This window comes from Nymphalis io, chromosome 10 (genome assembly GCF_905147045.1).
Source record: "Nymphalis io chromosome 10, ilAglIoxx1.1, whole genome shotgun sequence".
NCBI classification, from domain to species: Eukaryota; Metazoa; Arthropoda; class Insecta; order Lepidoptera; family Nymphalidae; genus Nymphalis; species Nymphalis io.
In genome coordinates this window covers 7,390,758-7,514,732 of record NC_065897.1, presented here as the reverse complement: position 1 = coordinate 7,514,732, position 123,975 = coordinate 7,390,758, and the positions used below count along the sequence as shown (strand labels likewise).

General features: G+C 32.8%; 6 protein-coding genes across 9 annotated transcripts; 4 read left to right on the top strand and 2 right to left on the bottom strand.

Annotated features, from left to right (window-relative positions):
* The first annotated feature begins 17,572 nt into the window (after window positions 1–17,572).
* On the top strand, window positions 17,573–20,052 carry LOC126771027 (lysozyme-like). The gene is made up of 3 exons (XM_050490675.1): window positions 17,573–17,778; window positions 18,510–18,668; window positions 19,783–20,052. Exons 1-3 carry the CDS (start codon window positions 17,649–17,651, stop codon window positions 19,911–19,913), a joined length of 420 nt encoding a protein of 139 aa, XP_050346632.1. The 5' UTR covers window positions 17,573–17,648; the 3' UTR covers window positions 19,914–20,052.
* A 2,186-nt stretch (window positions 20,053–22,238) lies between these two features.
* Window positions 22,239–49,544, top strand: LOC126771021 (START domain-containing protein 10-like). Of its 2 annotated transcripts, XM_050490668.1 has the most exons (7): window positions 22,239–22,325; window positions 22,691–23,238; window positions 32,561–32,708; window positions 41,810–41,942; window positions 46,480–46,596; window positions 46,990–47,140; window positions 48,897–49,544. In XM_050490668.1, exons 2-7 carry the CDS (start codon window positions 23,071–23,073, stop codon window positions 49,254–49,256), a joined length of 1,077 nt encoding a protein of 358 aa, XP_050346625.1. In that variant the 5' UTR covers window positions 22,239–22,325; window positions 22,691–23,070; the 3' UTR covers window positions 49,257–49,544. The 2 variants fall into 2 exon arrangements, with proteins under 2 accessions (XP_050346625.1, XP_050346624.1); XM_050490667.1 differs by having other exon boundaries at window positions 22,254–23,238.
* Window positions 49,545–54,692: 5,148 nt separating this feature from the next.
* On the top strand, window positions 54,693–90,958 carry LOC126771016 (uncharacterized). 3 transcript variants are annotated; one of them, XM_050490652.1, is made up of 8 exons: window positions 54,693–54,829; window positions 61,204–61,330; window positions 65,589–65,742; window positions 65,998–66,189; window positions 66,509–66,656; window positions 84,252–84,404; window positions 89,323–89,506; window positions 89,915–90,958. In XM_050490652.1, exons 1-8 carry the CDS (start codon window positions 54,821–54,823, stop codon window positions 90,193–90,195), a joined length of 1,248 nt encoding a protein of 415 aa, XP_050346609.1. In that variant the 5' UTR covers window positions 54,693–54,820; the 3' UTR covers window positions 90,196–90,958. The 3 variants fall into 3 exon arrangements, with proteins under 3 accessions (XP_050346609.1, XP_050346610.1, XP_050346611.1); XM_050490653.1 differs by lacking the exon at window positions 54,693–54,829 and adding an exon at window positions 55,219–55,240; XM_050490654.1 differs by lacking the exons at window positions 54,693–54,829; window positions 61,204–61,330; window positions 65,589–65,742; window positions 65,998–66,189; window positions 66,509–66,656 and adding an exon at window positions 68,554–69,134 and having other exon boundaries at window positions 89,915–90,953.
* A 4,660-nt stretch (window positions 90,959–95,618) lies between these two features.
* LOC126771031 (acylphosphatase-2-like) lies at window positions 95,619–106,767 on the bottom strand. The gene is made up of 3 exons (XM_050490679.1): window positions 106,568–106,767; window positions 100,461–100,587; window positions 95,619–95,936 (listed from the first exon to the last, which is right to left on the bottom strand). The coding sequence occupies exons 1-3, from the start codon at window positions 106,632–106,634 to the stop codon at window positions 95,822–95,824; spliced, it is 309 nt and encodes a 102-aa protein (XP_050346636.1). The 5' UTR covers window positions 106,635–106,767; the 3' UTR covers window positions 95,619–95,821.
* Window positions 106,768–110,241: 3,474 nt separating this feature from the next.
* On the bottom strand, window positions 110,242–114,819 carry LOC126771396 (uncharacterized). The gene is made up of 8 exons (XM_050491261.1): window positions 114,640–114,819; window positions 114,293–114,450; window positions 113,891–114,154; window positions 113,508–113,600; window positions 112,336–112,718; window positions 111,612–111,791; window positions 110,970–111,132; window positions 110,242–110,433 (listed from the first exon to the last, which is right to left on the bottom strand). Exons 1-8 carry the CDS (start codon window positions 114,653–114,655, stop codon window positions 110,347–110,349), a joined length of 1,344 nt encoding a protein of 447 aa, XP_050347218.1. The 5' UTR covers window positions 114,656–114,819; the 3' UTR covers window positions 110,242–110,346.
* A 423-nt stretch (window positions 114,820–115,242) lies between these two features.
* On the top strand, window positions 115,243–121,867 carry LOC126771516 (N-acetylgalactosaminyltransferase 7). The gene is made up of 6 exons (XM_050491420.1): window positions 115,243–115,541; window positions 116,745–116,904; window positions 117,306–117,477; window positions 117,689–118,625; window positions 118,911–119,061; window positions 120,572–121,867. The coding sequence occupies exons 1-6, from the start codon at window positions 115,346–115,348 to the stop codon at window positions 120,720–120,722; spliced, it is 1,767 nt and encodes a 588-aa protein (XP_050347377.1). The 5' UTR covers window positions 115,243–115,345; the 3' UTR covers window positions 120,723–121,867.
* The last annotated feature ends 2,108 nt before the right edge of the window (window positions 121,868–123,975 follow it).

The window sequence follows — 123,975 nt, the reverse complement described above, 5'->3', positions numbered from 1 at the left end:
CATGTTATTATATTATTATATATTTATTAGCATGAAATAATACACAATGCACCTATATAATCCACCAGATATAATCTTCGATATGATATGAGAATTGTTTCTGGGTCTTTTCCCTGCATTAGAATCGTTTTCTAACTTAAAAATAAGTAAAAATTAAGCAATAAACACAATGAACGCACCAACTGTTAAGTTTGTTTCGCTACTTGCGTAGCCAACATAGACAGAGAAACTAATAGATGCAATGACGATTTCCTTCTCACTTATACAAGAAAAAGAAAGAAAATTACGTTACAAATGGCTTAGACAGAGATACAATTATCAAATATTTTGTCCCTTATCGCGTAACCAGTTATATCGAGGTCGGCTTAATAAAACTGTAACAAACATTGTTTATTAATAATTTAATTGAGTGTTTTAGATTTCAACATCTGAGAAGAATGCTAATGCAGTACCAAAGAAAGAAGCTGAAGTACTATTGATAACGGAAACAAAAACAAACAATGCAACGGTTTTTGGATGTAGTTGAAAAACAAAAAAATATTTTAATTAGGAAGATGAGCTTTTTTTTATGATCTCAAAAAATTATATTTAAAATATAAAAAATACTGGCGAAAGAATTTTTACGAATTTTTAAAGTTACGAGTTCTTAAATTCTTTTTTGGAGCGACTGATTGACGCATGACGTCACATCGCCTAACGCGCGCGCTCGCCCATACAATTTTGCCTAAATTTTCGCGTTGTTCTTGATTTTGTTTATATTTCACTCACTGAAAGCAAACTACAATAAAAATTCCAAGTCCTGTAGAAAGGCATACACGAGAGCGGATGCACAGCGCATTGTACAGATTGGTCATGACATTGTTTCGCATCCTAGGGGCTCCCGTAGCTTCTGGCGTCTGACCAAGTCTGTGCAAAATAATTTCTGCTAACCTTCGCTGCCACCGCTCAGAAATCCGGACGGATCGCTAGCTCACAGTCCGCAAGAGCAAGCTTATCTCCTGGCTAAACTCTTTGCCGATAATTCCGTCATCGATGATTGTAGTGCGCTGCCACCTACAATACCTTCATGTGGCCATACGATGTCTGACATCAAAATCAGGCAACGTGATGTGCATGCGGAGCTGCAATCACTTGATGTACGGAAAGCTAGCGGTCCCGATGGAATACCAGCCATAGTGCTGAAGAAGTGCACAGCAGAGCTGTCTCCTGTGTTAACGCGCCTGTTCCAACTTTCTCTCTCTTCGGGATGTGTGCCGGAGGCTTGGAGAAGAGCTAATGTGCAAGCGGTTCCCAAAAAAGGGGATCGGTCTGACCCGGCAAATTATCGGCCAATAGCTATCACCTCAGTACTTTGTAAGGTGATGGAACGGATTTTAAACAACCAACTGATCCATTACCTAGAAGATCACTGTTTAATTAATGATCGTCAGTACGGGTTTCGACCAAAACGGTCCACAGGTGATCTTCTAGCGTACGTAACACACCTCTGGGGTGAAGCTATCGACAAGCATGGAGAATCGTTGGCTGTCAGCCTCGATATCTCCAAGGCTTTCGACAGGGTCTGGCACAGAAGTCTTCTCTTCAAGCTGCCGGCATATGGTCTGCCTGCTCAGCTATGCACCTGGATTGCCAGCTTCCTACACAAGCGTAGCCTTCGTGTTTTAGTTGATGATTGCGCTTCACAATTCTATGTAGTGAATGCTGGGGTCCCCCAGGGATCTGTGCTATCTCCCACACTCTTTCTTTTGCATATCAATGATATGCTCTCTCGTGGGAACATACATTGCTATGTAGACGATAGTACAGTGCATGGTGGATACCACGGACGCGCAGTGGCTGGGCGAGCGGAAATTGAGGAGAGGCGGAAGGATCTTGTCATTGAACTCGATAGGACGTTAGAGCTCATCGCCAAATGGGGCTCTGATAATCTTGTTGAGTTTAATGCCAAGAAAACACAGGTATGCGCTCTCACAGCGAAAAAGTCAGCATTTTCCCCTCTTCCCTCCCTCTGTGGTACTCCGCTGGTGATACAAAGCAAAATAGCCATGCTGGCGATTGACGTTCGCTGCGACCTTGGTCCCAGGGATTACATCGAGGCTGTTATAAAAACAGCTTCACGGAAACTTGGAGTTCTGAACAAGGTGCGGCGTTTTTTCACGCCACAACAACTGTGCCTGCTGTACAAAACACAGGTACGGTCTTGTGTGGAATATTGCTCGCACCTTTAGGATGGCTCCGCTAAGTACCTATTGGAGGCCTTGGACCGGTTGCAGCGACGTGCAGTGCGCATTATTGGCGACGTAAAGGTCACAAACACCCTTGAACCTTTACAATTGCGTCGTAAGATAGCAGCATTGAGCGCTTTCTATCGACTGTATCACGGCGAGTGCTCTGAGGAATTATTCTCTCTAATTCCTGCTTCCCCCTTCCTACTTAAGTCCACGCGAGCTGGTTCTCGATGTCACCGCCTAACTGTGACATCAATTCCATCGCGAACAAAGAAATTTGGCAACTCCTTTCTTTGTCGCACTTCCAGAAAATGGAATTCCTTACCAGCTCACGTGTTTCCCTCTTCTTACAACCCGGGTTCCTTCAAACGAGGCGTGAGGCGTGAGGCATCTTGCGGGCCGGCAAGGCGAAGGCGGCTAGTGCAGAACGTTTTTCCCGACAGTACTGGCCGTCGTCGCGTTTGGACTCTACTACCACTTACCATCAGGTGGAGTAGAGGCAATTCCCTCCCGGCGAATATAAAAAAAAAAAAAAAAGTTCGGTTAGAAAAAAAAAACCTTTCATATATTTATTATACAGTACCATAGCATACTAATTTAACAAATAGAACTCAGGAAAAATGCTATTTCTATATATATTATCAACAAAAACAAGTTGATATTTTCATGATGAGCATTTTAATATGAGTACCTTAGTAGTGAAATTTGTCGTATTTATAAGTTTTTAGTCTGAGGATCAAATATTTTATTTTTATAGGCTAGTTATAGGTATTCGTTTAATATAAACATAATTTAGAAAGTTCGTAATACGGCCTTGATACGTTGAATACCGATAGTATTGTCATAAGAGTTTGTATCGATGAGAAATGCATTTCAATGTTAATCTTAGGTTTATTGTTAATCTTGGAGATGATTTGTGGACAACGCGTGTGTTGTGGACTGTGACCCATTGAAATTGATTTTTACCATAACGTAGTCTATATATAATTTAGTAGTCTACATATATTTATATAATTTAGTAGGCTTATAAGGGGGACTTTTGAATCGCCATGTTACGGTATATAATTAAACGTAAAGCTACCACCTACTAGCTTCTTCCTTCTCTTAATTCTTCTTTTAATGACATATGCAAATTAGCATCATTCAATGTTGGCACACACAACACTGTAGACGCCTTATATACAGGCCGCGCTAATATTTGTCGGAAACACGTCGATGAGTATAAGCTTGTGTCTGAAATAACAAGTTTTTATTAATCAAAGCCTGAGACTAAGCCAACCAAACTTGGTACAACTCAAATACGACACAAGTAAGCGCGATGACTTCTAAAATGACACCTTTTGACTGCGATGACTTTTAAAATGACCATCCCCTCATTTTGAGAATACTGCCTCGCTACCAAATCCAGTATCTGGACGTTAGGTTCCGTGGTCTATTGGAAGGTAATGCCAAATTAGGCTCTAAAAGCTTTGTGTGCTCAACAAGGTAAGTCAGTACTTCACGTCAGCTCCTCGCCTAAAATTCTAAAAGGCGAAAACTCAGCCCCACATGGAGTACTGCTCTCATCTCTGGGCGGGAGAGATGTCAAGTCATTATCACTCTGCATCTTCTATCGCATCTTTTACGGATAATGCTCTGATGAACTGTTTAGATTAATCCTATGCGCTGAATTTCACCACAGGACATCGCGTCTATGTTCTAAATTCCATCCATATCATCTCGATGTCTGGAAATCCACTACTACAGCGCCATTTTTAAAGCATTTCCTGTCATTTCTGCGGAACCATATTACCCGGCGACTTTTCCGAACCGTTATGACACAGAAACCTTCAAGAAAAGCTTAAGCCTACTCATTCTTTTAAGGCCAACAACGCACCTGCAAGCACTGTGGTGTTGCTGTCCTTGGACAGTGGTAATCACATCCCATCAGGATAGCCTCCTGCTTGTTTGCCCCCATTTTACATAAAAAAGGTTTCTTCCAGTAACAGATTATTTCATTAAAAGTAAGCTCCTCACATCGCTATGAGCGCTACCAATGACATAGTATGTTTGCATCCTTCACATTCGAGATTGTTAATTTTTTTTTCACTTTCATTAGAGGAAAATTTACAATAATATGCCGTGGCTCTATATCGTAACTATCGCACCCCGAAATGTGTACGTAAAATTAAAATGTTAGAAATGTATATTGTATTCTATATCGATATTATCTTCTATCGGAAGCGGAAAGCACTAGTACCTAAATGAAGAATACGGACTTATTTCCGATTACAGTTATGATCAACTGCATTAACAAAATATTAAAATTAACAATAATAATAAGCTCACTAACATATTTCGAGTGATTTGTGAAAGAATCCGCAATCATAAGATCGACTTTCGATAGATTATTTGTAAGTCTACGTGAAAATACTGCTCTTATTTTAGCATAAAATATCATATTAATAATCGTTCTAATATTATTAAAAGTAAAAGAATGTAGTGTAATAAGTAGTATGTAAGTCAGATGGCGTATAAATATTAAGATCGTTGCACTAATTAGTCATTAATAAATCATCTTCTACCAAATACACTCGTTTCAATAACATAAGTCCCCTCATGGCGACCCTGCCATATTTGGGGCGCGCGACGCGAATTTGATCGCAGTATAGTGTTGCAGCTCCAAAATCGGACGATGAGTTGAAGAATTGGATATAAGTTTAAATTAAAGCAATATGTAGAAATTTAAGTTTATTCTTCGTTACTGTTTTACTAAAAAAAAAAATCTAACTATGTGCCGATCCAGTGTTGAGAAAGAAACAGTATTTCTAAATCAAAACGCCGCAGGCTCGAACCAGGCACAAGTTGAAGAAATACGAATGCATCTGTCTACAATCAGCATAGTTTTATTGGTTATTTGTGTGCTACTGGGCATTGCAGCACTGTACTTTATTTATAAAAAGTACAAAAAATGCCATAAAAATTGGATATCGGATGAGATCACGCAAAACAACTTAAGACGGTCATTCACCCGCGCAAGAGACATACCCAACCAGTAGAGAAGTGACGGCATTAGAATTACGAAGAAAGTGCGTGAAAACCAGGTGTTTATATTTAATATTAATAAAAAGTGCGTGAGTGTTTTGTAAAGTGATCCAATAACATTTCAGAAATAAACTTTCAACTGTTAAAATGACTATTTATAAACTTTAAGGTGTTTTTTTTACGAATTAGTGTAGAATCTAGTAAAATAAATGTATCCTATTAATATTATTTAATCGATTAAGTATGTATAATGTAAACAAAGCGTTTCATATTGCAATGTATCAGGTCGTAGCCCCTATCATGGTAACTACTCGTGAGTTAATATGCTTGGTATGTATTTCTTTTATAAATATGTTGTTATAAGGGAATGGAAGATGATTTAGTTAAATGTTTAGATGAACTTAAATTGATAAGAAAATATTTAATTAAGAAGGGAAAGTTAAGATATCAAGGTAATGTTACAAAAAATAAGTTAGCGGAAACTGAGAAAATATTTGAGAAAAGTTCGAATATAATCCAATGTATTACTTCTAAAGAAATAAAGCCTAAGTCTCTTACATTCATTGCTTCAATAAGCGATGAAATAAAGTTATACTACTCACAAATTATCAATTTATGTTCTAAGCCTGCATGTCATATGAGTAGTAGTGACAGTGACAGCGAAACGTGTTCGAATCCTAAACTAAAAATGGAGTTCGATTTGAAAACAGCATGTAGTTTAATTCCTGTTATGAATAATAACGAAAACAGCATTAAAGGTATCATTGACTCTATAGAAATGTATTCGGATATGTTGTCATCATCGGGTCAAAAATTACTAATTACATTTGTTTTAAAAAGTAGGCTGTTACAGAATGCTAAATTACGAATGTTACCTGAATACAGTTCTACAAAAGACTTAATTAAGGATTTAAAAAACAAATTATTGGTAAAGAAAAGTCCTACCGCAATACAATCACGGCTACAACGGCTGTATCTCAAGGATATCGCACTATAGAACAGTTTGGAACCGAGATAGAGAACTTATTTGCAGATTTAACGATAGCTCAGGCAGACGGCGATGCTGAAAAATACGAAATTTTAAAACCTATTAATGAGTGATTCGCAATACAACGTTTTTCTGACGGTCTAAGAAATTCAAAACTAAGTACGATTATTGCAGCACGCAACTACAAACACCTAAACGAGGCGATTCAAGCTGCGAAAGATGAAGAGCTGTCAGCTGCATCTTCGTCGCGAGGTGAAGATGTCATGCATTTCTCCACTCGTGGAAGAGGTAAGTCACATTCTCATTTTAATTCCCATACTAGACCACAGATTCGCGGCCAACGATCATATTTCCCACAAAATAATGCAGGTAAGCCAAATAATTCCAGTTATTTTAATAATCGAAGAAATTTTAATAATTATCCACGCGGCCAAACATATTATCATGGTAGACCTAAATTTCATAAATTGAATCGCGCACGAGATTCGAACGAGAATCCATCGAGTTCGATATCTCGTGGTAGTGGCAATAGAAACAGTATTTTATTCAGAAAAACTTGAACAAAATCAATCCGAAAACGCAAATAATAATAGTGAAATGCAGTTTTTTCGTGTTGAAACATAACATTTTGGCATTAAATGGCAAAGCCAAATATTTATCATTTTTTATTAACAATAGGAAATATTTTTGGTTAGTAGATACAGGAGCATCATTATCTGTAATAAAGAAACAGGCATTACCCAGTAACAGTAAAGTAATTAGAGACGAAACTATCATAAATGGTATTGGAGGTAAAATTCAGTCCATAGGTTACACTGATGTCATCTTATTTCATCGTGATCAACAGTTTCATGTTGACTTTAATATAAGGCTACATGTTTTCAATAACTTACCTTTAAAGGCTGACGGTATTTTAGGTTTAGATTTTCTGTGTCGCTACGTATCAAGTATCAACTTTGATAACAATTCCATTACCTTAAACAAATATGGAATGGAATGTTCCTTACCACTTTATGATTCGTTGAATTATTCTAATGAAAGTTTACTTATACCTGCGCGTTGTGAATCATTTCATTACTTACTTTTGGATAATGATTCGGAAAATGACTTTGTTTTCCACAGTCAGCAATTAGCTGATAACGTTTTCCTTGCAGGTTGTATCAGTAGGATACGAAATAACTGATTACTTGTTAAAATTTTAAATACCAATGAACATGATGTTACTTTGCCAATGTTTCAACCGGAAATATATTCGATTCAAGATTATGAGTTATGCGACTTTAGGTCAACTGCTAATGACTTAAATAGGGCTAAAGCTTTATTAAACATTTTAAATTTAAATCACCTCAATACAGAGGAGCGGAAATCCATTCAGGATATATGTGCAAAGTATTCAGATGTTTTCTTTTTGCCAGGCGATAAATTAAATACTACCAATATTTATCAACAATCAATAGCTTTGAAACCAAATACGATTCCGGTATATGTTAAGCAGTATAGATTACCCCATTCTTTAAAAAATGAAATTAATAATCAAATTACAGAAATGCTTAAGAATGACATTATAGAAGAAGCTAAGAGCGAGTGGTCAAGTCCAATTTTGTTAGTACCGAAAAAAAGTGATAGTGATAAAAAGTGGAGACTTGTTATCGACTATCGGAAACTTAATGACTGCATTGTGGACGAAAAGTTCCCTTTGCCAAATTTAAATGAAATTTTAGACTCTCTCTGTGGTTCTATCTATTTCTCACACTTAGATCTTAATCAAAGTTACTATCAGGTAGAGTAAGATAAACGAAGTAGGGGGGAATACACGACTTTTACGACAAACACTGGTCAATACCAAATGAAAAGATTACCAATGTTTCTTAAGACTAGTCCTAGCGCTTTTAGCAGAGCCATGTCAGTTGCAATGTCAGGGTTAACATTTGATAAGTGTTTTGTTTATTTAGATGATTTAGTTGTATTTGGAAGAAATTTTAGCGTACATAATAAAAATTTGATTGACGTTATGGAAAGGCTAAGAAAAGTTAATTTAAAATTAAATCCCAAGAAATGTAATTTTTTGAAGAAAGAAATTCTTTATTTAGGACATTTTGTTTCAAAAGATGGAGTTTTACCTGACCCTGCAAAAATCGAAATCCTACAAAAATATCCCATACCTACTAATACTGACGAAGTTAAAAGGTTCGTAGCGTTTTGTAATTATTATCGAAAATTTATCAAAAATTTTGCCGAAATAACATATCCCTTAAATAAATTAACGAGAAAATATGAACGATTCGTTTGGACTGAAGAGTGTCAAAAAAGTTTCGAAAAATTAAAACAGTCTTTGACAAGTCCCCCAGTATTAGAATTTCCCGATTTTTCAGAAAATAATGAATTCGTCATTCAAACTGACGCTTCAGGTACAGCAATTGGCGCTGTTTTGTGTAATCAAAATATGAAACCGGTAGCTTTTACAAGCAGACCTCTTAATAAAGCCTAAACAAACTACCCCACTATTCAAAAAGAGTTACTTGCTATAGTGTGGGCAGTAAAATACTTTAGACCATATGTATACGGTAGATCTTTTACGATTATGACAGACCATAGACCTTTATTATATCTATTCTCAATGAAAGATCCCTCAAGTAGACTTCTTAAGTTTAGGTTAGCACTAGAAGAAAACGACTTTAAAATTATATATGTAAAAGGTAAGGATAATAGCGTAGCGGACGCTTTGTCTAGAATTAGCATAACATCGGACACTTTAAAACAAATGAACGAAGAAATATTGTTAGTTATGACTAGAGGCCAAAAGAGGCGTTTAGAAAATAAAGTAGAGCAGGATAATACAATTAAAATTAGTAAACCTAACGAATCGTGGCCTGATCAACCACGAGAAGTTGAGGTACTAAAGATACCAAATGATTCAGTGGAAATGACTTTTATAAATAATGAGGAGTTAAATAAATTGAAAAATAATGATAATTTATACGAAGAGAAAGAATGTTTTATTTATAGTCTACGTAGAAAAATATTATATATTAATCTTAACTTTAGGGCACAATTTACGCGAGCCGAATTTGTGACTAAGTTAGGAGAATTTTGTAAAACTAGAAAAATAAATGAACTATGCATAATAAAGAATAATGAAATTGAAAATATCATAAAAGAATTGTTAAAAGAAATAAAAGAACGTAAGGACTGGAGTGGTCCACGTATCTATGTTCTAAGAGGAGTTAAAAGAATATATGATGGGGAAGAAAGAAAATACATATTACATGACTTTCATTTACTACCCACCGCAGGTCATGCAGGTGTGCGTAGAATGACAAATAATATTAAAAGAAAATTTTACTGGCCAGGCTTGGATAAAGATGTTAAAACATTTGTTAGCAAGTGCGTTCAGTGTCAAAAAATGAAACATAGTAGGTATGTCAAGGCGCCCATGGACATAACTACAACGGCTTTACATGCTTTTGAAAAGATCTATCTTGACGTCATAGGACCTTTGCAAAAGGACATTGAAGACAATTGCTACATTTTAACACTTCAATGTGAATTGACTAAGTTCGTAGAGGCCTATCCTCTAAAAAATAAGGACACGGTAAGTTTTTTTTTTTTTTTATAGAATAGGAAGGCGGACGAGCATATGGGCCACCTGATGGTAAGTGATCACCAACGCTCTTAGACATTGGCATTGTAAGAAATGTCAACCATCGCTTACATATCCAATGCGCCACCAACCTTGGGAACTAAGATTTTATGTCCCTTGTGCCTGTAATTACACTGGCTCACTCACCCTTCAAACCGGAACACAACAATATCAAGTATTGCTGTTTTGCGGTAGAATATCTGATGAGTGGGTGGTACCTACCCAGACGAGCTTGCACAAAGCTCTACCACCAGATATAGCATATAGCATATAGATATAGTATAGCAAAAGCATTAGTTAATAATTTTATATTAAGGTTCGGGATACCAAACACCATAGCTACAGATCGTGGGACAGAGTTTGTATCTACTGTAATGGAACAGGTAGGTAAAATTTTAAATATACAAAAATTGACTTCTACAGCTTATCACCACCAATCTATCGGTGCACTTGAAAATTCGCATAAAAATTTAGGTGCTTTCTTACGCATTCAGTGTGATGGTCAGAAAGACACCTGGAGCCAATGGTTATCTTTTTGGTGTTTTAGTTTTAATAATACTGTTCACACAGAAACGAAATACACACAATTCGAGCTAGTTTTTGGTAGACCTAGTGTAATACCTTGTAGAGTAAGTCAATATATTGAACCATTATATAACCCAGATAATTATGCTTTAGATCTTAAGTAAGTTACAAGTAGCGCAGCAAGATGCTCGTGAAAATTTAATTTTAAGCAAACAAAATCGTAAATGTAATTACGATAAATATACAAATAATGTAACTTATACAAATGGACAACTAATTTTAATTAAAAATGAAACGGCAAATAAACTGGACACACAGTGGATTGGACCATTTGTAATTTAGAAGATTTAGGACTAAATGTAAAAATTTTAAAATGTAATAAGCCTTATATTGTCCATAAAAATAGAACTAAACCATTTAAAACCTAAATTCAATTATTATGTACCTATTCCTAAAAAAAAAAATTGTATCAAAACATTTTTTTTTTTCAATTCAACCCCTGAGGTGTAGTGTAATAAGTAGTATGTAAGTCAGATGGCGTATAAATATTAAGATCGTTGCACTAATTAGTCATTAATAAATCATCTTCTACCAAATACACTCGTTTCAATAACATAAGTCCCCTCAAGAACATATGTGGGGCGTCAAATCACAAAGAAGGATAAAATAAATACAAAAATATCAACGAGCGTATCACAAACCGGCGATGTGACGTCACAGTCAAAACTCGGACGGAGCAAGAATTATATAAGAGTGCCAAAATTGATTTGTTTATAAAAAAAGTTTACATGATATAATCATAATTTTTAACACATAATATTATAATAGTGTAAAGATTATTTTAGTACAAAAAAAAAATTACATCTTCCTAATTAAAAAAATGAATAATAATTATTAAAAAGTAAAATTTAAAAACCTTATTTTGTTTTAATTAAATCCTGAAAATTATTTATCTTCCAAAACAGGGAACGCAGTTACTATAGCAACATCGTATGCACACATTGACAAACTATCTCTGTCTCAATCGCAGTTTCACGGCCCCTTGGCCAATTGTTTCTCTGTCTACGGTACGGTAACTTTGTTATAACTGGTTACGCGTAAGGGACAAAAGATTTGATAATTCTATCTCTGTCTAAAACATTTGTAACGTAATTTCCATTCTCTTTCGTATGTAAATGAGAAGAAAATCGTTACTGCGTTCTATTAGTTTCTCTGTCTACGAAAAATTATTATTTAAAAAAATACATCTCAATTTATAACGGCGTATTAATGTTCAGATACTCTTAACTACCTTCGACACTGACGTTATAAAATAAAACAATCAACCTTACGGCATAGTTTTAATATATTAACTTATGTTTTATACAAAATATGTCTTACTTGCATTGACAAAATAAAAACTTGAGGGTTTTGACACACTTTGAGGTAAGCTTATGGACAAAGGCTGACTGCGAGTGACTGATGATGAATGACGTATGTTCTCGTAAGTTGTTGCACATGATTGCAGCTACAATTGCAAGAAACATACAAATCGAAACTGCACAAATGTCATCATGTTACTGTGGTATTTTGAACGGGCTCAGCCTGAAGACAACATTTCCGGGTGGAATTTTAATAAGTGTAATAAAAACTATTTGAACTTATTAACTTTTTTATTAAATTATTTACCTTTCTTTTATCTATAAAGTAAATGGATGAGACAGAAACCATGAACAGTATCTGTCATTGTTCTTGTTGCCTATTATATTACATTTAATCGAGTCTTACAGCTCGACCATAATTGAGTTTTACTCGTAGTCAGAGAAACAAATAGACCAAGGGGCCGTGAAACCGCGATTGAGACAGAGATAGTTTGTCAATTTGTGCGTATAATGTTGCCATAGTAACTGCATTCCCTGTTTTGGGAGATAAATAATTTTCAGGATTTAATTAAAACAAAATGAGGTTATTACATTTTACTTTTCAATATTTATTATACATTTTTTTAATAAAAGTATTTTTTTTTGTTTTCCAACTACACCCAAAAACCGTTGCATTGTTTGTTTTTTAGTAAAAAACAGTATAGAACTTCAGCATCTTTGTATGGTACTGGATTAACATTCTCCTCAGATGTTGTAATCTAAAACATTCAATTAAATTATTAATAAAGAATGGTTGCCACATATATTTCTATATTAACCTCTTGACTCGGAATCTAATAATATTTATTAAAAGTCATGAAGAATGTTAAATAATGTTATCGTTAGGAAATAATAAATAGGAGAATGATTAAATTAAAATAACATATTTACATATAACGAATCACTTTAGGTTGTTATTGGACTCCGTATTTATTTGTTTACATTGGCGACGAGTCGATATTTTTTATCGAAAATCGGGACATTTTTTTAGCTGACGCTGACAGCACTTACATGATAAATATTAGGTACTTCATATGAAATTGGCGTTTTGTACGGGAGGAATATAAAGTCAATTTTTTTTTTGTAAAATATATTTAATTAATTAAAGTATGCACCGTTGTTATCTATGCACTTTTGCCATCTTATAAGTAGTTCATTAATCCCTTTACGAAAAAAAAACCATGGGGGCGAGCATTAATAAACTCTTTGAAGGCGGTTTGGACTGCCGCATCGAAGTTGAATTTTTTCCTGGTTACTGGTTGTTTGTTGTGCAGTGGTCTTGCGTTGTCGTGAAGCAGCAGTGGCCTAGAGCGATTGACCAATCTCGGTTGCTTAGCAGCTAGTTCTTCCTTCATGGTTTGCAGTTGCTGACACTAGATATCCGCCGTAATCGTTTGGCCAGATTTTAGAAAGCTGTACTGAACGACACCGGCGCTAGTCCACCAAACACTCACAAGTATCTTCTTCTGAGTCAATTTTCGTTTAAAGCAGGATTTGGCTGGGTCTCCAGGGTTCAGCCATTGCGACGAGCGCTTTCGATTATCGTATAGTATCCACTTTTTATCACAAGTAATGATTCGATTTAAAATCCCTTCATTATTGTGTCGGTTGAGCAAAGTAACACAGCAGTCGACGCGTGTTTGCAAGTTCGATTCACCTAATTCATGAATGGCTGTTTTCAAAACTCAAATGTACCAGCTAAATGAATTTATAAATTTGAATATGGAATTCTTAACCAAAGTGGAGTTTTCAGAGGATATTTCAGATCAAAGTGGTCAGTACGACAAAACGCTAACTTCATATGTAAGGACCTAATATTATATTATTGATATGACATGATTTTATTATAGGTTATGAAGGATAAAAACTGTAAATTCATATTATCTTCAGGATTTTAATGCATAAATAATCATCACTGAGGAACTATATTTAGGGACAAAACCGTCGTACTCACGCGTGAAAACACACGCCGATAATTTTCTTTTTCATATCGCTTTAACATGAAATAATACCACAACGCACCATTGTATAACCTTCGATATGATATAAGGATTGTTTCTCGGTCTTTTCACTGGATTAGTATCGTTTTCTAACATAGAAATATGCAAAAATTTTACAATAAACACAATGAACGCACCAACTGTCAAGTTTGTTTCACTAGTCAAGTAGCAAACTTTTCGTTCTCTTTCTTGTGTAAGTGAGAAGGAAATCGTCATTGCGTCTATTAGTTTCTCTGTCTACGGTTTTATTATACTCTCAGATTACCATAAAAAGAAAACAATATTATTTGTATTACGTAAAAATTATATAAAGATATTCAATTAAACTATGTATAATATGCTTAGTGATAGTTGTTATTATAATTATTACATCTAGACAGTCTGCTACGATCTACAATGTTCAATCATCTGTGCCATACCAACTACATTATGATGTTTTAATTCTGCACTGATTGTCTTTTACAGTATTTTAGGATCTGCAGTCATCTGGTGCTTAATTTAGAGATACGGACTAAAAATATTTTTGAACCGATCGAAGTGTCAGCCAAATCTCTAGTATGTACGTAGGTTCTCAAAGATTCTAAATTGGACTAAATTTAATATCACGCTAAGGCCCACGGGTGCCGGAACATTAAACGAGGGATGGACCGCGCGGAGCCAATGCTTAATTTTCTGGAATAAGATAAGAATCGTTTCACATTTCGCGCCCAGGAACAAACAGCAGCGAAGCAGTTGCGAACTATATTAAATTATTAACTAACTTTTCGCGGACACTTTGTTTGTTCTTTATAGGCTTGAAATGCTTTAAAATAACTAAATAGATAGTATTTTATCTTTAATGCGTTTATATGTTATTTAAATTAATTAGGTAAAAGTAGGCATACATTTAGGAACAATATTAGGTAATTAATTTTATAATTACCTATGTGACACGTCAACCGCAATGACCTTGCAATTCTAAAAAGGAAGAATAAACGTTTAATTTAATATTATCAATTCAATGCCCCTTGTGTGTTATTAACTGGTGAGCACCACTTTAACAGTGAAGTCCCGGCTCCGAGAATCTGTTACAAAAACAACATGACTCATACATCACACACTAATAAAACTAAGAATAGTTATAAATATTTTTAACATAATAAATTCTTGATTATAATTTAATATAATCGGCTATGTTTTTATGTGAATTCTAATAAACAGAATTGGACCATCACCAAAATGTAATAATATTGAATAATTATGTTATTCTGTTAGCAAATCGTCATATCGGTATTGTTTAGTTAAAACAATACCATTCTGTCATGTCGATAGAATGGTATTGTTTCTGATAACATATTTATTTCAAAGAAAATACTTAACGATCTATGTCAGCGCTTTTGTTTACACTTAACGTGGATGTCCATGAAGATACAATTATGTCCTTAGAAGAACTAAGGCATTCTTTTTATAAAATTACTCCCCAGAAGTACTCATTTTAATTACGAGTATTATAAAGTTTAAAAAGCAGTAAGCGTGTTTGATTACTATTTCATTGAATTACTTATTAGTTACAGTAGACATTTTAAAGAGAACATACACACGTAAGATAATAACATAAGATGCTTTGCTATGCTTAGAGATTTTCTAGAATCCTCAGTCTCAATAACCCTAAGTTAGAGATAGTGTTCACATGGTTAACAAATAAAAGGTACTTGCAGTGCTATTCACAGAGGGTCACGTCTGACCCTGGTCTTGCAGGCTAGAAGGAATGACGTAACAACTTAATTTGCCGTTGAGGTTAAGACCGGGTAGGATGGACACACTCGATGCCCGGTACACACAGTGATATTCTATAACAATTTTATATGAAAATATACATTACAAATGTATTAATTATTTTACTTAGCCATATCTCATAATATCGTGTTCTGCGGTGAGTTACGAGTTGGTCCCTAATATGTTAACTATGAGTACATATTAGTAAGTATATATACAAAGAAATATTATACAGACACAATACAAAGAAATATATTTTTAAAAAATCTGGAAAGGAAATCATCAATATTGTAAAGAATATAATTTGCACATCAACTTATAGTTCCGAAATATTTTTTTTCTAATAATAATTTTATTAAATTTTTCAACTAGTTTATGAATCGGTATTTTTAGGATTCTGTATTACATTAAAAATATAAAAACGTTATTAAAATAATTAAAAATATTTTATAACAACCATCAACGAGAATGTATTTTTAAACTAATGTGATAGTTAATTATACACGACCAATACTAGTAATATAAATAGTGTAAGACACGTTTCCGATACGACTTCGAAGGAACCTCATTTGGATCGTTTTTTTAGTTATTCTACTAACATGGAAAATGCTTGAACGGCAACGGTTATGTTTCGATTCGATTACGATAAAGTAATAATCTTAGACGTATGAATCAGTTTATTTAGTGTATTATAAATAATCACAATCGATATTGATTTCAAATTACCACAACGGGTGAAGCAAATAGGCGTACAACAGAAATCCATAATTATTCATATCAGGTTACAGACATGTTTTTCTGTTTTCAATGTTTATTATTTCCTACTTTCATATAAATACATTATGATATGCATATGTAAATTTACAATTTGTACGGAACGCTCAATGTATGAGTTTCAAAACAGGAGATTCTTGAATCTTTATTTTTACCTTTTGCGATTGAATCTATAATAAGCGATTATTGACTGCGATTGCGTTGTATATTTAATTAAAATACCAGATGGTATCTCGTTCTGTAATTATAAAGTTTTTATAATATCTACATTCGAGCAATAAAAACAAAACCATGTTATCTTGTAGGTAATATTATCCGTTGGGCCAATAGCGGACTGTCAAAACATTTCTTATTTGTGGATGTCCTCCTGTTTTCGTCCACGGCCATTACCGATGGATTCTAGCTAACTACCCAGGCTAAAGCAGTGCCGGCCCCGGGGTAGAGCGAAAGCTGCGATTGCTCTAGGCACCACGTAGCAAGAGGCGGGAGATTTCAAAATAAATTTCCAGGGTATACTATAACTTTTGTATTGGGGTTTGAAAGTTTTGTAATTATTATTTATGTAACATTAGTTGAAATGCAATTTATTTGAAGTGAAAGCGTCGACCTAATGACCCTGAAAGACTATCTCGCTCTTTACTGATCAAGGGATATAATACGCCCAAGGAAAGATGAGGCATAGGACTACGAACTTCACGTGCCGAGAACCGGGAGCGGTAATTCTTTTTAGTAGCCCAATTGGAAATCGATTCTAATACCTCGGGATTTGTAACCACACTGGTACTATATAATATCGTCAGTATGTACAAATATAATTAACCTTTATCGAAACTGTATTTGCACATAAAAAATCGACTTATATATAAAATTATCGACAGCTAGTTTAAATGTTTTGATTAATTGATTTTAGTAATAAAACATGTTATTTTAGTAGTTAGCTTCATACTGATAATATGAGAGTAACATCTCATATCATACATCTCGACATCGGTTCATCTTTTCGTCTCACTTTAATAAAGCGTGTTCTTAACACAAATAAAAAAATATGACCATGACTTCTTACAACCTTAAAAGAAAAAAAAAGAAGAGAAAAAAGTCTTATCTTATTAATAAAACTAAAAATAGCAGATACTTCAAAGGAATGTTGAATATAACGGGCGCGTCGATAAGAAGGATTCCCCTAGTACGTGTAGAGAAGCAGCGAGTTGAGTTCATCGTCTATAAAAACGAACTTTTTCCTGTAATCTCACAAACACGACCAGGCATTTGGAGTGAATACTCTTGCTGATACAAATACTGTAGTTTCTATATATAATGAAGTGCTTAGTACTCGTATTCGCTGTAGCGATAGTAGTTTTGCAATGCGAAGGCAAAAGATTTTCGAGATGTGAGCTGGTTCAACAATTAAGAGACCATGGGTTCCCTGAGGCCAAATTACGTGATTGTAAGTTATAAACAAACATGTTAATGTTAAATATATTTATGTATATATTTATGTATAATAATTAGACTAATAAAATTAAAACATTTATTCTGCGATAAATTAGGTTATTTCATAAACAGGTAAAAAATAGGAATTTCCACTTATATTTTTTATAAATTCATTATTACATATATTTTGATATTTCAATAAATTAAAAATGTCCATGTACTTATTACTATAAATACTTATATAGTCTATATTCAGTCAATCGCCTGGGAACACTTATCACTGTTCTGATATCTTAAATGAGGGTCATAGTTATTGCGTTGTTATTGTTTGATTATTATTGTGATTACTTATTTAGTATCTACACAATGTGAAAAAAGCATTACCTTTTTCGCCTGTGTTTGCCAACCGATGTTCTACCTAAGTGCTATAAAAATGTAGGAAATAAAAGATCGAAAAACGCAAATTCATACAATGATTTGTTTTTATTCTATATGTTTTCCCCAAATTATCAATAATGATTATAGTCGAATTTCCAACACTCGGCAAAAAATAGTAGGGCATTAAGCGTTATATATTTTTATTGAATATAAATAAGTCAACTAAGTTTACAAAATTATTTGATTTTATGACAGCATAAATTAAAAAACAAAAGTCTACAGTCCAGTATTTATCAGCGCACATGTCTGTGACAAATAACAGGTTTCACATTAAAATATTATTGTTAAACCATATGTTTGTTTCAGGGGTTTGCCTTGTAGAGAACGAGAGCTCTCGTACAACGAACAAGATTGGTAAAGTGAACAAGAATGGATCAAGGGACTATGGGCTATTCCAGATCAACGACAAATACTGGTGCAGCAACACCAGCAGCCCTGGGAAGGATTGTAACGTTACTTGCTCGGGTAATGCTTTATTATTAAATAATTATTTGTTTTTAAAAATAAAATTATTTTCAATTACACGATAAGTATTAACGTATAAAAAAAAGATAATATATTTTTAATGTTTAATATAGAATTAACAGAGTTTAGTATAAGCGGAATAAATTTTACTAGTAAATTTAAAAACTATTAAACCATTTGTTTTAAGCTATATATAATTTTTCTAAAGTTCAAATAAGGAAATTGATGTGATGGGTATTGAGATTAAATAAAATAATAAAATTAATTCCACTCAATATTTAATCGAAAATATTTTGCTTTTTTAAATGAAATAAATTTTTAACAACTAAATCTATACTAATATTATAAAGAGGTAAAGTTTGTGAGGTTGTAGGGGGTAATCTCTGGATTTTCTAAACCGATTTTGAAAATTCGTTTACCAATAGAAAGTTACACTATTTGTGTGTGTCATAGGCTATATATTAACCCGAAAAATGAAGATTTTTTATGTGGTAGTCAGATTTGCAAAGTAAGTCGGAGAGAAAACGATCGAAATTGCTTTATCACCAAGAATATTTTATTTAGATAAAATTCTGTTTACGCGAGACAATTTTATTAATGTTCGGCCAACGCGACTTTTGGCAGTCAGGAAATAAATCATAGCACTAACCGAACTACAACTATAATTTCATCACAAATAAAAATGTTTACCGCCCAACGAAGTGGGCACGGGTCAGCTAGTTTTACTATTAAAAGTTTTGACTGGACTTACCTCCATTCTTTTACAATTTTTGTGGATGTCTATTGTCTATATCACAGTAACATTTTGTTTTATAATTGTTATTGCCCACACTCTTTTTTAATAAATATTATAGTATGTAAATTATAGTATTTTGTTACAATACCAGAGCCAGGTTATCCAGTGGAATACGTATATCTGAACTAAAGATGATAGTTGAACATTAGGCCTATTATGACTGAGTTACGTGCTTTATTATTTGTATTTTTCATTAAAGTTCCTTTAATCGTTAATTGTATGGCAATAAACAATAAATTACCTAAGAGGCTTTTTAAATTTTATAATATATAAAGCCATTTTGACATAATTATACTCTTATGTATTTTAATATTTCAGATCTTTTGGTAGACGACATAACGAAAGCCGCTACTTGTGCTAAGAAAATTTTCAAACGTCATGGTTTTAACGCTTGGTACGGCTGGAAGAACCACTGCCAAGGCAGTTTGCCTGACATTAGCTCCTGCTAGATGTAATATTTTAAATGATCTGTACGCTAAATTTAAAGCATATGTACCAAATCTTATTATTTGAAAAAAATATTGAAATGTTATTTATTTTATGTCGAATAATATAATGTGGAAAAAATAGAGACTGATAAAAATACAATATTTTATTATTTATCATCTTAATGGCTAACCTTATTTTATTTATGTGTCTGTGATCACACAGATTAAAATGTACACTGATGTGTACCTGTTAAAACTGACTTTCACCCTGCCTGACGTTAACCCTATAGGAATTATTTTGCTGCTAGGCTTTTAACGCATGACCATATGGATAATCTGTCCACCTAAGCAGGTGCGTACGTCATCGCTTACGTGCTATCGTTACGTTATTTGGATGCGCCTAGCGCCTAAAATCCTTAGTTGGCTGTTTCGCTGGATGGATTATATAATTTTAATAAGCTATTTAATGAAAAATAACAACTTAGATTATGTATATCTGAAATTATTTTTTCTAAGCTAAGAAACTACATAACTTATAACATTAAAAGCGGTATTAAAAAATAGTTACATAAGTGTGTAAGATTAAGTCAGATTGTAATATATAATATTAGATGTGATACGAATTATTATTAAATATTACTGGAGAGTATCTGTCATTTTTATATGAATCAATAATAATCTATATTTTACAAGAATCTATATTTAATCAGAACATTGACCGATACTCTTTATGGCGGGAAACTGATAGACTTTAAATTCTCTTTACGAGCGTTGCGGATTCCGTTTTGAGATCTAGTTCTTACAAGTGGAATTTACCATATTAAGGGTTGCTTACATTAAAATGTTACGTTGAGACGCTCCTGCTTGATGAAGATTTAGTACTTACGAAGGAGGTGGTTTGTCTGAAATAAGTTTTTATATTATATTATAATATTACGATTAAAACACATTAAGCTATCGTTGTGTAGTGTCGAGAAAAACTTGTGTACTCAACATCGAAACGCGCTCCTTAATCAGTTTGTGCATGATTTAAACTCGTCGAAGTGTTGAACCGTAGTTAAGTTACGATGTGTAAATGAATTTAAAAAAAATTAAGCTAGCTAGCTAGCTAATTATTTATTTTATTTTTATTGTACATCCCATTAAAATCTGGGTAGGTATCACACACTCATAAGCCGTCGCTTGATAATGTCATAATTGCAACATAGGCATCCTGATAACTCGTAAAAATTGTCCTGAATAGGAGGATTTGGAAGTTCAGAAGCTGAATTTTGTCGATAAAAAGTCAATTTTGGTTCTAATAATGTGTAGAAATACATACTGATACCAAATTTGCATCTAAAAAGCTTAGTGTGCAAGTGTAAGACATTTATTATTTTAGTTATTTCACGCTGGTCAATGCCTATAACTTTACAAGGCGCAAATTCTGCCCTTTGTGGACTATTGCCCATATTTCTAATCGGGAGCTCCCAGCTTCTTCCATTCGAACGCTTACAACGTAGAGTGGGTCGCATAGCATTTAGCTTGATCCTTTGGTTCTACGTAGCAAGGTTGAATTACTCTTCATCTTTACCTTTGCATCTTTCACTGTAAATGATCCGAGGATTTGTCTGGATTAATCTGGGTCTCTGAATTGCACCATCAAGCATCGCGTCAGATTTCAAAATTCCATTCATATCACGTATTCTGACATTTTCTGCCTTGCCCAATAACTCTGTGGCACTAACTGTCGCGGCGGTTTTTCTGAACCAATATGACTTGGGGACATTAGGAAAAGAGCCTATTCTTTCCTGAATAGCAAGTCCTCTGGTGTTGCCAATGGTAATTGGCAGTAGTAGTCACTTTCCATCAGGTGAGTCTTTTATTTATTTGTCTTCCCTTCAATAAAAAAAGTTTATGACAAAGTGCAATGTGGTATATTTTTAAAGTGTTATGATATTGGCTTAATAGATATAACTCCAATAAGATTCGCGTCCTATTTGATCTACCGAGAACAGAACGTTGTAATAGAATAACTACTACAATAGCATCATTTTTAATTTTGAAATTAAATAGTTTCCGAAAATATTAAAATTACTATAAAATACTCTTATGAAGTCACGTCCAGGCAAACGAATGTACAGCTTAAACATTTTGTCACGGATAAACAATTTTAACCATAACTTAATATTATTTCGGTTCTGGAATATGTTTGTTTAGAAGTCATCTTCAATAATTAACTAATATTAACGTGTGCAACAAGGCTGATAATACCTACACTGGTATCGAGAAGAAACGAGTAGTCACCGCTACTCGTTTCTTCTCGATACCCTACCTCTCTCATACTACACTTTGGTTCTAGATTCATATGGTGTCATTTGGTGGCTGCCGCAAGTGACCATGTGAACCATTCAATGTGCTAGTAACGATGGGACAAGATGTTATTTCTTTTGGGTCTGTAATCACATGTGCTTATTACCAACCATTAACAGTCAATATTTATTTAGTTTATATTTAAAAATATTTTATTTTATTTACAACATAAAATCAAGATTAAATCGTTTTAATAATTATGATGACATTTTTAAAGTTTTACTTACTAGTTGTACTAACTAGGACCTTTAAACTGTGCTGGACCTTTAAAAGCTAGTTTAATTCCCTATCTATTGATTAGTATTTCATGTTTATCTCCTGTGTAAGCTGATTGAAAATTCAATCTAAAAAGAATAAAACGAAAACGTTGTAATAAAGTAAGGTATTAATTTTTATATTACATTTAATTTATTATAATATCACTCAAAAAACTTATTCAATTACAGCATTAAGGAGATTGAGATAGAATTATTGATTAATTAAATAAAAAAAGGAATGTAAAAATTTGTTTTTACATGCTTTTGCCCCATTTGCTTAAAGCTGCAGCGTGGTAATTAAAAAAGTGCTTATACGCTTAGAGCCTAAATGCTTCAGACCATTCTCAGTTTGCATTACATAGAACAAACAATCAACCTTTCGAGCGGTCGAAAAAAGCGCCTACCACTGCGCATGTGCGTACAGCAAGATAACACACGAGAGGAAATATGACCTTTATGGGAATGTATATAGGGGTTACTATAAACGTGCTGTTGGTGGGCTGTACGATCGACTATTCAGAGAAATTGGTGGCAGTTTATCCGTTCTGGCGGCAAGTGATGCCGCGCGGATGGGCGGCGCGGGTTGGACGCGTGAGGCTCGCGTAGCTGACGACACAGACTTTGAAACCTTGAAACATCTCCTCGGTTCTGATGATGGATGGAATCTGGAGTACGAGAAGGACGGCGTCAAGGTTTGGGCGGAAGATGCCGCTCACGGAGCCCTCCGTACTGTCAAGGTTTGTTTTGTATACGTAAAAATATAGTAAATTATATAAAAAAAATGACCATCATATAGCTGAGTATCGGTGTGATTCATAACAATAAAAATGGCATGACGCGACTCGACACGTAATATGCAAATTGCAAATGGTTAGTTTCATTATTTCCTTTGTGTTTAAAATGTAAGTTTTTAGCTCATTTCCCGGGAGACAGACAGACTGGGCTAGGCTCATTATTATACCTTTTTCATTTTGTCGACTTGTACAGTGAAATCTCGAGGGTTTACCTTTAAAATGTCACCGTCAACAATTGTAATTTAAAATAAAACCGGTCGATAGACTTAAGATAAGTTATATGTTTATTTATAATATATTTTTTATAGAATAGGTAGGCGAACCAGCGAATGGGCCACCTGATGGTAAGTGGTCACCACCGTCCATATACATAGCCAATGCGCCACCAACCTTGGAAACTTAAGATGTTATTATATTATGTCCCTTGTGCCTGTAACTACACTGGCTCACTCAACCTTCAAACCGAAATACAACAATACCAATTACTGCTGTTTTGCGATAGAATATCTGATGAGTGGATGGTACCTACCCAGATAAGCTTGCACATAGCTTAGCTTCCACCAGTAAAAATAATAAATAAATAACACAATATGATTTGATTGTACATAAGTAACGGGAGGTTAATATGTACGAGTCTTTCCTAGTTAAGGTGTGCTATTTCTTCTCATAGGAGAGGACTTATCCTGGCAAGGAGACATTTACAGGCTGTTGCTTTACTCTACTTTTAATGTAATTATAAAGTTTTGACAAAAGATTCATCATTGATAAGCTGTTTAGTGCGGTATATCACAACATACTCGTGTTGTTATGTTTCGTATACCTTAAATTACAGTAGCTCACTCCTTGGAAGAACCAAGTGGGTATATAGTTTGGATCCCTTTTAGAAAGGCAAAACAAGCATATACTACTACTTTGTAGCAATTGGGTGTGAGACATCATCTATCTTCCTTCAAAGTAAAGACAGAACTAATGACATCAAATTAGAAGGATCTTAACTGACCTAGAATGAAATTTTTGGACAAATTCTCAATAAAACCTAACTTTATAAAAACCTTATATACAGTGTAATGTATTTTAAAATTTATTTGGCGTGTAAGCCAGCACTATTCGGTAAACAAATAATTTTAATTTAAAACTTGAAAGCGACCCTATTGCAAGTATATAAGGTGCCTAAACGTATGAAAATAAACTTTGTCACAAAGTCCGAACGGAATAAAGGATGTGAGTCCAAACCTACATGATTTATGTAGATATTTCGTGTCGAGAGAACGGCGCACGTGATTATTTACGAGCCTATCACGAGCATTTACAATGGAATGTATTGATTTCTAAATTCTACTGAATATATATTCAATACATTTTGGCATTTAGCTCTTTGCATTTTTTAAAACATATTTCAAAAGACTAAATTTTATGTTATATTTTGTTATTTTACATAATATTATATGCTGTTTCATTGCGGCTTCAGAATTATATTAAAGCGTTACGTCTTTATCAGATGAAAATAACAGACAACTAAACTGGCTTCTTGGTGGTAAGAGCTCACGTAGGCTGATGGACTCTGAAAAAAATGGTTTTAGTTTTGACACACTTCTTTAATGCACTGTAGGGACTACAATTTTACCCCACGATCCAGTTATTACTGGCTCACTCCTCTTTTATGTTCAGTCATAAAACCAAATAACCCGTCTATATTTTTTCGCTAATGGCTTATGAACAATGAGCAGTTGAACCTATATATAATGTTTCCATAAAATAATGTTTTCTTAAAAAAAAATCGGCCGAGAAAGAGACGTCCATGAAATAGAAAAGTATATAATGCATTAAAACTTTGAAATAAAAATAAAAACAGAGCTTTCATTATTTGCAACAGAAACAACTCTTTGAATGAACTTAGTTAATATTCTAAGCGAGAAAAAAAGAAAGTTTTCCTCCACTCAGCTGAGACGAAACGCTTCGGATATATTCTTCAAAATAAATTAGAACATTAATTTCATGTAATAACTACGGACATATTTGTAGCTGTGCAAAAAATTTATAAAATATCCTATTAGTATTAGACGAAAAAATAGTTATACTATTATTAATCCACCAATAAATTGGATCAGCCTGTAACACTTATTAGAAAAAATATTCTCAAAATCAAAATAGTTCATATTGAAATAGGCTTTTTCTTATAAGCACTTTTGCATCGTCGTAGTACAGCGTTGATTAAATGTTAGACTATTACCGATTCAAAAAGTAGATTCTATCGAGAATAACCAGCACGAAATACAATACTTACAATTACAACTGGTGGTAGGGCTTTGTGCAAGCTCGTCTGGGTAGGTACCACCAACTCATCAGATATTCTACCGCAAAACAGCAATACTTGATATTGTTGTGTTCCGGTTTGAAGGGTGAGTGAGCCAGTGTAATTACAGGCACAAGGGACATAAAATCTTAGTTCCCAAGGTTGGTGGCGCATTGGATATGTAAGCGATGGTTGACATTTCTTACAATGCCAATGTCTAAGAGCGTTGGTGACCACTTACCATCAGGTGGCCCATATGCTCGTCCGCCTTCCTTTTCTATAAAAAAAAAAAAAAAAAATTATCTTAGATGAAATGCAAAGTCAATTTGATAAATGTACTACGAGTACCTATATGTCCTGTATGGAAATCAACGAATACTTATAATAATATGGTAATGTGTAATAGTCTTATCTGTTATATATAGTTATTAATAGGCAATATCGAATATAATATACAAACTATACAATATAAATTCGAATAAACAATTCATCCCATCCCGATCGACACAATTCTTCTACTGAAACATTCTGAAATATTCGTTAATCTTCCTTTAGGAAAAAATCTGAATATTATTTTATGTATTTGAAAGTCTCGTGGGTAAAAAGTACAAAAAAGGACATAAGGCACCTAACACCTGTAAAGCTTTCCCATTCACACGTGGGCTAAGGCTCTGGCCTTGGCCGGACACTAATTATAATTGTTGTATCATAAATTTAAAACGACTGAAGGAAATAATATGTCGAATTATGTTTTACAACCGTAACAGACTTAGTTAAATTAAATATTAGTAGGTACTCAAGTATCATATTGAACTAATAAGTGATTCTTTTGAAATATTAAAAGTTTTGCACTATCTAAACAGTTTACACAAGTACTCTAAACATAGCATTTCACTTACAAGCGTGTTAGTGCTAAGCCGTGCTTCTTAGCGGATTGGGGTCTTAATTACCAATCTCTATCGTCCCAGGTTAATTAAAGTCGTAATTTTTCCGCCGTGTGCCGTCAACTAAATCGACTTTTACAGCCCTTTAAATTTTTAACAACTTTTGTTAATTTATTTCAAAACCAAGTTGTAGTAATATTTAACAATCCCTTTACTAAATTTAAATATTAATAATTACAAAATATAAATTATTTTCAACCTTATGCCTTAACAGGAACTTAACTTAGAACTTGTTATATGATATCTATCCGCATTGCAGATCCTTATAACATATATATTTTTTTATAGAATAGGAAAGCGGTCGATCATATGGGTCGCTTGATGGTAAGTGGTCACCAACGCCCATAGACATTGACATTGTAAGAAATGTTAACCATCGCTTACATCACCAATGCGCCACCAACATTGGGAACTAAGATGTTATGTCCCTTGCCTGTAATTACACTAGCTCACTCACCCTTCAAACCGGAACACAACAATACCAAGTTCGCGTGATATATCAAGTGATATAAAATATATATTATAGTGTATATTACTTATGTCATTTTTATTCCATCCACTTCTCAAAAGCCAACATAAGTACAGGTTGAATATTTTTTAGTTGTGGGCGTGGATGTTCAAATTTTAAACCACAGTCATAAAAATTTGAAATGGTCAAAGGATTTGGGACCGATTTTAAATACATATAAATTTGTTAAATGGATATAATTATTCCAGCAACCCTCAGTGTGAATATGTTGATTAATACAAGTTAATGATGTAGTTGCACACAGATTAATAAATTACATAATATACTAAACACGGCACTAACTATACAAAAACTCCCATACAATTGTATTTGAATATAATATATGATTATAATTGATTATATATAATATATAGATATCTACACATACATATATATGTTCTTGACATGATAAAGTTGATAGTTCAGTGAATTCGCCTCAACGAGATCTTCAAAAGAATTATTGATGCTGAGAATTAATTATGAAACCTCTCAAATTGAACTAAGCGGATCATTGAAACGGCTTAGTTGAGAGTTATAAAATAGGAATTAATTTAATTCTTTCAAAATATGAATATAAAACTTCACCGGTTCAAATATAATTTCATTTGTGCTTTGTCTCTTTGTCTTTTTCTTGCTAGTCATATTAATTTATTAAATATAACGTTTTATTTGTAAAACGTTTAATTTTCTTATGGTTTAATATTCCTGTATATACCGGAATACTCAGTACAAGATGAAAAAAGGTCCCCTTGTAGGTAGATCTTGAATAATATTCATAGAAAAAACAAAATGCTATCTCTTTTTTTGCAAAGTCTTCGGGATGGGAATCGATGAACTCTTTAAAAGCATTTCTACCGGATCTGTAGGTGGTCGTAATTTTTTTTTAAAGTAGGTAGTAACATTTAAGATTTTACACGGGCAAAATCAGAATGTTATCAAACATATATATTATATTAATTTAAATTTGGCTAAAAAACGATTACAATTTATTTTATTATTTGTATCTATTATTACGTAAATATAAACAAAGATTTACTTCTTTGCATAATTTTATCTTTAATAAGAAGATTAAAAACTGTATGATCCAAATAGAAAAAAAAGTCATTTCATAAAAGAAAACGGTGAAATGAAATTCTTTCAATCATAAGACTGGTCGTCCTAAAAACATTAAGAATCATTTCCACTTTTACATCATTTATCGTTAAGTGTTGAAATGAAAGCAGACACGTTAAAAATTGTCATTTAAAACGTTATTCCGATATAATAAGTTTATTGCGATTATAAAAGAGGGAATAATCAGAAAAACAGCATTATACAATAGAAATGTGTTATATTTAGATATGAATGGCTTATAGAAGTACTATTAAATATAATTGTATTACGGTTCAATTTGAGGAAATGGTGCCGCAATTTTGAACCAAAATGTAGACTTATTTTATTTACAGGCAATATTTAAAAATATAAATGTTCAGCAAAATGATATATATATCGATATGTTAAAAGAGTAAATAAAGAAAATATACTAATAATTCATTTCGTTGACGTAAAAAAAGAGACAAACAATATGAACACCAGCTTCTATTCGGTTAGCCAAGTGGAAAAAGCCCAAATAATTCTCATCGTGAAAATAAACTGTTAAGTAATTCGCAACAATCAAAATAAAATAATATGTTAGCTTTTAATTTTCAACAAACATATTGCTTTGTTTATTTTGCTGTAATACAACACTTGATATTATGAATAAAATAAATTTAATTTCAAATAAATCAATAAAAGTCTTAATTGCCTATGGGAACATCTTACTGTCTTTGATAAGGACTATATAATGTGACAATAGACAATAGAGGTACAAGAGACTAAAGACTGTGTGTGATAAAAATACACAAATTAGGTCAGTATTGTGTGTTAGGTGTTTTACGAGGGCTAAATAAAATCGAATACTTCCACCTTTATCGTTATTACGATGAAAAGGGTTCTATTTATAGCTTTACTGGTAATAACTTGGATCGAAAGCTGCGTATATTCACAGACAGAACGTTAGTAATAACATTATTTACAGTAATAAAAACATGAGTTTTAAATTTTAATTTTGAAATTCGACACATGCAGGTTTCCTTACAATGTTTTCCTTCACCGTCAAGCACGAGATGATTTATAATAACAAATTAAGCACATGAAATTTCAGTAGAGCTTGCCCGGTTTGAGAACCCAAGATCATCGGTTAAGATTCACGCGTTCTTACTATCTCCGTTCTCATCATCATCTCATATGAGCCATCTCGGCTTTTTTATGAGTGTATGTCGTATAAATTATAGTGTAGATAAAATAATATACACATATTATTTTATGGGGTATTTGGAACTTACTTCCTATTAAGACACAAGGTTTTCTGCGTTTAATTTTATTAAAAAGTCGAGTCAAAATGGCACAATGGTAATTTTCAACTTTTTTTATTTCATTTAATTAATCAAAAAAAATGTACTAAAACATTGACATAGTTTTATGGTGTTGCCGCTTAAATTCTATAAATATAGAAACTATCTAGAAATTGAAAATATATTAATTTGTAATGGATGAAAATGAAATGGAATTGAGTTGAATTTCTTACAAACAAAGCTAAGGACAAATTTTCTACTACAAACCCGTTTGCTCATTTATTTTTTATTATTAATTATCTTTTTCTTTAATCTTGAATTTGAATATTTCCACTTAAAAGTGATAATAAAAGTTTAATCATTAATTGTATATAGTACACATCATGTGTTTTGCAGTAAAATACTTGCCCATATGTCAGATAATGGCCCAGTAATCACTCGAGTTTTATTGTTGATTGTAAGCTGTATTTGCGAAGTAAATAGGTAGAGATTGTTACGGGTTATAGGGACTGTATTGGCGCTACTGCCTGTGCAATGCGGTTAATGAAGTGAATTTGCGACCGTTCCTTGGAGAGTCGGCAGATTGCCTTTTAAAAGGTTGAATCAATCTCTGAATCCCAGTCGATTGAACGCTCAAACAAATCGGATTGAAACCTATTAAGTTGACTATATTAGAAAGCTTTCATGTAACTAAATTTGTTAGTGTTTGGGTCAAATCTTACTAATTAATTATTTTAAACTAACTAACGAAATTTTGAGAACACCTGTGATTATTATTAATTTTTTTTAATACCTTTGATAGTGTTTTAATAATGTTTTACATATGGAGACTGTATAAGTTTTATTAATCTTTATTATTTTCATATTATGAACATGCATTTAATGCGTTATTCATTTAACTCATTATCATTGCACTACAAGGTGGAATTATTATAAAAAACTTTATTAAACTCCTGCACTCATGTGGGTTTATTTGAAATATGTTATATTTGAATATGCGGCCAGACTGCTGTGTTTGAATTTTTTAGAAAGTATTAAATTATTATCACTTATCTTAAATCCAGTGCTTGTCAGATCGATTTTTGCCACTTACGACTGAAAGAATGATTAGACTTTAGTTATTTGACTCATTTGACTCTTTATTTAACTCCTACAGTCATTTGGTACAACTTTGCTATTTCTGGCGCTCGTAAAACATAATGTAATTACAACACAATGTAACAAAGGTTCTAATTAGGTAATAAACCAAATCGAAAGGATAAATAATTCAAGTATTATGTAATACTGATACATACACAATCGTTTATATATTATTAATTTATTTTAAGGCTTAACGTTTATTGTATCTTTATGAAAATAGACAGCAATGAATTCATAATGTATAATTTTTAAATTCAGTGTTCTATTTTCGATATTGCTTGGCTCAGTAACGAATAATGAATGCTGATGATATTAATATATTTTGAGAACACCATATGAAACGCTATTATGAAAGAATCTCGGGTATTACCCCAACACTCAATAGTCTAGCCCTCTTGGAACTTTTCCAGACCTCTTTAATATAGGTCATTGAACTTCTTTTGTTTTCCCCTTGCTAGTATTCGAGGGAATGTATTGTTTACGTTTTTTTGTTAAAAATAAAAATTTACATAGCGTGTTACTTTGTAATTTGTCTTTTTAGCGTGTTTAAAAGAAAAGTCGCAGAGGTAGTGGGTACATACCTAAAATTCCAGCCATGAAATCAAAGGAATTAAATTCATATATTATCATAAACTACACCTTTTAATTTGTATGCCCTATTACTGATAAGGAAGAATCTCCTATACATGTACAAAATCTTAAATTTTTCGTAAACTTATTTTTTTTTTATTTGTGGTTTTTTACTTAGGCAATACATATAAATTAGATTCCATAGATTGTTAGAGTGGTATAACTAACTCGAGAACAACTCTGCTTAACAGAAACAGTTTATTTAAATTATGTCTCACTCACCGATTTCAGCCACGGTGGCCTTTCTCATGGAGACTATCCACTGTGCGGAATTTATTATAGTGCTCAAGTGTGTACGCCCACTAATCCGCTTGGACGACAAATCCGACACGTCAGGATATAGAACTGTACTATAAGCTGCTACTGAGTATTTCTCTACAGAAAAATCAAGGATTTCAGGATCTGCAGCATTATACATTATATATTACTGGTGGTAGAGCTTTGTGCAAGCTCGTCTGGGTAGGTACCACCCACTCATCAGATATTCTACCGCAAAACAGCAGTACCTGGTATTGTTGTGTTCCGGTTTGAAGGGTGAATGAGCCAGTGTAATTACAGGCATAAGGGACATAACATCTTAGTTCCCAAGGTTGGTGGCGCATTGGTGATGTAAGCGATGGTTAAAATTTCTTACAATGCCAATGTCTATGGGCGTAGTAGTAGTAGTAGTAGTACGTGGTCAACGTACTATCAAGTGGCCCATATGCTCGTCTGCTATCCTATTCAATAAAAAAACTAGGCATATGACCAACTACGCAGTCAATATACATCAATTGTCTCAGAAATAAAAAACTGAAATATCAATGTAATTACTGATTATTTCTTTTAGTATAATACGAATAAAAAATGTTGAACTTTTCGCTTATAATTATGAGATGTGATCTTCAAAGCTATTCGAATATGATATGGTTCCATGGTACTGATATAAATGTAGAAAATGCGGCAATACCATGTTGAATTTTAGGGATGTCGTAGAAAAAATATATATTTAGTTCAATATTTTTATATTTAAAACTATATATATATATATAAATTTATTTTTGGTAACGTATAATTTGTTTCATTTATAACGAAGTTGTAGACGGGTAAATGGACCACTTGATTGTAGGATGATAGACCATCTCTACCCTAAGATAATGGCACTGTAAAAATATTAAAACATTGTTAGGCCGCTTGAAATACACCGCCAATGTGCTGCCAAATTAACATTCCAAGATATTATCACATCCCATGTATTTGTATTTACAATAGCTCAATCACCTATCAAACGTGTTCCACGTTACACAGTTTGGCGTTAGTTAAGCGTTGAGTGAATGGAACCTACTCAGTCTCGCTTGCAATAATAGATAAAAAAGATAAAGTTAATTTGTTGCAGGTGGTTGCGGAGTTTGAGGATGTGGAACCGGACGCCTTGTACGATGTCCTTCACGACCCTGAATACCGATCTGTTTGGGACACACACATGTTGGCAGCAGAAGACGCGGGCCATATTAATGTCAACAATGATGTTGGTTACTATGCGAGTAAGTTAAAAATGGTTACCTGCAACAAAAAATAATGGTCGACACGGGGGCCCGAGAATCGTTATTGAAATAATTTATAAATAAATATATAAAGAATGAGTAAAATAAATAAATACATAGTTTTGTTACTATGTTTTTTTAAATGATTATAGTAATATATAGCAAAGAAACATGTGCTTAAGCACCACGCACACACGAGGTGGAGAGCGGTGGCATACGAGAGCGTCATGCCGTTAGTCGTCACGGCATACGAGTTACCAAAATTACATAATGTTACCAAAATTTGATCTTTTGACAGAAATCAAAATAAACCAAACGCAATTGTATTAATGGATGAATAAACCATTTGTCGTCAACCAAAGAATCTGTCATTTTTCGTATTTACATGATTAGTCTTTGATTACTATTTCGTAATCAACTTTTATTCAATATTTGCTATATAATACATAGCAAATACTTAATAAAAACTAATATATATATATAATACATATATATATATATGTATATATATATATATATATATATATATATATATATATATATATATATATATATATATATATAATAGCATTTCAAAAAAGACACAGGCTATTGTTTCAATATTACATTTTATTGCAACCTTGAAGTCCTGTAGATCCTAAAATAGGGTTTCTTGGCAAAAAACACATGTTCAATGGGTAAAGCCTTTTTTACCGTCACAAAATTTACGACGTGCGCAGCAAATATTTAATAAAAAAATACCAAGCATAGGTATAGGTGGCTTTAGGGTTGTCATAAAACGGACACATTAGTTAATAAATAGTAAAAAAATATATAACACATAGCTACATCACAATTATATACAAACCTGTTTTAGAATCGGTACATGGCTCTGATACTATTTGACATTTAATTATTGATTTGCATGTATGGTGTTTCAGATAATTATAATAAACAAAAAATATGTTTGAATTCTATTTTCAATAACATGAAATCAACAAACATGTCAGAATTTTTCTGTTACACGCAGAACGCTAATCTAATCTACATGATTGTCTGTTCCTATTTTCTCAGACATAAAGCAATATTATGCTTTATAAATAAACAAATTTCAAGAATGCCAGACGTCTGGGTAGATGATTTTATTCATTTATACAGAATTACTTTAAGCTTCCTCGGCACGCGTTGTTCGTTGCGTCACGTCATGATAATAGTATTATTGCATTTAATATAAACTGAAGTCGCATTTTATCTGTTAAACGTGAACCGAAATCAAATGAAATTAGAAACGTACTTAGATTTATTCGATATATATACGTTTCCAATTTCATTTCGACGTAGGATAAATTTAAGCGTCATAGATTTATATTATCTTGACTCAAGATCTTGTAAGGGAATATTGTAAAATTAAAATATTTTAATATTTTGTGCAAGTTTGCACTGATGACAGTAAATATTTAATAGAATACATACATGATTTTTTGACAAAAAAGTATGGACTTGAGATCATTCTTATGAAATAGTTCGAATTCGTATTTATTGCTACAGTTAAGACCATATACTACCTTACCGTTCTTTTTAAGGTAAATAAATTTATATTTAAAGGGTATTTTTGTTTTTAAAACAATGAATGACGAATGATTAAGTCTAACGAGGCGGATAAAATATCATATTAACGATCTTCGTGCACCTGATATATTAATTATTGTATTCACCGCACGTAAGCGGTTCGTTTATCACCTCAATCAAATTTTATCTTCGATTTTCATTGTGATCGATGATTGATGTCTATGAGATTACGAGGTGTAGTTTTATATAAATAAAAGTACACCAAAATAGCAAAAAAATTGCAATTATTCACTCATCATTCAGTTGTCATTTAAGCATATTTAATTTGTTTATACATCTATTATATATCGATCTCATTATCTCATTATTTTATTGTATTTATATATGTAAGGAATTATATTCTGAGTCTATTACAATTTCCACTATAAATTCATTTATGGGGCAATCTATAATGTTTTCATTATGATAATAATAATAATATTCTGGGACATTTTTCACATACGGCCATTTGATCCCAAATTAAGCTTGTACAGAGCTTGTATTATGGAAACCAGACAACTAATACACTACATAAACTATTTTTCTTTTGTAAATACATACTTATATATAGATAATTACACCCAGACTCAGCACAAGCAGACATGTTCATGCACACAAATATCTGTCCGAGGTGGGAATTGAACCCACAACCTTCGGTGTGAAAGGCAAGCACCACCAACCACGCCAACTGGCTCGTCATTACTTTTATAATTCTAAAAAAAATCATTCCCTTGTTCTTGTCCCATTTATTTGGGCTGTTGCTGTGTTAATTGCAAATAAAATATTTGGAAGTAATCCTGACGCCAACCGTTCTTGGGAAGTTTGCTGGTAGGCTGATTCCACGATACTGAACGAACACGAACACCATATCTGAATCGTTGCGACGATTACGCGATAGATTTGATATCACTTTACAAAAAAAACGACTCTTTAGCCGTCTTAAGGAGAAAGCCTCTTCTCCTTTTGAGAACAAGAATTGCAGCTTATTTCACCAAGCTGCGCTGCTTCAATGCGGATTGATGAATACACATGTGAAAGAACTTCATCCAAAACATGAAAGTTTCCCCACGAAGTTTTCCTTTACCGTCGAGCACGAAATGAACAATAAACACAAATTAAGCACATAACAACTCAGTGGTACTTGTCTGCTAAGATTCACGTGTTCTAGCCACTGGCTGGTCATCTCAGCTCTCTTCAAACTGATTTACATGCCGCATTTAGGCGGACGAGCAAATGGGCCACCTAATGGTAACTGGTCACCACTGCCCATAAAAATTGGTATTGAAAGAAATGATAACCATTGCTTACGTCGCCAATACGCCACCCACCTTGGGAACTAAGATGTTATGTCCCTTGCGCCTGTAATTACACTGGCTCGCCCTTCAAACCGGAACACAACAATACCAAGTACTGCTGTTTTGCGGTATCTGATGAGTGGGTGGTACCTACCCAGACGAGCTTGCACATAGCCCTACCACCAGTAGATCTTTTCTCTATGATAATCTAATCTCTAATTATCTTTCCATAACTTAATCGGGACATTCATTCTTAAAATATATATCCTAAAATAATAACTTAAATCATTGACGCTGCGAGTTGAAGCAGATAAAATGAATGCACATATACTTTAACCAATCGTTGCGCGTACAATTCAGGTCAAGCAGCAATGACAGATTTTACGTAAATTAAATTATTATGATTATAGTTGATCGATTCTTTTATCTTCGTCTGTCTCTTATTCGGAAAAGATAATGCGGGGAAACAAAAAACTATTTAGATTTGTAATTTAATCAAGGAATTGAACGATTGATTTTATATTATTTTATATTGATTGAATTGATTGATTAATTTAACCGACGAAATTTATGATTTATTCCATATAATATTAGACCGTATAAATATAAAATTAAGAAAAAGAAACTTTTTACAGTACACATTACAAAATAAAACAAAAATAGACAATTTAAATTAACAAATAGTTGTGTGGGAAACAAGCAAGTGTGGAGTCAGCTAAATGCTCCTAATCCAAGTCTTGTGATTTTTCCCCTTTAACTAACTCATCTAATATTCACAGTGAATTTTGTTGTAAAAACCATTTCATACTGTGACGAGGTTCTTTAGTCTCTCTTTAATATTTGTATTAAATAACTCTCGTTTCATGTTGTCCTGGCTTTCACACGCTTCATATGCTAGTTATACTGTAACTGTACTGTTTTCAAATTCCAATGTGATAATAATAATGAATAATTTTATTATTACAAAATCTATACAAATATATAAAATTGAAAATTCTGTCTTTTTAAATGAATATGGGTATTTGCGCGTAACCAAAACTAAAACAATAATCTTTTTATTTGTGTCTATCTGTTTGTCCAGGGTAATCTTCAAAACGGCTAAAAATACAAATGCAACTATTTGAATTATTTTATTAAAATCAGTTGTCTACCAAAGTTTATAACATCTTAACTTTAAAGTTCACGTCCACGTACGTATCTTTCCATGTTGTCAAATATATCAGTATAGAAAAAAAATCATCATATTCTGAAACTATTTATTAATATTATATGAAGCGTGAGGTTAAGAAGAATATGTATGATCCTCTCATTGTATTATAAATATGTATGATATTTATAATACAATGAGAGGATTTGGAAAAGCCATTTTGAATGTTTCATCCCATATTTTATTTTATTTGATCTTAATCCTATTCATTGTTTTTAAGCCTTACAATTGCTTACAAGCTCTTAAAGAACATCTTCACAAATTATATATAAAAAATAGTGTATAACTGCAGATAAAATATTGTTTGTACGTTTTTAGCAATATTCTAAAGTTATTTCATTATGATTATTATTGTACGTCATTGACAATATTTGTTCTTTTTAATATAATTAGCGCCTGCCATTCGAGCTATGTCTATTTAGTTAGCTTAGCTTGCTGAAACGTACTGTTGCATTGTACTTTTGTAATTCATTTAGGCTCATTCACACTTTAAAACTGAATTCACAATAGTATTAGTATATTATTGCCGTTTAGTGATTGAATATGTGATAAGTGGGTGGTACCCCTCCAGAGGAGCTAGCACAAATCTCTACCATGAAGTTATATATATGTATATAGCAGTAAAGGTACGGAGTCCGGAACTTGGCTATGCTTACACTCCCGAGAAAAATTAACAACATTCTTTGATATTTATAAATCATACATTAGATTCCAATGATCATAATGCAAGACATAAAAAATATATGGACAAAATAAATACTCTTTAGTATTGTTTGAAATTTTAATCAGGTCAAAAAATCCGCAAGTAAACCTGCAATGCAATTTGTTGAGTATATGGATCGTACAATTTTCATCTCGATTGATTTATTAACCAATAAATTGTTTATTATAATATATCGTATAAAGTAAAGAAGAAAGCATAAAGAATTGTTAATAAATTGTTATTATTTTATGAAATAAATAGTCATTAGAAAATCATGTATTAAAATGAAAATTGATGTTTATCAATTTTTTTTATTAATGAAGACGTGACACATGTGACACAAATTAAATCGCAATTTTGTAATTATGACAAGAACTAGTGGTTACTATTTTCCACTAAAAAAATTAATAAGTATGTAAAATAAAAACAATAAAATTTATATATCCCATGTTGAAATCAATAATTATAATAATATAATATATAACATACTAATTCCACGCTTAAATGCTAATCATCTATATAACCTTGCATTTTAAAGGCAAAGATAAAATCATTATTCAATACTATAACTTATACTTGCTTGTATTGCAATGCTTTTCAAAATTTATGTGTTCGTATTGTATTTGCACATTTGGGTTGGATTGGCTCTGGCATTCTGGCATCTGGCTCTTCTTGGCTTGAATCATTCATGTTCATTGTGTTTGTGTGTGTATGTATGTACGTATGTATGCTATACTTTTAAACGCCCATGCAGATTTTCAAATATTCAGGTCTGTTTTAATTTTTTTTGCAAATATTTTGTAACTTCATATTTTATAACATATTTATCATTACATTTTTTATTAAAGTTTTAATCATATTAACATTAGAATTAAATCAATTTCATACATTATGTTACGGTTAAAGACATTTATTTTCTCAAAAGATTTACATTTAAATCACTTACAGAGAAAATTACAGAACAATTAGAAAAAAAATAATTAAATCGAATAGGTGTACATAGTAAAACAATGAATGTTACAATAACCTGATAATATCAAAATAATATCGGCACATTGCAAGCAAGTACGAGTAGTTTGTGACGTGAAGTAGTGTAGTCCAGTAATAAGAAAATATAAAAAATAAATATAGTGCGTATACAAAGCAATGACAAGGGAGGCGAAACATAGACTCATCTGATGTTTTTAAATTTTACCTTTTTAAATTTTGGTGTGCGATTGTTCATTATATAGACAGGCAATGTACAATATATGTGTGTATTTATTTACGATAATGCTTATAAATATACGTATATATATTAACTAATTTAATATTAAATGATTATTGTCATATGTAAAATGTATAATTGATTATAAATGTACATTAACAGTATTCTCTGGTACATTAATATTATCTTAGTATACATACATAGTTGAGTAGTAGATTTAGTAGTTATTTTACATAAGATATATCCATAAGTAATGTTATTTTAAGTTAGGAGTAGTGTAGTGCTATTAGGTATTATATTATATTAGTTACAATTTTATTTATTTAGATTAATTTTATATAATATTAAATTGAATTTTAAGAAGAATACTTTAAAATGTGGCTTTTAAGACATTTTTTAAAATTATGAAGCCATTTTATATCTTTGATATCCTTCGAGAAATTATTGTAGGTGCGGGCTCCTTCAAACAAAATACTTTTATTGCCGTAGTTTGTCCTTGATGGGCCTAAACATATGTTATTAGCATTTCTAATCATTCGCTTATAGTTTAAAATAATTTGAGAGTGTATATCTTTTGTAAGGATTTTACAAATATGAATGCTATATTTATAGATTTGAGTTAGGTTCATTAGTTTTGTATCCTTATAAATTTTTATAGTAGGTGTTAAGTAGTTGTATTTAAACAGAGTCTTTATGAGTTTATTTTGTGTTGTTTGTAATTTTTGTAGATTGATTTTCGCTGCAGAACCCCAAACTTCAATTAGATAGTCCAAATGTGATTTAGCTAACGAATTATAAATAGTATAACATACACTTTTCGGAAGGCATCGTATTATACCTCGCACAGCACCGATTGTTGAGAGAAATTTTTTACGTGTTTTGTCAATATGATATTTCCACGTAAGCTGATTATCCAGGACTAAGCCGAAATGTTTTTGTGTATTGACCCTTTTTATGAATTTCCCGTTAATTTTCAGGGGTTTGAAGTTTACTATCTTTTTGTTTTTTGCAGCAAAAATTATGTAAGTTGTTTTAGACGCATTGATAGTCAGTAAGTTGGATTGGAGCCAGGCATTCAGAGTATCTAGATCTTGTTGAGCTTGATTAACCACAGCATCTATCGAATTACCATAGTAGAACAGACTAGTATCATCAGCATACAAGGTAAGGTCCCCTTCTTGTCCAATTTCATGTACATTGTTAATATAAATTAGGAACAGAAATGGGCTTAAGATTGAGCCCTAGGGAACGCCGTAATTGATCATTTGAATCCTACTTTGGTGATTACCTAGTTATATTCGAGTTTTAACCACGATCATTTATCTTTGTTTTAATTTATTGTTTTGCCCGATTTTTCCACGTATTTTGTTAAGTTAAGCTAAACAAACAAAAAATAAATTAATCGATGTACACAAAACGTAATATTAAATCAAATCAAATCAGAATACCTTATTTAACATGGATGCTTCTATTTAGATCACAGTTACGTATTGATAGTCAAATTAGAAACTACCACCGGATCAGAAAAAAAAAATACCCAGAGCTGGGAAGAACCGGCAAAGGAAACAGCGGGTTTGTATTTTGTTTTGTTTAAAAAAAATCAGTTTAAAAAAAAATAGCCAGGAGGCGTTCGTTCGTTCGCGATGATCAATTGAATGAAATTCTTAATTTATGATTAAAATGACGGTAACGTTTTAACTTTACGTGGTTGTGCTGTTGGTTCTTGTAGAGATATTTTATTTATGTCAATTTTATTATTATTTAGTTATATATATAATTTTTTATAGCATGTTGAGCCGAGATGGCCCCGTGGTAAGAACGCGTGAATCTTAACCGATGATCGTGGTATAAACCCGGGCAAGCACCACTGAATTTTCATGTGCTTAATTTGTGATTATAATTCATCTCGTGCTTTACGGTGAAGGAAAACATCGTGAGGAAACCTGCATGTGTCTAATTTCACTGAAATTCTGCCACATGCGTATTCCACCAACCCGCATTGGAGCAGCTTGGTGGAATAAGCTCTAAACCTTCTCCACAAAATGCAGAGAGGAGGAATTTAGCCCAGCAGTGGGACATTCACGGGCTGTTACGGTACGGTAGCATGATGTATCAGCCCTATATTATTATATATAAATCTATAATAATCTGCTCTATATAAATACAAGTACATAGACATCGTTGGTTGATAATTTTTCATTAATCCTTAATTTTTTGTATCTGAATAAATGAATTCATCTGTTTATTCCTTTATTAGTTTTGCAATTTTTTGCGAATTTACTTTGCCCTCGAATGATAAAGAGCGTGATTATTTGTAGCATCTTAGGTTTTAATTGATAATTAATTACAATTATCTGCCTTACTAACAACCGTTGTGTGAGTTCGCTCGCTCAATCAATCGCTCGGTTTGCTTTTTTCTGTTAACATATTTTTTACATTTGCAAGAAGAATACAAAGCATTGTATAAGTATTTAACTGCTATACAACGTTCATTAGTAAAAAGGCATAGAAGACATAGTAAAAAGGCATAGTAATAAGACATAATATTCTTAAATATTGTTTATTATTAATTACATTAGTCTCAAATAAATACAAATAAAAATTAAAAATAGTTGTACAAATCGTGACCGCGTCGAATGGTTGTAATAGGCATGATGACTGATTTTGAAATAACCTTCTATAATGAAGGTATACCAACACTATTATCCTTCTAGAACCCTTTTTTTTTTCTCAGAAATCATAATCTTTCTAAAATACACAAGATTATCGAATGACATTCATGGATGAAGGATATTTAATTATATATTTGATAGAAAGCGAAGAATAAGTATTCGTTGATTTTCATTCAGGATTCATTTACTACGCTAATATAATATCACTTCTTCCTAATGTTTTTTTTTACCTTTATTTCTATTGTTGCTTTATTTAAAATAAAATTGTAGATTTTCATATTCACTCGAATAGATAAAATCTTAACCGGATAAGAAAATAGATTCTACGCAAGAATCGCTGAAATTTCAAGATGCGAAAAGAGTTTTGCTCTTCTATGAGCTGTTACTTTTTTGCCATTGTCAAAATATTATATATTTTAATTTGTCCTAGTGTCGTGTCCAGCGCCGCTCAAGAACAGAGACTTCGTGCTGCAACGCTCGTGGCTGGACACAGGCAACGAGAAGATGATCCTTAACCATTCTGTATTTCACAAAGATTACCCGCCCAGGAAAGGTTTTGTCAGGTAAAAAATAATGTATTCCTATATAATATTGATGTTCCTTAGGTTAAAGTAGGCAGGAAGGATGAATAGCTGTGTAAGATCGGACGCGAATCGTCGGCGATGTGCCACCACTGTGGTGCGGACCGGAACACCGCTCAGCATACGCTGGAGGCGTGCCCCGCGTTGAATGCGGAGAGGGAGATCCTGGTCCGCGAAGTCGGACAAGACCCGTCCTTGCGAGCAATCGTGTCGGCGATGCTCCACAGGGAATCGCCGTGGAGGGCCGTAGCCTCCTTCTGTGAGACCGTCATGGTCCAGAAAGAGATGGCGGAGCGGGAACGGGAAAGGGCCGATCCTGCTCGGCGGAGACGACGTCGGCGTCGTCTCGGCTCTCCCACAGCCCCTACGTCCGGGGCTTAAAAGATAGGACGTAACCCTGGGGCCGTGGATACGTGAGGTGGGGGCCTCGCGTGTCTTATTTCAGACGGCCCTGAGGAGGACGGCAGCCGGGATGGCCTCGCGCTGCCGTACGCACTAGCGAGGAGTGCGGGGGAAGAGCGGGATTACCTTTGCCCCCTGAGGAGAACTCTCCGATCCGTGCCGAGGACGGCCATCGCAGTGGTTTTAGTCGGTAAGAATCCCACATAACCCAGTTCCACCCCCATGGGAGCTGGGTACCTTTCTGAAGGTTACCACGTTGCGTGGAAAAAAAAGGCAGGAAGGATAATCACGGTAGCATGCGTAAGGACCCCATGACGCTCCTTGTTAAGACCGAAATCGATACCGCCGGTTTTTTAGTAGGTATTCCGATGTTCGGGGCGCACTCGGCGCCTTGGACACCGGCGAGTTCCACATACCCATCCCCACACTGTTGAGAAAACACCCCGTGGGGAAAACGCTTAACGCATTTTTCGAGTAATTTATATTTGATTTTTATCGTATTTAATTGGTTGTAGGGCTTTGTGCAAGCTCATCTGGGTAAGTACCACCCCCACATTAGATATTCTACCGTAAAACAGCAGTACTTGGTATTGTTGTGTTCCGGTTTGAAGGGTGAGTGAGCCAGTGTAATTACAGGCACAGGGGACATGATATCTTACTTCCAAAGTTTGGTGGCGCATTGGTGATGTAAGCGATAGTTAACATTTCTTACAATGCCAATGCTTATGGGCGTTGGTGACCACTTACCGTCAGGTGGCTCGTCCGCCTACCTATACTATAAAAAATATATATTTATAATAAGATGTATTGAGTACAAGCACATTCTCGTTATATTATACCTGTTCTCTAACGACATACATTATATCTAACTAGTCTTATCAAAGAATATAAATTTCTAATTTCACTAATTATTTTATACTCTTCACTTGAATAAATTTATTAATTCAATAAAAATACCATTTATGTTACAGAATACAAAATAATAATATGCAGCAATAGTAAATACTTAGATACCTTATAAGTACTAAGTTTTATTGTTTACTATTATTAAAAAAATATGATTTTAAATATAAAACAAAAATAATGATAAACGCAGTGCAGTATTTATTTAATACAAGTTGAATATAAAACATCTGGTATCACCGAAAAGGTATATATTTGAAACTTGAATTATTTTTTGCTGTGGGTTAAAATGTTCACTTCTCATTAGCGTATTCGGACTCGCCACTCCACAGATAAGATACGGTATTATGGCGTGCGTCAATCCGTCACGGCCTTGATAATCTGTGCCGGAATATTATGAGCCTAAATGAAAAAAAGTTATTTACTATTTCATTATCCGTGTAATTTGTATATTTTTTTTGTAAATTTTGATTTTTATAGAAACATACTTTTCATATAAAAAAGTAAAAATATAACTGAACTCGGCTCCAAAGACGAGCATTACGGCACCATCTAAGACGAGGGCGAAGTCGCTTAGACACTACTGCGACCAAGAGGTGGTTAGACACAATTTCTTTAGTAGTTCATTTTAGCCCATAGCCTGTACCCAGAGTTACCATGCACTGTAGCCCAGAGTTACAGAAATGGGTATCAAATCATTTTGCACATTTTTTTGTGCTATAGAAGTGAATAAGACTTTAAATCAAGTAAGATTTTGGTACCACTGGCAATTTTTGAGGGTTTGAATTACTCTTCATAAAAAGTTTCCTACCAGAAATACCTATGGAGCATCAAAATAGCTTTACACCAAAAATTCATCAATTGCTGATTTTTAACTTATTTATTTGTAAGCTTAAAAAAGAAACAAATCTATCTAGTTAACGAAAATTTTGATATCTCATCAAGTTTCAGACGTTATTGGAATGATTTTAAATACATAGTATTTAACAAAGTCACGTATGTCATTTTGTGTTTATTTTATACGGTCCAGACAGATATTCATACCTCGACCCTAAGAGCGAGGCCAGATTTTTTTTTGTCTGAAATAGAGACGACCTCCTCCTTCCCTGGAACAGGTTTCCATATGGTAGATTTAAACTGGTCCATTTTTTTTAATAGTAAGACGGATCTTCACACCGGGACATCCTTTTGTTCTACTCTATTATATGTTTCAAGTATCAATGGGCGAAGATGACCACCTACCATGTTCCACCAGGATTGATCTTCTGCTTGTTTACCCCGTTGTAAAAAAAAAACATTCAATTTTTCGTACTTAACAGATCGAATGTCTTGTCGATTTTAGACGACAAATAAATTATTATTATGAAATAAATTATTCTATTTTATTAGGAGCAGACATGAGGAAATGATATAGCACGCTTTTGTTTAACAGATACGAATCGCCGCCGATTGACAACGCGGTGCCACTACAGTATGATATTATATACCTATCAATAAATAGTAGCTGTCGTTCACACTTTTCAATGTAGATAAATAGTTATAGAGATATTATGAGATTTATTAAAAATAAAGCATGACAAAAGAGATGAGCGTGCGGTATGATGAATAAATAATGATGTTTATCTATCTTACCGCACGCTCGTCGTGGTTACACACGATTAAATTGGTAAATCTTGATTGTGCTTACAACACGGGTTATGTTTTCCCACTTTATAGTAGTAGTAGTTTCTTAGGCTCGATGTATTTTAATATATGAGATGTAATTTGTTATGATCGTAATTGTAGGATGGGATATATATATTTTTTTATATTTGCCGGGAGGGCAAATGACTCTACTCCACCTGATGGTAAGTGGTAGTAGAGTCCAAACGCGACGACGGCCAGTGCAGACGGGAAAATCGTTCTGCACTAGCCGCCTTCGCCTTGCCGGCCCGCAAGATGCCTCTTCACGTATCGTGAGCTGGTAAGAAATTCCAATTTTTTGGAAGTGCGACAAAGAAAGGAGTTGCTAAATTTCTTTGTTCGCGATGGAATTGATGCCACAGTTAGACGGTGATATCGAGAACCAGCTCGCGTGGACTTAAGAAGGAAGGGGGAAGCAGGAATTAGAGAGAATAATTCCTCAGACCACTCGCCGTGATACAGTGGATAGAAAGCGCTCAGTGCTGCTATCTCACGACGCAATTGTAAAGGTTCAAGGGTGTTTGTAACCTTTACGTCGCCAGTAATGCGCACTGCACGTCGCTGCGACCGGTCCAAGGCCTCCAGTAGGTACTTAGCGGAGCCATCCCAAAGGTGCGAGCAATATTCCACACAAGACCGTACCTGTGTTTTGTACAGCAGGCACAGTTGTTGTGGCGTGAATAAAAATATAGGGTTATGTATCAAGAATACTAATTATTATTTTATTTAAACCCTTAAATAATTAAATTTAAAAAAAAAAAAACATTTCTAATCACACATTAAATCGATTCACGATCGGCGAATCTTAGAAATACAAATGAGAAACAAATAGTTTTCTATTCATATTCAATAACGGCGGATTTTTTTCAATACTCCACCAGTATTGTGTGTACCTTGATATCTTTGATTCTAACCACTGGGGCATCACCGGCTCAGTATTTACTAGTAGTAATGAAATCAATGATGGTGCATTAAGAAACAGCAAAAATATCAGCATTTTTTTTACTAATTAAAATACATTAATTTCTGACAATAAATACTATTTTTTGGAGAAAAACAACAGAGGATAAGAATTTCGATTCAATGGGAAAATGATTCTAGCATTTTTTTTTATAGAATAGGAAGGTGGACGAGCATATGGGCCTCCTGATGGTAAGTGGTCACCAAACGCCCTTAGACATTGGCATTGTAAGAAATGTCAACCATCGCTTATAGCCAATGCGCCACCAACCTTGGGAACTAAGATTTTATGTCCCTTGTGCCTGTAATTACACTGGCTCACTCACCGTTCAAACCGGAACACAACAATATCAAGTACTGCTGTTTTGCGCTAGAATATCTGATGAGTGGGTGGTACCTACCCAGACGAGCTTGCACAAAGCCCTACCACCAGTAGCATTATTGTCACCGTTCCATGATGTGATGATTTTTAAATTAGCTATGTTTAATATTTGTATATACTTAAGATCTTAATATAAATATTTCTTATATCAATAAAAAAGGAAATGAAAATGGCCATGTTATCTTCCAGAGCCCTTTCCTTGTTGACGGGTTTCGTTGTGAGAAGACGAGAAAGTCCAGGCAGTTGGCTCGGCTATGTGTCGCGGTCCGATCCACGGGGCGCATTACCTGCCTGGTTGGTAAATAGGTAAGCGATTAGTTTTTAGTCTTATATCTTTACAATTAATACATTCACTGTTATTATAATTTATTGATTAGTATTTTAATGCTATAATTTTTGATTTTGTGCACCAAGCGAATATGTATGAAAATAGGTAATACATGTGGGTACGACATTCTATCTAGCCTGGGTATAGTAATTAAAGAGATATTTATACTTAGTACTAAGACATAATTATTTTATCATTTGTATATTGATATATACAATGTTTGAAAATATATCTTAAGGATTTTGTTACCTGCTACGGAGTAGTGTGAATTATAAATACAAATCTTGCTTAACAAAGCTTACGTACGACAAGCTGCTACTTGACACTGGGTCAAAATTCAATTTCATATTTTAACACGATACAAATTACAGAGTAACAGCCCAGCTAGCTCCCCGCTTGGTAAATCAGTTACACGCCGCCGCACGTCGTTATCCTGGGTGGAAGGCACTCACGGACACTCCATATTACAAACCTTGGAGACATCCTGAACAGGTCCCACCATATAGGATTAATTTAGACGATGTAAGTAACATAAGTTTCTATTATATTAGTAACATAGATAAGTAAAAAGGGCAACAGTTGGTAACATTTTTTTTTATAGAATAGGAAGGTTTTATAGAATAGGAAGGACGAGCATATGGGCCACCTGATGGTAAGTGGTCACCAAACGCCCTTAGACATTGGCAACCATCGCTTATAGCCAATGCGCCACCAACCTTGGGAACTAAGATTTTATGTCCCTTGTGCCTGTAATTACACTGGCTCACTCACCCTTTAAACCGGAACACAACAATATCAAGTATTGCTGTTTTGCGGTAGAATATCTGAAGAGTGGCTGGTACCTACCCAGACGAGCTTGCACAAAGCCCTACCACCAGTAACATAACATAACATTGTAGTTATACTGCAAGAAGTAAAAATATTTTCTGTCACCGCCGATATCGTGTCACTCATTTGATTGAAATTTAAATGTCTGTAATTACACTTAGTTTCAATCATCTTTAAATCGCAACAATCTTTGTCCACCCACAAAGATTACACTAACACTTGCACCAGGTAGCATTTTAATTTATAAGCATGTATTTTATTATATATAATAAAATAAGAAATAAATACACGTTCGTAATTCAGCATATACATATAAGCAACCTAAAGGATGATGCCAGGATTAGTATGAACTCTGATCCCTCCAAAAGCGACGTGTCACCTTCCACTATACCGTAGATAGGTATTTTAAATCTGAACAAAAGTTATTATAGCGCCAAGTTCCAAATCTTAGTCCGTTGAGAGTTAGTAATGCATTACTTAAAACTTCAGATTAACTATAGCGAAAAATAATGTTTTAATATGAATAATAAGCTATTTTAGGTTACTTTTATTTGATTAGCACCGTAGTTGTTCATAAAAAAAATCACTCATTTTATTTCTGCTTTTATTATTACCTCATTTAAAAATAAGGCTGATCCAACAAATCCCTCATGCCTGGCAAACTTTCATACAGCGATAGCTTATCTAGGGTAATTGGAGGCTATGAAGATAGATTGAAACAGTACCACATGTTCTCACTTGCTTGTCGTAGAAAGATACATGATCTTGTTTTCCTTCACAAGTTATTTAATGGTAACATTGACTGACATATGATGAAGGATTTAAAACTTGAGAGCCATAGTAAATGTTGTTTAGCTCAAAAATACCTATCCAACGATGTATTACATGTAGTAATTGGAGAATGAAACCAAAATTTGCATCCTCCTTTGTTTAAATCTCTTAAAGTGAACTTTAACTTTATTTTGTTTCATAAACAAAATTCACTGTGCACGTTTCTGTCTGTATACCTTTAAATAGTGTAGTCGATGGAGAGGAAAACATTTTTATATAACTACTTTTACTACTCTTTGAGAACTTCCATTTGCGTCGTTGGATTAGTTAAAACACATCTTTTGCCGTGACTAAATTTGCGGGATTATATTAGTAACAGCTTAAAGAGAAAACTTTTTATGGATTGACGTTCATCAATCGCTCAAGAGAAATATAAATTACTTTTCAAGAAAGTTCAATTAAAGCTTAACATTTGTCAAGCCAAATGAAAAACTCATTTTTCAAAATGTCTCATTTTTGTTAATGTTTTCTCAGTTTGAGAAAGAGAGATTTTTGTTGGATTATTCAAATCACGATTACATAATTATAATATAATTTGCAAGTCCAGTTACAATGTGTTAGTATTTATGCAGCAGCAGCATGAAATAAAAAATATTTTGAAAATATTATTTTCTTTCAGTGCATTGACCCTGATGCTCCGCCACCGCCATCGGAACCTAAGCCAAATACTTCAAAGACTAAATTAGAAGTACCCCAAGTAAAGGAAGCAGAAAGCCACAGCATTGAAGACTTAGGAGACATATCATCAGAGTTCAGTGTAGAAGTAGAAGAATTCTCAGAGCTCTCGGTTGATCCAACAAAGAAAAAAGGCAAATTCTACAAATTGGTCAAATCTATGAAAAATAGAAGAAAAAGTGTCCAAGTTGCCAAAAGTGCTGATAGTCTTGTAGATGCTAAAAGTTCCGAAGAGAAGCATGAAAAGAGAAAATCATTCAAATTTCATCGTCGATTTAGTCTCAGTAGAGGTCGAGAGGATTAGTTTATATTTCCCTAATTAGAGAAATAAATTAAAAATGGTTTATTCAACACTCAGTTTACAAACAAGGTCGACTGAAAGTCGGCCAATTTTACGTCGTAATTCGCTAATTTTAATAATAACCTTAAGAAATTGTTTGGTTATGACACGTAAAAATAAATAAACAAATTTTATTTATTGCCGACCTTGCTAATTATTTCTTTCACAACAACATTAATATACACATGGCATTTGTACCTATGTATCTCATTATGGAACATTCATGCATATCAATAATAATACAATTTCAATCAGCACCTAAATTCGATTAAGTTGGATAAGTCGATTTCAAGTAGTCATTCAAATGAAATAGATAATAATATCAGATTCATGTTTCAGAGTTTACATTTTACGAAATATGTTAAAGTTGATATAATTATTTCTCTAAAAATAAAAAAAGACGCGAAAGAGCTGATTAATGATTACTTAATACTTTGTAGAATTTCAAAAATGTTAGGTTAAGATGTTGAAGTAGCTTGATTAAATAAGTTTTACAAATTGTAATAGTATTATCTGTTTAAAATTATAAAGAATAATATGTATGTATTTATGTTACTTGAGTATTAAGTGGTATAGATAACATGACTTCATTTATTTTATATTTTTACTTATTTCATCAATCTATTAACTATTTACCTATTTGGTTATATTCCTTTAATATTATTATTATTTCTTATTTTATCTGAGATCCAATGTGGTATCATTTTTAAAGAAAATATTGCAAGCTTAACAATACGTATGAGTGAGATTTTATATAGTTCTAACTGTTATCTGTTAATGCTAGTTATATATTCTATGTACTAATAATCTACACATGCTTTTTAAATTCTTTGCTTCTTAAAATACTAAAACCCACTTTTTAACCTTCTAGTTCTATATTAATAGTTAAGTCCGCTAGCGTCTCCTTTAGATATATTGTTGGAAATATATTATTAATATATTGTAATTTATTAAAAATAAATACTTTTAACACTTGCTTTGTACGAGCATGTATGATCATCATGCAGACATAAAATGAAATATGACGTCGTAAATGTCATACGACTTATGAATTTATTAAAAATATAAGTATGTCTCCTTTTATTACACGCACACAAATTTAAGACGCAAATAAAGACGGAATACTGGAATTTGAGTTGGTTTCCACCAACCCGCATTGGAGCAGTGTGGTGGAATAAGCTCCATACTTCTCCTCAAAAAAGGAAAGGAGGCCTTAGCCCAGCAGTGGGACATTCACAGGCTGTTACTGTACTGTACTCTGGAATTTATTGAAATAATATTATATCGAATCTTAAATAGAAGATGGCATTTTAAATATGCCTATGTTACCAATATTTAATATGTCATTATCATTTGAATATTTATAATAAATGATAGTATATTATAAATATTGTGATTTTTGCGATTAAATAAAACGAAATCATATGTATTGCAAAGACGGTGTATATACTCGTGCACTATAGTACAAGATATCATAGTAAATGTATAATTTGGTTTCGTCCTAACATACATACATATTTTAAAGCGAAATTATCAAGCAGAATTACAAATATCCTAATTATAATGATATTTTTTTTCATCAAATTAAGGCTTATTTTTATAAATTTCGTCATAGTTATGAGATACTGACAATAATAAATATATAACAAAAAAGGATAATATTAGTAAAAATACTTTTTCCTACAGACTTAACACAGAAAAAACTCACTAAAAAGTCAATACTTTGTAGTATCCAACAAATGTAAGTTACAATAGAAATAATGTTTTTACAAAGCCTAAATAATTCTATGGTACGTGAAAACTAACAATACATTCTGTCAGTGGATTTTTTGCTCATCTGTTTCCGTAATTTATAGTTCAAGGTGAGCTCTTACTGGATAAGTGATTGGGTATTACAATCGGAGAACTAAAAAGAAAATTAAATACTAATCCTGAAATTTATTTGCTTTAAAGATCGATAGATAATGGCAAATGTTTACCTAAAAATTAGATTTAATTGTTGCCAAGCATTTTTTTATAATCGGTAGTTATTATTAATAATATCTTAAAACGATTATTGCTTTTTTTATATTGCAAGCTTAACCTGGTACGATGTATTTTCAAATACTTTTCGATTGAGTTTATTGCTACGCTGCCTGAATTTTAATCTAAATTTGAATCTTTAAAACATTTATTTCGTAATATAGTCTTATTTCTATTAACTTCCAATAAAGTTTAATAAGATAATTTGCTAATTTAAATATATAAGTCAGATGTATCTTACGTTCTTTAAATTAAAATTAAAAGATGATGACGTATTTATAAGAATTGTATGATAAATGTAATGCTTAGATATTCGATGTACAAGAAGATGTATAAGGATTAGAGTAAGAGTTTAATTGCATGTTATAATATAAACCTCTATTTAATATTTTTCATATAATATGTATTTGCAGACTGGAGACAGTTAATCCTTATATTTATTAACAATTGTAGCAAACTACAATTTAAAATGACACGAGGCTGACTTATGCCGTCATGCCGTCAAAAAATATGTTAATTTTACCAACGAGACTTTTTTTGTGTGTAAACATCTTAAAATTCGGTACACGGTAGGGGTTAACTGAGACTTCGAACGTCAGACGAGTAAGCGTAAGATTTCGAGTGTCAGATGACGTTAACATAAGATTTCGAGCAACAGATGACGTCAGTGTAAGAATTGTTATTATGCGCGTGGGGTGAACTGAGGCTGAGAGCTCACATGCTTTTATTTTACTCCATATTTATTTGTTGTTTTTCTTTAGTTATAAATTATTTCAATGACCATCAATTCCAATGTTTCACATGTGCCACGCGTTTCGTGACGGCCACATTATTTTTAATTAAACACGGATTACCTGTCCCTAGCCGCCTTTAGTATGATATATTATTTCTCTTTAAGCTCGAATAAGTTGACTCTGTGCCTTCGCTCTACTTTACTCGTATCTTAATATATACGTATCAAATAAAATGTTACGTTGGTATTAAATTATATATTCATAATACTTGTATTTAATGTTATAAATATGTATAAATCTTTCAAAGTAAGCTTTTAATATCATGTACCGCCAACGTACCTTCAAAATTAAATTAAATGTATTTAATTAAAAATATATTTTAAATTAATCAATGTATATCGTTAATGAACAACATTTTTCATAACTTACCGTTGAAGATGACCACGATTTAAACATAAAGTGCGATAGCGTTGAATCAATAATAAATACGCTGTTGTGGTTAAATCTTACAACCAGCTTCTAACGTACTAATACAACTATCATTTATGTTGTTTTATGATATGTTTACAAGCTAGAACTAACATAACAGCTAGATTTTGACATATGTGTAATTTTTTTTTTATCTAACTGTTTTTAATTGTAAGCGTTAATAAAATTAGAAATAAAATTGTCATTGTATAAAAATTATAATTAACAGCGCACATTACTTAATTCTAAATCTTCAACTACAGAGGTTTATATGTGTATTCGCATAATTTTTAAGACAGTTCAATATTACGAGGCGTGTGTCTTAGACAAAATGTTTATTGTCATGTTAATAATGTTCCATTTGTTAATGAAGTTAGCAGACAAATATATTAGTACAATTGTATCTATAGTTTTTTATTAACATAAGTATAATGTTAAGGGCACTTCATCACTTTTGGTATTTTCTCTTTGAAAGACAAACAGACAATGATATAAAGTATTAATTCATCATATTCAAGAGATTTCTAAAACGTTATAAATGCTTTACATCATTGTGTACAACAGTATGTTATTTTTAACTGAAATAGTAAAGGAAAATTTAAAACCATAGAAGATACATAAAAATTTCTTAGAAAACTAATTTGGCATCACATTTTTTTATTTGGAGTTGTAGGAAAAAAAATACAAAATCGAATAACCTTTTTAATGCTGATCATCTCAGTTGATGTAGGATTTTAGTATCAATTCTTTGTATCTGAAGAAAAGATCAGGTCAGAATATTAGTTGGCCAATATTTATTAATATTTAAAATTCCGTGGTAAATTTTAATGGCGATAACTTTATTGAATAATATCGCAAATCAACAATTCAAGGAAAAACAGATTTAAATAAGCATTTCTGTAGTTATAAATAGATTTTTTCGTGACTACCTAGTAACGCTTATTTGCTTGTTCTACATACTCGTACTGTGACTGAAGAAGTTGCATTTATCCTTCCAAATAATTTAACTTGGAAATATTAAATTAATAGTAAAAAATATTTTTAAATACCAAGCTTTTATACAGAAAATGTCTTGTCCATGCTGTTGAATCAGGTCATGCTCACCAATAAAATGCATTGTCCAATGACAATGCGTTATAAGTGAAATTTTTCATGTCGGTTCAGTTCATCGGAACTATAAATTTCAACTCCATAAGATGAAAAGGAAGTGATTCTAATTCTTGCAAGATTTGATCGAAACAAACTAACAAAGAAACATAGCAAATGAAATAAAATCAAACAAACGTCGCAATTTAAATTTATAAATATGTTTTACGACGTATAGCTGGTATATACTAGGGCTATTTTTTAATGAAATATAAAATAAAAAATATTATTAATAATGTCCGATTCATAAATATATAATAACTATGACCGATTTGGGCCATAAAAATTCAATAACTTTTTATTGGCCCAACTATCTATCAATTGGGTTTGAACCCAGGACCTCCAGGTCTGCAACCTTACATGCGGTAACTAGACTAACGAGTAGTAATGGCAGTTTACTATATACCACTTATATGCATTGTCTCTGCGAAAATTCTGAAAAAATGCTGCAAATAAATAAACTTTGATTTGCGTATTAGATGGCGCGATGATTAAAAACAGGCATAAGCTGATAAAATTCACAGCTAGAACAATATTAAAAAAATAAAGTTAGTTAAGAGTTTGGAATATCATGGATTCTAAATATCAGAGTATTTAAGTATTCTATATATAAATTTCATGTAGTATATGGTATTCACAAACCAGTTTTAAATAATTTGTGTACGAATCGAATGGTTTTTTTGGATGAAAAAACATTTTAATAAGACACTTTTCTTCTACCAACTCCGTGAAATGTTCCTTACATTTAGTCAATTTTATGTGCACATCACACCGGAAGAAAGAAAGAAAGAAAGATTTCGTTTTGAAATTATTAATTTTTTGTTTGAGTATTTCTTCTTAATATTTCTTAAGACAGACGATCTTCTATTGTTTCGAATTTCCCTACATAAACTTAATTAAAAATACACTGTATATTTAAAAAAAACACATTTAGCTTAGTATGATTGTTTTTTTGTGACTTTGAGAGTACGCTCTGAAGCAGTCGTATTAAGGTAGTTGGTATTCATTTCTAGATTAGTACAATAGTGGCGATAAAACGAAGTGATCTTCCGCTTGCGACAGTTTCTCGAAGCAACCTGTGGCAGTCAGGTATCGCGCCAATGCAAGTTTGAAGTGAAAAAGTATCGATGTTTATTTTTATTGTTTTAATTTTTTTTAATGGCAAAGGTAAGTTGAAATAATAAATGTTTAATAAATACCGGTAAAATAATAAAATAAAATGTCGTAAAAAAATAATCTTTATTACTAGAAATTGAATTTAATTTTAATTTTTAAAGATTTAATTAATTTAATTATATCAGAAGACTAGGAACACTTTTTAGTCCCTTCATACCTTTAAGCAAAATTTAATGAACAGTGCGCCATTTACTTGTGTAACGTTGATATTGTGTACTTTTAAATATTATATTAACTATGTCTGTGAACTACGTATGTTGTTTACTATTGTCATTATAACTTGAGTAATGATACGTGTCTTTTCATTACATACAAGGCCAGTGCTCATTAAAACAACACTGATCGCATAAATTTTCTAAAGGTTGTTATGCCGTGAGCACGCGGAGGTAAAAGCACTGATAGGTCAGTGGAAGACTAAGAGGGCATTTTATTCCAGTTATATTTTATAATAATATTTAAGACTAATAATTTTAAGCCGGGAACATCCCGTCGTCAGGTTAATATAGCAAGATAATTATTTGGATCCGTGCCTCTCCTAATGACATGGTAGGGTTTGTGGAACCCTGGTTTTAGGTAGATATCCGAGCAGTGCAATACCGCATACCTCTTCGCTTAACGTAAATGACTAGAAGCAACTTCCGGCATATAAATAAAGTTTTCTTCTAAGATTTGAACAGCTTAACTCAAAGATTAATTGTTTAAATGACTATAAAATAAAAAAATCACATAAACTTATTTCATTTCATTATAAATATTTAAAATCATTTTAAACTATGCTATAAAGTAAATATTGTTTTAAAGTCTTCGAAGACAATTATAATTCCAAATTAGGCTCTTATTTACGGCCTTTCTTATTAAACTTATATAAAACTGCGATATTGATACCTTACACACAATAAGCAAAAATTTTTTCATATAACTGCACAATTTCGTTATGACGAGATTTTTTCAGATTATTTTTGCAAAATTTTAATATTTATAATCATATTTTGTTATTTTAATTAAATTAATTAAATTAACGATATCTGAGGATTCGTCTTTTGGAGGTCATTGAGTGAGGTTGTAAACTGGTTTTATTGTCTCAATTCAATCTATCTAATCTTCAAAAAGGATTTGCCTAAAATAGTGCCGGACTCCGAAGAATCTACTTCACCAGAGGCTCAAGTAGAGGATCCCACTAAGATGGGTGTGGAAGAGCTGCGTGCGGAGGCTGGCCGCAATGCAGTACTGATTCTGGAGGTTGCCCAGAAGTCCAGCAATTTGAAGGGTGGCTTCATCAAGAAGTTGAAGGAATCGGCAGCTTCTCTCCAGAGCATTGTAGATGCTCTGGCTTCAAGAACCTAGGCAGAGGAAACCCGTCGGCTTCGCGCCGACAATAGCCGTCTCCGTAAGGAAATAGCCTTAGGTCTAAACAGAAGGCCCACCGTCGCGAGTTTAATGAAATGAAGACCGCGGTGGCAGCGGCAATGGGTCTGGGCTAGTAATTTAAGGGACTCGCAAGTTGTGGAGGAGCTCAAAGCCTCGATTATTTCGTCAATCGGGGTTTGCTTAACGCTCGGCTAGCAGGGATTGAGGAGAGATCCCCCCTGCAAAGATTCCTCGTCCACCCCTAGCGGCGGACAAAAGGCCAGCTATGGTTCAGAATACAGCACCAACCTAAGCACAGGCTTTTCACCTGGCCCCGCCGCCGAAACCTACTCCCTCATCTAAGCGGGTGATTCCAGCCGCCACACAGGCCATTGACCATTGACCCATCGAGCGCTACGATTATGCCGGAGATGATTTCACCACAAGTGGTCCAGGAGACGTCCTGGACCAGATTGGTTAAAAAGGGAAAGAAGGAGAAGAAGACTGCCACTCCGGCAGAAGTTACCGCCTCAGCCACACGGACAGTGTCAAAGGTGCCACAGGTGGTCAAACCTACGGTGGCAGCCCCTCGCACGGCTGCAGTAATCGTCACACTGCAGCTGGAGGTGCAGGAAGTCATGACTTGCGCCCACATCCTGGAGTGGGCCGAGCAGGGCGTCAAGCTCCAGGATCTACTCCCGAAGGCACAGACAGCAGGCGGAGAAGCTAGCCGAGAAGCTCCGCATTGTGCTGGATGAAGTCGGAGAGATGGGTGGACCTCAGGGTGACGGGTCTCGATGACTCCGTCACAAAAGAAAAGCTGGTTGTCGCAGTAGCACGCGCAGGGGACTGCTCCCCAGAGGCGGTTAGGTGCGTGGATATGCAGCGGGGTCCCGGTTTTATGGGGATGGTCCGGGTGACATGCCCCATTACAGTGGCGAAAATGCTGTCCAGCCGGTCACCTCCTGGTTGGTTGGAGCTCGGCCAAGGTGTGCGTGCTGGGGCAGCGCCATAGCGCCGAGCCATTGAAAGGGGCTCGGGCAACGTAGTAGCGGGGTGGAGAGAGTACATAGTTGTGGGAACGTACTCCTCCACTAACCGGGGCCTGGCGGAGTTCGAGATCTTTCTTGGCTCTGTTACAGCTGCGGTGTCCAGGCAGTCGCACAGTCGTTTAACGCAAAATCACATGCCTGGGGAAATCCTGCCACGAATCCACGATGGAGGGCCGTCCAGGTGTGGGACTTACTCTCTAGCCTGTTTCTACTTAACAGGGGGCAGGTGCACACCTGCATGCGGCAGCAGGGAGGGTCCGTAGTGGACCTATCGTTCGCCAACCCTGTCGCAGCACGCAGAGTAACGAACTGGAGGGTAGAGGAGGAGGTGGAGACTCTGTTGGACCATAGATACATCCGATTTGAGATCTTCAACTCCTGCAGGCCAGCGGGACCCCTAAGGGTGGTCTTGGCCAGAACCGTCCGGACGGGGTTCCAGGGCATGTTCTGCGGAACGCCCTGGAACAGCTAGAAGGAGAGGGAGGCTTCGGGAACTGTTTGACGAGTATCTTTCCAGTGGGCAGCTCCCGAAGCTGTGGAAGGAAGGAAAGTAGCAAACTCTTCGAGAAGATTGTCGCTGCCCGTCTTGTTCAGCACCTTGAGGAGGTTAGACCGAGTCTCTCGGAGGCTCAATTCGGGTTCAGGGCAGGTCGATCAACCATCGACGCCCTGGAGTCTTTCTTTCGGTACAATAAGGGAGGCGCTTCGATATCACGGGATGCCTTTCTATCTCAGAAGGCACGGACATGGACATACCTCCGGGATCGAGTGATCCCCTGGGAGGGGGGCGATGGGTGATTTGTCCGGCGTCGAGTAGGCTGCGGTGTTCCATAGGGGTCGGTTCTCGGCCCAATCCTGTGGAACGTCGGCTTTGACTGGCTCCTGCGACCCTTCGAATCCTTCCCGGGACGGGGGTGCTGTGCTACGCGGACGACACTCTCAACACGGCGACATGATATACCTTTCATCTGGCTGAGGTCGAAACGTCGCTCACGATGGATCGGATCAGGATGCTGGGCTTGAGAGTCTCTGTAACAAAAACGGAGGCCCTCCTATTCCACGGTCCACGTCGGGGTCCCCCTCGAGGAGCGTCTTTCACCGTCCAGGGGACGGTGATTAAGGTGCAGGCCCTATTGAGGTATCTGGGCCTGATTCTGTATGGAAGATGGAGCTTCGGCCAGCATTTTGTCCAACTCAGCCCGAAGGCTGCCTTCTACCCAACGTAGGAGGGCCGGAGACATCATGTTTATACGCTGGTGTGGTCCGCTCTATGGCGCTGTACAGAGCACCCATCTGGGTGGACGCTCTCACCGCTCGCAACAAGACTCTTCTTCGGAGATCGCAAAGAGTCATAGCGGTGAGAGAGATACGTGGTTACCGTACAGTGTCATGGACGGCAGCGACACTTCTCGCGAGCGATGTTCTCGAGTTCCCAGGGCGGGGAACTCCAGGCAGAGGTGCTTGCGGAAGTGTACTGGTTCCAAAAAAAGTAAGTACTGGTGGTAAAAGCAAGGTCGAGCGGCGACCGTCCAGGATTGGCGGAGGTGGAGCGAGTCAGAGCTCTAGCCCAGCGAGCCTTGATTCGCAGGTGGGAGGAGGACCTGGGGTCCCCCTTGGCAGGCCTGGCGACAGTAGAGGTACGCAGGTACTTACCGGGCACGGTTGCTTCAGTAGCCATGATGAACGAACGAATGAACGCCGTGATCGGTAGCGAGAGGTGCTGGAAGGAGATGGTCTCTTTCTGCGAAAACGTCATGTCGCAGAAGGAGGCCTCGGAGCGGCAGCGTGAGAACAGTGCCTCCGCTGACCCGCTTCGCTGAAGAAGACCGGGGAGAAGACGTCGGCGCTATGCACACCTTCTCCTCCCGCCGTAAGTCTAGGGGCTAGGGGGTCTTTGTAATCCGAGAACCCCTTAGAATTTGAAGGCCTGCAGAGGCGGGCCTACCGTCGGGAGGTCACGATAGTATGCGCAAGTGATCCCGTGGCGTCCTCCGAAAAGACGGTGTACTGCTGGTTTTTTAGTGGGTTTTCCGACGCCTTCAGCGTCGGCAAGCCGCACATAACCCCCAACTTCATTTCACTTATTATTGTTACTATTAATAATTTTATATTGTGTGACAATTATTCCTTAACAATTATTATAAAAAAATGCTGAAAAAAAAATATAATACATCTCCTTAGGTCCGACATATTTCTTAATTCAGCCATACACATTTTTTGTGTGAAGATTACTTATCATACTAATGAACAAAAGTTTTAAAGTTTATAATTCACTAGTTTCGCTTAGATACCCTTTCTGTACCACTGACGTGTATGCATGATGATCGGTTGAGTAATTAAGACTTCTCACTCACTTTAGCATTTATAATATTAGTGAGTGTTTCGTTCTCTGAGGTGGAGAAAAATAACGTCGCGAAAAAAACTCCCTGGTGGGTGCCCGATTCTTTTCCGATCCAACTTCGACCGAATCGCAACAGAATGTTGAATGATCGTTGTGTTTGTAGAATAGTAAAATGGTTAAACGCTAATTATACAGTTTTCATTCGATTGCAATAAAGTGACAATTTGGTAGTAAAATTGGCTCTTGCATGAACCACAAAAAATATAGCACTTGTTAATATATAATAAGAGTCAAGATAATTGAATATTCAATTATCTTGATAACTTCAGCTAAAAAAACCTAAATTAACGTCGATTGTTCCAATGAAAAAAACATACATTTAAATTTTAATTGTTCTATTTCAAAAAATGCATATGATAACTTAAATTAATACGCTTGTTATAGGTGGTAAGATTAATTTAATTCATTTAGTATGTCTGTATAAATTAAATTTTTTTGTTGTGTGAATTTATTATTATATTTATATTCATATCTAGATAGCATTTTTGTATATAATTATAAGTTTAACCAACTTTGGCAGTGTAATTTCAAATGATCTGCATCAAATAATAATTTAAATAGTACATTTGAATATTTCTCAATGATAATCTTGACACTTTCATGTCACCTTTTTACGGTATCTATTATAATATCCTGAACAGATTCGATCACGGCAGCTTATCTCGATGATTAGCCGATTACGGATCGGATATACTATAGCACAGGTGTGCGGGCAAACACAAGTGGTGAATTCTCTATTTCCTTAATAATCTGATAGGATTACAATCGGATACGAAGGGATGGAGATCTGGTGCAGGACCAATTCTGGGGTTTTGGTTAACTTACTTCGCTAATGCGCCACCAGCCATGGGAACTGATGAAGATGTTATGTCTCTTGTGCCTGTAATTACACAATACACTGGCTCACTCACCATTCAAACTGGAATACAACAATACGGCTATTTTACGGTAGAATATATGATGAGTGGGTACCTACCCAGACAAGCTTTCACAAAGCCCTACCACCAGTAAATTCGAGGTGATATAAATATTCTAACGAAAACCTAAATCTAAAATTTATTCGGGTATTTAAAAACTATCGTGTAATAAAAAGCATACATACGAATCCAGGCCGCATGTAATAAATTACTTAAGAATATATATAGTAATACATACTATAATAACAGATAGGTAAAAGTAACAGTACAACATTTGATATTACGTAAATTAGTTATAAAACAAGAGAAGATTCTTGCCGATTCTTCTCGAAGCGGTGGTAGCTTCACATAATATGTAAATCGTGAAAAATGATTACTGTGTTCGTAATTAACGGCCTATTTAAAATTATAATATTTATTACTTTATATAAAAGTATAACATAATAACATTTTTTACTCAAATTTGTTATATAACACGAGTTATGGAACAAATTTGAGTTATGTTTCATTCATTTGAAATTAATAATAAAATGAATTTAATTAAATTAAAAATTATTTAGATAAATATTTAGATTTTAGAAAAGGAGAACCCTTTTGAAAAATTAAATTAAAATGCTAGTACCTAACAAAAAATGGTTATATTTTCAGATGAAGCCGAGCGCTTCAGATGAACTCTTGCCAGAGGTGACGTCGGTAAATATCAATAAGATAGTGAAGGAAGCCCATGATGAAGAAATCATTGAATGCAATCGAAAGGAAATTTGTTATGGAGCAGGTGTGTATTTAAATTTCAAATACCTTCGTCATACACCCGTCACTAGTTTATGTGTGTAGATTTAATTAAACACAACTTATTAAACATGACGTGCATTTAAATTAATTCTTAAATGGTGGTACGTCACGCAAAAATTGCTACATACTTTTATTTTTTAATACTTTTAAAACTTTAAAGACGTTTATTAAACATAAATAACTTGAATAAGTAATTAAGTGATTCTACATGCCGCAAGACAGCTACAATGAACCCCGAACACTGGACAAGTTGCAAAACGTGACATTTTTGCTTTGAATGCTCCAAGTTAAATAATTTTAAAATATTAACTGAAGAAAAGTTAGTCAAGTTAATTTTGTAAATTATAATTTTTTCAATTAAGAATTATTGTAGTTTTCTTTAGTCATAATTTTGCCCAAAAAATGCTACACAAGCCCCTGATAAATACGTGTGGCGAAAATTGGAACTAATCGTTGTCCGCTACTTCTCTACATAAGGCGTAATAATTTAACCTATTTTTCAACTTTTGTTTTTCTGAATGTATGGTTTGCGCAGAAAAGATTGTAATATTTTTTTAATACTAGCGATTAACTCGCAACTTTGGCTGCGTCATAATCAAAAATCTAGTTAAACAGGATAAAAAGGCTAAAATATGTTAATTATGTCATATTTTAACTGTGATAAAGCTTGAAGAAGTAAAAAATTTTCACAACAATCTTTCACATTTATACTCATTACGCGTTTCCCTCACATGAGGTAGAGGGTATGTGGGACTAGCCGACGCTGAAGACACCTGAATACCCACTGAAAAACCAGCGGTACCCTCGTCGTCTCTTTGGGGTGCGTCACGGGATCGCTTGTGCATACTAACGTGACGCCCCGACGGTTGGCCTGCCTACGCGGGCCTCCTATCCTTGTTGGGTTCCCGAGTTACAGAGAACAAAAAGCCCCAGCAGCTCTTACGGCGGGTCGAGAAGGTGCGTATAGCAACGAAGCCTCCTCCCCCGTCTTCTTCTGCGGATCGGATCAGTGGAAGCACTCTTCTCACGCTGTCATCCGCGGCCTCCTTCTGCGACATAACACTCTCGTAGAAGGAGACCATTGCCATCCAACAACTCTCGCTGTCCGGCATGGCATTGATCTGCTGACTGTCGCCGCCAGGGAATGCCTCTGGGGCCCCCATGCAGCACACTCCGCCAGAGTGTGGTGCGCCTCGCTATCCTATGCAGGTACTTACCGAATGTCCAGTAAGCACCTGCGTCAGCCTAAACTCCTCTTTATGTACTATATTAGGTGTAGTATTCCCATTTGCTCATGGGCCTAATTAAATAAATAGTCTAATTTAATAAAACTCCAAACACGCTTAAAATTAAACAATTTAATGCAGGCTTTTAAACTCTACAACTAAGACATAGGTAAACCAAAAGTAAAAAGTAATAATCTATAAAACTGAAATATAAAAATGGAACAATATTACAACCGAGTTAATAACTGCATCCTAAAGCCATAAAGTATTTATTATTACTAATGCAATAACGAAATTAATGAAAAAACTCAAAACAATCATACGAAACGACGACAAAAGAACGACAACGCAGATTTAAACTAAACGATAATCCTAATACTGCAGAAGGTCATTCTACTCCGGAAAGCTGGAAACCGCGGTTCAGAGATTGACGTATTTAGCACACCACAGATTTATGGGCATCGCAACATATATTATTATAACAATAAGAATACGTATGTTCTTATAACTTTTATATTGATATATAAACCGGTTTTGATGAAATAAAAACTAACGGAACCTTGAAATACATCTTATAATACCGTTATATACCGTTTCAAAGATTAGCTCGGAAAAAAGACAAATTAACATTAAACGAGGCAGTTACTTTGAAATCACAAGCTGACGCTTCAATGCTATTTATATTGTTCACAAGTCAAGCTCTGTTAGGGACTTATAACGTATACTGTTGACTTTGCCTTGCATTTAATTTTGATTCAGAATTCAAATAGATTTAGGACTTCAAAAAAGAAATGGAATTTCAAATACTTAAAAAAATATTATTTTTTCACAGGTTTTATATAATATATCCTACATTTAAAAGTACACTGATAGTCTGGTGACAGTGATAATACAAACAATTTTTAAAATAGAAAATAGAAGCAATTTTTATTTTTTCTATACCAAATTGACCATTGTTCACTGATAAACATTTGATACTGTAATTCGGAGATAGAAAACTGTAGTACAAGTATTAGTTTATGTTTCCATTTTTAGATTGAATACTCGTATCTAATCGTCTGGCTTAAATAGTTTTCCTCATTTACATTTTATCGTTATAAATTTATTTGCACTGTACTTAATATTACAAGTAACATGTGGTGTCAATAAAAAGATAAAGATAGGATTGACAAATCAAATAGTCTATACTTACACAATTTTATAACTTTAGATAAAAATATTCATTTAAAAATATTATCGCGGGTTAGTGAGTATGTTGTTTTGTTTTTCAACGTTAATTTCAAAATAAATATAAAAAATACAGAACATTCTCTTTCTCTCTTTATCTTTTTATATATATTTTAAAATATTTATATTGCTTTTTTATATATGCACATGTGCATAATACAAACATGTCCTATGTAAATAACATGTAAGTTCAATGTTTGATTTACATTTAACAACATAATGTAACTAATGTTATAACGGTAAAAACCTATAAATGTCGCACTGGCTCTAGCCCGAGAAAAACTTTCGACCTCCTAACGAAACAGTTTAGAGCTTATTCCACCACGCTTTTCCACTTAAGGTTAGAGGATATACATGTTAAAGAATTAAATCTGATATTTGCAGGTTTCCTAATGATATTTTACTTTTGCGCAATCATGCACGTGTAAACTCACAGGATTTAATCCTGCAATTTTTGTTTACATCCACTTTTGTTATCCCATGTGTCATCTCGACTTAATATACTAGGCATGTTTCGAAATTTCTAGAAATTGAGCTTTGTTTAAATTACACAGAACTTAGAGGTAATTACTTTGGTAATAGAAAAGACAACATATTTCGTAGCACTATTTTCTTTTTGTAAAAAAAGGGTGTGAAAGCCAAAAATATTTAACGTCTCCAAGGAGTGTTTGGTAAGTAAGCAGTATACATATATGTCTGTATTTTGATGGATCTCGTGTTTTAAAAGTGGTAGAACATCATTATAAGACGATCTGAACAGTGGTCGGTAAATGAAATAAAAACTATTGCCACTACAGTATTTACTGAAAGAGGACAGGCCGATTACCAATTGTTAAATTTATGTACATGTAGGAATATGTACTCGACCAGTTCATCATTTTATATATGATTTTTTTGGAGTATGCAACGTCTTAGACAGTCGGGACCGGAACAGTTGAGCATTCCGTATATTAACCCTGAGACCAAAAATCAATCCAAAGATTGTTGTATTTTAATTTTATATCCGGACCACTGAGCCAGAAACTTGTCAGAAAACAGCCCAGAAAGTTGTAAGAAGCTTAATTTAGCTATTTATGTCACCTTTAACTGACGTAAAACCTCACATAAATTGCTGAATTGATGAGATACCGAAAAGTTCTTGGAAGACGGCTTTTAAAAACTATTTCTAATATTAATAGAATTTAAGAAATTGAAATAAATACAAAGTTCATAAAGACAAGGAAGTGGTTTAAATCGTGAACTGCAAAAACGGCCAAAAAACCACCACCACTACCAACATTTTATTTTGTATCATATAATATAATAATAATCAAATTAATGTTTTAACATTTCTTTTTCTTTAAATCTTGTACATCTATACCTCAAATTATATGTTTGTATGCAATAATACAAACATATGATTTGAAATGAGAGCCAAGAATATTTGCGCCATTACTGACGCGTCCGTCCGTCGACGGGGAACCTTGTTAACTTCTAGAGTTAAATACGGAATAATTTTAAGCCTGTTGTAGGGCGGAAAGTACTGTGGCAGAAGAACCGTAGTTTAGCCGTATTTTATTTGACGTTTATTAAGCATGTCGACACTTGTCTCTGTCTGCAAGGTCATATTTCACAACGAAAGAAATTAATACCCAGATTTACGCATTTCCTCCTTTCATTCTGAGTACAATTTGCCTTACATATTTATTTCAAATTTGGATCATTCTTAATACAGACAAACTTTTAAAAAACTGAAATCTGATACACTATTATATGAAACTGAAAATCAAAACCCTTTTTTTATTTCAGGAGACGCAATATTTTCATCATTCATCGTAGCACCGCAGGTAGTTAGTGTATGGCGAGGAACGTGGGGTATAATGGAGTTACACCCCCATTTGTTTCCCCACGCTCAGATATTCATGATGGGAATCATTATACACGTCAGCTTCGCTCTAGTTAGGTATTTTGTTTGAATTCATTAATTTTTAAATTTAACATTATTATTTGTAGAACTTATGTTCTAAGGACATAAAATTAAAAAGATTTATCTCAAAATTGTAACGACAATTTTTCAAAACAATAAAATGTAAAAATCAAGATCATTTATTTTTTTGTAGTTTATTTACATCAAATACACATATAGAGAATATTATTTAAATAAATATTTATATTTACAGATAAACTTTACAATATAGAACTTTATGATTTTTTTTAGATCAGTCTTATTATCACGTTCACAAAACGCATGGGGTGAAGGTAGAGCTGGAAGATGGCTTCGAGAGCGGTTCGTCAGCAAAGTTTACACTTACATTTTCATCCTCTCGAATATAATGCACTGGAGAGGAGGCTGGGGACTTTTAGACATGTTTGTAGCTCATGTTCTCCCTGAAAAAGATAATTGTCATAGGTAAATATTTATCATTATTTGCTAGATGACTTTAGGGAATGACATATATTTGTATGCAATGTACAAATATATTTGCATATATTTGTATGTTCTTAGTGTTATTCCATTACTTTTTCTGCCAAGAAAAATTACAAAAAACTTAATATTGTTAAGTATAACTAAACATAGAAATGTTTCATTCAACTTAATATTCTTTTTATTGAGGTTGTCAGATATTTCTCAGAATTTTCCCAATTGTTTTGTAAAACAATTTGTTTATAATTGATAAAATAAATTTTATTTATATTTAATTATATTTTTATTTATATTTTCTCTACAGACCAGTGTTAATCGGAGCCCTTACTCTACTGTTCTATCTGGCTACCATTTGCATCCGCTCCTCCCGTAACATTTTAGCCTCACCATACTTTCTGGTCACGGATGGGAAAGAGGCCACGTACATCTTTACTACACGATTTCAAAGTAAGGTAAGTTATCTAAATTAATGACCTAAATTGATATCATATTCATTAAATAAAACTTTAAAAACAAAAAGTTCCATATTTATACATTTTAACACAAATATTGTATTTTAAGCAACTTTTTTATAATTACAATTTTTTTTAAATATAAAATACTTATGAATTCTATGTAAAAAAATAATAATAAATTTATAGTACAGCCTTATACAAATGATTCAAAATCTTTTTCTGAAAAACTTGAATGAGGTATAAAATCGAAACATTTTTTGGTAAAAAAATTTGTTTACTATTACTTTGGTAATAAAGAATATATGGCCATGTTTTTATACCCAGAAATCAAATTATCGTAATAGCACTTTGTGACTACCCACTCATGTAAGTGAGCAATTGTAATAAATAAAGGCACAAGTTTTATATACTTTACAGTGCCTGTGTCATATCCACTTGCTCGCCTGCCTTCCAAAAATAATTATAAGTGATTATTGTTTTAAAGCTTGTCTAAATCTATAAAACGAATAACTAAGAAACTAAATAATAAAATCTTCATTCAACTTTATATATTTATTTACTATTCAATGTACAACCGACATAGGCTTGTATAAGCCTTCCTCAAATAGCTGGTTCCTTCATCAAAACTACCGTAACAGCCTGTGAATGTCCCACTGCTGGGCTAAAGGCCTCCTCTCCTCTTTTTGATGAGAAGGTTTGGAGCTTATTCCACCACGCTGCTCCAATGCGGGTTGGTAGAATTCACATGTGGCAGAATTTCAGTGAAATTAGACACATGCAGGTTTCCTCACGATGTTTTCCTTCACCGTAAAGCACGAGATGAATTATAATCACAAATTAAGCACATGAAAATTCAGTGGTGCTTGCCCGGGTTTGAACCCACGATCATCGGTTAAGATTCACGCGTTCTTACCACTGGGCCATCTCGGCTTTTTTAATCTCATCAAAACTAAGTAAAGTTATTTATAGTATCATCATTTAAAATACACAATTTAGTGCCACTGCTTTTGCGTAAAATAAATAAAAAAGAACACGTGATTTTTTGCCGAAAATTGCAGGTTCAAAACCTGAGTTTACATGTGCTTAATTGGTGTGCATAATTCATCTCGTGCTCGGCCTGGAATGGATACATGAAAACTGCGTGTGTCGGATGAAAATCTTCCATCTGTGTAATTATCGCACAGTGTAGTAGCTTAGCGGACTAAGCTCCAAACTCTCTCCTTTGAGGAGAGGTTCAGGACAGGATGCCTTAGAGCAACAGTAAGACATTTAATAGAATCACAACGCTGTCGATGTGCTAAAATAAGGAGATTTTTTTTACTACATTACAATTATTAATTATGTATTACGTCAAAATAAGTTCTAAAAATATGTATGACATAATTATGGTCTATGTGCTACCTATTTAGTTTAGTACATGATATTTGTTAGGGTCAAGGAAAAAGTTCGAACAAATGGCCAGCAAGGAAGCGGATATTTGAGACATGATTTGCCAGAGTATATTACGCACATTAGTGTGAGGGTCAACCGATTTACTACTGTAGTTAAATTAGACCTGAGACATTATTAATTTATGACTACTTTACTACGCCAAAGTTATACGAACCACTTGTAAAAATAAATCAATCGATCAATTTGTCGATTCTTGGCTCATCGTAAGTTTCGTTGTTGAGTACCAGTAACAGGCGCAATTCACTTTAAATATGCGCAGCACTTAGAGCTCTAAATTATTTCCTTTGGGCAAATAGCAACTATACTAACACCACTATCTTGCTATCTCAAGTATAAATACAAACAAACACAAAGAAAGTCGTATGGAATCGACAGGGAGACGTCCCAGCAAACAATACGTCAGAGCGCGGGACGCGATGATAATGCAATTATATACAAGTAATCTGTAGTCGTACTAAACCCGTGGCTGTGCGCACTCGTACCTCAGACATGCGTGGAAGCACTGCCGGGCTCGCCGACACTCTCACGAGTGGTTCGCGTGCGCACACCGCACTCTTAGAGTTCGCAGACATACTCTTCGCCAGTGTAGTCGTAGCACCCGCCGTCGTTACGTACTGGAAGTCAACATGGTCCCTCATGGATTTGTATGTTTTGACAGAGGATCCCGTAAGTAGTGCGGCGTTGTGCGCCGGTTTCGGTCTGGGCTTAGATTTGCTTTTCTGCGTGTTCCAAGCGCAGTTCAGCAAGTACTTACGGCCTGATAGGGGCAGATTGACTTATTATGTCCTATCGCGAATTTACACATGTGTGGCTGCTATCGCGTGTGTTAGTGGTTGGAGGGGGGTTTGGAATCTCCTAAATGAGTGTACCGGGGATAGCGCGAGGACTCTGTTGTCAACGACGGTGGCCGCTACGCTGTCACTTGCGGCGTTAAGAACCTCAAGGAACATATGCGCGGCGCCCTTCGCAGTTGCGGTTGATTCTCCCCAAGATTATTTTGGCATACCGACTATGTTCAGAACGGTTTGTATATTTTACATAATAGACTAGTTTTATTGGTTTATCCTACTCTTCGTTGTCGTATTCATATAATGAGGGAATAGATTTCATTTAACTAAAACATAAACAACATTTTGATATTTTAATCTTTAAAATAAGAACAGATCAAAATCTTCATCATGTCAAATCAAAACACACGACATATTTGCTCATTTCTTACTAAGCATAAGCTCTGATTAGGTATTGATATACCTCACGGACGGTCACACAAACCCTAAATTATTATAAATATTTACGTAAATGTAATTGGTAACAACTGTAATTAGTAACAACAAACAACGTATTCGTCATATTAACCTCGGCATCGAATGTATTAACCAGTATTATTGATTAAAACATTTACTTATTAACTATAAAAATCTTAGAAAAAAGTAATTGTAATGCTGATCCGTTATATATATTTTTACATCCAATTATGAATAAATCTCCACGTTTTTAAACCCCCAGAGTTCGAATCTTTTTTTTTGTTTATTTTGTCTCGCACACAATTTAATATTATGTTACAAGACTTGTTTATTAGTGCGTCAAATGGGTAGTTTAGACAAAGATATTTTCTAAACAATAATTTTATAGTGTCATTTTTATCAAAAATAGTAAAGTTGTAGCGAGACAGTCCATTCGACTGACTCGCTACAACTAGGATGGCTAAAGCTGCAGATTCTTGGCGCAAACTCCTGGTTGGGCTAATAAAACAATTATTGGAATTTCCTGTTAAGAATCAATAAGTAGTTGCCCAGAGTTTGACAACTCATCATAAACAATATTGTTTAACTTCTGTGCCTCGGAAAGCTTGAACTCTGGCCGTGTCAGATCGTCCTCTCATCGGATTATGCTAATCACCGGAGTGCAAGCTCGCCCTTGTGCACTATAATATGATTATCTTGTATGGTAGGAAAGTCTTTCTTGGGAATGGCCACCATGATCAAAATTGGTCAGAAGGACAACATTATTACAAAAAAGCGAATATTTGAATTTCGCTTTTTTCCTCTTAGAGTTTTTCATTGAAATTATCGATGGAATCCAGGCAGATAAACATGAGCAAAGGCGATAGCTGTGTATTTTGAATTCCGGCCTTAAGTCATCCACTCCAGAACACTGCTTAAAACCAATGAAACTGGTGATAGTGCTTTGTGCAGGCTCGTCTGGGTTAGTACAACACATTCATCAGATATTCTATTTCAAAACAGTAGTACTCGGTATTGTTGTGTTCCGGTTTGAAGTGTGAGTGAGCCAGTGTAATTAAAGGCACAAGGGGCATAACATCTTAGTTCCCAAGGTTGGTGGCGCATTGGCGAAGTAAGCGATTGTTAACATTTCTTACAATGCCAATGTCCATGTACGTTGGTGACCACTTACCATCAGGTGGCCCATATGCTCGTCCCCCTACCTATACTATAAAAATAAACCATCACGGCACTAAGTTTCATTTTAAGCCAGCCATTAGTACAGTAATTTTCGCTTTTCAAAGCTCGAACTCGATTTTAAAAGCGAGAGATTGATTAAACTTATTTTTTATTTATATTTCATATACAGACAGAACTATTATAATTCACATCGACGACCAGTAATTTAAGTAAATATACTTTTGGGTTATACTTAGCAATTAACAATGATAATAATTTTTAACGTACTGTTGTGTTTTTAGATAACAATGTCAAATGACAGTTTTTAGAAAGAATTTTTACATTTAATATTTAGCTTACCGCTAATATTACTGTATATACATAAACCACGATCTATTTAATTACAAGTTTCAGAGCATATAAATTCCCCTTTCCAATGCATATAATATTATTTATGATGAATATTCAATTATATTAAGATATCACATGAGAAATATAATGCATTGAATTTAATAATTTTAAATAATTTATACTACCGTAGTATAACACGCCTTGCGTATTTTTCCATGCGTTTATTTAAATATCTCTTAATATTTCTCTTCTGGTTCGAATTGCAAAGTGCTAGTTTTAGCAATATGTATAAATATGAAGCGCTTAAAATTAATATGTTATTTATTTTGATGAAGACTTATACTTTGTGACAATGAAACCAAGCTACACATGTATCATAAAATGTTCCTTTCTTTTAACAATATAAATAATTACAGTGATTACAATAAGTTATCTATAAACGACCTATAGATATATGCTATCATTGATTTTTGAAGACATATTGATAACCTACATCTCTCTAATACAAAGTTTGTTATATTTTTGGCATGTGATAATTTTTACTATATCGAAATATTAAGCTATACCTAAAAAACAACCTACTATACAGCTCATGTTCGTCCTAAAACTATAAATTAAATTAACAAATTGTATATGGAATTTGAAATTTTATGAGTGAAAACAAAATAAACAAAACATATGACAAAAATAATACTTACGACAATAAATATTTAACAATTTCAAATCAGAGTTAATTTCAAATTTTTAATAGCTATTCTAATAAAGCAAAATGATTCGCAGTTAGGTAACAAATATGTAAAACAATTGTTATTTAACAATTTAAGTGATATTCAAATACAGTTTGCCCAAAATAGGAAAGTAGGACTTTTGTATGCCCAGCAAAAAATATTAAATCTACATAGGGCACACTAAAAATTGCGTTGACTTTTTCGCCATCGCACGGCTGACCGCTACAATCAATAACATTTGTTGCGCGAGAGTTTTTATTTTACGATAACTCTTAAGATATTATTTTTGACCAATATTTTTAAAAAAACTGTATCAAAATCTGGTTTAGCGTGGCTTTAAAAATTAGGGGTGATACTGAAAGAAGAATTCAGTGACTTTGTTTCTTCTTCTATTTAGAATAGATATGTACATCTATAATATTAGCACATTTATACTATAATAAATAATAAAAAATACGCCAATGCGTATGGATTTTGAGGAGAATTATTTAGAGCTTATCTACTACGCTCCTCTATATCGGATTGGTTGATATTCATATTAATTTTAATTCTTCTATTTCGGTTCCCGATGTTTTTCTACATCAACAAGTTCCAGATGAATAAAAAATACAAATTTAACACTCCAAAACTTATATAATGTTATTTTATTATTGTTTTTGTTAAAGTAAGTGCAAAAAGTAGGACTTATATTCGATGCAATATGAAAATCGGTAATTCGGTTTTAAACTCCGGAAGCTATCAATAATATTCCTGAGGTAAGGTACTCATTTCTATTATAAAAATCTACATACAAACTCTTTGCCAATTAATCAACATAAATCTTATGTTAAAATAAAAAAGATATATTACTTAATACATGATTATATAAAGGACAAAAATCTAAGCAATAAGTATATAAAACTTAAGGATTGATTTTCAAAATAAATATCTGTGGCACGACTTTTTTTAAGGCAAAGGCCTAAATATAGTTTCTTATTTTAAATATGGCATTGTAAAGTATGCAAGTTGGCTGTGATCGGCTTTAATCTAGATTGGTTAACAATTGCTTATTTATTTTTATTATATGACATATTCATATATTTACAATTACATTATATTGGCCACCTTTGCAGGTCATTTATATTCATCTCAAAGACCTTCATAGTATCTTTTCTCGTGACGAAAATCACGTCACTTTGTCAACATTGTGCATAACCATGGCGACGCCGCAACACCTTTTTAAGCTTTCTTTACGATTAAAAACTCCCCACTTCTTTTAAAAAATCATTCCCAAAAATCAATATAAAGCTCTCTAAGATTTCTATCTTTCTTTGTCAAAGGCTGCTTGAGACTATCGCCATGTTAAGGCAAACTTTTTTATTGCCATGCCAATTAGCCGTAAAGCAAATACTAATAAATTTTAAGCACATATATCAGAAGCTAAGCTATATTTAAAAATTATTTCCATATTCACACTTACTTTACATATATAACATCGCAGATACAAACAACAACACACACAACACTACAACTAAATAACAATACAAGTTACAAGCACAAAGTACAAGCGCCACAAAATTTTCATAAAATATTTTATCTCATTGAAACAAAAAAGGATCAGGGCAGCCTGCATGATTCGGTTGAAGGTTTGTCGCTTGTATTGTATGCAAGTCTTTATTAATAATAAAATAATAATAATATTATCCTCCGGACCGATTTCAGCCACGGCGGCCAATCTCACAAGAGATTACCCAACTGCGTAGGACATATTATAGTACACAAGTGTGTGCGCAAACACAGGTGTGCCCTCACCTAAAAAATAACTTTCATAATCCGATAGGACGGCAATTCAACATGACCGGAAAGAGTTCAGCCGTAGGACCAACGGCTTCTCGGGCTTCCCGAGGCACGGTAGTGTATACATTTCCAACTTCCAGGCTCCGGGTTGTTACTGAGATTTTTCGACAGAAAAACCCAATTAATTTTTATTGGCCCGACCTGGGATTGAACCCAGGATCTTGGGGACCTTCGGCCTTACATCTAGCCACTTGACCAACGAGGCAGTATTAAAAGAGATGATATCTTGGCAGGTCGGACATCTACCGGCTTCTACTTGGTTGCTTCAAGCGGTTAACGGTTGACGGATCTGTGAACTCTTAAGTTACATCGAACTCAAAAACTCAATCACATCTAGATACAGTATTTGCAAGAGAGTGAGAGTTGACTATTTATAGTTTTTACGATATGATAATAATAAATGCAAGGATTCTATAAAATATTATTATGATTATATCACTATGTCAGTTCTCGCTTTAATCGATAGCGCTATGGATGTGTTGTTTTTTAGTAATTTTACTTATTTAGTAAAAATGAGCCGTAATGTTTAAAAAAAAAAGAGTGACAGTGATAACTACAAAATGTTTAATACAAATTCGTAACTGAGCCGTAATCCAAATAAAATGTATTTGCACTTATATAAATACTAATAATAATAAATAATTTCCGACAAGACGGTACCATCGTACTAAGTTAAACGAGGAACTAATTATTCGCTATTCTTAAAACCTAATATCGTATGCTATGTAATATATAATACGACTTCACATAAACGATGGTATTTTTTTTATGTCACGAAACCGACTGATTTCAAATTCATTTGGAACCTTAGGTTAGGGTAGGCGTTCTGTACCTTACGGTAGCATGCGAAAGCGAACCCGTGGCGCTCCTCGTTAAGACGGAAAGGGAACCGCTGGTTTTTGAGTGGGTATTCCGATGTTCGGGGCGCACTCGGCGCCTTGGACTCTGGCGAGCCCCACATACCACTGTTCCCGTGGGGGAAACGCGTAACGCGTTTTTCCAGCGTTAAAAAATGGCGTTCTGTACCTTAGGTCCTTTTCTATAATTATTCCTGAGCGTTCCAATATTGCATACACGTTGTATGCAATATTTTATAATGATTGGTTGAGTAGATAAGACGTGCAAGCAGAACAAACAAATACAATTTCTCATTTATAATTTTAGTTATCATCATCATCATATATGTATTATAATTCTGATAAAAAATATAATATAGAATTGATCACCAATTATCTAAAATTATTACTATGCTTCGATTTACACGTGTTTTATGTCGAAATTAGACTATCATATAAAGTATTGTATGCGCTGTAATCTTGAAATGATATGTGTCATATAAATAAAAAAATAAAAATAAAAAAAAAAACTTCTCAAAAAGAGGTGCGGAGGCCTTTAGCCCAGCAGTGGGACATTCACAGGCTGTTACGGTTACGGTATATAAATAAAATATATCTATTGCTAAAGCGTAATAAACACACATAAATAATTAAATGAAATACGCACGCAAATCCGGTAGCGTTTTGTGATTTTAATATAATCTCGATAACACAATCTAATTATGTTTAAAAACATACTGTTTTTATATTTTAGCTCTTGACAGATCATTAAATAACAAATGATAGAATCCTTGTAGAACTTTGCTCCACTGGATTAATATATATATATAAGTAGATATATATATTTAGATATATTATCGCTTCATGTCCGTGCGCGCATCACGCAAAATTAATTAGATATATGAAGGTAATTTTTATTTTATCTCCTTTAAGTTAAAAATAATGTAATAAATATAATATTTTGTTCCAAAATTATTATTCCATTATAACTTAATAATTATTATTATAATATATATAAAATTGCCTAGGTTAAAATGCATGTTTGGCGTGATAGATCGAATTAAATTTTGCATAGCATTTATAGTAACCTAAAAATAAAACGCTTAGAATAATACTATGTAATATTTTCAATTAATATGTTTTTCAATAGACCAATGATAGCAACGATCGCTTAACGAAGTGAAGGTCACGGTTCGATCTTGACTCTATCCTACACCTAGCACAAGTTTCTCATGTGATGTCGCTAATAGAACATAAGTACACGGGCTTACCTGAGAAAAGATAAGTCAATCTCCTTGATGTCTTTTTATCCTGAGAGCAATTATTATCTTTGCATACTCATGCAACTAAAAATTACTAAGTAAACGTTTACACTAAATATTTCTGAATATAATTTCGTCAAATACGCATAAGAATAAGCATGAATGAGCGAATCGAGATATTATTTAAATATAGTTAACTAAGTCGTTCACTTTCACGTTTCAACTGGTCTTATCTTTTAAATATTACAAAGTCTATTTATTCATAGACAAAAATATTACGTAGTTATGCCAATTGAATAAATGAACTTTGAAATAAAAATAACATTTAAAAATAATATTAATAACAGTTTAACTCATGATTCTCGCGTAGCATTATTTTTATTAATTTAATTTGACAAACGACTTAAGTGAGCACGTAGGAACTGTGTACATTTACCACTCGTAAAACTTTTAAAATAATTATTGTACGCATCAACTCCTACCCTCATCAAGTTATTTTTAATGGATTGCAACTTTGTGAAAGTTGCTTAAAATTAATAATTTCTTACCCACAAATATTATTTACTGTTAATATCTATTGTTGGTCAAAGTCGAATTCACCTCAAAAAACCGTGATAGCCTAGTGGTTAAAACGCTTGAATCTTAACCGATGATCGTGGGTTCAAACCCGGGCAAGCACCACGGAATTTTCATGTGCTTAATTTGTGTTTATAATTCATGTCGTGCTTGACGGTGAAGGAAAACATCGTGAGGAAACCTGCATGTGTCTAATTTAATTGAAATTTTGCCACATGCGTATTCTACCAACCCGTATTGGAGCAGCGTGGTGGAATAAGCTCCAAACCTTCTCCTCAAAAGGGAGAGGAGGCCTAAGCCCAGCAGTGGGACATTTACAGGCTGCTACTTTTACTGTTACTAATACCTATTTGAAAATGTAGTACGATTTTTGAAAACGAGCTGTAATGTATTGTAAATATGAGGTATGCGGCAAATTAAATTTTTGAAAATCATTTTCTGTCAAATAATGTAATAATTATATTATTTTATGATATTAGTTTGTTACAAATAAATTATGTACAGTTATTTTTATTCATATATTATTTATTTATTGATATCAAATATCAAAATACGAGCCGACGCTCTTAGTGATTGAAGATGCACTACATCAAATTAATGCCTTCATAAAATTATTGATTTGATTTTGGTGGGGATCCGATAACAAAATTTCTTTACAATCAGTTTTTCTGCAATTTTTTTCAGTATCGTTTCATATATCGCCAAAAGCAGGCCAGTGGTTAATATCTTACAGTGAAAACTAAATATTATTTTCCGATATCTGCCGATAATCTGCTAAAGAAGAATAAAATCGTTTTTCAAAACGAAAAATAAATGTTATAGGAATATGAGATAACACTTTTCTGCCGTGTATGTTTATGGCGTTCGTTTACCACTTCGTTCGTGAATATAGTAATTCTAAAATGAAATTTGGTTCATGTTTGACTCTCGGGGAATTTGCACTTATTCCCTGACATTGAACTCATCTGGAAGCCACATAATACTTGAAAGCGCGATACTACGAGAAATAATACAATACAGACATTCGTAATTATTGTCTCCGTGCAAAAATGCTTGGAAACAGCATCATTGATATGCATTCGCTCACTGAGCCCAGAGCCGAAGCTGTCTTGGAGATTGTCGATATCCTGTTTACTATACTCGTCGCTGGACCCCTCGTTATAATATATTGGAAGGCGACATGGGTACTGATTGATCTCTATATATACCCCGAAGATTATCTATTGAGTGCTGCGTGCTCTGCTAGTTTCGGAATCTTGTTCGGTCTCACTCTTTGTGCCCTGCAGACACCATTGAACAAAATTTTAACACCTGACCTAGGACGAATTAAATATTTTATCTTTTCAAGACTATATACGATCTTCGCTGGTGTAGTGAATGTAGCCGCTTGCAGGGGAATGTGGAACCTTCATGAATGCTTTATTCAAGACACGACGGGAGTGTTAATATCAACAATAATGGCTACAGTGGCTATCGGGTTATTGCGAGGTCTGAGAAATCTCGAATCTGCGCCTTTGTCTTTGACAGTTGATTCAGACGAAGATTATTTTGAATCTCCAACATTTTATAAAACGGTATGTTTGAAAACTATTTTTTTAGATAGTTTAAATTAATCCTATAATTTATTATTCTTGATATTTAAAATAAATTTATACTAGTTTCTATTTTATTTAGTATTAACTATAAAAATGCAAATAAAAGAAACCGTTTCATAAAACTAAAATAACAAAATTAATGATTATTATTTTATAATAACAAAAACACTATTTTAAAATTAATTACTAATAATATTATCATAATATTAAGATGTACCACATAATATATCTGTGACAGGAGTGTAAGAAATAAAAAAAGTAACTAACTTTGGCAAAATTATTAATTAACTTTACAAACTTTTATTTATTATTAAAGAAATCCCTAACTTGGTATAATTTATTGTTTTTTTTTATTGCTTATTACTTTTTTTAAGCAAAAATAATTATCCGCGCCTAAGGCAGGACGTGATTGCAAAACTATTTTATATTTGTTATTATTATTCAAATACTACCCACACGTAATTTTCATAATAATCTAAGCGAAATTAAATCCTCTACTTATACTATATAAATAAAATTGGTTTGGTTTGTATAAATCATCAAATTATAGCGCGAAGTAGAAAAAGGAAAGAGATGAAATCATTACCTCACAGTCAACAGGTTTAATTACTTATTAATTTGGTCAATTACGTCTGGTTTATTATGATATATTGAAAAAAATCTTTTTTGTCGCCTACACGCTTTTTTTTTAATTCGCTCAATCGACGATCACACGGTTTCAACTGCTTTATTATATGTATAGATACGATAACATTAAGTATTTACTACAAAAATCACGCACTAATACGTTTATATTTATTTATAATACATATATATAAATAGTTTATTTTGTGGGTATTTTTCGGCAGTTGATATTAACAGAAAAGTAAACACTGCATTCGATAATTTTAAAATCCATTTAAGCTTTTGACATAGGTATTTTAATTAATTAATTACATGCGTGTTATATACTACAGACGCTTTTAAAATTTGTATATAAATATATCTTAATTTTCCAACACTACTTTAACAGTCTTAACATCATAGATATAATTAAATATTTTTTAATTCAATAAAAACAAATCACATCAATAATAAACATTATTATCAGCAATAACCCAAAGCACGCATATCTAAAGCCTACCTATATTTAAACCTACGAAATTAAGGAGTTTAAATAAATAACAGAGTGCAAAGAAAAATCAGTAGATCACAAAATATTAGTCTCAAAGTGTTATAATTTATACATAGTGCATTAAATTCAGCAACGTATAATTTAATTATGATAGGTACGGAACGCGTTTTTTATATTTTTTTATTTATTTTTGTCTAAAAAACCATATACATCAGATAATAAAACATACTTATAATTACACCACAAATTATTTATGCTTATAATACTGAATGAAAATTTCAAATTATGAAATATAAGCGTTATTGAATCTGATAATCAAAAATAAATTACCGATTTATTTATTGATATCTGGCACAATTTTTTAAAACATATATAAAGATTGATTATTAGACAACAATAAAATATATTCATCTTTAAAGATCACTTTGTATATTTTTTATGCACATATAATAACTCATCGCATAATATAATATACATAATTACCAATTAATGTATTATATGTGATTATAATTCATCTCGTGCTTTACGGTGAAGGAAAACATCGTGAGGAAACCTGCATGTGTCTAATTTCACTGAAATTCTGCCACATGTGAATTCTACCAACCCGCATTGGAGCAGCGTGGTGGAATAAGCTCCAAACCTTCTCCTCAAAAAGAGGACAGAAGGCCTTTAGCCCAGCAGTGGGACATTCACAGGCTGTTACGGTATTATATTAGATATTTTTTTTTTTTACGCATTGGAGCAGCGTGGTGGAATAAGCTCCAAACCTTCTCCTCAAAAGGGAGAGGAGGCCTTAGCCCAGCAGTGGGACATTAAAAGGCTGTTACTGTACTGTACTGTATTAGATAATATTGTATTTTTTTATAATTAGGTCGATAGTCACCGATCGATTAAGAAACTTTGAAATATTTAAATAAGCTTATAAATTATATTAGATTTAAGCGCTTATTTAAATATTATTAAATTAATAATATTTAAATAAGCGCTTAAATCTAATATCTTACGCATTTTTTGTGGCATTTTAACACTGTACTCGTTTGTGGATTGTGTGTAAGTTACGGGGAAGGGTCATTGAACGATTGGTAACTATAACATGTAACGATGCAAATATCTAATAATCTTTTGTGTAAAAAATGATCGACTTATTTCAAGATTATTCGGGATCTAATCATTAGAAAAACGAAAAGCTTGAATTAAATTTATCTTTATGTAATTTAACTAAATATAAAAAGAATCAGTTTGATAGATTTTTACATATACATGGCTGGTTAATACACGAACATTTTTTAGGCTTACTGGAAATTGACTTAACTTATGGTAAGTGGTCACCACCGCCTATACACATTAGAGCTGTAATAAGGTATTGACAACCTTAAGTAATAAGATATTAGGTCCAGTGGCTCACTCACCCTTCAACCGGAACACAATCGAATTAAATCGTAAACGTATACTTATAATAAATTCCAAGTTTGGCAAATACATATATAAGTGGTCATAACGCCAATACGCCGATCGCGCATACATTAGTACTGTAAAAAATATAAACAAACACAATGACTTTTCATACCCTTAATGCACAGCCAACAATGAAGTCTAAGGTATTGTGCCCTTTGCACCTGGTTCTACACACACACAAATACAAATTACTATTAATGTTTGGCGGTTACTGATAAGTTTCTGTCATACCGGTGAGGCTTTAATCAAGTCTGTTTATAGTAGCTTCGGTCCATTAGGTGTTATTTCCTATTGTATGTGAAGAAACACATGCAACGGGGGATTACCTACGACTATATTAATCGCCGCACAAAAATCGATAACTATCATTAATTATAATTATCCACGAAACATATTTATTTAGACTTAATTAAATTAATAGTAAATAATCTCTTTTAATAAGCAAATCTTCAATATCTAGGTGATATACATGATAGTGCAAATGTTTTTCTTCCTAAGTCTAAATTTATTTAACAGGATTATATTCGTAGTATAGACATGTTATTCATGTAACCCCACGCGTGAGAAAGATATAGAAATACTCGTATTTCAATCGTTTCACGTTACTGAAGGCAAAAAAAAGACGTCATAATATGTAACTGTTTTTATTGTTAATTTGTCATTAAATCTAGTCGTAAATCTGAAGATTCATATCATTGATAAAAATACATTTTTATAGATTTAATATAAGATATAAATCATAGAAGTGATAATAATATTAGGAATAAGAAATGGGACGCATAAGTTTTTTTTTTTTTTTAATATAGAATAGGAAGGCGGACGAGCATATGGGCCACCTGATGGTAAGTGGTCACCAACGCTCTTAGACATTGGCATTGAAAGAAATGTCAACCATCGCTTACATATCCAATGCGCCACCAACCTTGGGAACTAAGATTTTATGTCCCTTGTGCCTGTAATTACACTGGCTCACTCACCCTTCAAACCGGAACACAACAATATCAAGTATTGCTGTTTTGCGGTAGAATATCTGATGAGTGGGTGGTACCTACCCAGACGAGCTTGCACAAAGCCCTACCACCAGTAAAAAATAACAATATCATATATATTCAAAAATAACAATATCATATATATTCTATAAAAAAAATTATATGGAGCTATCAATTTATATAGATAACCCTTTACGTGGTAAATATAATTCTTCTTCTTTCGTTAATTCTGAAGAAAATACATTTATTAACGTAATCACTGCACTGCATTAAAATCCGTCTCGGTCAATTTCAGGCGCGATTAAATATGTCATTACATTTATTTATGTATTCCTGCCGCGTAAATTATACCAACGGTCAGCTTATAATAACGCAGATTGTACTGGGTTCAAACCCTGGATCAGGTCAATAAAAAGTTATAAGAATTGAAAAGCACGTAAACTAACTTAACTCTTTCTAGTCATGTCATATCATATGCCATCTAATCGAATTGTGAAAATGAGGGAATAGGAAGTGCCTTTGCGTTTGCGCGTACACTTACGCACTATAATAATATGTCCTGCTGGCTAGTTTCCCTTAAAAATGACCAATGTCACCGTAATCGGCCAGGATGACATCATTTATCGATATGAGTAATTTTATAAAACTTATTTTTCTGTACAAAACATTAATTATATAATAATGTAATAAACATCAATCACTGTAATATATTGCTTCCGCTTATCAAAACGCCAGATTGTTTAGAAAACGAGACCTCTTCAAATTCGTGTTTTCGCTATCTGTGGTACAGACGAAATCAAAGATATATCTACTATATTATTTGTTATCTGTCCATAATGATAAGCACTTTCAAAGTGATATAATAAAACTCAATAGCTACGGATTAAAATATCCGATTTATGGCTATTACTTATAATGATAATATTTAAGTATTAATTTTTAGTAAGCATTTTAACCGACAAAATAACTGTGAAATAAGTACATAAATATATATAAAAGAGAAATCATGAAGAATAATATTTTTTCAAAATTATATTATTTTAATATCTTTATTGCATCGATTTTTCAATTATGTGTAAATAATGGTAAGATGTACATGCTTAATAAAGAAAACCACTTAACAGCGCTAAGTGAACAATACAAGCTCATCTACACAGGCTTCCGCTTTAGTGAACTATATATTTCATACATAAAAATACACATTACACATTATAATAAGGAACCACGGTATGGAACCATCAAGAATCCGAATGATATTATGACTTAGCTAGCCCAAACTATACTATAAATTTATTGTGTAATGCGCACCAACTTGTCTGCGATTCCACATACGATACTCTTTCCATGGTGCGTCGGTGCAGGCTGGTCGGCGTCTTTCTGTATTATCACGCGCCGTAGGAAAGCTAACTTAAGACTATAGCTGTGTAACATTTGCAAACATATATTACTAGAATTTATTAACAACTATTATAAGAATTATAATGACTTGGTGCTTTTTAATTATAACGAAATAATTAAATTGATATAACAAGATTATTATTTTTAATACAAGTATAAGTTAAATGTCAACGTATAACTTATACTTATTTAAAGAAATTAAAATACGATAATTTCTTCTCAAGAAAAGCAAATCGAAATAAAAAACGTTTTCGAAGTTATATATGTCGAAAAATAAGAAAGCCAAGACGGTATTTCCTTACAATTGTTAATGTCCAAAAATCGTCTTCGTCGCAATATAAATTCTGTTCTTCAACCGCGCCTTTTTTTCAGTTTTTTACAAAATTTTACAAATGAGGTTTTGTAAATAACTTAAAGTAAAACTTCTTTCAATAATTTAAAATTATTAAAATGCAATTTTTCAAAGATTTTGAAGATTAATTTACAGAGTATCAACTGAATAATAATAATTATCCGAATAATGCCCACAGCGACATACACATATATAAAAACATGCATATATATATCTTAAAAAAATTTAAAGCTGACTAACATACACCGCTCTTTCTAAACGGTTGGGTCTACAGTTTAGCAAAGAAATTCCTTCTAAAGCTAAATATGCTCATACTCAATTAAATAGAGGATCAGACATTGTATGGAAGTTCGTAGTTTAGTTACAAACGTGAAATGTGTGTATTTATTAAAGCAGAACTAACTTATTGCTGTTGCTAAAGGTTAAAAAAGGCAATCGGGCACAGGCATCATCATCTTATATTCATATTTAATCAAAGTTCTTATAACGATTTAAAAAAAATGAAATTAGAAACAGAATCCAATGTTTTTTTTTTTAAATCAAGAAAACCATAAACGAAGGTTTTAAAGTAACCTTTGCTAAGTAATAGTTCCCGACGGTAACGATGTTATTTATTGGATTAAGATAATTATTACCAGGTTATAACCATTATAAGTTATCACAATCATGAGTTAAAATAAAAGCCGAGATGGCCCTGTGATAAGAACGCGTGAATCTTAACCGATGATCGTGGGTTCAAACCCGGGCAAGCACCACTGAATTTTCATGTGCTTAATTTGTGATTATAATTCATCTCGTGCTTTACGGTGAAGTAAAACATCGTGAGGAAACCTGCATGTGTCTAATTTCACTGAAATTCTGCCACATGTGAATTCTACCAACCCGCATTGGAGCAGCGTGGTGGAATAAGCTCCAAACCTTCTCCTCAAAAAGAGGAGAGGAGGCCTTTAGCCCAGCAGTGGGACATTCACAGGCTGTTACGGACGAGTTAAAATGCGTTGCATTGTATTTAAGTAATGCTCAATACACACATTTATGCCACACAGTACGAGTGTAACTGCTTTCGAGGGATGGTTAATATTTCTTGCCGTGTCAATGTCTATGGGCGGTGTTGTGAGGTGGTCCACAAAATAAAAATTATATAAAACATTTATAAGAAACCCAAAAAAAATATTATATTTCATGTATTATGTTATAAAATAAGACGAGCCGTCAATAACAAACAATATATCACTTGTTGTTACAGAGTAGCAGAGAAACTGCACTTTACATTCTGGACTGCGTGTTCTCGGTGACGGTGGTGGGCTCACTCGTAGTTTTCGTGTGGCGAGGATCTTGGGCGCTGCTAGATATCTTCCTCTACCCGGACGACCAAATCAAGTCCTTCTGGACATCACTTGTGAGTAACATCTCTCTTTCAGGCTCAGGCTCTTTCATATTTGATTGGTTAGTTTGTAGGTATTTTTATATCAGAATTATATTATAAATTATTAAAATGAAAAACTATATCGGCTTTTTATAATTTGTCTGCCAGTTTGAATGCTTCGTAATACAATTAAACCTACTATGTTAATTAAAAATGATACTTATAAGATAAAAAGAAAAGAAGAAGCTAAGAATATTAGTAGCGGTTAAATTCGTACTCTGGAAAAAACGTTCGTAATTCTATATTCAACTGCTTGATATTCTTGTGTTTAAATAAATAACATGCATTAATTACATAAGGTATACTAAATCTAATGCTAAGATCGTGTTATTTTTCCGCATATAGGTCATACGTCGTCATTGAGTCAGTGACCACTTACGTGCAGCAATTGGTTCTTCCTCCCGACCGTTCCCCGGTGTACTACCGTCGCGATAATAACTTTGTAACTTTGAATATATAAGGTCAATACTGTTTTTCAATTATGAATACTGTTCAGTTTTGTATTCTCTCAACCTTTTTAATTTAGACTTAAAAAAATTGATATTATATATATATCTTGTACGATATATGTGCGTGTCATATTTTGTAAATAACATTTTTATAGAGAGAAAATAGGTTTTATCTAAAAGAGTTATATTGCTTGAGATATTAATTTATACCAAGAAACTTCAAAAAAATTATTAATACCTACATATACTGTACCGTTAAATAAACCACGCTGTAAAATGATGCAAATAACTAGTTTCACGTTCATTACCAAGCTGTGACATTGAAGTTAAGTGGGATGAACGGGTAGGACAGAAATACACCGCCTCATTAATAAGCCTGCGTAATAGGGTAAATACACTAGACCTTATTAGTGTGAATTCTGAACGCTCAACGACATAATGGCACGTTATTTTTAGATTTATGAGCTCACTTTTAGGATTTCTAACCTCTACAAAACAACTCTTAAGAAATGAAAGATAATTTTCCCTAATATATTCCAGGACCCTTTAATACGCGACTCCACTTCAACCTGATTTTTAAATCATTTTTATTTAGTGACATTTTTATTTCTGACTCGTAAAAGGACAAATTTCAAATTAGTGTCACGTTAGAATGCTCCATTATAACCATTATTTAAATAATATAATTTGTTTTCTAAAGATAAAAAATACGAATACGTATTGAACGCTCACTCCTTTATTTGTGATATATTTGAAAAAATTCAATATAATTATTTTTTATCTATGGGCTACCGAACTTGAGAACTAAGATGTTATGACCATTGTCCCTGTAGTTAGTTAAACTCTTATGATATTAAGATATTCTTCATTCCTAGGTGCATTATTGATAATAGGAATATTATCAATAATGCACCTTTTTATCAGAACAAAATCGCATTTTGCAAAATCTTATGTTGTCACTTTGTTTTGTACAACGTAAACGATAAACGTAATCGATACATATACAGAAAATATATCTAGATATTTAAATTATATAATCATGGACTTGAAGTGACTTTATAAGCCGTATGCAAAATTCCACGTACAATATACATAAAAATATGAACGTTTGATTCTATAGAGAAACAAATAGATTAAAATAATAATTGGATCTATATATTTTACCTCTTCTATATAATATTCTTCTCATTCATATGGCTTCTTCTTGTCATAAACAACGTTACTACTTCATTGGCTTTATCATTGAGATAATGAGATCTAATCATAATTTAAGTTTTCCGTTTAAGTTCTCTCCATCTTTAAATTTTTATTCCAAAGCTTTTGTGTATATTTAGTGAGAATTTAGAATTGCTTGAATTTTTCTTAAATCAACCGCTACACGGTATCTAAAATATGATACAACCAGCTAGGATTAAGATCTGAGCTATATGATATGTATTTGATATGAATATACGAGTATGTAATTTATCCCTTTCTCGTCCACTGCTGGACATAGACCTCTCCAATATTACGCCACTCGATCATCGGGATGTGAGAGGTGCTACATCTAAGTGCTCCCAGCCAACCTCACCTGCACGTGTAGCATCCTACAGCTTAAAAAATGAGGCTCTAGCGACCGACCAATATAACCAATGCTATGCCCTGCGATCACCAACACGCTTGCCCAGTGTGGTGATTACGGGCAAAACCTTGATGGCACATACCCATATGTAATTATTTTACAAGTATTTTATTTACTTTTTTAATTATAAAATCTACAGACAACTTATCTGACTGCAATCTCTTTTTTGATAATAAATTTTTCGTTGTTATAAGAGCGCATTTCTAACCGTATAATATAAATTAGCATTAAAAAAATTGCATATGATTATTTTTCATGTTATACCTACAAAATGGCATGACAGTCAAAAGATAGAACGTATTATTTTTTATAAATATCGTCATTACGATTTATATAGCAATTAAATTAAAAAAAAAACAAAATGCGAAGATATTTAGATATTTAATTTTATTTGTTATTTATATAGTTCAACGAACTGTATATTTGTAAATGCATATAATTGATAATATAATTGTGTTTGCCCGTGGAAATTCTTCTGATACAACTAATATTTGTTACACTTTGTAGATCATAAAGTAATGGAAAAATACAATTACAAACAACACTGTACTGTTCAACATGGAATGAAATACTCTGTGGTAGGGCTTTTTGCATGCCCGTCTGGGTAGGTACCTCCATTCATGTTAAATTCTACCGTCAACCAGCAATACTTGTATTCTTGTGTTCTGGTTTAAAGGGTACGTGAGCCAGTGTAACTGCACGCACTAGAGACAACATTTTAGTTCCCAAAGTAGGTGGCGTATTGGCGTGTAAAAGTTAATATTTCTTCCAATGCCAATATCTATAAGCGGTGGTGACCACTTACCATCAGATTGCCAACTTGTTAGTCTGCCTGCCTAATACAATTAAAATATAATATAAAAATTAAACGAAAGTTTAATTAATTGATATACTTTATGCCGAATATATGAATATACTTTATATATATATGAATATACTTTATGCTTTATTTATGCCGAACTGACATTTGACGAAAAATATCTTAAGACTTAAATACTCGCCAAATATAATGAATTAACTGAACAAAGAAATATTACTCTCCTTTTATATATAATCATACTTATACACTCCGGTAATACTAAAATTTACTTTTCATGTTACCCCAAAAAAGGATAGTTTTAATTAATAAAATAAATTCTGTCCGTGTTAAATTTTAATTAAAATCCAGCAGTCAATTCAGTTTTGTATGGGATGGTGTAACAAGATATTTTAATTACACATTTTTCATATTAATAAGATATTGACGGTTGGATATTTTGTTTTTGTTTAAAATTAAATAACTGCTTGATTAAAAAATTTATATTAAATTATAATAATAAAATATTAAATATAATGTTAAAAAACTATTTAAATTAAATTAAATTTTAAAATCGTTATTGATAAATATTATTATCTAAAAAAAATGTAATTATTTTTTATTATTGTATTGTATTTTAAAATTTGTAAAGTTAAAAAATATGTTTTACTAACACTATATGGGCTAGTCCTGAAATAAAAAGTTTTATTATTATTATTATTATTATTAGTATTAGGAAAAGTAGTTTACTCATTGTGTTCTGAAACTGTATGCTATAATCACTGAACAAATAATTCTCGTAGCACCATCTACGTACCGGAATGTTTACAGCACGTATTTCCACCTGATTACAAAGAGTGTATTAACCTAGTTAACCACTATGTATGTTATCGTCTAGAATCTAAATACTTGGTAAAAGTATTCTGAGTGGCTGCTTGAAGTCATCTATAATAAGTTTTTAATTGATATTAATATTATTTTGTTAGTATTTATTCCTGCGAGTTTTTCGTACCAATTATGATTCTTTCTTGCTATGCTATTTTTTAAATAATATGTATAAAATCATTTTGACGATATTTTAATAAGTTTCGATGTTCTAGTTGGAAATCAATTTTCGATTCTATATTTATTTTGTTATATATTCTAAGTGGGAGGGTTGGTATTTGTTAGCGTTTGCGAATTGTCATTTTTATATCCAAACGTTACTCACTTATTACATAAAGTATGTTCTTATTCCTGGCCTTAGTGTTGCCCATTGCCTTCTATTAAATAAAGAAGTTAACGGACAATTAAACACAATTTAATCTTGTCCTTAAGTATCTTGTAATCTATAAATAATATCTGCCCGGTTGTTTCCATTGCTCATCAAATAATATATATTTACAAACAATTGTCTCTAAGCCAACGCTATTAAAGTTTTAAGATATTATTGCTCAGAATTCATCCATATGCCGGATAGTAAATAATGATAAGGATTTAATTAGTTTACCAAAGAATTATTCCAGGCGCCGCTTTATAGTGTCGATGTTGGTGTTTTCTAGATGTTTTATATACGTAATAATGTTATAAAAATCTTGACGACTGCTTGTCGATTGCCTCGTGCCATCTATTTGATTTCAAGATAACACTATTCTACGTACTTTGTTTTATTTTATTTTACTTTCGATAATATTTGGAATGTTAAGTTAACGAATTCTAAAATTTTGTCGCATTTGAATAGTATAACAAGTAACTACTTGGTGATCACCATTACACGCGGTCATTTGTATATACTTATTAAGAACTGCCTAATGGCCGAAATTAATAATTAACCAATGTTACCGAAATTATCTCGATTTAAATACATTACCCACTTTTCATGCTATTTATGATTGATGATGGTATTATCAAACTTTTACAGGCAGCCGTCGTAGTATAAATATCGGTTAATAACTTCAAAAGAATCCACGATTACACTACCTACAGTGCAATTCGTGTATCCTTTAAAAGTTTCTATTCTGTCATGGTATTATTTCTCTTCAACAGGTGGTAGGATACGCGATAGTGGTGCTGACGTTCGCTACTCAAGTGCCCATGCGCTGGGCGGTGGGTAAACTACAAGGAGCTCCTCGATTGCTGGTTGCTGATCTTTATCATCTAGTGTCGTTTTTGGCGACAGTTAACGTGTGGCGAGCTGTTTGGGGCCTGATGGATGTGTATTTTTTCCCAGGTGATTACTTTCATAGTATATATATTTAAAAACAAAAAAAGTATTTTTGATGTATACCAGTGACAATTATATATTAAATCTTGTACTAATATAATTTTTGTTCAAAAAACTAAACTATAATTTTTGTCTTCTCTGTCTGATATATTTAGTCTGTTTATCGTGTTTAAAAATTAAATTGTAATTTCGTTTGTAATATTACATCACCGCTACATTACACATTTATAAATAACGCTCTAAAATTATGAAAAAAGAATGTAATTATATAAGAATAATATTTAAATTAATAATAATTAGAACATTTGATCAAATCATACAAAAATTAAAAACTGTTATGTCTATAGTTAACGACCACATATACTCATAGACTCTATTTTTATTAATATACGCTGCAATTCCGTTTTCCCATAGATACGCCCAAACTAAGCAACTGGTGCTCACACATCATCAGCCTGTCTTTGCTGATTCTTCTCAACTGCTCCAACTCTATCCTAGTGAGAGGAGTCTACATCGACGCTGAGGAGCCCGCAGGTGACTGTGTCGTATTCCCGTGCCACTACCTCAGGTTATTCTTCCACAAAGAGAGAATAAAGAAGAGACAAAAAGGGTCCAATGCAGCAGCTCCTACTTCTGCTACCAAGAAAATAGAAGAAGCCAGCGTACCTTTACAAACGCCAGAGGAGAAGGTGTAATACTTCTCTTATACCAGAAGGATAATCCGAATTGCATTTTTGTCTTCATTGTACATAATATTTTATTTATCGATTAAATATCCTGTACTATAAATAAGAAAGTTACCTGTAAATATATATATACATATATGTATTGACATGAAGTATTAAAAACACTCACTTAATTGACAAGAAATGTATAACTGAGTCTTAACTAAGATGGAAAATGTGTTTAAAGAAAATTTGTAAATCATTATTTTTTATATATTTATAAAAAAGTTTGTTTTGTGAACAAAAAAATCTATGATGTACTTGTAGTTAGCTTTTTCGCCACTGTGTCGTTACGCTTTAATAATACTACGTTTCTCTACCTTACCAATAGCTTTATTAAGAATTTTTACTTTTATTTAGTTTTTTGTGAAATTGTTATTTCTTCATATATTGTGGAATGAAAGTTAGCTGATATAAAATAAATTAAAAGCTATTTTCTTCTCTTGCTGCAATACACATTATATTATTAGAACGAAAAAATAATTATTAGGATTTATACTTAAAATAGGGTAAAGTAAACAAAAACGACAAAATTCATGGACTCATGGAATGTTCATTTTTTGTATAATTTTTTTTTCTGTAAAGATCAATATCTTAATTTAAATAAAAAAAAGTTCTGTTTCTTGAGAATTAAAAGATTTATTAACAGATTCAATGATTTTTCTTTAACGCACATTATTTTTCACACTCATTAATTTTTCTTTTTAAAATAAATTATTAAATATAGTTTAGATATATTGATGCGCAAATGGTGTAAATATTTTTTTAATTTTGAATTAAATATAAGTTTCGTAAATGTAAATTACTTAATTGTAATAAATATATTGTTGCCATTTTTGCATGTCTTCAATATTTTAAAATATAAATTATATAATATCGAGAAACTTTGACAAGATTTAAGTATAAAAGCTTACTAGATTTTGTTGTATGTATATTAATTATAAGGCAAACGATTTTAATAAAACCAATTTTGCTTGTTGTTATTAAATGAGAATTTTATTCGTAGTTTAATACCTTTTCATTGAACCTTCATAGGTTCAATGAAAAGGTATTAAACTACGTATGGTAATAGTTACCTTAAAGTTCACATCTTCATAGATGTGAACTTTAAGGTAACTATTACCAGATAGATAATACCTAAACGTTTTGCGCTTTGCTTGTGCTATTTTAAATTTAATTTAAAAAGAAAAAAAGAGAATCGTTGTATTCAAGACAACTGTTATTCTATAGACCGATGACACAGGAAAAAATAATATATCAGTTGTCTGGTTTCCATACTACAAGCTCTGTACAAGCTTAATTTGGGATCATTGTGAAAAATGTCCCAGGATATTATTATTATAAACAAATATCAGTCATATACTTAAGTAAAAATGTGCTAACCTAGAACATGTAGTAAAATATATTTGCTTGGAGATACCGTAGCCGTTGTTAAAGAAACGTGGTAATGAAGTCTAGATGTAAATTTATTTCTACATGGTACTAGTATTAACCAATCACTCTGATAAAGACATTATATGAGCTAGTGTGGTAATAAATGTTGGAATAATCTCGTTCGAATAGTATTTTTTCGCAATGTCTGTTACGAAGTGGACTTCTATTCGTGGAGCTTAGTTTTATCTTCCTTGTCTCTGCCTTGCCGACCAAAATAAAATAATGCCTTTTAAAAATAATTATCGTCGGACTTAAATGTTTTGAAATACTTTAATTTTAAATGGGAAATATTTCTTAATATTTGTCATTAAAAATATCTCAAAAACGTATTTTTTTTAAAGAAATGTAAAGTTATTTAAAGATGTACTACTACGTACTAAATTACACGTGTAACATTTTTTATAAAGAGACCGAACACTTAATATTGTATAAATTACTGCTAACATTATATATATAAACTAATGATAGAATTCTTTCAAGCCCTATATCTTTTATCCCTAAACCTTTTTTCGTCATTGTCAGTAACACCGCATAACACTAACAACGATGCCCAAGGTACACCGGGTCGTGACTCGTTTCTGGCGTATCCTGCAGTAGGAAATGCAATACTAAGTTTACAAAGAAGTGACCGAAATCCATTCTAACAGAATCCCAGGGTGGTGTGTTTTTATATCTTTAGTTTGAATTAGACTATTTACTTTATAAAAAATACTTTAGTATGCTATTCTGTACCTACTGTTAAATAAGTTATAGTACGTACTATAGAAATTTATTTTATTTATTTAAAAACTTTATTGACCGCCACAATATTCAGTTGGAACAAAAGGCGGAGTTAATGTATTCTCTGCCAGTCAACCTTTAACCAAAATGGAAATCCGTTAAGATGGTAATTAGTAAATTATATTATCAACAATATTTATAAGCATACAAAAATATACATACAATAAAAATATAAAAATTAAAAAATATACATATAATATGCTACAAAATATACAGAGTTATATTATATATAGTGTTATTTTATTATTAATCTTTTATCTAAACTTTTAGCGATATATGAAGTATTAAATATTTACTTTATTGAGACCATAGTTTTCAAATATAAAAAGCAATCATGTGAGCTCTAAAGTAATATTAGTTGGCTTAAGATAATTCAAAAACTACCTAGTAAGTACTCTATATTAAATGCTATAAATAGTTGATACTAATGATCAGCCAGTACACCGGAACAAGCAGGATTTCAACCAATTCAGGATGTGAAGTTTGGTGAGACAACAGAATGTATCACAATATGATTTACTTTATGAAACATTTGACACTATAAATGTTTCTTAATATTTATATAAATTTGAGTATATGAAAATAATTTGAATATCAATTATTAATATTATCAATTATTATTAATATAGATTTGATTACATGATAGCAAAACTTTAAAACGTCACGATCCGATTCAAAATACCAAAAATGTATTTTATCTAATACATTTTTTTTCTCGCAGTGGAAACCTTCAGAAAGGTACCCGGGTCCTATGGGGGTGGAACTGGGTTATGTGGGATTCTTACCCACTAAAACCACTGCGATGGCCGTCCTCAGCACGGATCGGAGAGGCTGCGGTATCGTGTTGATATAACGCATCCGCGGCCTCTTCCGTGCTTTGCCACTCGGCTCGGCGGAGCTCTCATCAGGGGGCGAATCTCGCCCCCCCGCACTCCTCGCTAGTGCGTACGGCAGTTCGAGGCCATCACGGCTGCCGTCCTCCACAGGGCCGTCTGAAATAGGACACGTGAGGCCCCCACCTCACGCATCCACGGCCCCAGGGTTACGCCCTATCTTTTAAGCCCCGTGCGTCTGGGCTATGGGAGGGCTGAGACGACGCCGTCGTCGTCTCCGCCGAGCACGATCAGCCTTTCCCGTTCCCGCTTCGCCGTCTCCTTCTGAACTATGACGGTCTCACAGAAGGAGGCTACGGCTCTCCACGCCGATTCCCTGCGAAGCATCGCCGACACGATTGCTCGCAGGGGCAGGTCTTGTCCGACTTCACGGACCAGGATCTCCCTCTCCGCACTCCACGCGGGGCACACCTTCAACGTGTGCTGAGCGGTGTCTTGGTCCGCGCCACAGTGGTGACACATCGCCGTCGATTCGCGTCCGATCTTACACAGGTATTCTCCAAAACAACCGTGACCGGTCATTACCTACGTAAGTCGGAAGGTGACTCGTCGCTTTCGTCTCATCCAGGCTTCGAAGGCTGGCAGGATCGCTCCAACAACGCGTTTGCGTGCGTACCGTTCTTCACAGAGACGGTCGCGCCACGTCGCGAGAGCCCTCCGGTGTTCCTGCCGCTTCAACGCCTCGAGCGCACTCGAAGTGGGCGCGCATTCACTGTTCTGGCGGAGGATGCGGGTCTGTTGACACACCCTCGCATCCATATCCGCCAGAATATCCAAGGGCAAAGAAAGCGCGCTAGGACGGACTATTGCCATCTTGTAAGATTATTCTATTGGTTTATTGGGCACGAATAATTGGCCTGAGAGTATGAGTTTTGCAACTATTTGGGTTAAATAGTGGCCCACATGCGAAAATTAATACCAATCACAAATACGCATGGTTCACAAATGGTATGACAAATATGGTAGATCATTGGTTAAAAATATAAGGAATAAATTGATTATGCTTAATTATATAATTATATATGTGCTTTTACAATTTTTACTTTTGGTGTGTTAAATTTTAAAACTTTTTTCGAATTGTTAAACAGAAGATTATTCACACTAAATAAATGTACTATGTCACAACTGACATTGTGTAGATCGTTACATTCGTTTAATTTCGTAGGTCTCGTTTCCTACGTAGGTATTTCGTCTACTCTGCTACCTTAAAAAAGCCATCAGAATAAATTAAATGTTGATTCAATTGGACGTCTATTAAATGATTAGTAGTCGGTAAATTGAAAAACAGAACATTGAACTTTCGATTTGCGACTCATAATTTTGTAAAAATACAATTACCGTATAAAATCCCCTGTTATGTAAACCTGTGTATTGCGCGTCTTTTCCCAGAATCTAGATAATATAAATAAATCCTACAAATCTTGTTTTGTTGATAACGGTTCTTCCCTTTAATCTGGGCCAAATAAGCAAAACATTTCCGTGTACATAGGATTAATAATACAATTCATAATCTTGACAGCTAGATAAAAATACATTTTGGTCGAAATTTACAGAAATGTGCAATGATAAATTATATATACGAACATTGAAAGTAATTGAAAGAAAAATCACCGCTAAATAAAAGAATCCTTAAAATAACTTTCTATTTTACTTTGCGTTAATATAATACTTTACACATATTAATTTAACTACTACAACATACCCTAACCATAACAGCCTGTGAATGTCCCACTGCTGGGCTAAAGGCCTCCTCTCCTCTTTTTGAGGAGAAGGTTTGGAGCTTATTTCACCACGCTGCTCCAATGCGGGTTGGTAGAATTCACATGTAACAGAATTTCAGTGAAATTAGACACATGCAGGTTTCCTCACGATGTTTTCCTTCACTACAACATATTAATTTTAAATGTTTTATGTTAAAGATTATTACCTTATACACTTTGGAATTATAACCAGTATAGCTTAACAAGCATTACGAGATATTTATACAAACGCGCAAAATACGCGCGTAATAGGAGCACGTAGCTTCGTAGCACAGTCCGGGCGAAGAGATCGGTGGGTAAATAATTACAAATCCTTGGTTAAAGCATAATGGGATCTCCTGTGAAATTGGGGAATTTAGTTAACCTACAAATATATTATTATAAAATATAGTTACGATTTTCATTTCCAATGAAAATAATATAAAGATAATTTATTTCTACAAATTGTGTATTTTTTTTGTTAAGCAATTTTTGTATTTTATGTTTGTGGTGTACAATAAAGATTATAATAATAATAATAACTTACTTACGGAATACTTTGCGAATACGTAATGTAATTTTAGAAGTATAAATACAGTTAATTGTACATAATTATGTCTTCAAAAGTCGCTTTTAATATATTTGATGAAAATTACATTTTTTTAATTAATTTTATATCTTGAAAAATTCTGACGTAAAAATCAATTTTCTAAATAAACACAATGTATTATTAAAATTTAATAAAAACATTCAAAATCTTATACTGAAATTGTTGTAATCAAGTCGCGATAAGTATTGCCAATTTCTAAGATCACATTTTTCTATTTTGCAGCCAGGAGATCCTTTCGTACTAAGCCAGTCTAACCTGGAACAAATGATTAAATAAAAAGATGACGATAATATTGATTTGAGAAAAAATTGAAAACGTATTCAACACCCCCTGCCTATTCCGACTTCGTACGGGTAAAATGTATACAATGAGCAACATTGTTTTTAGTAATTGATTACATTTTAATTGAAATTAAATATTAATGAATAAGAATACTACCTAATAGGGGAACGACAGTACCTACAGTAATAATAATAATGTCCTCCAGACCGATTTCGGCCACGGCGGCCAATCTCAAGAGAGATTAGCCAACTACGCAGGAGATATTATAGTGCACAAGTGTATGCGCTTTCCACAGGTGCACTCTCTATTCCCTAACTCTCATAATCCGATGGGACGGCAATCGGACACGACCGGAAAGAGTTCAGGCGCAGGACCAACGGCTTTACGTGGTTTCCGAGACACGGGAGTGTACACATTTCCAACTTCCAGACTCCGGGCTGCTACTGAGAATTTTCTGACAGAAAACCCCAATAACTTTTATTGGCCCGAACTGGGAATTGAACCCAGGACCTCCGGGTCAACGGCCTTACATCAAGCCACTAGACCAACTACAGTAATACAATGTTCTACAGTACCTACCTATAACTACGATTTATATATAACATTTAACTTTTCAAATAATAATAGTAATAAATACAAATTTTGAATCGTAAAAAGACCAAATCTTCACCATAAAACATTATCAATTTTCACTTAATACAGACAGTTAATATGCTTATATTTTAAAACCACATGAAGTGACGATTTCACTGAAAGGTCCCGCTGAGACATACGCATGTGAAACATATTATATATATACTTAAAAAATAAAATCTTGATCGTAAAACCTACCGAGTAGACCAGCTTGGCATTACTGAGTATTTCAAGTTATTATATAAGCGTCAACTATTCTTGCCTTACTCAAAGGCGAAGACAGATTATAATATTAAATTATTAAGTAAGAAAGTAAGTATAAAACTTATAGAATATATATATATATATTTTTTATTTTGACCTTAGACAGAATTTAAAAGAAAGAGGTAGTAAGACTAAGACTAAGAATTTCTTTTTCTCAAAAATCAAAAACCGCAGGTTTTTCAGGTACATCGCATACGTCTGCCGCAATATAAAATTAAATTCAAAACTTTTTGTAATTAATATGGAGTTAATTTTAGAAAGTTTTTATTATTCCAAATTCATTTTAAAACCCGAAAATGCATATTATTTTTGAATTCATATGCGATTTTATTGGTATCATAATTACTTTGTCGGACTAAATGATAAGTGCATATTTACTATTTCATAACAAAAAATTTACATATAGTGTGTTTTATGCTTGTAGTTCTAATATGTACTGAAGGGCTTTGTGCATGTGTAAATTTAACAATTGTGGGTTTAGACCATCTATATATATATATATATCTCTTTGGTATGTAAATTACGTCGGTAAACTTGCAATAACATCAACTGCAATAAAAATTTATTCATAAAGTAAACAAAAGTTCTCACCAAAATAATGACTGTCTATATATATATAACTTCTATTATTATTATTTACTTTTTAATAATTTAACGATAATATTTGCTTAATATAACTATCGTATGTATTTATATCGCTAGTAAAAAATCAATTTAAGGTTTAAAGTTATCTTATCTTAGTATCGATTAATATTTTAAGAAATCATTTTTGATTTATATTTTTATCGGATCTGATTGTTTAATTGCAATGTTCTATGGATATTTATTTAGAAAATATATATAGTATAATTTATACATTATCTTAATCAATGGGTTGCATTTTTTATTTAAATACCAAGTAATATATATAGTTCTTTACATTTACGGGCTTAAAGTTGTTAAGCGGTAACAGTAATGTCCCTCTTTCTGTCAGTATTAATGTGTCATTCTAAAGAAACATATAATATTATTTAATTCGACATCCACTAAAAAACATTTATAGGTAAAAATTTGATTTATTTTTCGTAATAAAACTAAACCTGACGATTTAAAATGCAAATTGTTTATTCTCCAATTTTGATTACTTCGAAATACAGTATGATTTAAATTAAATTCATTAAACATTTATGCTATATATGAAAATAAGGAAGTTTTGTTCGGGAATATTGATTAATTAAAATAAAATTAAAATTTCCGTTTTAACTTTAAGTGCAACTAGCTGCAACAGAAATAATTATTGGTGTATTTAAAATAATTATGTCGAAAGTAACGAATAACGACATATAGAGACGACTCCATCATGGATAGGCTGGCTGAACACCAACTAGACCAGCCCAGGGCTCCAAAATACAAAAAATAATAATTAGAAACCTAATTTTTTTTAATGTGATGCTGTGCGAAAATAAAAATATTCAGGCACAATAAACTATAAATCGATAGGGGACACAATAAAGGCTCGGGCAACTCGTCTGTGGAAACTAAAACAAAACTTAAAGTAAAAAAACAACTTTAAAGTATATGTATCTTTACAGTAATATCACGAGAACAAAATTTGGCCTTACTATAACCACTTTTAAATTTTATATTAAAAATAGTTCTCTCGAGTTTTGTTTCTAAAGTTATATTAGATATTAAGGTAGTTGAGATATAAAACGAAATGTGACATTGTAAGCCCATTAATTATAAATGCGAAAACAAACACTGGTCTATAAATACGACTTGAACTAGAGAACGTTGGATTATTTCCAAGTTAATCAGTAACGAGTAACGAGTCGGTACATTCGCGGCGACTACGGTTACATGATCTCATCAACGCAATATAAACAATTTTATAAACAAATAATACAATTTTCTGTAAATATATTTCATACGAGCTCATGTAGTCTAGTTTGTGGAATGTGGATCTACGAAGATAGCGGGTTCAAATCCGAGCAAGCTTCGACTTTCCATCTGCCTTATTTGTGTTTATAAATCATTTCGTGTCATGTTTGTGATGCAAAACGTTTTGAAAAATCTGCATGTATGGAATGAAATCATGTAACTTTAATGAGTTTCTTGTGACATCTATGCTATAAAAACGGTTTGGCTGAAAAAATACCTTACTATAAAATTAGGTAAATACATTTTAAAATGAAATCGCTTGCTGACCGAAGATGCTTGCTGGATAGCTTTTTTATGTATAAACTCATTTATGGCATTTTGGACTGTCCAAGACTGCTGTCACTTATTTGTATTTCCACGCCCACAAAATGCTTACGCTTGAACAGGCATAAAATGCTTAAAACTAAAGTTTCAAAATCGAACCTAGGACATAATTCACCTATAAATAAAATTAGGACCTAAATAAATTGCGTAGATATTGGCATAAAGGACGTCATCTTAACCAACAATATTTATAAATTTAGAAGGTCCGTAATGCCATTGATAAGTAACATTTAATCATCCATATTTAGTTATTATTATTTTTTTCCCTCAATATTATTTTTATTTTACTTTATTAAATTTTTGTTTTTTGTAACTTGAAATTTTGGTGTCTTTCATTTGTTTTTTTTTTTGTACTATAATGTTGCCTTATTGTTCATGTAGTTATCACCGGTAATTGAGGTATCACTTCTTGTTTTATTTTATCAACTGTATGATATCATGTATTTGTGTGTACTTTGTTGGTGATCTAATAAATAAATAAAGCAGTGTAATAGCGAATTAGGTAGGATAAGGTTTGAAACCTTATTTTTGACAATAGAAGATTTATTTGACCGCAGTGGGACATTCAGAATGGTTTTGTTACTACAATATATACAACTTGATTACGCCCGCGATTTTCAGGTGATAGGTACAAAAAGTATCCTATATCCTTCCTTGGGGTTCAAACTTGATTCATGTCGATTTGTCGATTTGTCGATCGTAACAGACAGACACACAGTGTTCGATAATTAGATATATATCAGAAAATGCAAAGATTATAATCGGAGCTAAAGTATAAAGATCAAAGTTTGTTGTTTTTTAGTAGATAACGTAATCGGTTGATTTGATTTCGGACGTTCTCCTCGTGATATCTCAAGTGTTTTAGATTAACGTCTATATATAGCACATAGTAAATACTATAACGGGTTTTTAATGTCACATTTCGTTTTATATCTTAACTACCTTAATATCTAATAAAACTTTAGAAACAAAACTCAAGAGTACGATTTTTGATATAAAATTTAAAAAATGGTTATGGTATGGCGAAATTTTGTTCTCGTAATATCACTGTTATTTATAAGGGAATAGAAGAATGCATTCTCTCAAAATATTGCATTATTCATAACTATTGATACTTTTTTTAACAATTCGCTAACGAACCGATTGGTTAAATCAACAGTGAACTCCTTAAAAGACAATCGTTAATATATCAAGATACACAAAAATAAGCGTTTATGTCAGAACGCTAATTCAACAGATATAACGTATTGCCTTATTGGCAAGTGAAGGACATAGCTGAAAAAATTAGATAAAATTTAAAAATGAATTGTTTATCGTAAGACATAATTGAATATAATATGTAAAAGGGTTACTAACATGTAGTCCAAGTTCGACTTCGTCCCTTGCACCTTGCCAACGATGGTGCCATTTTTAGTGTTCTTCACCCATCCACAAATTCCGAGCTGCTCCGCTAACTCTTTGCAGTATTTTGTAAAAAAACAACCTGTAAAAAATACATTACCTTTTTTAATACACCTCTTTAAAGAAATTGCTAATACCCTGTTCTTCCTCACATATTATAAAACTCCATGTCAATCCGCTCAATTTAAAATACATGTAAGTAATATATTATAGACAGACATGATCATTATTGCTCAATAGGATAATGGAATACTTGCAATGATACTACTTCTTTATCACATAAGAGTTGACAACTAAATCGAAAGTGCATCTTAAGCCACCACAATATTATTCGTATTGAATTATTAGGTCCTTCCATATGAAATCGGAAGGAACATACAATTTTTTTTTGTAAAATATATTTAATTAATCAAAGTATGCACCGTTGTTATCTATGCACTATTGCCATCTTATAGGTAGTTCATTGATCCCTTTACTAAAAAAACCATGGGGGCGAGAATCAATAAACTCTTTGAAGGCGGTTTGTGACTGCCGCATCGGAGTTGAATTTTTTTCCTTGTAAGAAGTTGTCCAAATTCCGGAAAAAATGGTAATCTGTTGGAACAAGGTCCGGGGAGTACGGTGGATGTCGCAGACATTCCAATTGTAGCTTATCTAACTTAGTGGTTGTTTGTTGTGCAGTGTGTGTTCTTGCGTTGTCGAGAAGCAGCAGTGGCCTAGAGCGATTGACTAATGTCGATTGTTTAGCAGCTAGTTCTTCCTTCATGGCTTGCAGTTGCTGACAATAGTTATCTGCCGTAATCGTTTGGCCAGATTTTAGAAAGCTGTTGTGAACGACACCGGCACTAGTCCACCAAACACTCACAAGTAACTTTTTCTGAGTCAATTTTCATTTAGGGCAGTATCCAGTTTTCATCACAAGTAATGATTCGATTTAAAATCCCTTCATTATTGTGTCGGTTGAGCAAAGTCGACACAATAATAAAACACAGCAGTCGACGCGTGTTTGCAAGTTCGATTCACTCAATTCATAAGGTACCCATCGCTCAAGTTTTTTTTTACTTTCCCGATTTGCTTCAAGTGGATTAATACAGTTTTATCACTTACCCCGAAGCCTGCAGCTATCTCTGAAGTGCTTTGTGATGGATCCGCTTCCACAATAGCCTTTAATTCTTCATTTTCTACTTTGGTCTCCGGCCATCCATGGGGTTGGTTCTGAATGTCGAAATTTCCAGAACGAAAATGTTGAAACCAAAAACGTACCAGCGCTGTACACATCATTGATCGTAAATATATCGATATTTCATGTTTACCATTGTGCGCCAAAGAAAAAAAGAATGAGGAAAAAACAAATGAATGAATGTTTTCAAAACTCAAATGTACCGGCTAAATGATAAATTTGAATTTGGAATTCTTAACCAAAGAGGAGATATTTCAGATCAAAGTGGTGAGTACAACAAAACGCTAATTTCATATGTAAGGACCTAATATTAATGAAACCCTATAACTTAATCCTAAACGACATTATTATCGCACTTGCAAGTTACAACAAGCTTAAAGATATGATTTTTATTATAAGTACATTGATAACGAGCATTATTAGTATCAAAATATATATATTTTACATTTAATATTACATTTACATTTTGCATATATTGGTACATATGTATCCGCTAAATAAATAGTACTTACTATGCAGTCCGCTACAGATGCCATTGATTTCATTGACATCGACCTGAATTTGTAATAGTCTTCAACATTCTAATTTTAACTAAACACTAGGTCATATTTAACTGGCTTAAATTATGTTGCTAAACAATCACTACTTTATAATTTTTAGTTTTACATGTTTCATATTTAAGGGCTTATATAATACACATGGAAAAGTTGATCGACCGATCGTATGAAAAAAAAGTTTCCTCAAACATACGTGGAAATATTCAAATGACATTCGAAAAAAAATACGCAACATATCACTTTTTCGTACTTTCCGGTATAAAACAAAACTTTATTTTGAATTTAAACAAAGAAACGCTCAAGCAGAATATAATATCATCGGTTCTATAAAAATCTAGTTTAATCTAGTTTAATTTTCGAACATGAAAACTGAACGAATGTATGACGGCATTATATTTTTTTTTGTTTCCTGTTTTTTTTTTCAATTGTCACAGGTTTGCTTTGAATCAGGTCTCTTCAATCTTCTGACCTTCTCTTAAACAAGGATAAAATAACAAAATAAATACGATTGGTGGAAAAATTAACAAAATAAAAATGATTAACTTTTCGTTTTTTTCGCTTTTATCCAGTTTTTTTAAAAGAAAGCTATATAGGCTCTAACTTTACATTTTTCATGTAGGTACTATTTAACCCAACATATTTTATCTGTAATGTTTACATATATATAATTCTAGGTACCTATAGCAGAACACTCTATTTTAATGATTTGGTATAAAGAGAGAAAAATTTATAACCATGCTGGATGCATGTTTAAAAATTTTCCTATGTGTGATTTGGTATTAACTTATTTGACACTCATTACGCTATTACGCGTCGGATAAAAGTGGTCTGAAGTCAATTTCATTATTTAGTCAAGATATGCGAGACAAAAGAAAACGTATAAACATACCTACTTCTAGAAAAATCAGAATCAAGGCTTTTACGATCTCATAACGTGATTTTCTCAATATATTGACGTCCAAACCAGCATCGTGGGTACTCGTGTAAATACTTATTAATAAATTGATATACTTTATTCTAGAGCATTTAATCAAATTAATCAATATTACCTATAAATCACTAATCCTTAGAGATTAATTTCCACTATCAATAACAAACAAATACAGTGAAATGCCAATTTATAAGTAACCCTATAATTATACCGAATGCTTGAAAAATAATACAGAAATGATACATTTCTAATAGAGCTGTTTTTTTATAGAATAGGTCAACGGACGAGCAAATGGGCCATCTGATGGTAAGTGGTAACATCAATAGACATTGGCATTGTAAGAAATGTTAACCATCGCTTACATCGCCAATGTGCCACCAACCTTGGGAACTAAGATATTATGTCCCTTGTGCGTGTAATTACACTGGCTCACTCATCCTTTAAACCGGAACACAACAATACCAAGTGTGGTGTACATACATCTACAATAATGTATTAATTAGTATTTTATAATATGAATATATATTATCTGTGTGTCTATCCATCTATCATCTCGTATGACACACATCACGAAGCGCGGGAAATAGAATGTAGGTATTGGTATTGGCGCGAAGTGCAGACGGTTTGTGTGCATAGCGAGCTGATATATAAAAGATAATAATGTATTATTTAATTTGTAATACCCATATTACGATTTGAGTTAAAGCACGGTTAAAGGGTGAACATTACACCAAGTACTATTGTTTTGCTGTAGAATATCTGATGAGTGTATTAGCTGTTACCTATCCAGACGAGCTTGCACAAAGCTCCTCTACCTACCAACTATAAATGATTTATTATACGTTATATAATAAGTATACTAAAAATAAAAACATTTTATGTAAATTATCGTATCGTACACACTGTTCAAATTCAGTTTTGATTTTTTGAAAGTGACATCATTAATTTTATAAATTTATTAACAACGTACTCAATTCATGTCTCAATATTTATTATTTATCTTTCGTTGACGCGAATATGATAGATTACAAATTCAGGTACATTTTTTGTATTGACAGCTTATAAAAAACATATTTTTAGAACAAAGTTACTTATTAAGATGGAATTTCTTTAACCGCAGCAGAAGTAAAATCTCAAGATTGAATTTAAGGCCAAAATAGAAATATTAGGTTTGCCTTGAAAAGGTAGTGGAATAAATGAAATATATATATAATATATATATAAATCTCAAGATTGAATTTAAGGCCAAAATAGAAATATTAGGTTTGCCTTGAAAAGGTAGTGGAATAAATGAAATATATATAATATATATATATATATATATATATATATATATATATATATATATATATATATATATATATATATATATATATATATATATATATATATATATATATATATATATATATATATTTCATATTATTAAATTATTTTATAATCAAAAATCAAGAGTTGAAATAGTCTTGCTAAATATTTTTTGATTGAACAACACCTAAGCCGCATGTTCAGTAGTAGCTGTGCCCGCGGTTTCACCCGTGTATAACTTGAAGAAATCACTAAAAGCAGAGTTATAATATTTCACTATATCACTAATTAAGGCAGCATACTGCAATGACCATGAGAAAAACAGCATTCCCTTAAATCTTTTCCGACATACTTGAATGTCTTTCCTTGTGCTTTATTTATTGTGACTGCAAACTAAATTACCTCCACAGGAAAAAATAACTACCTATTATCAACTAACCGACTAAGTCTGGTAACAGCCTGTGAATATGCCAGTGCTAGGCTAAGGCCTCCTCTCCCTTTTTTGAGAAGAAGGTTTGGAGCTTATTCGACCACACTGCTCTAATGCGGGTTAGTGGAATACACATGTGGCAGAATTTCAGTGAAATTAGATACATGCAGGTTTCCTCATGAAGTTTTCCTTCACCGTAAAGCACTAGATGAATTATAATCCAAATTAAGCACATGAAAAATCAGTGGTGGTTGCCCGGTTTGACCCCACGATCATCGGTTAAGATTCACGCGTCCTTATCACTGGGCCATCCCTACCGATTAAGTATAAATTTAACAAAACAATGAAAAATAATATATAAAAACAAAATACCTACCTAACCTATAAACTTCAACTTGCAAAGGTATTTACAAACCGGAAACATATAGATACTTAAGTATGTGTATTTTCAAACAACCTCCTCAATTACCTGTTGAAATAAGTCAAAACTATAAGTACTAAAAACTGCCTATGATCTTATCTCGATATCTTTCATAAGAATTAATGCCATGTTTATAGAAACGACTTCGAAAATAGTAGATTATTTTAGAACAAATTATATAAAGCCTAAGCTGGTAAATAAATGGAGTTATTCTCCCTAATTCCTGCTTCCAAAAATTGCAAAATCGCCATGCTAGAGATGGACGTTCGCTGCGACCTTAGTCCAAGGGATTACATCGAGGCTATTATAAAAACAGCTTCACGGAAACTCGGAGATCTGAACAAGGTGCGGCGTTTTTTCACGCCACCACAACTGTGCCTGTTATACAAAACACAGGTACGGTCTTGCGTTGAATATTGCTCGCACCTTTGGGATGGCTCCGCTAAGTACCTACTGGAGGCCTTGGACCGGTTGCAGCGACATGCAGTACGCATTATTGGCGACGTAAAGGTCACAAACACCCTTGAACCTTTACAATTGCGTCGCGAGATAGCAACACTGAGCGCTTTCTATCGACTGTATCACGGCGAGTACTCTGAGGAATTATTCTCTTTAATTCCTGCTTCCCCCTTCCTTCTTAAGTCCACGCGAGCTGGTTCTCGATGTCACTGCCTAACTGTGACATCAATTCCATCGCGCACAAAGAAATTTGGCAACTCCTTTCTTTGTCGCACTTCCAAAAAATGGAATTCCTTACCAGCTCACGTGTTCCCCTTCTCTTACAACCCGGGTTCCTTTAAACGAGGCGTGAAGAGGCATCTTGCGGGCCGGCAAGGCGAAGGCGGCTAGTGCAGAACGTTTTTCCCGTCTGTACTGGCCGTCGTCGCGTTTGGACTCTACTACCACTTACCATCAGGTGGAGTAGAGTCATTTGCCCTCCCGGCGAATAAAAAAAAATACCTACATAAATCGGCGAGTATATCTAGTACACAAATAAGATAAAAGTTATATTTAGACAAACAAACTCCATTGCTACTTATGTAGCAAAATATTTGTTTCACTATGTAAGAAGAAGGTGAAAATGTATTTCAATTTCAAAATGGTAATTATTATTTCATATACAGCACTTAATTATTACTTGTAAGTTTTTACTGTAATAAAACTATTAAACTTTTTATTATGTTATTACTATACAAATGAGAGAAACAGGTACATTATCGAAATAATTTATTTACCTTGAACTTGTCCATATACTTCAAACTCGACAGCAACTAACATGTTAGGATCTTCTGCACCCATCATGTAAAACTTTTTACACTATATAATAAGTAAAAAACTCTATAATTGTAAACGTATCTACGAAAAATTGAATCGTTCTAAAACTCTTTTGACACGCCGCCCGCCCAAACGCCAATGATCTTACGGCTGCCCTACATTATTTTAGTGCATAGATGTATTATATAAAGATAGATAATTTGATGTTTTAGACCAATGATATATGATGGTCATAAATTACATTCAAGTGCTTATGTCGGGATCAATATTGTTGAATTCAATTACATATTTCAGACAGTCATCATCATGTTCTTACGTTTTATTTTAGTTAGGTATAATCTTACAAACATTTCTTACTTAATCAAATAACTAACTACACAATCTTCATAAAAAATATATTTTATGATTACAAAATAAAAAATATAAGTAAATATCTTTATTTGCATAGGTACATAATAAATATATTATATTTGTATAAATTAATACTTTTAACGTCCTTATTGCAATATAAAATAAAAAAGTAAATCATTTGTTAAATAGATTATCAATTTACTTGAAAAATGTACCAAACATTTATGAGTATCATTCAACGTACAAAAATGGGAAATAATGAATAATGAACGTGAAGCTGTGCTCTGAATTCAATCCTTAAAAGTAGCATTTCGAAAGATATTCTATTTAAATCAAAAACTTTACTCGTAGCAAATTAACCGGCGGACGTTGAAGGGGCAAGCCAGGGGCGTGGAGTGGTTAGTTCCGTTAGCAATAACAATTATATGATTGGCCACTGATTGGAAAATCAACTTCCTAATTAACCGAGGTCACAAACGATGATGATCTTTGGGAACTTTATAACTTACAATAAAATTTGTATATTTTACGCCAGATGTAAAAGCATACCTACTATTAGGAATACTTTTACACGTCTGAGGTAATTTCTGCTATTTTACGTTTTCAGGCATAACACTTAGATATTATTAAAAGGTATCACAAAATATTAATACATTCAAGATGACCCAATGCTAAGAAAGTTGTACCTAAGTCTATTTAAACAAAAAGTAAAAGTCGAATATGGCGTTTATAAAACATAATTTTACGAATAACTCGATTCTTTTCTATAACCTACAAACACCTACTTCTATTGTTCATTGTATTGATACTTCTATTGATTATTATTCTATTGCTTAAACTAAATACTATGAGTGGAGGATTTGTAAAGGTAAAGAGAAGTATCTTTTTTATTTAAAAGAACGCGCTAATACTCAAAAGAATAAAGCGGAATTAGAGAAGGAAAATTAGACATCAGCCTTTAAAAGAAGCTGTTTTTTAATTATTCTGTTAATCAAATTTATAAAACCCAATTAATAAATTCGTAAAATAAATGTTAATATTATCTACAAATCTATAGGTATAAGCAATCCCTTTTAGCTACAGTGGCGCCATTTAGACAACTCATGGAACGATTATTTCATATATTTCGATACACACATTTTACCCACCCATCTGAGATGGCTTTTCTACCTCTAAACATAAATACTTAACTTATGACCACAGTTTATAATGATTCAAATATATATACTATTTTTTTTTGGCTTTGGCCTGAGATAAACTAACTTTTTAACCTAAAGATTATTTAAGTTATATTGTTGTTAACAAGAAAGGCCTTCATGTTTATATTCAATTCGTCAAGGTTAGCGGACGTTATTCCTCTTTAGTTAAATTAAAATTGCTTAAGGTACGATGTGACATCAGAGCCTCACGGTAGCATGCGCAAGCGATCCCGTGGCGCTCCTCGTCAAGACGGAAATGGTACCGCTGGTTTTTAGTGGATATTCCGATGTTCTTTGATGGAGTAGTGTGTTTGTAGTGTATTAAACAAAAGAGCTATTAGCAAATCACATGGAATATGTAAATCTAAGGTTTGATTATCTTTCTCCTTCTTCCATTGGAATAGGATTTCACTGGTGAAACGACTTTGTGCAAGCTTGTCTGGGTAAGTACGACCCATTCATCAGATATTCTACCGCAAAACAGCAGTACTCGGTATTGTTGTGTTCCGGTTTAAAGGGTGAGTGAGCCAGTGTAATTACAGGCACAAGGGACATAACATCTTAGTTCCCAAGGTTGGTAGCACATTGGCGATGTAAACGATGGTTAACATATCTTACAATGCCAATGTCTATGGGCGTTGGTGACCACTTACCATCAGGTGGCCCACATGCTCGTCCCCCTACCTATACTATAAAAAAAAGAGATATATTTAACACAATATTTGTGATTGCTCTACGCGGCTCATAATACACCTTAAGCACTTAATCTCTTTAATAGCGGTTCATTAATTGTGATAATTATAATCAGATGTATAAATAAAAATAGAATTTTATTTATGTTTGCTATAATAAAAAATAATTTTATAAAAACCATAAAATTCTAAGATAAAAAAATATTTTGTTATCTAGTTATCATTTTATATTATAAAACTATAAAGGTGTATAGCTGTGAACAGGTTTTGTACAGATTTAGTACAGATTTATGTTTAAATAATTATGTTATTATATTATGCTGTTATAGTAATCTATAAGAGTCCTCGTAATCCAGAATAATTATTAAACTAAAGTTTTAACTGGTATTCAGTATAATTTTTTCCTATTTAATTACAAATCTGAGTCCCTAGATTTTTGTCCAAGTGTCGTATTTGATTTTGGCATTTTTAAAACTGAGATAAAAAGAAAATTACACCTTCAATAAAATTACACGTTCAAAAATGGAAATGTTTAATTTAATAGGTACTACTAATAATACTAGGCCTAAAAAAAGAGATAGGCGTTGCAGTCTGGTTTCCAAAATACAGTAAAGTTTTAAGTTACAAATGCATCTTTACAATGCACGTATGCTAGATTCCATGTACAACAGTAACAACCTGTTAATGTACCACTTCTGGGCTCCATTTTGAGGAGAAGGTTTAGGTTGAAATAAGCTCTTTCACCATGCCGCTCTAATGCGGGTTGGTAGAATACACATGTGGCAGAATTTCAATGAAATTAGACACATGCAGGTTTCCTCACGATGTTTTCCTTCACCGTCAAGCACGAGATGAATTATAAACACAAATTAAGCATCCGATCCTCGGTTAAGATTCACGCGTTCTAACCACTAGGCCATCTCGGCTTAAAGGAGAAGCAAAAGCTATATTATCAAAAGACGTACCATTTGCGACTGCTTAGACACCAGATTTTTATTTTTCTAATTCCGAAAATTTGAAATTAAGTAAACAGTACGTGGGTGGATACTTAACTCACTATAAATATTTTCTCTCGTGACATTGTCTCGCTTGCTCGCGTTAGCAAACACATAGAACGGCAACGGATCGAATTTCGATACAAATGTGATCAAAAACATATGTAACCAGTAGTCCTATATACGACTCATATATAAATAACAAACAAGTTATAGCATATTAAGTAAAGTTATTATAGTAACAAGTTACAATGAAAGGAATGCAGCTTTTTAATTATATTTTTAATTATACGTTCATTAATTATTGTAATCAAAGTACTTTTTAATTTAATTCCCATTCAGGAAAAGAAAGCTTTAAACCAGACATCGAAGGATATTTCTAAAAGAAAAAAAAATGTAAAAATGATTTATTTAATTTATATCACTCTTCTGACTTAAAACTCCCCTAGATTCATTAAAACTTAAATAATAACCTAGAGAGGCTAAATTGTTACATGTCAATTCAGATCTTTCTATTCCTTAGTTTGTCTTCAATCCTTTCCTTAGACTCTAATGCTTTCTTCAGTAGAGCTTCTTCTGTAGACTTTAACTGAAATCAAATGGGACATACTTTAATTACATTTTATTTAGTAATGTTTAATTCATTATTTGCAGCAACCTGACAGCCTCGACAAGCTGATGGTGCTTGGCAAAGTGGAGGAGAAACGACCAAGTGGCTGCTGCCCCACACGATGGTCGGACCAAGTTACCAACCTCACTGGTCTCCCTAGATCACACCTCAGACCCTAGGTTCGAGTGGACACGACCTTCAGCAATGAAGTAAACGACCGAAAAGAAATTCATTATTAACAAGCTTAAAAATTATGAATGAAAGAAGAAATTATCTTTTCCCTCTTTGACTCAGCGAAAAATAATTTTTCTCAAAGATACACCAGGTGCAGGACCAATGGCTTTATTGCTTTTCTGATACTAGTTAAATATACTAAAGAGAATTTTATCTTATCTTATTATTTATTTTAACTAAATATATATTAAATGAAATGTTTATAATTTCTTCAGTCTATAATAAGTATAAAAACAATAACTATACTAAATCTATTGAAATATAATAATATCTTAACTTACATTGACAGTAAAATTTTCCTTAATTTCTGTCAGCTCTTCTACGCCTTCTGCCTTTTTGTGCTCATACTTTGTGGTCAAGTCTTTTATTTCGAGAATTCGTTGCATTGCTTTCTTACATCTTTCATTACACTTCCTGTCTTTCTCCTCTGCTTCACGGAGATTGCTGTATAATAAAAACATTGCTAAAAAAACTATGTTTATCCTAAGATTGAAGATAACGTCCTTGTGACCGATTTCGGCCACAAAGACCAATCTCAAGGGAGATTAACCAACTGCGCATGACATATTTTAGTGCACGAATCTGTGCGCAAACACAGGTGCACTCTCATAATCAGATGGGACGGTAATACGACACGACCAGAAAGAATTCAAGCGCATGACCAACGGCTTTACTTGCTTACGTCCGAGGCACGGGAGAATTAATTCTTCTAACCAACCAATATTATTCTGGAAATATAACATCAAGTTGGTATATTTCCAGAATAATATTAAAAATATGTGTATAGAGATCGCTGTTAAATTGATAGCCGCTTCTTATCTATATTCCATCTCCCAAGTCTATATTGTGTTTTAATTTCATAGGTGTATAATAAACAACAGAGTTGTATTATAGTGTAATAAAACCAGCACCTAGTAACATACCTCTGTGCCAATGTCTTCTCTTGCTGTCGTTTAGCGTGACTCTCTTGTCTTTTTTTACTGGCTTCTTCTCTAGCAGCCTTGATCTCAGCCAGCTGAGCCTCAAGTTCGTTTACTTCAGTATTAAGGACATCTAATTCTCCTTCTTTGCTATCTGAATCCAAGTCACCATTTTCATAATCCCTATAAATTGCATGCAATTAATAATTTTTTTTTAATCTCTATCCATTTTTTATTTGCCAACCACCTTGATTTTAAAGGTCGAACCCAAAAACGAAATTAGACGACATGTGCATGAACAAATATTCACCTCGTACATACTCCCGTTTTTTTTTCATATTCAACGAAACTGTGGCAATTATTCGTGATGTCGCGTTAGCGTGGAATATTATTTTATATCTCATGGCTAACAGCAAGACATGATGATTATTTCTATAAATTAAGAGTTATAATGCAATTCAAAAACTCTTACATAGGAAGCGCGCGCAGAGTAATGTTACGCTCCTGTCGTTATTCGAAAACATTTACACATACATCACAAAATTGCAAAAGAATCGCAAACACAAATGATTGTTCATTAAAACTTTGAATAGTAATTTAAAATAAATTTAGGTTTACAAGTATTTTTAAGAAAATAAATGAAATATGCTCACTCAGTCCTATAAATATGGTTGACATTATTCAAAATTTATATGAATAAGACAAATATAAATTACTTATAATTTACCTTAAACTCTCAGTAAGCTTCATTATTTCATGCAATAAATTATTTGCTGTATCAAAATTTGGTTTGATAGTTTGTAAATTTTTCAAACTATTTTCCTTCTGCATGAGTGTAGCTCTCAATGTATTTAATTTTTCTTCAGCATCTTGGACATTCTGAGCTGCTTGCTCGGCCTGGGCTTTTATGTCCTCGGCATCATATACTCTAAGAGCTTGCTTTTTTTCAATTTCAGCCAGCAATGCATCTCTGTGACTTTTCTTCTGTTCCAGAGTTATTTCTGTTTGACGATTCTCTTTCAATATTGCCTCCAATTCTTGCTTTTCTTCATCATGTGCTTCATTTTCTTGTTTAAGGTCTTCTTCCAATTGTTTTACATCATGATCTATCTAAAATTGTCATAATCAAATGTTTTTACAAAAAAGAACGTAAATCTAATTTTGGTGTCTTTACTGGACTGTTATATAAGATAATTTAAATTTGCATATAAAGGATGATTTTAGGTTATAATCTCAAAGAATAGACAAAATCATGTCTCTACATATTTAAGGTAAATAACAGCTAATTGTTCTTTTTTAAGGTTGCACCACAAGTTTCAGCAACATGTCATTTCATTTGTTATGTTAATTATTATATGATTTTAAAATGAATGGAGTAAACACATTGAAAATGGCAGGCATTGACATTGCAATGCAAATGCATACATTTCCAGAAAACTAATTTGTTTTATTCCATTATTATTGCTTATCTGTATGAGTCTAAGGTCTTCAAATAATATGATTTTTCTAAGTTATTTGGACTACCTTCATTTTTCAGTTTCTAATGCATTTTCTGAGACAAATATTCAGTTTTTATCAAGTTTATTAGGTACTATTTTCATGCTATATGTGTTATTAACAACAATGAATGTACAAAAGCTTATTACAATCTAGATAAGGCAAGTCATGATAATATTCAACATCAACAAAAGGAGGATCACCTCAGCGTATGAATAAATATATTGCAATGCTAAACTCTGTGACACTGCATTTATGTGTGGAGAAAATAGACTATGAACACAAGGGACTTCATATATAAATAGGCCTGCCTATATAATCAGTTCTATTAAAATATCATGAAAAATATTTGTTTTACATTTGGTTTAGCTATGTTAAAGTAATTATTGTCAATTATGCTACCTGTTCCAATCTCTCAGCTCTCTTGCCTTTTTCTGCAGCTTGTTCATTTAGCATTTCAAGTAAACGATTTTTTCTATCTTCTAAAACTTTAACCTGAAATTATAAAATGTATTTATTAATGATAACTACCACATTAAATATTCCGAGTCAATGAAGTCACTGGACACTACAACATCAAAAGCTTTTAATCCTGAAAATTTGATTGTGATGCTGCCTGTCATGAAAACATTAATATAAATTAAAGATAAGGTACAGAGGACAACCCATATGTGGAGATACACACAAGACAGACTACACAATACACATACAAGACAAATATGTATTATATATCAAAATCAGCAAATAAGCTTGCTCTAAGAAATTTGTAATTCATTTTAACAAACCTGTTCAGTTTTAGAAAACAATTCCTCTTCATATGGGGCAATATCCCTCAGTCTCTCTTCATTAAACACCATTAGATTAAACAATAAAAGCAATATAGAGTGTGAAGTTGTGACTGTTGGTTGTAAGAAGTGTGTGATACTTATAGTAGCATCAACTTGTGGCATTACAGAGACTAAATGGTTAATCACTCTAGTCATATTGATGACAGGGAGCAGATCCCAGTAGTAAATAGTATTTTCGTTTCGGCTTTCTTCAGGTGGTGCCTGAATTGGAAAAAAAACATTCTGCTACACAAGAGATATGATTCTTTTTAGGTTTGTATCCTAGCTTCAGTATGATAGAAAAGAAATGATTATATATTATAATATACATACTTTTGCTGGTTTTAGATATAATCTTACCATAAGCACAGCATCTCTATCAATGCCTAGGCGATCGAAAACCTGGAACAGAGCTCCCATAACTGCATGAGGTTTCTTTAAGTCTTGTGTTGTAAGCGGATAATTCGGAAAATCCCCATTCCAGTTACCAATGAAGTTCTCAACTGTGAAAGCTTGTGCTGTAAATAAATAGAAATATTTTATTTTTTTATTTTTTTTATAAACATTTTTGTTTCTTCCAATTCAAACAAGTACTATGAATACGTTAATTGCTAATAATCCTATGAAATGAGATTAAAAACAAAAACATCCGAAATTACAGCTCAAAATCATCCAAAATATTTATTTAATGATTGTAAAAAACTTACTTTTCTCTTTCTCCATTTTGTAACTAATAATGTATATTTAATTTATTAGTTAAGTAGTACCATATAGCCTGGTAATATCAGTTTAATTCTCAAGTACCTATTTAGTATTTACTTATTGTGTAACTCTTGCTTATTATAAAGAAATCAAAACATAACAAAACTTGAAAATTCAACCGTTTATTATTTTAAACTTTCAAATGTGACATTTAAATTTTTTTAAGCGTTTCCTGGTAAATAAAGCAATGGTTTTGCACCATAAAGGCTCGTCATCATCTTTTTTTTGTTTTAAAAAATAATAATTATAGTGTAAGATTTTTTTAAAATAAAATGTTATATATAATTTTAGTCAATAATTTAGCTTATTCGTAATCAGTGCTGTGCATTAACCAGCATATATTATGAAACATGCCCTTCTTCTTATTGAAAAACATTGAAAAAACGATCACATTTACACAATAAACGTATAAAAGTTAGTACATTATAGTTATTAAGTACATAAGATATATTTTTTATTTACTCATTTATAATAGTAGAACGCTTGGAAAGGAACGTATTAGTAGACGTTGTAAATATTAATTTCACAAGAGACAAACGAAACGTCATCGTAAGCCGCGACCCGCATTCTCTTGCATGGAAGTTTGGTTTTTGTTTTGTTGCGTTTAATTATTATTATTTTAATGGTACTATAAAAAGTATATAAGGAAAAATGCGCATAACAAACGTAAGACGCGGTAGAATTATTCGTATGACAGCCATTGGTGCGGTTCTTTTAATTTTATTATACGCAATACATTCTTATTCTTATGTAAATGTCGACGTTGATTCAAACGATATTGAAATATCAGATACTCAGCCGAATTATCAAAAGTTTCATAGAGATGTATATCCAAAATTGAAAACCGGTAAGTTATTTTTAGTGTACTTAGTTGCAATCTACAATAGTATAACGATATGTACAGTTACATGCCCTAGAGATGCGATCGTCGTGTGAAGTGTTTTATTACCTACATCTAACTTTATGTTTATACATACAAAAAACTATAAATCTGATTATGAATATGAATAAAAAAAATACACAATCGAATTTTCAAATTTTACTTGTTTTATTTCTAATTAAATGAATCATCAAAATTTTTTTCTATTTTAATTTCCATTTTCTTTTTAGTAGATAAAGGTATTAGATCCCAATCATGTTTATCTGATTGCTTACACTAATTGAGAATACATGCTGTTTTGATAAGACATGATTTTAAATTGATTCTGATTAGTTTTTATTGAGTGGAATGTTAAAACTGATAATCCAAAATTTGTTAAATATTTACAGTAAATATAAACTAACATGATAACTAAATAATGAAAAAATATATTTGAATACTTTTTAATATCAAATCAAAATACTGCATAACTATCCAGTTAATATTTAAATAAATTTTGTTTTGAATAAATGGTAAAATAGAAAAAATTAAAGAGTGCTTTTTATTTTATGGTGATAATAAAACATTACAATAATCACACATCAATCAAATTCGATATACTTTATGGTTTATGTTAGTATGTCAGTAAAAAAATATATAACAGGATTTACATTTCCAAGTCAGACTACCTTGATGTCAAATCTCAATATGATGGGTTCAGTGTTTTGTTGTGATAAGTAAGCAGACAGACAGATGGCTGATGGATGGATGGATGGATGGCTATGTTTGCATTTATTATATTTATTTATTTAGGCCAACCAACATAACATACATATATGTATACATAGAAAAGTAATATTTAAAATGAATAGGACTTCAATGAAGAGTTGTCTTATTTAATTTTATAAGAGTAGAGATGGCTCAGTGGCCAAACCAGGTGAGTCATAACTGAACCAGTAATTGGTTCAAATCTGGGCAATCCATATTGGAGCTGTATGATGGAATAAGCTCCAAATCATCCCCACAAAGGAGAGGAGGTCATAAAGGAGGAGGTTATAAAAAAAATTGAGAAAAAATCATAATAGTAGGTTATGTAGTACCAGGCTAGGCAGCTAATATATTGAATTGGATGTATATACATATATCAATTTTTAATAAAAATAATCCCTTGATTATACATTTATATTTTAGAACTTGGCAACTTTGAACCAAAAACAGTATGGACTGTGAAAGGGCCAGGAGAAGCGGGTATGCCTTATCACATGTCTCAGGATCGTGCTAATGATATTGCAGAATCTGAAAGTGAATATGGCATGAATATAGCTGCCTCTGATGATATTGCAATGAACCGGTAATAATTAATATATTCTATTCCTTTAAATATATCAAAAATCGATAAGTTCTATAAGAATTTGCATATACATTTACATGTATGTGCAAATATGTTATCATACAAATCAATAATCATAGAAAGTGCTTATAAGTAAAGCCAATTCAGTTTTGTAGAAAATTATGTGCATTTTTACAGTTAATTTATTTTGATATGCTTAAAACAATACATACAACAACAAAAAAACTTATCAACTGTATAATATTTTTTTTATTGAAATAAATAATATATTATATAGCAAAAATTAATTCGCTCAAAGGAAATTAAATTAAAAATGTAAAAAGTGTGTGAAACACATATATTATCCTAAAATTTGTGCAACATATTTTGTCAAATGGTTTGATGACAGAAAATGTGAACAGGTCCATTCCAGACACACGACTAGATGAGTGCAAGTATTGGCACTATCCACAAGATTTACCAACTACATCTGTTATCATAGTGTTTCACAATGAGGGCTTCACTGTCCTCATGCGAACCGTTCACACTGTGATCGAGCGATCACCACCACACGTATTACATGAAGTCGTTTTGGTAAGTGAAAATATTTTTTAATTTAATGTCAATTGCTCTTTGTTCTTAATTATAGTATAAGTTTTTGCACTCGCAAACTTTTCCAAATCGATATCTATTAAATGTTAAAACCAATCCATTGATAAAACGCAATGAGCATGTGATGAATTCGTAATTTCTTAGTTACTTGTCTTGTATTATAAAACCGATATTAAAGTACAAGACATTACAGGTAGATGACTTCTCTGACAAGGACAACCTCAAAGAAAATTTAGATAATTATATAAAAAGGTGGCATGGTAAAGTTCGACTCATCAGAAATACTCGGCGAGAGGGTCTCATTCGTACCCGATCAAGGGGTGCAAAAGAAGCTACCGGTGACGTCATTGTATTCCTAGATGCCCATTGTGAGGTCAATGTAAATTGGTTGCCTCCGCTTCTCGCCCCAATTTATAGGGATTATAGAATTATGACGGTCCCAGTAATTGATGGCATCGACCACAGAACATTTGAATATAGACCGGTATACCAGCACGGAACAAATTACCGAGGTATATTTGAATGGGGAATGCTCTACAAAGAGAACGAAGTTCCAGACAGAGAAGCAAATCTGCACAAACATAAATCCGAACCCTACAAAAGTCCAACGCACGCTGGTGGTCTTTTTGCTATTAATAGACGATACTTCTTAGAGATTGGCGCATACGACCCTGGACTCTTGGTTTGGGGTGGAGAAAACTTCGAATTGAGTTTTAAAATTTGGCAATGTGGTGGAAGTATTGAATGGGTACCATGCTCCAGAGTCGGCCATGTATACCGGGCTTTCATGCCATACTCCTTTGGAGATTTAGCGAAAAATCGCAAAGGATCCCTAATAACTATTAACTATAAAAGGGTGATTGAAACATGGTTTGATGAGGAACATAAAGAATTCTTTTACACGAGAGAGCCCATGGCTAGGTTCTTGGATATGGGAGACATAAGTGCACAGGTGGCATTGAAAGAAAAGTTGAAGTGCAAAGACTTTGGATGGTTTATGGAAAATGTGGCGTACGATGTTTATGATAAGTTTCCTAAACTACCTAAAAATGTTCATTGGGGCATGGTTAAAAATAAAGCAGCGGGTCTTTGCTTGGATACTATGGGAAAGGCAGCTCCAGCATATATTGGTAAGTGGTATACACATACCCAGAGATACAAATTTAACAAAAATTTAAATTTTAGGCTTTAAAATTTTAATATAGAACTGCCAATATTGCTCTTGTAGTTAATTTATAGCATAAAATATCGATTTTATACTATTAATACTATTCTAAAATTTATTAAAAATCAAGTGATTGTTATAATGTTAACTGTCAAAAATAGTTTAAATAAAAACTTATGGACTTTCTTTTATCATCATAAAATCTCTTTATTTTTTCTTTTTTATATAATATATATAAATGTTCCCTTAGGCACTACAACATGTCACGGATCTGGTAACAATCAATTATTTAGACTAAACGAGGCAGGCCAGCTTGGTGTTGGAGAAAGGTGTGTTGAAGCAGATAAGGAGAGTGTGAAACAGGCAATTTGCAGACTTGGCACTGTTGATGGACCATGGAGGTAAATATGCATGTTAATTAACTTGTTATACATTATTCATAACCACAGAGACTGATTTAAGGCCTCCACAAGAATGGCGACCCCACAAAAAGCTCGCATTTCCATTCATTAAAACCGTTTTATTAAACTTTATATATTTCTTGTGTTTTACTATATATATAATTTGATTTGTTCCGCGATCAAAACTGAGTGAAAAAAAAAATTGTATTTATTTGGAAAAAATATATCAGGTTAGTTTTTTACCAGATATGTTTTCAATGTATTAATAACCCGTTTCGTTTTTTATCGCTTTTATCGCAAATATTCGAAACTATATACAGTTTTTTTTCTCATAACATTTGTTTATTTGATGTTTGTGTTTCGCAAGCTATTTGTTTTACTAATAAATAATGAAAAAACGTAATAAACCCATAATAAAATTCGGAAATGTCTTATATAAATATCTAGTAAAATATTGGTCATCGCGCTTGTCATTTCAACATAAAATATCAGTTTATGTAACTAGGATAGAGTGAAATGCCATAATGTTAGATTATAAAATGTCATTTACCAGTTATTTGTATGATTAGAAAAATATTTTTTATTATTTTTGTAAAAATCTGTTATCTGGTTATGGCATCACTTCAATTCACTTCAGTATTTTCCCTAAGCATCCATATATTATTTAATTAAAAAAAAATATTTTATAAGAACTTAATATTGTACACATTAAACATTTAATAACTTTATATAATGAATTTATTCACACTGCTGACATTTTGTACTCCCTCTCATCCTCGCATTTCATTCCATAAATCACGTATCTGAATGATAATTCGTTCTGATATTGTATATGACCATTTCTTTACTCTATGGCTTTTTTTTGTCTTTTCATCATGTACTTATTCGTAGAAATATAATAATAGACAAAATTATACTTCCATTGTTACGTATGCGAGAGTTCGAGGCACGTGCTAGCCAGGGTTCACAACCGTACGATAATTATCGTACAAATACGATATTGTACTTGGGCTGTACGATAATTTCCATTATGATGTAAAATTTGATAATTACACCAACCAGTAACAATAACAATTGTTTTTACTGTCAGCGCCATCTATTGGCTCATTTCGTTCTTAGGAACAATGGCAGCCGCTTCATATCTTGGTTTGATGCGGAATGTTGGGATAATTTTTTTTTAGTGCACTTCTGATTTCAACTGTAATTACAAATTATTTCAAATATATTGTTGTGATTTTGTATAATAGTATTGTATTTTATAATTATTATTCTGTTTTAAGATAATGTACGATAATTTTAAGGGCCCTGGTACGATAACTGGCTGGCTTTAGGTTGTGAACCCTGGTGCTAGCTAACGCAAACAAGTTTATTACAGTTTTAGTCACTGTGTGATGTGTATACAATACTGCAAACGCAAAAACGTCTCCAAGATGATTTATCTGTAACACATATATCTGTATACATCCAAGACGGTATGCCTCTTTTATTAATCATACATTATCAATTTTAGGTATGATGAAGACCACAACCATTTAATACATCGTCTCCACAGCTATTGCCTTACCTTACAACCTAACTCAAGAACACTGGGCCTAGCTCCGTGTGATCCCAACAACACATTCCAACAATGGACGATCACACATAAAAAGCCTAATTGGTGAATATAATTTTTTCGTTTTTTATAAGAAAAAATAATATTATAATGTGGTAATTCTCAAAGTAATAATTGATATATTTTTTCAAACAATAACTAAATATTTATTATCTTGTGCAAGTAAAAACATGATGTATGTCAAAATGACTTAAATTTTTGTAACTTGATTAAATTAAATAAAAAAAAATTAAATAATTTAAATTTCAATAAATTAAAAAAAAATGTTTACAAGAAAATACTGCCTGTATTGATAACAGCAATAACATTAGTGTACTTATAAAAATTTAGTCTAGTAAACATTTCAATATAATATGTACGGAAGTAAATATTTATGTCTATGACATCATTACACTATAACGTCATTCTCCCATTGATACTAAAATAAGTAATTGGTATTAATAGATATTATTACTTTCCAAAAAACTAAATTGTTTGTTGAGGAAAACTTATGAAAATATACTACTAGTATAAAATAGTAGTCTTCAGAACGGTGCTTATCATTTAAAAAACATCGCCTTTACTAATAAACATTGTTTAGCAGGTGTTTAGTTAAACACCATATTTCTTTCTGCCATCATTGATTTGACATTCGAAAGAAGAAGACACAACATTGCTTAGTTAACTGTCATAAATTAAAACTTAATTATTCATTTTGTCACAAATTACGTCATCAAATGTTTTCATGTTATATAACCTTATTGACCATAAATGCTTAATATTAAATAAATTTCCTACCTCGGAAAATAGATTCAAAGTGATAGTTATAAAATGAGTTGAAATAATGTAACACTAAATATAACATTTGTTAGTAAATGTTATAGTGTTAAATAATCAATAATGTTTTAAAATATTTTATAACTACAGTATGTCAGCATCCTCAGGCCGTAAAGATTTATTTCCTTGATAAACATAAAAATGTATGTTTGTTTTCGACATTTGTACATTTTATTGTTTGTAAATTTTATTGAAACGAGCGTATTTGTATTACTTACGTTATTATACATTATTTAATATTTATTTAAACTAGACTATCGAATGTTTCAAAATTGTGTCTCGAAAGATATTTTGTATATATTTCATGAAATTAAAACTAGTTTATAAGGTTTATATTAATTGAATGAGATTTTCAAAAAGACATTCGAAATTATGTACTTAATATAAGACATTCCTTGAATTACATAATATCTCTTATATAGTGAGATTATAAATTAATACATAATTAATTTATATATAACATATATATTTGTTTACTCTAAATATTTGTTTTTTTTTTCCTATGAATATAAATTTTACATAATTCTCTAATTGCATTTAGTTTATACATTTGTCTCGATGTATCATTTTATACAATTTTATACTTATTAATTAGTAATTATATTTGAAATATTATAACATTAGAATTATTATAGTAGTTATAATTGCGTAGAATAATTTGTATAACTTAGTTATATAGCTTTTTATATAAAATTTGTTGATTTCAATCGATTAGGTCATCACAAATATAACTGTATAATGATAATTTTCTTTTGAAACAGCTTGTAATAAGCATTTAGCATAACTAATAATAATATATCACATTAAAATTATTTGTATATTCGCATGATCAGTCTATGTTAAAAGTGTAATATTGAATATACAAGAACACAAGAAAAAAATATGAAAATGACATATATTTTCGATGCGTCACGTAATCAATGGAAATTACGAAGATATTCTTAAGCAACAAATTAAAGTTAATTTCACTGCCTATTCAACATTAATGTGTTACTTACGGTAAAACTCTTTCCCGGTCAAAATAAGTGACAACTGGTTATAATCGGACGCGATCAGAATGGTATTAAACATTGACAAAGTAAATCGAAATTGATAGTTCTCGACCGAATAAGCGTTTGCAAAGAATGATCTATCGAACTCACTAATGATGGAGATGGTTAATTTTATTTCTGTAAAAGACTCTGCATACACTCAGATGGCATGCTTATAGAAATTAAACAAATTTTACTAACCTATGTTTTTGTCTTTAATCAAAAGAACTTTTAACAAAAATAAAAATCGGTCAAAAATAATATTGATCGGGATACAGTACTGACTATAATATTGCCTTTCTTTAAGCTATAGGTAAGCTTCCTTTTAGTTGTTGAGCGGGCGTTTAATTAATGCCCGGCTTACATTATTCCAGTCCAGCGATCTAGTCCAGTACTGGATTGCTTACTGGAAAAATGTAAACCGGCACTGGAATGAACAGAATCCAATCCAATCCAGTTCATTCCAGTGCCGGTTTACATTTTTCCAGTAAGCAATCCAGTACTGGACTAGATCGCTGGACTGGAATAATGTAAACCGGGCATAAACACCGATTTCTCTCTTTCTAACATCATTGATTTGACCCTCGAAAGTATAAGACAGCTTGATTAATTGATGACTCTCTAAACAAACTCATAGGTAAATATATCAGTCTACAAAACGATTAAGGGTCCGTTCACACAGACCGGCTCGGAGAGGAGAGCAGATTTTTATCACGTTGGAAACAGTGTTTTGAGTGATTGTAGTAAAGTTTATTTTTGCATTTGCACCTTTTTTGTCATTAAAAATGCCTGAACGCGCTTCGTGTGAAGTAATAAAAGGAGCCGACCGGCTCCGCTTGCGTGCTCTTTCTCGCTCGCACCCGCTTTCAGATCTCTTCCAGCCGGTCGATGTGAAATAGTTGGCGGCTCCGCTCCGGCCAATTCCAAGCGTATACGACCCGGTCTGTGTGAAAAGAAAAAAGCAGGCCGATGCTCTCCGAGCCGGTCTGTGTGAACGGACCCTAAAGTATGAGTTTAAACAACATAAATATTTTAAGGTATCTGTAGTATATGCCCTCTAGTTTAATAATATGTATAGATAAAAAAAACGCCTTACTCTGTAAAATTAACTATGTATCTTTATGACAAATATTTTTAGCAATTAGACTGTATACTCTTCTCTGCATACTATTATAATACTATTTGACGTTTATTAAGCTCATTATAACAGTAATATATTTCGGCTCTTTTATAAGCTTTAGTAAGGTTTTTATAAGGATGACATTTTTAACTAAATATTTATATAACGCGTGCCATTAATGAAAAGATTTTTAAATAGTGAAAAGTAAAATTTGTTTATAACTTAAAATAATAGGACTGATTAAACTCACTTATTAAATATATCAATTTTCCTATATTAATTTCGTTATGAGATTAGTTCATCGTTGTGTAATGTAATTGTGGTTAGTTTTATAA

What these genes read in the sequence shown, in the direction of transcription:
- LOC126771027 (XM_050490675.1), top strand. Translation starts at nt 17,649, where the DNA reads ATGAAGTGCTTAGTACTCGTATTCGCTGTAGCGATAGTAGTTTTGCAA. An exon ending in TGAGGCCAAATTACGTGATT is followed by an intron (nt 17,779 to 18,509) that starts GTAAGTTATAAA and finishes TGTTTGTTTCAG; the next exon opens with GGGTTTGCCTTGTAGAGAAC. An exon ending in TTGTAACGTTACTTGCTCGG is followed by an intron (nt 18,669 to 19,782) that starts GTAATGCTTTAT and finishes TTAATATTTCAG; the next exon opens with ATCTTTTGGTAGACGACATA.
- LOC126771021 (XM_050490668.1), top strand. Translation starts at nt 23,071, where the DNA reads ATGGGCGGCGCGGGTTGGACGCGTGAGGCTCGCGTAGCTGACGACACA. An exon ending in GAGCCCTCCGTACTGTCAAG is followed by an intron (nt 23,239 to 32,560) that starts GTTTGTTTTGTA and finishes AATTTGTTGCAG; the next exon opens with GTGGTTGCGGAGTTTGAGGA. An exon ending in TGATGTTGGTTACTATGCGA is followed by an intron (nt 32,709 to 41,809) that starts GTAAGTTAAAAA and finishes AATTTGTCCTAG; the next exon opens with TGTCGTGTCCAGCGCCGCTC.
- LOC126771016 (XM_050490652.1), top strand. An exon ending in GGAAATTTGTTATGGAGCAG is followed by an intron (nt 61,331 to 65,588) that starts GTGTGTATTTAA and finishes TTTTTATTTCAG; the next exon opens with GAGACGCAATATTTTCATCA. An exon ending in GAAAAAGATAATTGTCATAG is followed by an intron (nt 66,190 to 66,508) that starts GTAAATATTTAT and finishes TTTTCTCTACAG; the next exon opens with ACCAGTGTTAATCGGAGCCC.
- LOC126771031 (XM_050490679.1), bottom strand. Translation starts at nt 106,634, where the DNA reads ATGATGGGTGCAGAAGATCCTAACATGTTAGTTGCTGTCGAGTTTGAA. An exon ending in AGTATATGGACAAGTTCAAG is followed by an intron (nt 100,588 to 106,567) that starts GTAAATAAATTA and finishes TATTTTTTACAG; the next exon opens with GTTGTTTTTTTACAAAATAC. An exon ending in AAGTCGAACTTGGACTACAT is followed by an intron (nt 95,937 to 100,460) that starts GTTAGTAACCCT and finishes CATTTGTTCCAG; the next exon opens with GTTAGACTGGCTTAGTACGA.
- LOC126771396 (XM_050491261.1), bottom strand. An exon ending in AAGCTTACTGAGAGTTTAAG is followed by an intron (nt 111,792 to 112,335) that starts GTAAATTATAAG and finishes TGCAATTTATAG; the next exon opens with GGATTATGAAAATGGTGACT. An exon ending in GAGAAGACATTGGCACAGAG is followed by an intron (nt 111,133 to 111,611) that starts GTATGTTACTAG and finishes TTTATTATACAG; the next exon opens with CAATCTCCGTGAAGCAGAGG.
- LOC126771516 (XM_050491420.1), top strand. Translation starts at nt 115,346, where the DNA reads ATGCGCATAACAAACGTAAGACGCGGTAGAATTATTCGTATGACAGCC. An exon ending in GATGATATTGCAATGAACCG is followed by an intron (nt 116,905 to 117,305) that starts GTAATAATTAAT and finishes AAATGTGAACAG; the next exon opens with GTCCATTCCAGACACACGAC. An exon ending in GGCAGCTCCAGCATATATTG is followed by an intron (nt 118,626 to 118,910) that starts GTAAGTGGTATA and finishes ATGTTCCCTTAG; the next exon opens with GCACTACAACATGTCACGGA.